Source organism: Perognathus longimembris, chromosome 26 (genome assembly GCF_023159225.1).
Source record: "Perognathus longimembris pacificus isolate PPM17 chromosome 26, ASM2315922v1, whole genome shotgun sequence".
NCBI classification, from domain to species: Eukaryota; Metazoa; Chordata; class Mammalia; order Rodentia; family Heteromyidae; genus Perognathus; species Perognathus longimembris.
In genome coordinates this window covers 3,391,213-3,532,008 of record NC_063186.1, presented here as the reverse complement: position 1 = coordinate 3,532,008, position 140,796 = coordinate 3,391,213, and the positions used below count along the sequence as shown (strand labels likewise).

Sequence of the window (140,796 nt, the reverse complement as noted above, 5' to 3'; positions counted from 1 at the left end):
CCCCTCTGACCCGGCCCGGCTCCCGCGTCCCCTCCTCCTGGGAGAAAATCACGCGCATGTGCGGTTCGTGTCCCCACCCCACGCTGTCCTCCAACCCTGGGACCCGTCTAGGGGACCGTCTCTCGGTGTCACCCCCCAAACACACGCCACACACGTGCACACCACACCACACATGCCACACACACACGCACAGCACACACAGACACATGCCGTACGCGGCGCACCACACACGACATATAAACACATGACACAGTAGCAACACGCGCGTGCGCACGCGCACACGCTCAGCTCTCTCCGTGGCGTCTCTGGCCCTCGTTCGTTTCACAGGATCGGGGCGCCCGCTACCTACGGCCAGCCGCCCCCACCGCGTGCCCAGGTTCCGTGCACATTCTCATCCGAGACTCCCAGCTCACACACGGGGGCCCCCCCGGGCTGCCCGACCGGAACGCGGGGCTCGCGGTTCTCTTCTGCCCCCGCGGGCCGCACGCCTGGGTCAGCCTCTCCTCCTCCCGCCTCGACAGCCCGGCCCCGGGCCTGGCCCATCCACCCCCGGGCACCATGGACAGTGATTTTCCTTCCACCTGCGCGCGCATGGTCCAGGAAGCCTTTCTCGTGCACCCCAGCCACGTGGATCCCCCCCTGGGAGCAGAGCTGCGTGTAGGGAGGGGTGCGGCCCGTGCCGCACCTGGCTTGTGGGCTTGTGGAAGACCCAGGCAGAAAAAACCCCCATGAGGCTGAGCGGCCGGGGCGGGAGGAGGGACGGGGTCATCTGCTGACCGCCCAGCAGGCGGCGCTGTCCGCCGCCGCCCATCAGCGCGAGAGCTGGAAGCCTTGTCTCTAAGGAAGCCAGGAGTGGGGCTCTGGGAACCCGCAGGCTCTGTGGACAGCCGCTGAGCCGGGTGTAGCTCACCAGAATGCTGGGGTTTTGTTTTGTTTGGTTTGGGGTTTTTTTTGGTCAGTAGTGGGGCTTGAACGGCAGGGCCCGGGCTCCGTCGCTGAGTCCTTTTGCTCAAGGCTAGCGCGCTACCACTTGAGCCACAGCGCTGCTTCTGATTTTGGTGGTCCATGGGAGATAAGAGTCTGACGGCCTTCCTGCCTGGGCTGGCTTCGAACCGTGATTGTCACACCTGAGCCTCCTGAGCAGCTAGGATTATAGACGAGAGCCACCAGCGCCGGGCTTAAGGATGCTTTTCTTCGTTGTTTGCTTGTTTGTTTTGATACAGGGGATCGACTCAGGGCCTCCGGCATGCCGGGCAAGGGTTGTACCACCTGCACCAAGCCCTTTGGTTCCCATTACTGCTTTTCTTGGGGATGGGTTTGGGCTTTGATCTTCCAATCGCCTCCTCTCAAGCGGCTGGGACTCTAGGGCCTGCCTCCCCACGCCCAGCTTGGGAATGCTCGGTTGTCCCTTTTATCTTCCCTTGGTTTGTGGTGGTCCTGGGGTTTGAACTCGAGGCTTCGTCCTTGCCTAGGCGAGGCTCTACCGCTTGAGCCGTAACCCCAGCCCGTTTCCTAAATTTCATCCCCTGCCCGGTGATGTCCAGGGGTCCCCCAAGCAAGGCTTCCGATCCCCCCGGTCCCCTGCGTGAGTGTGAATCGGCCCTGGGCCTCACTAGAGGGGTGCTGTCAGTTGGGGGGGGGGTGCGGGGGGATGAGTGTCCAGCAAGGTCATCCCTCCATCCAGACCTGATAGGTAGCAGACAGGCACGCTAGGGGTGGGCGGGCCAGCCGCCGCCCCTCTGCCCGCACCCCGCCCGCCAGCCAGGGGCTCCCCACCCCCACAGGTGCCCCGCACAACTCCGATACATGAAACATGAGGCCGTCCCGGTAATCAGAGCTGACTGGTGGGAAAATTAAACACAGAAGGGCGCGCCGCCCCCCCCCGCCCCCCGGCCTCCCTCTCCGCCTCCTCCCAGGCCCCGGCTCGCGCCGAGCACCTTTGGGGGGGGGGGGGAGGCTGACCCTCCTGTCCCCCGGGGCGGAGGCCCCCCTCCACGGGACGGTCTGCATCAACCAGCGCGGGGCACCCGATCCTAAGAAGAAACACCCCCTCTGTTCTCCCCAGGCCTCGTGGCTGGGTGTCGTTCCCCCCCACCCCCCCACCCCGTCGATGCCCGTGGAAATCTCATCGTGTGTCCAGGTGAGTCCGTTGTACGCGGCCTGGCTCCGTGAGGAGGGACGCGGGGTCACTTGCCACGGACAGCGAGGGGACGCGGTGGAGGTTGACCCCGCCCCGCCCTCCCCCCCGGCCGGGAGGCCCCCGTCTTGCAGGTGGCGTTTGAACCTGCCCCCGGGGGGAGGGCGTGGCGGGGTGCCACCGGCCCGGGGTCTTCTCCGTGTACCCCTGTCGGTCCAGGGAAAGCCCTTTGAAGGCGCCGTGGGCCCTTTCTCGTCAGGATTTAAAGCATATGCTCGGTGAAGGCTGTCAGAATGTATCACAGAGATGGTCCCAAAAAACCGCTGAGCACCCCCCCCCCCGTCCTGATCAAAGCCGGGGAAGCCGGCATCCCACTGCCCACAGAGGCCGGGGGGGGCCTCTCAGCAGGCAGTCCTCCCAGCTACAGGCCAGTGCTCCTGTCCAAGGGCTCCGCACCCATGGGGCACCTGGGTGGGCCCAGGGAGGAAGGCATCCCATAGACTCCCCTTCCCCAGAGCACCCCCAAGCTAGACTGGAGAGTCGGGGGGACCGCCGTGGCGACTGCCGAACTGACATGCGGCCCCCGATGAGGACCGTGGGGTGTCAGTGCCCCCCCCGACTGTCCACCTGGCCCGGGCATCTGGGTCACACCTGTCTGCAGTCCCTGGTGTGTCACTCAGTGGTCACTGGGACAAAGCCCGAGAAGATCAACCCAGTGAGGTCAAATGGGTGTGTGTGCGCGGGGCGCGTGTGCGCGTGTGCACGCTGGGTCAGCCGTCCAGTGTGGCACGCCGGCTGGGCTAGCCCCGCCCCAGACGGAAGGGTGAGCCGGCCAGATCCTGAAGCCCATCTCAGGACTCAAAGTCATGACCAGGACCAACGCGAAACCAGTGCCATAGCTCAGGTCTGTAATCCCAGCTACTTGGGGGGCAGAGGTCTAGAGGATCAAGGTTCTGGGCCCGCCCTGGGCTGAAAGCCCACCAGGACTCCTCATCTCAGCAGAACAGGCAGGCCTTGTTTCTGAGGTGCGCAGGGCGGGGGTGGCCCAGCAGGGCCGCCCGGCTCCGTTCAGGACGGGGCCCTGGGTCCCCACCGCGGTGCCACAGCGCCATCTAGTGCCAACCTAGCAGAGCGCGCCCGGCTGAGGGAGCGTGCAACCCTAGAGCCCACGGGCGGAGACAGGCCCCCCCTCCCCCCTCCCTACCTCCTCCCCTCCCCCCTCCCCCCCCCCCCCCCCCCCCCCGTCCATCACCATCGCCACTCCTGCCCTTCCTCTCCCCACCAGTCATCTTGGAAGGCGATCCTCAGCCCCCCAGCCCCCCTGAGCGGCTGGGATTGCAGGCCTGGGCCCCCCAGCACCCGGCTTCACATTCTGTTTCTTATTCTCATTTCCCACAAGAAGCCGCCAAGGTCCTCCCCCCACCCCGGCCTCCCCCGTCCCCGGCCCCGGCAATCTTTAAGGTGGAATGAAGCTCAGGCCCGTGACCCGAGGCTGCTCAGCGCCGTCAGATACGTCGCGTTTTCCCAGGAGAGAGATTTCCAGCGGGCTCCTTAACCTTTGCGAACAGCAGCTCCCAGGCGGATGGGGCTTCCGGGTCCCGAACGAGCTGCAAAACAGCCTCGCGGACGGACCACCCGGGCTGCGAGGACGGCAATGACTTTTAACCCCGGCCAACATCCCTCAGACAGAATGTTCCACATACCAACCCTGACAGCGGCCAGCTCTCGGAGAGGGAAGCCAAGGGCCGTCGGTTACAGATCGCATCCGCTAGAGCCGCGACACGGGGTGCACACGGTGCGGGGGGGGGGGGGTGGCGGGGGTGGCAGGACCAGGCCAGCCCCGGTGCCTTCTGACTGTCACGACCCTGGGCTGCAGGCGGGGCAGGCGGGACAGACGGAGCCTCGGCCTCCGGCGATGCCTCTCTGTTTCCCTGAGCACGTCAGGAAGAACTGTAGTTGGGTGGGGTGCGCTCGGGAGAGGGGTGGGGTGTCGTGTGGAGACTGGGGATCAACATGGTAAGTCCGGGGTTGGAGGAACTGAGTCACCCACCTCCTCTCCCTCCTTCACTACCCACCCAAAGGACAGCTATAGAACTCGGGGATTGTCCCGGTGGGGTTCCACTCCCCCGAGACACATGTGGAACAGATTTTCGCACCACAAAATACCCAAAGATCCTAGAGTTTAGCCTTGTCTTTGTTTTAAGTTATTGAGCAGACTCGGGCAAACCCCTTCACCTAAGAGCCTCAGCTCCTACCTATAGACGGCAGCGCCTTCATGCCCCGTCTCCAGGGTTGTCAGAAACTGTCTAGCCAGTCCTGACTGTGCTTCAGCACTGCCACTCACGATCCCCCCACTTGGCCAATTGCATCCCAGCCACAATCAAGTAGATACTCCATGCTTCTCACTCTGACGCCGCTGAAACAAGGTTAACCATCATACACTCCCTCTACGAAACACTTGGCATCAAATGCTTACAGTAATTTTCTCACACCTGTAATCCTTGGGCAGTAGAGATCAGCCCCAGGTGACAACAATCAAGGCCCCATCTCAACTGATAAAACTGGATGTGGTGGTCTTCCCCGTAGCCCTCGTAAAGATTTGTGAGAGGAAAGTGAGAGGCTTTCTGAGCAAGACAGCCTCTTACTCCATCTCTATTTGTATACTCTCTGCTTCTGAGACAGGCACCATTGTTTCTGTCTTTCTCTACAGACTGGCTTCCTCTGCTCATTGGTCAGGGAGCTCATTGCTGAAAAAGGCCGCTCCAGCCGTTTGCTTCAGATTTCCACCATCAACTTTAGTTTCTGCGGCTCTTAGTTTGGATTAAGAGAACTCTGCTTGGTGCATGCCAGCTGGGCAGGCTGAGAAATGTCTCTCTTCCTTCTTTTATCCTCAAAGATAATTACTTGCTAGCCCCTGGAACATGGGAATGTTACCTTATATGGAAATGGGATCTTTGCAGATGTGACTAAGTTAAAGACCTTAAAACGAGGAGACTATAATGATCAGGGTGGGCTTGATACATGCAATCTGAAGAGAACTGTGCAAGAAGGGAGGGGCTCTGTGACAGGGATGGGGAGGACTTGGTGGTCATGAGGGAAGTTCCACTGGAGACCCCCATCTGGGGATGGGTGAAGGGGTTCGGGCAGGAGCCATGGGAAGAAGGAATAAGCTCCTCAGGGAGGAGAGAACACGTGTCCAGCTCCGGTCCCGCGTGTACGGGGAGGGGGAGACACGCACACCTTCCATGCAAGCTAGGAGCTGCGACGGAGCCTCCATCCAAGGCCCGCCAAGCTCCTGGGCGGACGCAGCCCGCGAGAGGACTACATTTCCCAGAATGCCTCGCGAAGCGCGCGCGGACCGGAAGCCCGGCCAGCCGCTTCCGGTTCCCAGCGGCCTCCGACCGGCATGGCGGCCTTCAGGATGCCCGCGTCCCTCTGGCGGCTCCTGAGAGGGTCTCGCGGCTCGCAGCGGCCCTGGACTCGGGCCCGGGCCCTGCCCCCGAGCCGGGCGCCGCTCCCGCCGCCGCCGCGCCGCCAGCTCAGCGCGGGGGCCGGTGAGTCGCCCGCCGGGGGGGGGCGGCGGGGGCGGCTGGAGCGGGTGCCGTCGCCGCCCGCGCTTAGTGACGGCCCGCGGGGCCCGAGCCCTGCTTCTCGCGAGGCTTCTGGCCTCGTTCCCGAGGCCCCGTGTACACCAGGGCCACTCGGGGCTCCCGGCCGGGAATGAAGTCCCGGACGGAATTGGGGGGAACGGGCTAGGAGGGGGGACCCGGCTGGGGGGGGCGGGCTAGGAGGGAGGACACGACTGGGGGGGTGGGGGGAACCCGGCTGGGGCGGGCGGGCTGGGAGGGGGGAACCCGACTGCGGAGGGTGGGGGGACCCGGCTGGGGGCGGGCGGGCTGGGAGGGGGGACCCGACTGCGGGGGGGTGGGGGGACCCGGCTGGGGGCGGGCGGGCTGGGAAGGGGGACCCGACTGCGGGGGGTGGGGGGACCCGGCTGGGGGCGGGCGGGCTGGGAGGGGGGACCCGGCAGGGGCGGGCGGGCTGGGAGGGGGGACCCGACTGCGGGGGGTGGGGGGACCCGGCAGGGGCGGGCGGGCTGGGAGGGGGGACCCGACTGCGGGGGGTGGGGGGACCCGGCAGGGGCGGGCGGGCTGGGAGGGGGGACCCGACTGCGGGGGGTGGGGGGGACACGGCAGGGGCGGGCGGGCTGGGAGGGAGGACACGGCTGGGGGGGGAACCCGGCTGGGGCGGGCGGGCTGGGGGGGGGACCCGACTGCGGGGGCGGCAGTGGGACCCAGCTGGGGGCGGGCGGCTGTGAGGGGGCACCGGGCTGTGAGAGGGGAGAGGGAGGGAGGCCTGAACCACAGGTCTTTTGGAGACAGGGTCGGTTACCGCTTTGGGTCCGGGTCGTAGGTTTAAAGGTAAAAGCCAAGGTGGTTTCTCACGTTGCTAGCGTCGAGCCGCATGTTCTGTTCAGGTGGAGACGGTTGTAGGAACAGGGGCTTTTAGTTGTCACTGTGGGTTTTTAAAGGTCGGGGGCAGTGCAGCAGATCGGGAGAGGAGATGGGAATGAAGCTTAGTGACACTTGTTTCAGATGCATTACGTTTGAGACGCCTTCAGAGCATGCTTAGTGGATGGAGCAGACCACCTTAGCTTGTTTCTGAGTGATAGTGGAAGCCATTGGTACATTTCAGACAGGGGACAGGGCTTGGTTCCCTTTTTAGGAAATTACTAATAACTCATTACTAATAACCTGTGCTTTGTAGTGATGTCAGAAAGGGGTAAGGGAGACTAAGGCAAAAGCGGAGAATGGTCTAGACTAGAAGAATGGCAGTGGTAATGAGGGCTAAAGAGGTTAATGGGGATACAACAGGCCGTATATTCTGTCAGTGGGAGGTCTTAGATTGCCATTGTTGCCAGCTTCTTATTTGCTAAAATCTCTCCTGGCAGAGTCAGGTAGCGCGGAGATGAAGAAACCAACGTTTATGGATGAGGAAGTCCAAAGTATCCTCATCAAGATGACAGGCTTGGACTTGGAGAAGACCTTTAAGCCAGCAATACAAGAGCTGAAGCCACCAACCTATAAGCTGATGACCCAGGCACAGCTGGAAGAGGTATGTGAACACAGACGTTAGTAGAATACCTTTCTTTAAGGAGTTAAGATTTCCAGAGGATTCCACAGTTGCACTTCCCCAGGCATTGGTGGGTCAGGCACAGGATGAGCAAGGTGAGTGTAAGGCAGGTAGGTAGAGTCCAGGAGCACGACTAGAATTGTGCAGATCGGAGGACACAGTCCTTTCTCCTGCCTGCTCCAGCTTCCTTCGGGAAGAGCACCTGTGAGCCGCCCAGGGGCTGGGGCTTGGGTGATGCTGAGACGGCACTGAGCAGCATCTGGGCGCGCACATGTCCTCCTGAGGACCCTCCCAGAGCTGCGGCGACGGAGTCCTTTGGGGACCACACTTTGACGTGTGAATACGTGAGGCAATCTGTAATCACAGCAGAAAGTTAAGAGATCCAGTAGCTTTGCCATGTGAAGAGCAAGAGTCCCCTTTCCTCCTCTCAGACGGGACAGCTCCTAGTACTGTGATGCAGAGCCCAGGGCTGCAGCCTCCTCCGGGCTCCCTAACGTGTCTCCTCTCCCCGCACATGGAGGGGGGTGAGCGCAGTCCACGCGCCCTCTCCTGTTGCGGCCGCTCTCCCAGCCTGGCGCGGTCGCGCTGCGTTGCTCTGCCGTTCGCATGGTCCCGCCTGTAGCCAGCACTCAGGGCCAGTGCCCACCAGCTCAGGATTAGCTCTTCATGCACTGATTCCCGGCAACAACTTCCTCTACTGCGTGTAGCGGTGTCGATGAGTCTGTCTGCAACCCTGTGACATTCCTTAAACATTCCATTTCTGTAGGCCACCAGGAAGGCGGCCGAGGAAGCCAGAGGACGGTTAAAAATGCCACCGGTTCTGGAGGAACGAACACCAATACAGGACGTGCTGGCAGAGGACAAGATTTTGGAAGGAACAGAAACAAACAGATACGTGTTTACTGATATATCCTACAGCATACCACACCGGGTATGTGCCTAGCTGCATGGGGATATTTGTCTGAAATGCCCTTGGCGAGGGGGCTGAGGGATGGCATGACCTGAAGTTTCCAGAGTTCCTGAGACTGAATGAGAATCTACTGGAAGAGAAAATATAAGGACCAGATGTGCATACCAGTGCACATCATTATGTTACTGTTCCCCTTCAAGTTCTAGTGTGATGTATCAAGATAGAACAAAGCATGTACAGCCAGAACCCACCCACAAGCCTCAAAACAGACAAAGGGGACCAGGCACTGTTGGAAGAATGTTTTTGCCTAAGTAATACTGCCCACCTTCCGTGTGTGTGTGTGTGTGTGTGTGTGTGTGTGTGTGTGTGTGTTTTACTGGAGCTTGAACCCAGGGCCTGGGCACTATCCACTGGCTCTTCCACTCAAGACTGACACTCTACCACTTGAGCCACAGCTCCACTTCTGGCTTTTTGGTGGTGAAGTGGAGATAGGAGTTTCACAGATGATTTCCTGCCTAGGCTGGCTTTGAACCTTGATCCTCAGATCTCAGCTTCCTGCGTAGCTAGGATGACAGGCTGAGTCATTGGCGCCCGGCTTTGCTGCCACGATCGCAGACTTCCAGTGTCCAGGGTCTGATTGCGTCATTGCATTCCTCTTCCAGTTGCATTTTATATTTGTGACTGCAAACCAGTCTTCGTGACTTGGTGCGACACAGGAACTAATAAACAAGTGCTCACACTCATCACCAATCACTTTCCACTTCAGGAGCGCTTCATTGTTGTCAGAGAACCAAGCGGCACTCTGCGCAAAGCCTCTTGGGAAGAACGGGACCGGATGATACAAATTTATTTCCCAAAACAAGGCCGTAGAGTTCTGCCACCGGTAATTTTCAAGAAAGAGAACCTTCAGGTATGTGAGCGATTTTCTGGGCTCAGTGGGGGGAGATTTGGGGACGCTGGCACTTGGCGGTTTGCCTTGATCAATGTGAATAACAATGGTAGCATGAACAGCTGTCTCACAACTGGCTTATGTGTGATTTGAATCCAGATGTGACAGCTGCAGAGCCCGTGTTGCTTATGCCTCGGTGGGCACAGGGCTGGCCCATGTGAGGGCAGGACGGGTGTAGGCTGAGTGAATTCCTTCTGACTCCAGTCTGTGTGGTTTCAGACCATGTACAGCCAGGACCGGCACGCCGATGTTCTCAACCTCTGTGTCGCCCAGTTTGAGCCAGACTCCAAAGAGTATATCCAAGTGAGTGTGTTTGACACTTTCTAGAACACGGCTCCAAATACCATGGGAGCAAGACTGTTGGTCTGGAGCTCCTGAGCTGGGGAAGTGTCTGAGGACTTAGTGAGTACAGATGTGTGCCAGGCGTGTATTGGAGCCTCAGCCCAGCCCTTAAGGATGAGCTGTGCGCTGACGGCTGCACTGCGCGGGCAGGGGGCAGGTGGGGGATGGGGACGGTGCACCACATAGGAGCAAGGCTGTTTACACCGTCCAAGTGCATGTGTGTCCTACACCGGGGCTCGTGTTGGCGTTGCCTCGTATGTGTTAGGTGTCAGCACAGGTAGCATGGGTGACACTGTGTGCCAGACACCTGTCACCACGTGATTGTGGGGGGAGGTGCTGGGGAGGAATGCAAGGAATTGTCACCTCAGGCCTGAAGTGCTAGGTGCTAAGTTAGCATATGCTCTTGTGGTGTTGAATACCATTCAGGGAGGCCAGGAGCACCGGCAGGGGGTGTGGCTGTAGTTCAGGTAGAAGTGGGTGAACAGCAGGCAGAAAACGGGGTTCTCCTGTGTCAGTGTGTCAGGGAGTGGAAAGGGGATGGGCTGCGTCACAGACTCGAGTGCCAAGGGGACTTGAGTCAGCAGGCGTCTCAGTCTTCTGACTGTGAGGCCGATGGGCCGTGCCTCCTGCCCTGGTTTTGGTTGTGTTTGAGGTAGAGCTAGGCAGGTGATCCGCCTCGGTGAGGCGTCCCATTGTAGCCAGGACCAAAGGTGCCACCACATCCAGCTTTCTGGTAGAGAAGGGTCTTGTAAACTTGCCTGACCAAGCTGGTCCTAAACTGCAGTCCCCTGGATCTAGCCTCCCAGGTAGCTAGGACTACCAGACTCACGCCTGGCCTTTCTAGTCCTTTTCCACGGGGCATTCCCGCACCAGGGCCTGGAGGGAGACCTAGAGGGCCAACACTTAGTAAGATAAAATGGGATAAGGATAAACAGATTCTTTTTCTTTTAGCCTATACTGGGGTTTGAACTCAGGACTTGGTGCTTGCTTTGCTGGTACTCTACCACTTGAGTCATCTCTCCAGTCCAGCTTTTTGCCAGTTATTTTGAAGATAAGTCTTGGACTTTTCTGCCCAAGATGGCTTTGAACTGTGATCCTTCAGATCTCAGTCTCCTGAGTAACTAGAATTACAGGCGTGAGCCACTGGTACCCAGCTGAAACAGGATTCTGTTTCTTTTTTCCCATTGGCCAAGCGATGGTGGTGTGTTTTCAGTGGTCTGTCTGTAGGGACTGGGGTGTGGCTGACAAGGCCCTGAACCCGCCACCCCACGCAGCATCAGGGAAGGCACAGTCCAAGGTCCTCCAGCTAAGCGCTTCTTTCTTAAGGACCCCCTGCTAAGCTAAGCTCAGGCTCATCCGTTGGGCTGGAGGCAGCTGGGGTATATATACCCGGCCTTCCTCACTTTCCTTTTGTTTACCGTCTCTGCATTCTACCTGGGTAGATTCATCACCAGACCTATGAAGATATAGACAGACATGGCAAGTATGACCTGTTTCGCTCAACCAGACACTTTGGTGGCATGGCTTGGTATTTTGTCAATAAGAAGACGATTGACGGTTTGCTGATTGACCAGATCCAGAGAGATTTGTAAGTATGACCTGAGTAAGTAAAACCATCAGCAAGCACATCTGTAATTCAGCCATGGTCCATTTCCCACAGATGGAAGTTTCCGTGTGCCTGTTTGCATCTGGTAGAATCTGCAGCCTGCCTTGCTTTTTGTTTCTCCACACAGGGCTAAGTTGTTTGAGAGAACAGTGGCTTTGTTCAGGACAGTGGACTCTGTGTTGACTTTCCCTGGGTTTACCACTGTTCCTGGGTCACAACGAACTTTCCAGATTCTTGAAAGAGGAAGTGTAGACGTGAGCTCTAGCAGGTGCTTTCTAGTAGTAGAAATAGTCCTAAGGCTTTCCAGTAAAAACTTACAAAACTTATTTTTGCTTTGGGTAGCTCTGGCTTTTGCAAGATTCCTAAGTCAACCAGCAGTTGAGTTATCGTGAAGGTAGTGTGGGAAAGGATGCGCGGTAGCGGTGAAGCCGGCGCGCCCGGGCTGCTGGCGGGGAGGACTGAGGACGGCCTGGCTGCCGGGGGGCAGGCCGCTCACGCTGCACAAGGGCTGCCGACCACCAGGTAGCGCCTCCAGGAGAAAAACTAACAGACGGTGGGTGTCCACCTGCCTGGGAAATCGAGGTGATGCCTGTAGCATACAACTGTGACAAAAAGAAGGAAACAGGGCTTGCACATTGCTTCTCTGTTGCTTCAGGAAATAAAGCTACAGCATGGTCGTGAGAAAGGCAACTTTCCACAAAAAGCCCTTGCTGTGCTCTAAAGAAAGAGGACTTAGTAACTGTTGCCGTCTTCAGGCTGTTAGGACTCCTGGCCCTGGAGTGTGTCTGTTAACCTCACACACACACACACACACACACACACAAAGGCAAGGCATTAGGGACTAGAAGGTGCATTGGGTGGTCTGGGGTGGAGTCCATGTTTGCCACTGTCCACGGCTCCTAGAAGAGCGTTTGTTTGTGGTGCCTGTGTGTAGTGACTTCGGAAAGGGGGTCAGGGGGTGGCATCTAGTCCTTGATGCCCTCAGAGGGTGACGGGAGGCTGTTCAGGTGCTATGCCCTTATGAATTAACCACTGATGAAGCTTACTGTTAAAACACTTCCGTGGGCTGGGAATGTGGCCTAGTGGTAGAATGCCTGCCTTGTATACATGAAGCCCTGGGTTCGATTCCCCAGCATCACATATATAGAAAAAACCGGAAGTGGCGCTGTGGCTCAAGTGGCAGAGTGCTAGCTTTGAGCAAAAAGAAGTCAGGGACAGTGCTCAGGCCCTGAGTCCAAGGCCCAGGGCAGGCAAAAAAAATAAAATACTTGTGTAAAGATTAGAACAACCCAGAATTGCTTCAGTTTGGAAAATGAAGCCCTGTGCTGCAAGGTAGGGGCCTCTGTGGGCTCTAGTCTGCCCTGGCTCTTGCTGGGAGGGAGGTTTGAGTGCGGAACCCCACAGGGGCGTTTTTTCAACAGTAAGCGGAGTGCAGACCCCAGGCTGGACAGCAGAGGCCAGGGCGGCGGCTTTCCACACAAACCACTTCAGACTCCTCAGTCAGGCTGCTGACCTGTCTGATGTGCTTCCCTTCCAGTTTGCCTCACTAGGACTGCACTAGAACGTCCTGCAGGTGTTCCACTGGCCTGTGGTCTTTTCCTGGGATTCTAGGGTCCTCTACAGAGGCACGTCACTAACTCAGTCTCAGGGAAAACTGGCAAGCAGCGTCATGAAAGGCAGGCAACTCTGAGAACCTCCCATCGCTTCCCTCTGATGGTGTCATACTCTTTGGTGGTGAGGCGAGCTGGCCTGGACATCAAGTGACCTTGTAGAATGTTGCTTCTTTGGGAAAGAACAGAGCCAGCTTTGGTTGGAATAGGCTCCCTTCCTCCATTGGCACCCCGCCCACCTCATGGCAAAGGTGATTAGTCGTCGTTCCTGCACGAGCTGCTCCTGCCACGGGGGAAGTCTTGAAATTGTGCACACTTCCAAGCGACTGAGCAGATGAAGGCCCCCACCCCCATAACATTAACCCGTTCACTTTCAGACTTGACGACGCCACCAGCCTGGTCCAGCTCTATCACATGCTCCACCCCGATGGCCAGTCAGCTCGGGAGGCCAAAGAGCAGGCTGCTGAGGGAATCCACTTAATTAAGGTAACGCGTCTTTGCTTTTCATACTGCCCTGACTTGTGATCATTGAGTTGGGAAAAATTCAGAAGTAGGCCGTATTTCATAGTAACTAAGCACATTTGTGAACGTGGGACATCTGTGATCTCGGAAATACCCGTGTGGTCACAGCCCCTATTGACTGGGCAAGCAGAAGAAACAGGCAGGTGCATCTGAGGCAGCTGTCACCAGCAGGGTCATGGAGGGTTAGAACACGGCCAGGAACAGCTTCCCGCCCTTGAGCCTGGGCACGGCCGGGCAGGGGAGGGTTGGCAGGAGGCACGGGCACCTGTCTACCAGCAGTGTTGGGTAACTGAGGAATCTTCTAGGGCCCATGTAGACATGGTTATGTGGGACGGGCTTCCATCCCAAGTGTTTTGCATCTGCAGTGCAGCTCTGCTTACTAAGGAGAAAAGTAACAAGTACCAACAAGAAGTAACAAGGCAGACGCTGGTGACAGTCACCTGGCTGTGGAGGAGACTCGCTACTTCTCATGCTAGTTCTCATCCTCTAGACCGCTCCCCACCTAAGGGTTTCATTTTGATCCAGGAGGTGTAATGTCAAGGTCTTGCCATTTCTGAAATCAGCCAAGGGGACCACAGCCATGCCGAGGCTTCTAATTAGCATTTTGTGACTCTGCTGGATTGTTTCTCTCTGTTGCTCTATTTTCAGAGTGACAATTATTGTGAAACATGGAAGAACTTAACTGGGTTCTTTCCTATTAGAGAAATGCCAATCCTACTCTTTTAACACTTGCTGTTCCAAACAGGTATTTGCAAAAACAGAAGCTCAGAAGGGAGCCTACCTAGAGCTAACACTGCAAATGTACCAAGAAGCCTCCCGGAGTCACTCTGCAGCTTCCTGAGGATATGTAAAAAAATACACTTCATTAGTTCCTTTCTCTTTGTTACTATTGAGGTGTTTTTTAAAAATGTTGTTTTGTAGTTTTCTATTTCTCTTTAATTCTAGTTGCTCATACAAAAATAGAAAATATAAATGCTCTACTTAAGGTGGGGGGGTAACTGAAAAATGATAACTTATAATTTGAGCTTCTGATTATGAGCTTCTCTATCTGTAGCACACAAAGTAGCCAGGAGCGAAGCCAGCTTGCAGAGGTGGGAGCCCTGGGCCCGAGTCGGGAAGAGTCCGGCCGCCTGGCCGTCAAGCTGCGCACACCAGAGCCAGTGATGGGAGGAGACAGAGGTAGACAACGTGCAGGTGTTTTTTCTAAAACAGTGGAAATATAATTTCCACTATTCAGAGAGCAGGAAACACGTTTTCCATTAATTCAAAAGATTTTTATGGGACATGGTCTAACAAACATAATTGTTTAAATGCTGCACATAAATTCCTCTTAGGATGAGGAGACGGACTTGAGCCCTTCAGGCTCACAGCATTTAAGATACAAAAATCAAAGTTTCTCAGGGTTCCCAACACTGAGGTGAGGATCAATGCCTTCATATTAATGACTAAAGGGGGATTTGAGATTACTTCAGTCATCCAGGATGTCCTCATCCAAATTGATGTCTGTGGTGTCAATATCTTCTAATTCCAAGTTATCCAGATCCACTTCTAGTTCAAGTAAGCTCTGGAAATGAACAAGAAGTTGCACAGTGCTGAGTTATCAGAACTAAATTTCCTTCACAGTGGGAAAAGCTTCACCCCTCCCCAAAGTCCTGCTCAGAACAGATCGTGGGGCTGGGACTATGGCCTAGTGGTAGAGTGCTTGCCTCGTGTACATGAAGCCCTAGGTTCGATTCCTCAGCACCACATATGTAGAAAAGGCCAGAGGTGGCGCTGTGGCTCAAGTGGTAGAGTGCTAGCCTTGAGCAAAGAGAAGCCAGGGACAGCGCTCAGGCCCTGGGGCACCATGGGGGAGGGGAGAGCAGGGAGAGGGGATGTCTGACCCACCTTCTCATCCTTGGTGGTCTGGGAGGTGCAGATGACTGGAGATGGGGAAGGCTTCCCTTCTGGTTCCTGGAAGCCCAAGCAAAGGTACTTAAGACAAGGGAGGCTGGAGAAATGGAAGCTTGTGGTGGGGGAGGGAGGTGTGTTCCACTGACCTGCTGTGCTGGGGGCCTGGAGGGCTGGAAGCCTTTTGCCTCTTCCATCACATTTCTCTCTTCATTCGGCTGTCAGAAAGCAAAGCAGTGAGACAGCGCCGGCCGCGTCTGAGCAGCGTGGCCCGACCCTTTGGGCGGCTACTCACCGTGACGAGCGGGTACTGCTTGGCAGGCAGCAAATCGGCATGCATTTCCTTCACCCATTCTTCAACCACAAAGGCTTCTTTCAATCCAGGGAAGAGGTTTTCATACTCGGTCGGGTCAGCGAGGGATTCTGCTGCTTTCTGATTGATTTTGGAAAGATTCTCCCTCCAGAGCTTCACTACCCTGTGAACCAAGGAGGCGCTAAATAAGTAAGCGTGGGCTACTTCTACCGGAAGCATTGCTTCCTGATGTTACAGTCTCACCTTGAAACCTGACTGGGTAAGTAGGTCCGGGCCAGGAAGGCGGCTTCTGGCAGTCTGCCGGTTCGAATCAGGAGCTCCAGGCATGCATCAAGCCTGAGGGTGAAAGCGAAAGGCGGTGCTACAGTGGCATCCAGCACCAGCTGTGACTCAACAGCTGAGACTCAAGTGTGGTCACTGGCCTTTGAGGCTGGGAGGCACAGGGAGACTTTGCAGCCATTTCACAGCCCTTGAGAATGTTGGGGGGCTTGGCTTTCTAAGAGGAGGTAGGCAGGCAGCCAGTGCAGCTCGCTGCCAGAGGGTATTGAGATGTGCGCATCTGCACATCAAGGCCGGGCTCCTCATCCTCCCTGACCCTTGTCACACACACGTCAAGGCCGTCGGTCTGGTAAAGTCACCTGCTGAGAAATGGGCTCAACCATTCCCACCCTCACAGTTGTCCCAGCTAGACCTGCTGCCAGTACACAGCTTTGTCCTGAGCCCACCACCGGCCTGCTGCCACCCATCCTCCGTCCCCTCACAGGGGGACTGGGGCCCACACTTACTTGCCCTGTAAGAAGTAGCTCATGAACGCCACGTTGTTCTTGCCGTCCCTCTCGGCGCCCTCTGCGAGCTTGTTTACCATGCCTGCATTTCCGGAGGCCGTGGCCAGGAGCAGCAGCCCCCCGTAGTCCTGGGCGTGGTGCAGGCACTCCTGGGCCAGGCCGAACTGGCACTTACTGATGGCGAGCTCGGCCAGTTGCTTCCACTTCTGCTCTGACTGCAAGAAAGAGCCGCACATTAAACTGTCGCAAGTCCCCACGTTGGTCAGTTAGCGTGAACATGCTGGCAATGGCGAGGCTACAGATGAGGAAACAGCTATTATTAGCTGTCTAATAGAGAGGGATGTCGCTGTAGCTAGACAGAATCGACAGGAAAGCTATGCTTGTTAGCTCTATCCAAACAAGGCATAAAATGTCAAGTGAGGGAATGCAAATTATCCATTAATGACAACTGTCAGCATACTTAAAAACCATCTGATAGCTTGCAATCACCTGCATGAACAAATTTAATACCACGTTTTTGAAAACAGAAAAACTGTCCTCAAATATTTATGCCATGTGTAGCTTCTCAGAAATAACGTGTTCCACATCTGGTTGATTTTAACATAGCTAGGATTTATGTTGCACAGACTGAACGGACTCACCAGTAATTGCGAGACTGCAATATGCAAAGTTGTACAAAAATGTTGCTCAACTCCCTTGTCAAAGGTCAGAGCCCCGGAGCTGCGGGTTCAGGAGGCTGCCACGCGGCTGCTGCTCCTGCAGACTGCCTGCCGTAAACCTCCTTTTCTCTAAGACCAAACCAGCTCACTGTGGAAAACACTTCCCATTACAGTGCTAAGGGTGTCCTGAACATATCCCGACTCATTTGTGGAAAGGATAATGCATCTTGGGGCTGGGAATATGGCCTAGTGGCAAGAGCGCTTGCCTCGTATACTTGAAGCCCTGGGTTCGATTCCCCAGCACCACATATATAGAAAATGGCCAGAAGTGGCGCTGTGGCTCAAGTGGCAGAGTGCTAGCCTTGAGCAAGAAGAAGCCAGGGACAGTGCTCAGGCCCTGAGTCCAGGCCCAGGACTGGCAAAAAAAAAAAAAAAGGATAATCCATCTTTAAGAACCTCACCAAGGCTGGGGATATAGCCTAGTGGCAAGAGTGCCTGCCTCGGATACACGAGGCCCTAGGTTCGATTCCCCAGCACCACATATACAGAAAACGGCCAGAAGCGGCGCTGTGGCTCAAGTGGCAGAGTGCTAGCCTTGAGCGGGAAGAAGCCAGGGACAGTGCTCAGGCCTGAGTCCAAGGCCCAGGACTGGCCAAAAAAAAAAGAACCTCACCAAAATGAGTCAGCAATCTCTTTTTCACCCAAACATGTACTTATTTCCCATCACATAGGAAAAATAAAGCAGCGGTACATACCTCTGCCTCCACAGCTAACTGGTAGGCAATTTTTAGCTCTCCAAGTTGTAGAGCAAGCTCAAAACGGTGCTCGGGATCTGTGGATACCGTCAGAGCCTGCTGCTTGAAGCCCTGGACAGACGGACAAAATACTGTAATCTAGCAACTTACAAGAAGCAGATCATAAAATACTGGTTACGTAGACAAATTAAGGAGTCACTGGCTGATAGACCTGGCAGATCACACATTCAATCACACGATGCCTGGTTTTTTGTTTTGGCCAAGGCACCGTCTGTGGTTGTGTCTCCCCGCCACCGCCTCCTTGAGCTAGACGATGGGGGCACTCCGTCCCAGAGCTCTAGGTGCGATGGAGTGTCTCACACACGGATGCCCGTGCAAGACCATGATCCACCCCAGCTCCCGCCTGCCTCGTAGCCACAGTGGGACGCTTGCGCTTTCTCAGCAACTAGACTAGGGCAACTGTTTCTTTTTTTAAAGACGATTCAAGCTGGCCGGTGCTAGATTAAGGAGTAACATTTTTCAAATCCACACCAGACAATTTTTTCAAAACAAAAAGGAAAACCATGTCACCTGCTTTTCCAGGAAGTGTGCGACTCTGGTCCTCTGCTCTTTCGGGATGGTGGGAAGGACCTTATCGGCCATGCCGAAGTCTCTGCGCATGACGGCTGTCTGGTATTCCAGGACAGACACCAGCAGGGAGTAGCTAACGATGTTCAGTTCCTTATCCCCCAGGTAAAGCCTGTTGTCTTTGGGAATGTAGCCCAGGAGGTACATCGTCCTGTGGCACAGAGAGAGTGTTGAGAGGGGCCCCCATCTGCAGTTACACACAAAAATGCCTTGCTCAAAACCAACGTGATTTTGGTTAACAGGCGACTCCCTAAAAATGCAGTACAGAAAAATCAGCTTATCAGTGCTGCAAGTCAGCACCAGGTTTTGTTTTATGAATACTTTTTTTTTTTTTTTTTTTTGGTACTGGGGATTGAACCCAGGACGTTGCACTTGCTAGGCAAGTGCTTTGCCATTAAGCTACATCCCAGCTCCCCCCCACCCATTTTAAATTAGGAAAGCAAAATGGTAGCTACCTGTCCAAGTGGGCAATGGTGACTATTTCTCCTCCGACATAATAGTTTAATCTGTTCACAGAACTTGTGTAAATGAAGCAGTCCCCTACCCACAGCCCTGTTTTCACAATTTCCTGAATCTCACCAAGAACCTGGAAGAAAGAAAACAAGATACCATCTTACCCAGCGTTAGTGAAGCTGTCATAGAATTAGGGGTGCCGAGGTAACAACACTATTCCAAGGAGGACAATCAATCTTAAAAGCATGCTAGTGGAGGTGGAAGGGCTAGAGCGCCAGCCTTGAGTACTGGCATAAGATTTCCTAAAATTACAGCATACGTTTCTTTTAAACCTATTTGCCTTTACAGTCCGATGTTTAAGCCAAGATTTTTAATTTTCGCCTTTCACCCAAACTCCTGTAATGAACCTCCACAACCCCACTGAGAATGAGACGTCTGCTGGGAGGACGTGAGGCGTTGTGGGGACGGCGAGCGGGTGTGGGGCGTCACCTCGAAGGCGTCCTCTATGCCGTCCTCCGTCACGCCCTCGTGCGTCTCCTGGGCGGCCAGGACTTTCTCCGACAGGTACTTGAGGATGAAGAAGGATTCCTCGGTGGCAATGCAGACAAGCTCTCCGGAGTCAGACCAGAAGATCTGTCACGTCGCAAACAAAAACAGCAGTGCTTTGGCTTTCTGAGAGGGTGTGCCAAACTGCCGAATCTTCCATCGACAGTGCTATGGAGGGCATTTGTACACATATTTGGGGGGGGGGGGGCAGTGGGAAGACCGAGAGCAGGACAGCTGTCAGCCCCCACCAGAGGTGCGGGAAGTGCCGTGCTCTGGAGTGGCTCGTTCCCTCCTCTCGCTCTAGCCAGTGCTTCCTACCCTTCATTTCCATTGCCTCCAACCCTTAGGAGCCTCTCGACATTGCTTTCCTAGCCTCGGCCTCTACTGAGATGGGAATGCTGCAGGTGAACTGGGTGCCCATCGCTTAGACTTAGGCAGCCATCATGGGTAAAATGAAAGGGCTCTCCGCGCTGCAGGGGTGCTCCTCGGCCCTTTCAAGGCTTCCTTGGCTTGGTCTGGGAAGCACACTTTTTACTCCACCGAGAGCCATTTAAAATAGGAAGAGCACTTGGAATTTGTGTGACTTTTCACACTTTTCAGAGTGTGCAGTGTTCACTATCGCATTCAGATACCACCATCCGGAGGTGCATGGCTTTGTGTTGAACGCCACGGGTTAGGAGCGCGCGTGCTCAGGTGAAGGGGCTACGAGCAGCAACGGAAGGAAACTCACGTGTTTAGGCTGAATTTCAATCCTGCGGATGAGCTCTGTGTTGTCCCAGTCGTAGAAGGCCAGGCCGTTCACAGACCTCACGCCCAGCAGGAAGCCTCCATAGATACCTTAGCAAGCAGAAGACTGGCTTTAGGTGCTCTGGGGAGCATCAAGCTTCTACAAACGTGCCACAAACCCCACTACTCACTTTCAGCTCCAAAATCTGGTTTAAATGATTTTTTTTCCTTAAAGTTCTTAAATATCTTCACCACACTGTTGCTCTCTCTTATTGCATATCTGAAGGGGGGAAAGGCAAACGCAGCACGTTACACATGCTGGCTCAGTGCTAAGTCCAGAAAGGACACGGGCTCCGAGGACACCACGATGCCCGAGGAGCCTCCGCCCGGGCAGCTCAGCTGCAGCACCATCCGCGCCCTCGCCCGGCAGCCTCCCGCCCCGGGAAGCTGCACTCAAGCAGACCAGACTTACTCTGAAGAGTCGTGGGCCCAGGCAAACTCCTGGGCAGAGCCGAAGCTCTTGTTTCTCAGGGCCATTGCTGTGTAGATGATGTATTCCCCATCACCGCACACCACGACAAACCTACAGGGACACGCAGGAGCGAGGAGCCCGTCACTCACACTCAAGGTCAACAACTCAGACGAAGGCTACTCTGCTCAATTATTAACCCTTTACCATCTTCTGAAGGTCTCTGTTGTTAGAAATCACAGATTTAGACAAAAAAAATCCAAAAGCAAATTATGAATATGGAGTTGGTATGGACAGTGTCACCACTGGGGCCTTGTCTGAGGAGCATGGGGCCTGGGGGGCAGGAGGAGGGAGAGCTCGGCGGGGACGGGTCCAGGGCTCTCTGCTCGGGAGACGCCACAAGAGGGCGCCAGCGACCTGATTAAAAACTACCTTCAGGGGAAAAGCCAGACAATGGCGAACGTGGACCAGGAAGCACCGCTCTCACAACCTGGAATGGTGACCACTCCGTACAGTTACTTAGTACAAACATCTGCACCATGAGGTCAGTCATTCCAATTAGTGAAAAGAATCTCAGTTCATTTCCGGGACTTGAATTTATCACTATCCGCAGGATAGTTTAACAACTACTGGGAAAAGTAGAATGCAGTGTGGTCACCAGAACTTCCCAGTAGACATAAAACAACACTCCTCATACCTATCAAATAGAAGGCTGTCATGGCTGTCACCAAATGGTGGATGGCCAATAGTTTAAGACATAGGAAGGAAAACATAGTTCTAATTGTAAGAAATGAAATTATTACCGTTCCAAAACCTATTCAAAAGACCCCCAGTAGTCAGTCTATCTTCCTAAGAGCAATAGGTCAGCAAGTACTTAGTGAGCATCTACCAAGTCCCTGAAGCCATGAAGTACAAGGTGGACAAGCACAGCCTCCTGAACCCCGCATGTCATCTGTGTCAGCGGGCCCTGCCGTGTCCATCTGTGGGGATGGAGCAAAAGCGGGGAGACTAGCGGAAGACCCTGCTCTAACTTCCGCAGGCACCCCCAGAGCTGCTGACGGCTTACCGCCCGTTGGGGTTGTGCTGGATGGTCTGAGGGTATATTTCACAACTGCCCATGTCCTTCACTGCCAGCGGCAGCCTTTCTCCATCTTTAATCTCAGCATCACCCATGGCTTTGAGGTTGGCCTGCTGGACTTCTGAATGCTTGGCCCAGATGATCTTCCCGTTGGCGTCCATGGACATGGCGGGCTCCTCCCGACCAAGCTGCGGGAAGGACAGGGGGCTCTTAGGCACCGAGAGGGAAGCAAACGACACGCACTTCCAGAGGGGTCTGCGCGCTTCCTGCCTGGCAGATGTCTAGAGCTCCGAGAGAGGAACCAGGTTCACAGACCCTGCCCCTCGGAAGACGCCAGCACGGCACGGGTACCTTCACGATGATGCTCCCTTCGTCGTAGCCCAGAGCAACGTTGTTGGAGCCTCGCAGGCTGGCCACGCACCACACCCTCTCCATTCCGTAGTTCAGCGTGCTCTCCAGCCGGTAGGTGCTCGAGTGCCAAATGCGCACCGTGCCTACAAAGAACCATGGGAATATTCTCTCTCGATGGGCATCCATCCATCAGGTGTCAGGTGAACTGTCAGGTCGCATGGAAGCGTCTCCATTCCAGGAGAAAGCGCTTCCTTACCACTGTCTATTTGTAGGACTTAGGAAGCAACAGAGACGTGAAAGCAGAAAACCTGCAAGGAGCTAAAGCCACACGAGTGATTTCTGATGTCAAGTAGTGACAGGACTCTCTGAGTGGCATGGTGTGTGTCTGCTGCTTTCTCTGGGGGCCTAGAAAGCTGGGGAGCGGCCCATGGCACCCTAGCCCACAAGGAGCCAAACCACACATTCACAAAGGGCAGAGCCGGGATGTGAACCCAGGCTTGTCGCTCTCCCGAGCACGTGCTTTCTCAGTTTTGCTCTAGAACGCCTGGGTGTCCTCATCTGAGTGACAGAGACAAAGCACACTAGCAGGACGACGAAGCCCCTCCATGCTCGGACTGGCCAGGCCCACCTCTTGCTTGGACACACAGAGTAAATAGGGAAGGCCACGGTCGCGCTTACCATCCTCGGAGCCCGTGATGATGATGGGCAGCTCAGGGTGGAAGCTGGCGCAGGACACGTTCTGGGCGTGCCCCTCCAGGGTCTGCACGCATGTCTTGTTCTGTAACATGACACGGAAGACGTGCTTACTAGTGGAACAAGTCGTACAACTTCAGTTTTCCCAACCCAGAGACACACTATGTAAGTAATCATGAGTACGGTGACCTAAATGGCTCCAATACCAAAAAACGGAGTGATCTTCTGTGTTCATATTTAATTTACAGATTTACTGTAACCGTAACCACCGTATTTAGAGAAGGATCAAGAGATCGAGAGTTTCACCTACACATAGTTTATCCAAGTCCTAAGGCTTTCCCTTTCCTCAACCCTTCCATCTCTGGGCTAATAAGGTAGAGCTGCTGTAGCCAATATTTTCATTCGAAATTTAACAACATGAAAAAGTTTCAAAGTATACCAGTTTTTCAGGCCCAAGTTTATTAACTGTTCATAGATACTTTCAGTGTGGGATACAAAAAAAAAAAGTGCAGGGAAAGGCTAGAGACAGAAGACATGGTAGAGATAGTTCCTAACTGCATTTGTAAGAGTTTATGTGGAAAAAAAATGTCATGCCATTACTCACTAAATATAAATGCAAGTCAATGAGAAACTCAAGCATGTATAATTTACATTACAATGTAAATTTTTCTAAATTATTGAATAAAAATGTTTTATCTTTTTGGTCAGTTATGGGCCTTTTTCTCAGGGCTAGCACTCTACTGCTTGAGTCACAGCGCCATTTCAAGTTTTTGAGTGATTGATTGGAGATAAGAGTCTCACAGAGACTTTTCTGCCTGGGTTGGCTTTGAACCACAATCCTCAGATCTCGGCCTCCTGAGGAGCTAGGATGACAGGCGGGGGCCACGAGTGCTGGGCTTTGTATTCATTTTTATGAGATTTCTGGGACCACAGTTTTGGTCTAAATGACGAGATTTAAGTTACTCCACTAGAGTTTTAGGATTTAAGCCTTAATAGGAACAGCAAGCACATCACACAGCAAGAGATGTTATGAAGAAACTGTACCTGATAATCCCATATTTTAACCAGACGGTCATCGGCACCTGAAATGAGGTATGGCTTGTCACCGCCGCTGTAGTAATCGATGCAGTTCACGCCTTTCTCGTGTCCCTCCAGAGTGAAGTTTGGCGAGGAGGAGCCTAGCTGCCACACCTGCGGAGGGCAGGAGCCCGGGTCAGCCCTGGGCGGGGCTCTGGAATGGCAGGCCCCTCCCCCCGCTTCCCACAGACCACATGACACGCCAAGGCCCAGCAGAGAGAAGCGGAGGAATGCTCTTGGGCTCAGCCCTTAGTGACGTTCTTTCCCCATTCACTTGGACTTTCAGCAGGAAGAATCACTAATGTCTCCTGCAAGTGCTGACGTCCAGGCTTTATTCCCAACTATGAATTTAGTCGATCTATGGTGATGCTTGGGAACATTGAGAAACCTCTAAGCTATATAATGGTTTTATGGAAGATTTAATGTAACCTAATGAAACTGGGTTTAGTTAGATGTACTTAAATGAAAAAAGAAATACGGCTCAATTGGAAAAGTTTCAAATATGACTAGGAAACTAAAGACTGAGTTTCACCTTTACAACTGTGTTCCTAGTACCTACCACACAGAAAGCCCAATGGGGAGCTTAGCGGTAGGGAACGAAATGTTCACCGGTTATCATACATGCAAACTTTACTCGAGCCAAAGGTAATTCTTGTTCTCACAATAAACCTAATTTAGTGACGTTTACAGCTAATTTCAAAGATTCCAATGTGTATTAAAAGCAAGGACAATTCAACAAGTGGGGAGGAGAAAAAAGGAAGGTCAAACCCTTACAATATTTAGATATGTAACCGTTGATGCCTGCTAAAGAGAAACTAATGAAAATACTATACCTACGTAGCAAATGTAGTAGCAAAAGTTAATGCAGTTGTAAGTGTTCGCATGTGGCCTTGTTTTAAATCTTATCATGGGAAGTGGAGTCGACTGTTGTCACCACACTGAGCACCTGCTAGGGGCGAGACAGCAGTCTGCTGCTGATCGTCTGTTGGGGGCGAGAGGAGGCACCCAGGATTTCAGGGATTCAGACTTCCCCAAACACGACGATTGTGGCGCAATGTAAGAAAGGGCATCGCAGAAACAATGGGCTGAATGAGACGAGCAAAACTGAGAGGAGAGCCACTGGGGTCTGACCACAGCGTCTCAGAATAAATTTGTACGCTAAGTCCTCAACGCTGGGCAGCTCTCTAGAGAAAACAAATCAAGCAGGCAGAAGAAGACTTGCAGGCAGAGAGGCAAGAGCTGGTGAAATGGTGAGAGCATTGGAGAGACATCTCATAATGTCATCCCAGACTAACAACAGGGCCTTGTTCCACACAGCAGCTTCTGGTCTGTGGCATCTAGGCAGACAGACGGCTGGTGGAGGAAGGACGGCGAGGCCAACAGGACTTTAATACAAGAGAGATTAATAATGACAGAGGTCAACAATCTATAACCAGCAGAAGAGGAAAAGATTAACCGAGAGAGGACATGAGAATTTCTCTGATTTCATGTTCCTAGAGGCTAAAAATACCTTGCGGTGTATTGTTCCATAGAGAAAAATGCTCCTTCCGTAAAAGCAGAGCTGCCACAAAATCGTCTTCTCAATAGAAGACGCCTTCCTGCTCATGATGAGAAGCCCCATCTTCAGAATGAGATTCTGAAGCACACCTGAGGACGGGCAGGTTGACTTCAGGAGCACCCACCTTGATGGTCCTGTCCAGAGAGGCGCTGGCAAACTGGTTGTTGTCTTTGGGGTTAATCACGATCTGCATAACGTAGTGCGTGTGGCCCTCAAACACTTGTGAGCAGGACCATTTCTTATCCCAGTCCCAGAGCTTAATGAGCATGTCATCTAGGTACAAAGAGAGGCTCCAGTTAGCGGCAATTTCTTCATTTCAGAACTACAACACAGAGACTTTGTGCTAACCTGACTCAAGTCACACCCTTCGTGATTTATAGAATAACATCAAAACTGAACAACTTCTCTAAGTCCTTATCCTAGGAACAAACTTAACTCTGTAGGAAAATGGAGATAAAGTACTGGCACAAAAGAAACTTTGTAAAAATAATTTAAAAGAACTAAGTGGGTTTCAAAGAATTATACAAACAATAATACAAGTTTTACTAGAATCCAAGTATAACTGAATGATGGTAACTGAGAAAGTAAGTATGTGCTCTTATAAGATTGATAATAAGCATCTCAATTTTCTGTGTGTGCGTGTGTACACATGCTGGTATTGGGCCTTGAACCCAGGGCCTGGGTGTTGTCGCCGAGCCTTTCCATTCAAGGCTGGTGCTCTACCACTTGAGCCGTAATTCCACTTCCAGCTTTTTGGTGGTTAACTGGAGGTAAGAGTCTCTCAGATTTGTCTGCTCAGGCTGGCTTCAAATCATTTCAGCCTCCTGAGCAGTTATGATTACAGGCATGAGCCACTGGTGCCAGATTGTTGACGGCCACAGATGCTGGCCGTCGGCCAACTCACTCCTGAGCTGTTAACGAGCTCCGTGCTCAGCAGAGGCTTCAACATCCTGACCTGCAGATCTTTTCTGACAGGGCTCAGGCCACTGCTATACAATCCTAAATGTAGTTGCTATTTCATTACAATACAAAAGCGAGCTCAATCAATAGCACAGTAATGGAGGAGCTGGGCTGAAAGGCTCGGCCTGGAATTAGAAGTCTACTTACAACAGCAGTTAAAGAACAGCAGGTATCACTGAAGGAAAATGAATTCCCCCCAAAGGACGCACGTGACCGAAAGAGGTCACCTCTTACCACTGCTGGTCAGAATGAACGGCTGGGTGGGATGAACGGCAATACAGCGGATGTAGTCCGAGTGTGCTTCAAACATATGAACTCTCTCCAGAGTGTTGTAGTTGAACACTCTGATCTGCATGTCATCCTGGCGATGGGAATGGAAAGGCCATCACCACGGCTGTAGTGAACTGCATGAACGATTGGTTGTACTACAGGCTTAAGAAATGATGCCCAGGCTTCAAAACATTCACTAAAATGAACACATCAGGAAACCGCCACTAGCTCACACGATCCCAACCAACTCAGACTCAAGACTTCTGACGACGTACCGCTCCGGTGACAACCCAGTTCTTCCTTGCAACAAACTTGGCGGCTCGAACGGGAAGATCGCACACTTCAAACGTCTTCACCAGGGTCTGCAACGTTGAACGAGAACCTGTACTGAGTTATCAGGAGACCCCCGGAAAGCCTGGAACACCCGACTATCGGATCACCTCTGATTCTCAAATGTCCTCAGAGCAGATGATGAAAACCCAACGTGACAGTCAAAGACCAATCCACTGGTTCTTTAACAGATTCGAAAACAAGACCTTTTAAAAAGAGCAGGTGGTGTCAGGAGAGGGCACCCCGTGTCTTGGTGCTCTGCAGGCTCGGCCCGTCCCCCCCTCCACCTCAGCCCCCTGCCTTTGGCCACCCCCAACCTCACCGTTACTCCTCTCCCCTCTCCCTGGAAAACCTACCCATGGAAACTTGCTCCCTTCCTAACTGGGCCCCGTGCTTACGCAATTAACTCCACTCTGCTCAACAAAGGTATAGACCGTCTCCACCACTGCACCCCCAGAACTGGTGCATGGTATTAGTTGAATGAATTAACTTAGTTTCTTCTGTCCAGAACTGACCCCACAGAAGTGACTCAGAACCAAGACATGGTCTGCAGCCATAGAGAGCGGTAAACAAGGCTGCCACAGAACAGCCATGATCCAGCACTGAACTGTGTTGTGTCCTCGCTGGTACAAATGACTAACGTGGTCTCCACAGCCTAGGAGCTCAGCTTCTAGAGCTACATGTTCACAACAACAGACACCCAATGTCAGTTAGAAAATAAGGACTTCTGCTGGGCGCCCGTGGCTCGCGCCTGTCATCCCAGCTACTCAGGAGGCCGAGATCTGAGGATCGTGGTTTGAATCCGGCCCGGATGTGAGACTCTCATCTCTAATAAACTACTCGAAAACGACAGAAGTGGAGCTGTAGCTCAAGTGATAGAGCACTAGCCTTGAGCACAAAAAGGCGCAGGGACAGCACCCAGGTCTTGAGTTCAGGCCCCAGGACCAAAAAAAAAAGGATTTGACAGGTAAAAGAAATTCTGAATTAGCGATGGCCTTATTCTATCAATTCAACAAATACCGGGCACTTCCCGTGTGCCAGGCAATGTCATCTGCCCCGAGACATGGCCCAGGACAGCACGCTGCAGAGCGGGGCGGTGGCAGTCACCGTGGCGCCATCGCAGTGCGTGTAAGAACGTTAAGGTTGACTCCTGACCGTGGATCTCTGACCCTGCTTCTGCCATCTGCAATTCCTCAAGTGTGAATTTTGTCTGGATTTCAAGAATTTCACTCTACGTGCTGGGAAAAAAGACTCCCTAAGTAGATACCTAACCGTATATAGGTCAGTGCTACCAATATGCTATCTGATTTGAAGCAATATATATATATATTAATAAACAGTGGCAAATGCAGCACAGGCTGCCTTGAGGCTCGTCTGCCTCTTGGTGTGGTTGGGGCGTACCCGCCACCTTTCCCCGCGGGTCCCCCACCACCAGCTGGCCCCTCCGAAGGGTGCTCCGCCCTGGGAGAAGCGGTGAGCCCCTGGCTCCGAGGTCCCTGCCAACAGTGTGCTCCCGATCAAGGCCGAGCCAAGCCCACCTGGGTCTCGTGGTTCCAGACGCACACGCTGCCGTTGTAGAGGCTCGCCAACATCCATGGCTCCGTGGGATGCAGGTCCACGCTCTTCACGCGGTCGGACCTGGCCGTCAGCTTCCTCTTGATGTCGAGTCGCAGAGGCTACGGCGGCGTGGAGGACAGTGAGCTGCTGGGTCACGGGGCACGCACGCCCGAGACCACGCAGAGCTCCCGGGGCCGGGCTCGGTCCTGTGCGTGTCGACTCCCTGGCCACGCGGGCACCGAAGCTTGAGCTCGGGCGGCCTGGGTGCCGTCCCGGAGTCCCAGGGGGCAGCGGGCCCGTCCACACCGCCGTGTCACAGGTGGGGCCCCAGGGACAGCGGGCCGTCCACACCGCCGTGTCACGGGTGGGGCCCCGGGGGCAGCGGGCCCGTCCACACCGCCGTGTCACAGGTGGGGCCCCAGGGACAGCGGGCCGTCCACACCGCCGTGTCACGGGTGGGGCCCCGGGGGCAGCGGGCCCGTCCACACCGCCGTGTCACGGGTGGGGCCCCGGGGGCAGCGGGCCCGTCCACACCGCCGTGTCACGGGTGGGGTCCCCGAGGGCAGCGGGCCCGTCCACACCGCCGTGTCACGGGTGGGGCCCCGGGGGCAGCGGGCCCGTCCACACCGCCGTGTCACGGGTGGGGTCCCGGAGCCCCCGGGGGCAGCGGGCCCGTCCACACCGCCGTGTCACGGGTGGGGCCCCTGGGGCAGCGGGCCCGTCCACACCGCCGTGTCACGGGTGGGGTTCGGGTTGGGTTTTTTTTAGTTGCCCCCCCCCCCGGCCCCGCTGCCCCAGCGCTGGGTTCTCGGCGTCTCGCCCACCCCGCACACCGCCGGCGGCCAGGGCCCCCACCCCCTCGCTCCCACCGCCGCGGCCTCCAGGCCGGTGCGGGCCCCGGCGCCCCCGCCCCGCCCCGCGGCCCCGGAGCCGGCCGGCCAGAGCCGCGCGGGGCCCCGCCTACCATGGCGGCGCGGGGCTTCGAGCGCCGGCGCCCTCGCTGGCCTCCGGGCTAGGCAGCCGCTCCGAGAGCCCACCGGCGGCGCCGACCAGTCGCCCACACTGACGTGGAACTTCCGGGAGTCCGCTCTCGCGATGGTCCTGCGGGGTGAGAACGGGGGCGCTCCCGCGAGACTTGGGACGGAGAGGCGCCTGCGCACACCGCGGGCTCCCAGCCCCGCCCCCCCGTCGCCTAGGCAACGCGGCCTGGGAGGACGCCGGACGCGCGAGCGCGCTGGGGCTAGGGCTCCCGCGGTAGAGAGCTCCCCTGGGCGCGCGCACGCACGCACGCACGCGCACGCACGCACGCACGGAGCCGTCCGGTCGTCCTCCCCGCGGTTCCACGGCCCCCCGGTACTTAGGTAGGTGCTTCCTTGCGACGCCCCGGCCTCGGTGCCGTCGGGGCTGGCGTGAGGCGGAGCGTTTCCTGAGCAGCCCCCCGGGGATGAGCGTCTCGGGGACTCGCGGGCCCGGGTTGGCTCGTGGAGATCCGTCCCTCCCTGGTGGGCTCCGCTGCCTCCCCGGCCCGCCCCTTCCTGGCCCGAGGAGGAAAGGCTTCCCGACGTGTCCCCAGAACCACGTGCGTGAGGTTAGGGCAGTCGTGTTTCCTGAAGGATCCCGCCCCGGGGGCTGGGGACGTGGCCTGGTGGGAGAGCGCTCGCCTCGTGTACGTGAGGCCCTGGGTTCGATTCCCCAGCCCCACATATACAGAAAACGGCCAGAAGCGGCGCTGTGGCTCAAGTGGCAGAGTGCTAGCCTTGAGCAAAAAGAAGCCAGGGACAGCGCTCAGGCCCTGAGTTCAAGCCCCAGGACTGGAAAGAAAAAGACGCCCCTGCAAGTGACCATGCTGCATACAAATAAATGCACTTGCTTCTGGAGAATGTGTCCGCACTAGGTTTGCAATCAAATGCAGTTCCAACCGCCAAGGTCTAGAAACGGAAACTCCACGGGCTCGGAGCGCATGACCTGCTTTCATCCAGCCCACGCCTGTCTGAGCTTTAGGACCGTGGGTCCTTGCGTTCGATGTCGTGGCACTTGATACAGGCACTGCCATCCAGCTAAAGCTGGGAAGGAGCGGTGGCTTCTCTGGCCATGTTTTTGGTGTACTCTTCCAAGAGAAATAGAATGTAGCCAGCCTTGACCGGGTTCATATAGGAAGTGAGCATTCAGTGTGTGTGTGTGTGTGTGTGTGTGTGTGTGTGTGTGTGAACTCAGGGCCTTGCCTTCCCACTTGACTCTTCCACTCGAAGCTGGCTCTCTACCACTGGAGCCACAGTTGCACTTTGGACACCGGTGGCGTCAATAGTGTTTGCCACAGGAAATATTAAGAACTGTTTTCCCCCTTGTCGGTTGTGAGGGTTGAACTCGGCTGTCCCTGAGCTCTTTTGCTCAAGGCTAGCAGCGCTCCACCCGTCCGAGACATAGCCCCACTTCTGGTTTTTGAGTTGTTCATTAGACATAAGCGTTTCGCGGGGACTTTTCTGCCCCAGCTTGCTTGGCACCCCAGCTTTTCAGATCTCAGCCACCTGAGTAGCTAGGATTACAGGCTTGAGTCACCGGCGCCCCACTTTGTGTTGGACTTTTCAAAAGATCGTCAGGTGTCTGTCAAACATGGCTCCTCCTTGAGGACATTTTAAAGGTTGCTTGGCGTCATTTCTACTGAACACGCTCAACGTGAAACCCAAACCTGGGGTGCAGGACTCTGCTAGAGAGGCACCGTGTATCTTTTTCTTGGTTGAGCCAAGCTATCTAGACAGCTGAGTAACAGTAAAGGTAGGGACATTTTTGGCTATTTCTCTTTAGTGATTTGGGGCTGTTTCTACTCAATTTGGACTCCGCTTTTTTGTTTTCGTTTTTGGAAGATCTGTTCTGCGCAAGGCACAGTGAGGTGCTTTCTAGGTGAAGATTTTTGCCACCCAGCAGCCTTCCCGGCTCACGCCAAGGAGCCGCCCAGGCAGGCCACCTGTCTTAGAAGAACCAGGAAGGCTCACGCGCATCAGGGAGATGCGTTAGCAATGACCCAGATTTCAGAAGAAGGAGGCAACCGCAGCGGGGCCTGCTCCGGCGGCCAACCCGCTCTGGTAGACACTTGTGGGCGTCAGTACCCCAGAGGTGTCTTCCGCCCAGAGCTGCTCTTCACTGTCCTGTAGCCCGCTTCCGGCTCACGGGCGGTTCCCCCGGCTTCTCTCAGCTTTGGACCCTAAAGGAAAGCCCTGCAGGCCCCATGTACTGGAATACATGATCTTAACGTTCCTTTAGGAGAGGTTAAATACAACACTTGGAGCTCCGTGTCGCCCGCCGTTTCCCCAGTGCCCCGGGCCTTGGGCAACCCGCCATGTCGTGGGGCAGGAAGGGTTTTCTGAAGGAAGGCGACGAGAAGCACGTAGCTCGGCTGTGCCTAGTAGCGTGTGCTTTCCCATCCCTCCACCTACCCTGGTGCTTCTCCTTGGTATTTTTGGAATAGATTAAAAAAACAAAACAACAACTGCCCCCTCTGTGCATCACCTTTGTAATAACAATTAAACATATAAAACAAATTATAAATAAAAAGAATAAAATCAGGGCGGTGCTCTTCTTCATCACGGGAATGTGTGTTGGCTGCACAAAACTCGTGTGTGTGTGTGCACATGCCTACGCACACGTGCATGTGTGCATACATTTGCGGGTTCGCCCTCACAAAAACAAAACGCCCTCCCTCCTCAGAACCCCAGAGTCATCTTACCTACATCTTCACCTACAGTTCCCAGCCGTTTCCCCACGCACAGACACCTTCCCCCCACTAGGGGGTGCGTGAGTTCAGCCGCTTTTCCTTTCCTCCTCCTTTCTGTTCGGCTAGTGAACCCCGGGGAGTGAGCGCCACGAGTCTTTAAGTGAATCCTTCTCAACCCACCGCAGAGTGTGCAAATCACTTTCTCAGCTGATTCCGACATGTTAGGGTGATCTGGGAAATGGGAGTGGGCTCGCACCCTGAAATAGTCATTGCATTAAATGTGTTTACACACGCGCTGTTTCAAGCTCCGTGCAGCAAAACGCCATCCATCCTCGATATATATATATATATGTGTATATATATATGGCATTAAATAATTAGCTTTTGCCCGTAAAATGGGGATGCCAGGGCCTGAAGCCCGCGGACCTGGAGCGAGCAGAAGGAAGAAGCCCCCAGTGCGCACCCAGCGTGACGCGGCTGCTGTAACCCGCACGACAGACCCGCCCCGCACCAGCCCACCCGGCTTCGGCCGACTGCTTCCGCATTTGCGGCTCGGGCTGTTCTAGAAGAGCAGGTCTCTGGCTCTCAGCCTCCCGAGTAGCTAGGATTATAGGCCACCGTGCCCGGCTTTGTGCACGTTTCTTAAAACTCTCAGTGCCACAAAATGGGGTCACCTAAGTACCTCACCATGTAGAGTTGCGGTGAGGGCCTAATGAGAGCCACACCTGACACACGCGTGTGCCCTCCACACAGTGTGGCCTGTTGAGGTTTCACGTGGCTGTGCTGTTAGCTGGACCACTGCCCCCCCTTACCACTCTTATATTAGGCCGAGAGCTTAGTTCTCCACGCGAGCCAGCCTTCTCCAAAAGGCAAGTGCTCCATCTCTAAGCTTAGTCTCCTGTCTGTCTGTCTGTCTGTCTCTCTCTTTGTGGCTGGACTTGGGGCTTGAACTCAGGGCCCTGGTGCTGTCTCTTTGGATTTGTGGGTTTTCTTTTTTCCCCCTCAAGGTTTGTGATCTGCCACTTGAACCACAGCGCCACTCCCAGCCTTTTGCTGGAGGTTAGAGTCCCGAGGACTCTTCTACCTGGGCTGATTTCAAACTATGATCCTCAGGTCCCAGGCTTCTAGTCCTCCTGAGTATTACGGGTGTGGACCACTAGCACCCGATACGTGCTGGTCATCTTCTAAGCCAATTGTTTCTTTCTAGAACTTGGACTTTTTCCTCACTGTATTATTTGATATTTGGAAGGGAGGGGGAAACCAAGAAAATTTCTACTGTAATTTCTATGAACAGAACCTGATTAAGTAGTTGTCAGGAAATCAGAACAAAGGGAGTATTTTGCACTCCAAAGGCTTGCAATCAGCCATGAAAGGTCGGAATGGCACCTGTCATTTGAGGTGGAAATATGGTTTTCCCATCGCTCTGCAGGTGGCACATTATCTGCTCTAGTTTTTCTTCTCTGGGTTTCAGCTCAATTAAGTAGCAGAGTCAGCCCTGTTGCCTGCCCCGGGTTGAAACATCGGTGTAACACACTTAGTCATTCCCAGTGCATTCAGAGCAGCAGTTTGGGTTTAAAACATAATTAAGACAAGTTAGCCAGTCCCCTCCATCCCTTTGGGAGGGACAATTTGTCCTGGAGTTTGGTGAAAACATTCTCTGAAGTCAAGACAGAAACACAGGGATTGTTGACCGGATTAGGGTACGGGAGGAAACAACATTCAGAACAAAAACTATTTTGTGTCAACTACTAGAGCAAAGCAGGGAGCCCAGAGAGCTGGATTCAAATCCAGCTATCATTCCTGGTCAAGGGATCCTGGATCTGTTTGAAGCAAATAGATGTATGCACACAGGCCCAGTCATTCTCCCTCAGTGGCGTGTGGGCTTCCTCGGTGAGGTAATGGGGGGGGGGGAGGGGGGTGGTAGAGACATGTTAGAGATTTAAAATCGTAGGAAGAGCAGGACAGTGGTTACTCGTGAGGCTGGAATCAGCATCACACTTCGAAGCCTGGTTGGGCAAGAAAGTCTGTAAGACTCTTACCTTCAATTAATGAGCAAAAAAAAAAAAGCCAGAAGTGAAGGTGTGGCTCAAGTGGTAGAGCGCCAGCCGTGAGTGAAAAAAAGATAAGGGATGATGGCTAGGCCCTGAGTTCAAGCTCCAGTAACACAGACACACAGACACACACACCCCATGTGGAGAGTCAGATCGAGCTCTCCCAAGTCAGAGTCCTGTGATCTGGCAGATCGTCTCTGTCAGTGCGGGCTCAGGCCACCAGCATCGTGGCACTCCCAGAGACGATCTGTGTGGGCAGAGGGTACGAGGAGGCGCATCGGGGCCACGGCATGGGGTGAACGCCACTTGGAGATGACGTACTTCAGTCAATCAACAGCCACCAAACAAATGGCCCAGCGCCATGGCCAAGCTCTTCATAATGCAGGTCTCTGATGATCGTGGAACGAGGAACTTGGCCCGTCCTGTGAATGACTCTGTGTGTGTGTGTGTGTCGCACACACATCCACATTCAATAGAAGCAGAACCAAAAGAATGCTGAACAATTGCCCAATTAGCTGTCCTGGCAATTACGGCAATGTGACATTCGGTAATGATCGTTTAAAACTAAATTGCCCGTTTTGAAAGTGTCCTGGTAGCTCAGTCGTCATGCCAACTGGCTCTTAGAGTGGCGACTGCCCGTCGCTTGTGAGAGTCTGGGCACAATGGCCGCCTTCACACAGGGCCCACGCCGGCCGGCTTGATTAACAAAGTTGGAACTAGGGAGGGAAGGAAGGGTTGGGAGAGAGCTTGGGCGGGGCTCCCGGTTCCCAGGTGAGTCAGCCCCCCCTCAGCCTGCCACACCTGAGGACAGAGGTAGGGCCGGGCCGGGCCAAGGACTGCGCGTGGACACGGTCCTGTATCAGCTGATGTGGGATTCTCGAATCGATGACTCAGGACAGAAATCAGACAAGAGAATGGGCGGGGGGGGGGGCAGAAATGACAGGTTCTAGAAACTGAACGCCAGCATCAACTGAGAGCCCACCTGACTCTTTCCACCACTTGTCCTGAAAATGAAGAGGGCTGAGGTCAAGACTTACATCCTCTTCCCCTTAGTGTTAGGGGCCTGGTCTCGTGGACGGGTCTGCTTACTCTCCCAGGACGCACTGGAACGTTTGTTCTCACTGGCGTTGTTCCCTCGGCATCCTGAGTGCCACAAAGCAGACACCAGCCTGGATTCTACGGGGGGGGGGGGGACATTCCCACACGCGTGTCCGTGCAGCCCAGGCTGAGCCTCGGGGTCAGCAAACACTTCTGGGATCTGCCCTTAAAAACCGGAGCTTGGATCGCAGGGAGCCCTGGGAATGCTTCACCGCCACACCCGAAGATGACCCCACGACGCTCCCGGAATCTCCCATCAGCCCCCGCTTCCGCCCTGGTGCCCTGTGAGATGCGTTTATGGTGGCCAGGGAGTCCCCGGAGGTCACCTGGGACGTGGAGGGTGCTGCCCCCTACGGGAAGACCTGAGTACTGCACGGGTGAGGATTTATCTACTGGGCAGAGAAGGGCTGGGAGCAATTCTGGGGGGGGGGGGGGGAGGAGACGGTCGCTATGCCCCTCGACATGCCTGGCGTTCACCCACTAGGTGCCAGTAGCACTCCTCTCCCGGCGATGCCCTCCGACTTCCCTGAAAGGCTCCCGAGGGCAAAACGCTTCCCTGGAATAACACCGGTTCCCCCTCCCACCTTTTTTGAAAGTATAAATAGCCCATTGTTGCTTCAGCCACTAATAATTATATGCTGGTTAGCCGCTAGGCATTGTGCGGAGAGAACATTGTGTGGAGAGAACAGGACAGGCCTGATCCCATTTATCTGGGGCTAGAGCATTACCAGGGCCTTGGCTTTTCTTTTGTTCCAAGACTGCAGTTATTATTAACCAGGTGTCTGAGTTTCCCTGGTCCATGGGCGACCTGCCCTACCTCCTGCCGTCCGGTAACAGGAGAGGAGGTGAATCTGCTCCGGTTGCATTTGGATAATGAAGGGGAAGGGGACTGGAAATCCAGGGAGCACGGCACGAGGGGTAGGGAGGACTCCTCGCCCCGTGTCACCGGAAGCACTGCGAGGGGAAGAGACCTCCCAGCCAACCTGGAAGCCAGAGAGACTGGGGTTCCCCCCCCCCCCCCCGCCCCGTCCATTCTAAGGACAAGGCCTGAATCGGTCTAGACAGCCAAGTCAAGGCCCCAGGTCCCAACGCCACGCCCCAAGGACCAAGCTTAAATCTGGAGGCCCCTCCGCCTGGTGCAGCCGTCACCCCCAATGTGACGGGACCAGCAGCCAACCAACGAGTCACAAGCACAGTGAACCGGGCGCTGAGCCTCCTGCCCAGCCACCGCTCCGCTGCGGCTTGAGATGAGGCCCAAGATCTGGGCTCCAGAGAAAAGGATGTTTGGTTGTTTGTTGTTGTTTTCAATTGTTTTGTTTTTGACGGTACTGGGGCTTGAACTCAGGTCCTGCGTGCTCTCTCTTGTTAGGTTTTTAAAGTAGGTAGCCGGTAAAGGAGAACACCACGCGGTATTCAGGCAGGAGAGAACGTTTATTACCGAACTGCTGGCCTGTGGCCAAGGTGATCCATGGCCGGAGAGAAGGGAGAGAGAGAGAGAGAGACCCCCACTCAGCCCTGCTTTATTTAGGGCAGGGGCAAGGGGTGTGGCCAGGTGGATTAGGATGTGACCTCAGGGAAAGGGGAGGTAACTGCCTCCAGGTCTGCAGGTTACCCAGGTAAATGGGTGGAGACTTAATGAGGTGGGGGCATCTACATGGAGCCCTCAGGGAGAGGACCTAACATTCCAGCCTTTTAATAGTAATGAAAAAGGACGAAGACTCTCTCTGGCTGCTTCCTGCTGGCAAGGGGCGTCGGCATTAGGGGTAAAAGGCAGAAATGTGGCCTCTCCTGGAGAAGACGAGCAGCAGGGTCCCTTGGTGGTAGATGCCAGTCCTTGAATGAAGCCTGGAAGAAGTCTCATGAGGCAGGGGCTGGACAAAAAAAATATTAAGGCAAAAGGAAGGGTCTAGGGCACAAAATTAAAAATTGGGTGACTTGGACAGTTCTTATACTCAGGCATGGACATTAGATGGACAAGCTACTATCTCTTGATCCCCCGGCTCTGATTAATTTTGAAAGGGCGAGACAAAGTGACTCCATTTAGGATGTGACATAATTCTCCTCTTACTCCTCTCCCTGATCCTTGTTCCCGGAACTGGCTGAGTCCCAGTGGTCTAGTTGCTTGTTGCTGGGATGGCTTGTCCCCGATGGCATTCACAGGATTTGAACCCAGGGCCTGGGCACTGTCCCTGAGCACTTCTGCTCCAGGCTAGTACTCTACCACTTGAGCTCCACTTCTGGCATTTGGCTGGTAAGAGATAAGTCTCTTCAGCCATGCTTCCAGCCTGGCTCTTCGCTGATTAATTGGGAGATGGAGTTTGAGAGAGATTTTTAGCCCTGGCTGGCTTCGAATTGCAATCCAAGGAGTCTTTGCAACAAAAGCCCTTTTGATTTCCAATTAAAACAAGGAGACCAAGGGTACTAGAGCTTACCTGTACCTTGTCAAGAACTGACCAAATACTTGCCAGAATTCTGCAATGACAAAACTCAGTAGATGTGATGAGTTTTAGCACAGATATATAGCTAGATGGACATACTAACTAATGACATTTACACAGACATACACACTGTGCACATAGGTTTTACAGCATGCAAAAATGAATTTCAGCAGTAGACTCTTGGAATTCCAATAGTAAATGACTTCTTTTTTTTTTCCCAATATTTTAGAACCACGTGGTCAGTTAGAAAAACAATTTTGCTAGCAAACAACAATTTTCAGATTATCAAATGAAGAAACCATATTTTGATAAACGCCAGTGGGATGCCATGTTGAGGGGGGTGGCAGGACACAAACACACTAATAGAGAACACGTGGCATGGCATAATGGCGCCTGAGCTGATGCCTGTTAAACCCAATATCCACCACGTGGTCAATGCTGGAGAAAAGAACTTTTAGATATCTTTGCTGACAAAGCACATTGCTGGTCAAGCCTCAGTTTCGAAGCTCTGTGAAAAGAGGCAGCTTTGTGAGCAAGGCACACAACAATGGTACGACTTGGGAATTTTATAAAGTAAGCAAGTAAGCAGGAAGATGAGAGAGAGAGAGAGGAAAAGGAAGAGAAAGAGAGGAAAAGAGAAAGAGAGAGGGAGAGAGCCTGAATATAAGTGACTTCTAACCATTTACCATTGCAGTGGCAAAAACTATCTGAGCGAGTATTTCGAGCAGGCCTCATTGCACTGTCAAGAGGCGTGCTAGCAGTTTCCCGGCTCGGGTGTGACTGTGATGCAAAACCCGAAAAGCACGGGAGGGAGGCGCCTGGTGAGTGAATGAGCTTACCGGGCAGAAGCGGCAGGCAGAAGCGGCAGAAGCGGCGGATGGAGCGGCAGAGAACCGGAGCAGCAGCAGTTTCACTCACCAGGGTAGACAAGTGGTGTGGAGGTGGAGGTGGATGTGGAGGCCAGCAATGGTATTAGTGAAAAGTGCCGCGTGGCTACTCGCAGCAGTTCGGTTCGCGGAAAAAGGGCCGTCAGGACTGGGGATACTCCCAGAAAAAGGAGAAAAATAGATGGGAATTCCGCTTGTCCTGACTCTTAAGCCCTTCCCGAGTCACGGCACCATATATGTTAGGTTTTTAAAGTAGGTAACCGGTAAAGGAGAACGCCATGCGGTATTCAGGCAGGAGAGAACGTTTATTACCGAACTGCTGGCCTGTGGCCAAGGTGATCCATGGCCGGAGAGAAGGGAGAGAGAGAGAGAGCGACCCCCACTCAGCCCTGCTTTATTTAGGGCAGGGGCAAGGGGTGTGGCCAGGTGGATTAGGATGTGACCTCAGGGAAAGGGGAGGTAACTGCCTCCAGGTCTGCAGGTTACCCAGGTAACTGGGTGGAGACTTAATGAGGTGGGGGCATCTGCATGTAGCCCTCAGGGAGAGGACCTAACATCTCTGAGCTTTCTCGTTCGAGGCCTGCGCCTTGGGCCGCAGCTCCGCATCGCGTGGTTCACTGGAGATCAGAGCCTCAGACTTTCCTGCCTGGCCTGGCTTCGAACTGTGATCCTCAGACCTGAGCCTTCTGAGCCCCAGAGGCTCTCGACTCGCTGAGGGGAGGTTGTGAGCTTGACAACAGCGCCTTCGGAGATGAAAACCATGGACTTTGATAAAGGAAAACATTTCCACGGAGCTCTTAAACACGTCACAGGAGTTTAAAAGCAATTAGGCTAATAAAAAGAGTCTATCGGTTCCGATTCAGTAACGGTTCCCTTTCGCTGGCTCCGCCATCCTTTAAGGGTTAGATTACGATTTGGATGTATTTGGAAAAGGTTATGTTCGCCATTTGCCTGAAGACGGATGGGCGACGAACAGGACGGAGACTCAGCTGGGTGGCCATCAGGAGGCTGGGCTTTGTGAGGCTCTAGTGCAACTCCGGCACCACTACATCCGGGCATTCACCCTGGGCACCGTTCCTGCCTCCCCGGGGTGACGCAGGGCTCGCCCCGGTGCGCGGGTTTGTTAAGGATCCAGAGAGCTAAGGCACAGATGCGAAGGACGTGAGGTTTCAGCTGCTTCCCGCGCCACGGTCCCTCCGTCCCCCCTTCCCAATCGCTCTCTCTCCTTCCCCTCGCCCTTACTGAGGGTGAAACTCAGGGCCCCACAGATGGTTTTGGGTTGTTTGTTTGCTTTAGCACTACTGGAAATTGAATCCCGGATTTCAGACTTGCTAGGCAGGGGTTCTACATCCGGAGACACGCCTCCCACCCCACCCGTGTGTGTGCTGGTCCTGGGGCTTGAACTCAGGGCCTGAGTGTTGTCCCTGAGCTTCTCCTGCTTCAAGCTCTACCACTTGAGCCACAGCGCCACTTCCTGCTTCTTTTTTGGTAGTTTAGTGGAGATAAGACTCTCGGACTTTCCTGCCTAGACTGGCTTCGAACTGTGATCCTCAGATCTCAGCCTCCCCGAGTCGCTAGGATGGCAGGCGTAAGTCCCGGGCACCTGGCTAGGTTGGTTGTGATTGAGGTAGGGTCTCCCTTTGTACCCAGGCTGGCCGGGGCTGTGATCCTTCTACTTGACCTTCCCTTGAAGCTGGGATGCTAGGTGTTTGCCACCGTGCCTTAGCCATTGGTTGAGATGGAGTCTCTTGAACGTTTGTGTTGGAGCCGGCCTCCACCCTGCTCAGCCCTGCTCTCGAGTCGCTGGGGTTTCAGGACTGAGGCCAGGGTAGTTTCAACGAAGAGGATCACGTCTTCATTGCCCGTTTCCAATGCAAACAGGAGATGGGGGAGGAGAGCCCCGTGTGTGTGTGTGTGTGTGTGTGTGTGTGTGTGTGTGTGTGATACACTTCCGCTCGGGTCTCCGTCAGTCCTTACAATTCTCCCTGAGGTAGGTTCACTGGACAGATGGGAACACGGAGGCTGAGAGGGGAATTAGCCACACAGCTGCTTGCGAGGCGAGGCCCAGTCCGAACGCCACGTCCCAACCACCTGTTTTGTGAACTGGAATTTGCACGGATCTGTCTTCCTTTAGCTTTCAAGAGTTCCCTCCCCCCCCGCCCCCCTCGCCCCGTCCTCAGTTTATAACCAACCCAACCCCTCTCTTCACACGTGGAGGCCGGCAGATCCGAGAGCCTCTGAGTCCCTTCGTACCACCCCGATCACACGCACCAGCGGGGACCAGGGGGGTGGCCTCTGCCGCCCCCTCCCAGCGAGCCCCGCGGAGGCTGGGGTGGCGGTCACGGACATCGAAGGCTGTCATCCTAGCTACTCGGGGGGCTGAGATTTGGGGACTGTCGCTCAAAACCCAAGATTGCAGACAAATCTCAGGGACTCTTTTTTTTTTTTCTTTTTCAATTAAGTACCGGAAGCCAGCAGTGCGGAATGGACGGAGGCTGCTCAGTACCTGTCGCTTCCCCAGTGGATGGTGGCGAGAAAGGAGACCAGAGCTGGAGAGAGGCAGCTGCTCCGACCACGGTGCAGGGCTGAAGGTTCAAGACCAGGGATGGCCGGCGCCGTGGTCGGGAGCTGAGGGCAGCTCTGTGCGGCCTGCTCAGATCTAGAGATCTAGAGGATCACGGTTCAAAACCAGCCTGGGCAGAGAAGCATGTGAGACGCCTCTAAAATAACCAGCCAAAAGCAGGGCTGGAAGGGTGGCTCCGATGGTATGATGCCGGCCTACCGAGCGAGCCGGAGGAGGGCCAGGCCCTGAGTTTGAACCCCTAGGACAAGCAACCAACCAACCAAAGCCAGGAAACACATAGAATGTCAGAGAACTAACGCGCTACACCCGTTCAAAGGCACGTCTCTCAAATGGGTGTGTGTGTGTGTGTGTGTGTGTGTGTGTGTGTGTGTTCAGGATTCCATGGGGAATGTTGTGTGTCTGAGAACACTGTCGGGGACAACAGCCCCCCCTCCCCCCGCAAACTAATCATAACAAATGAAGAAAGGAATAAAACAAAACAGAAGCAATGAGCAAACAACAAAGCATACATACAGCCTTCTGCCCGTGCAGAACACCCAAGGGCTCTGGAAATAAAGGAAAATAGATAGGAAGCTTCGAATGCGTGCCGGTGAGGTTTGTTGTTGCTTTTCATTTAATGCCAGGTTTCCACGGGGGGGGGGGGGAGGAGAGTGCCCCCGTGTGACACACGCGGTCCCTGGAAGCCCATCCGGGTCCTTCGCTTCCCAGAGCCCCGCGGGCCCCTCCCCAGGCCTTCACTTCTTCTTGAACACTTGCCGGCACACCTGGTCGCCGCAGGTCAGTTCCTGCAACGGGAGAAAGTCGGTGAAGAGCTGCGGGGCCCAGCCTTCCTCCCGCCCGTTCCCCCCTCCGGAGGCATGGGTAGGGGCGGGGGGGGGGCTGCAATAAAGAGGGTGCTTCGTCATCCCGGGCTAAGTTCATCGCACAGACCCTGCAGGGATTCTGATACTCGACTGGAGCCTGAACCACTATAAAAATTACACTCTTGGGCAGGAGTTCTCCTACTTCTGTGATTAAAGCCCCATCACCTCGCTCGTAAAAACGCGGCAGAGTCACCAGGCAAGGAAGGATCGGGCGTGGGGAAGAGCTGATGCTAGCTGCTGAGCCCCAGAACGGCCCGGCCAGCTCTGTCTGTGCAACCCCTCGAAGGAGGAGAGGAACCCCGAGTGAGGAAGACCGCCATGCTCTTGGCGGTAGTGACAGATCTGTTGTCTCAGTCGCAGGTTCCACTGGGAATGGTTCCATAATTAGAAAACAACAACAACAACAAAACATCCATCACCTAGCCAGATACCGGTGGCTCCCGCCTGTCATCCTAGCTACTCAGGGGACTGAGATCTGAGGATCACAGTTCAAAGCCAGCCCCGGGCAGGAAACTCTGCGAGACTCTTCTCGCCACAAGTGGAGGCGTGACACAAGTGCTAGAGCTTCAGCCTTGAGTGAAAAAGCTAAAAGAACAGGGCCCTAGGCCTTGAGGTCAAGCCTTAGCACTGGCACGTGGGGACAGACAGACAGACAGACACACACACACACACACACACACACACACACACACTTTTCATCCAAACTAGAGCAGCGAGGGAATAATTGTCAGTGGAAAACACGCAGAAGGCCTCCCATATATCACGAGCTTAGGTAACGAGCGCGGGCGAAGCAAGGCTGACTCTGAAGGGCACCTTGACAATCTGACCGTGGACGCTGGGGCCGGGCACTTACTCGCCCGACACCATAGGGGAGTGGGCGAATGAATGAATGAATGAATGAAGACCCAAGTGAGTCATTCATTCTACAAATGAGTGTCTGGATGCATGAAGGACGGAGAAAATTTCCACTATTTGGATGCTGGGGGCTATAAGTTGCCTTGAATTCAGAAGGAAGAATGAAAAAAAAACAAAAGCTGTCTGGGTCGATGCAGTTTATTTTAAAGATACCCGCCATGGCTTTGTCCATTCCGTCCTGGTATGAAATGGATCTGAAGTATTTGGGGGTCTGGGAAGATCACGTCTCAGGAGAAACCACAGCCTGAGACAATCCCCCCCCCCCCCCCGCCCAGCTGCCTCTCCCCTGTGAAGTCCACCACGCCGCCTCTCCCCCGTTGGGGGCTCCCATAATTGAGAGACGGCCTGGTCTTCCCCTTCTCTAGGGCACCTCAATACCGGGGTGCACATTTCTCCCCAGCTGATCTTTAACAGGTTCCCAGCCTTTCGTCTTGGATCCCAGCTTCCTAACTCAGCATTCTTAAAGTCGCTTTTTAATTGCAGCCGTTCATAGAAACAGCCATATAGATTTCTTGCCGGAGTCCCCTGGGCCAGACGGAAATGGCTTTCTCACCCGAAGACCAGCCCCGCTTTGGCTGGTGCCCAGGGAAGGGCTGCAGGGCCATTAGTCTTGTCAGAGCCTCCAGCCAGGGGAAGGGGCCGCTGTGCAGACCCCCGGGACTCACCAGGTGCAGTTTGTCTCCTTCAACCCACTGCTTCCAGCCTCGGTTCGCCTTCTCTCCCTTCTGCACACACACCAGGGCCTCTCCTTCCCAGGTGACCAGCGACTGCCGGACAGATCCCCAGACAGGTCAGACAGACGGTGTCCCAACCCCGATCCTCAGATCTCAGCCTCCTGAGTAGCTAGGATGCCAGGCGCGAGCCACCGGCGCCCGGCTGACTCTGTGTGTGTGTGTGTGTGTGTGTGTGTGTGTGTGTGTGTGTGTGTGTGTGTGCTTCCCTGGTGAAGACACACAACCCACTCCGGTACTGCGCGCTACACCAGTGTAACCCTCCCGGCCCATGGTGGCACCTTGACATTCCGGTTGTCCAGGCCCTTTGTGTGCTCCTCAAACTCCACCCCCACGGTGAAATCCAAGTCGTAGTTCCGGAACGTGCTGTTGGTTTTTGTCTTGAAGCTGTCTCCGTCTTGAACGATAATCTTGGTCTGACTCAGACGAACTGCGATCTTGCGGGTGGCGAAATCGATATCTGTTGGGCAGAGGAGTCCGGGGAGGGGAGGGGTGACTTGCTCAGGTAGATTCACTCAGTCCTTTAACAGGGCCGAGCGCTCAGGCCCGAGCCACCCACCGGAAAGGTCACAGAGCAGCTCTCGCTCCTTCCAGCACACTGGGGTTCCTCTTGAGTTTATTGTAAAGGTTTCATGGTTTAAAACTTAAAAAAAAAAAATTCTTACCAGGCACCGGTGGCTCCTATTTATAATCCTAGCTACTCAGGAGGCTGAGATCTGAGGCTCGTGGTTCAAAGCCAGCCCGGGCAAGAAGAAAGTCCACGAGATTCTTATTCCCATTTAACTACCAGAAAACAGGAACTGTGGCTCAAAGTGGTAGAGCACTAGCCTTGAGAAAAATTGCTCGGGGACTGTGTCTAGGCGCCGAGTTCAAGCCCCATGCATGACAGACACACACAAAGAAATTCTTGGAAGGCCACCGGTGTTTAGCATGGACAAAGCTGGAACTTCTGTAACTCTCCCCTCCTCTCCCCTCCCCTTCTCCCCTCCCTTCCCTATTTCCTTTTTCTCCCTCCCTCCTTTTCTCCTGTTCATTTCTTTCTCTCTCTCTGTCTCTCACCCTCCCTCCCTCCTTTCTGTTTGTCCTGGTAGGACTAGGGTTTGCACTCAGAGCCAAGGTTTTCTCATGATAAAAATGAGGGAAAGGATGCTCACCTCACCAGATTAGGAGGAGGAACAGTCAGTGTAAAAAAAAAAAATCTCCTGAGGGGCTGGGACCATGGCCTAGTGGTAGAGCGCTTGCCTCGTATACACGAAGCCCTGGGTTCGATTCCCCAGCACCACATATGTAGAAAATGGCCAGAAGGGGCGCTGTGGCTCAAGTGGCAGAGTGCTAGCCTTGAGCAAAAAGAAGCCAGGGACAGTGCTCAGGCCCTGAGTCCAAGGCCCAGGACTGGCAAATAAAGAAGAGAAAAAGAAATTCCCCTGAAATGCTGTTCTTGTGGGTACTCACTGAACCTTGGCCTTATCTAAATTTGACCTTGTCTGTGAAGGTCAAATAGGGATCTGATCATCACTCTCTCTCCAGAGTGAAAACTGCGGGTCACCATGAGGTCTCCCCCACCTTCCCGCGTGGTCCCCACGGTGGCTGGCTTATGGGCTCTTTATCGGCCCCGATGGGGCGTTCCCCTGGTGGGGGACAGCTTCCTCTCTCTGGAGCTGGGTTGAGAAGTAAGTAGCTTGTGTTCAAGCCTCCTTGTGGCGTGTTAGGAGGTGGAGAAAGAAAACCAGAGGTCATCTGTTGATCAGACCAAGTACAGAGGAACCTCCAGGCAAACCGTTCAACTGGAAATTAGAGAAATGTCGACCCTGAGAGTTCCTCCGCAAGGAAATGTAATTCCACGCTGTAGACGGGCCAGTGCGGCCCAGCAAGTGTCAGCAGCGGGTCCAGAGTCGCCCGGCTGCCCAACCGCGTCTTACAGATCAAGCTCCCTTGCCATTTATAATGTAGGCTCAAACAAACAAAAAAAACCCCGCTGGCTTGTCCCCAGTTGCCGAGAAAAGTAGATTATAGCTACAAATGCCCATTGCTGAGAGAACCGGATTGTCCGGGAACGCCACCCCCGGTCAATCTTTCTAACCAATGCCTTGGGAAATCTTATTAGGAGCTCTATGCAAATGGTTGAATCAAGCCTTGCGGCGGCTCCTCAGATTAAACAGGGGCTCGGTCTCCCAGCTACGGGTTACTCAAATCACCTCTGCTCCACCCCACGGAGGGGAGCCAAGTGTTCTGCTAGATTCCCGGCCGGATATTTCTAATCTAAAGGGTCTGCTGCAGTGGTAGCACGTGTACACGCACATATACGCGCGTGCACACGTGAACAAATTACAAAACCACTTCCCCCTGAACTTTGCCGAGCAAATTATTTTCCTGGTACGGTATTTTTAACACCAGGGTTATCAAATATGTTTTATCTGCTTTTCTGGATTAAAGGCACCTCTGAGCCTGATTTATAGCCAGGTGAAATGAATTTCTGTCTCAAAAGGAAAGGTCCAAAGGCAAGCTATTGCTGAATAATATATATGGCTTATAGCTGCTGCAGGAGAGACCAAAAAAAAACCCTACAAGAGCAGCAAAGTGACTTTATTAAAGCATACTTTTCATAACTGCATTTTGAACAATGCAAGCCATAAAGGTGAAATACGAGTGTGCTACCCCACGTTAAAATGCTTTGTAATGTACGCGCGAGAAACGCTGGAGTCGCAGGCTAACAGGGCAGGCGCTCTTTGTAAATTAAAGAGCAGAGCTGCACGTACATTCATCACCAGAAGCCCGAGAGCGTAGCTTCGATGGGCTTCAAACCCGGACCCCTAATTCTCCACTCCTGGGCACTTTCCAGGCAATTGTGGGAAGTGGAATGGAGAGCCATCTTCTCTCTCTCTCTTTTTTTTTTCCTCTATATCATTTCCTCTTCCAGAGATCATGGTTATGGAAGTAGACTGTCCCCCTCCCCATCTGCCTCCTCCTCCTCTCCTTCCTCCCCTCCTGGACATCCAAGGCTGCCTGCAAGCCGCTAGGGCACCTCCCTGCTTCCTCTCTCCACCCTTAGCCTAGAACTCACTGTTGGGCCGGGCTGGAGGGTCCCAGTGGGGTGTTGTTAATATGCGCGAGGACTTCTCCAGGGTGTGTGATATCATTGTTTACCTTGGGTCATCAGACATTCATCCATCCATCCATCCATCCATCCATTCATTCATTCATTCATAGCATCTCAATCCCCAATGGCCAGTGACCTGTCGGTCTACACTGCAGAGAGCCGGGTGCAAAGAGGTCACGTAATTCCTCCACGGCAAGTTTGGATCTGATGCTTGGAGGAAAGGAAGGCCCAATCCAAACCCTGTGGGGGGAGGGAACCCTTGAGAACCCCTTGCCCACGCGCATGGTGTAAACCGGGGCGGAAGAGCCCAGAAAGAGGCTGTTTACCGAGAGACGATCTCTGGGAGACAGCTGAAGGCGCGTCTCACTGAAGGAGCACCCCCCATCGCCGGGGGAAAGCGGGGGGGCGGGGGGCAGGGGTGTCAGCAGGGATGCCTTCTTCCCCTACCTTCTTCCAGAAAAGATGGGATGCTAAGGTCCCATGGTGCAGAGCCCTGGGTTAAACAGAAACGGAATGTGATGCCTAAAGTCACCACAGGGCGTTTTATTATTGAAACAAAGGATGCAAAAACCCCATAAAGCCCCTTTCTGATGACATTATACACGTCCCAGGCGGCTAGCCTGCCTCTCATACCTTGAGGCTCGCAAACAACTCCTGCCACCAGGATAGGAAAGCGCAACTCCACCCGGCCCCTCTCCCTCCCCAGGGCCCTCGCTCCTACCCAAGGCCTTCATGTAGCCTTCGAAGTTGTCATTGCTCTCCATCTCCCAGGTTCCATTCTGGTCCCTCGTCATGCCGGTGGCCTCTGGTTCGGTGCTGGGTCTACGGCCGATGGGTCACACAGCAGGCTGCGGGGAGAGCGTGATAAGACGAGTTGCTTTTATAGCTCAGCGGACCCGGTTTATGGACCTAAAGATATCAGCGTCAAAGGTCGCAGGCACAACTCAAAGGACCTTTCCTTCCTCTCGCAAAGGTCAGTGGGTCTGTGGACGAGGCTAAGAAGCACAAAGTTCTGCTGCGGCCTCCGCCACGCTCGGGGAGAGGGCCACCTGCTCAGCTCCTAGCTCCTTCTAGAACAATCCATCCGTCCCTGAGGAAAACAAGTCATCCCCCCCAGTTCCCACCAATATAAACCACAGGATACCAACACACCGGCCTCGAACCGGGGGCCCCCAGGCTGGTGAAGCTGAGCTCCAAGTCGGACCTCACCGGGCTCTGCTCTCCCAGGCAATGGCTGAGAAAGCCCTGTGCCTTGTGTTTACACGTTCTTGCTTTACAGAGAAGCAAATGACTTGCAAGTGACTCAGCCAGGATGTAAACCCGGGTCTGTGTGGCTCCAAAGTCCCGTCCTCACAGTCTGCTGGTCAGCTTGCAAAGGTGACCAGAGCCTGACCGACCCGAGAGCCCGACCTGGCAAACCACACCTCTCCTCCCAACACGCACAGGAAAGGAGAACTCAAGACCCTGTTCTCAGCGATCAAACCCAGCCCCGGGGAGCAAATCACTCAAGGCCTAGAGAGGGGTCCTGTGCTATCCCTTCCCTTCCAGACCTGTCCTGCAGGGGAGCTGGCAGGCGACTCTCAGCCGTGTTTCTCAGAGGCTTTGCCCCGTGTTTTCCCTGCCTCCCACGCCAGGCAAAAACCGATCGATTAGCCGGGGGCTGGTGGCTCCCGCCTGTCATCCTAGCTGCTCAGGAGGCTGAGATCTCTCCCTCTCTCGCTCCCTCTCTCCTTGGTATTAACCCGATATAGGTGCCATCTTAGCAGCAGTGTGGAGCTCCTGGAATGAAGACTACTTGTGCGAGGAAGCAAGGGGCCCTGTGCAGCAGAGAATCCTGATTTTCAACATTCTCTAGCGGCGGCAGGGCAGAAGGATTTTGATTACCGGTGGTTCTACGGGAAAAAAAACAACAGCAAACTCTTCTCTCCAGGACTTCAAATGAAATGAAAGCATCGCCGAGCCGATCGATCAGGTATTGGTCCCCCACCATTTATCAAACGCCATTTGATGTGCTAAGATCAATGAAGATGTACCTACCCCCCAATTTTTTTCTTTTTCTTTTTTATTACATAGTTGTTTTGTTTCCAATAAGTGGCGGTCCCATGATCAGAATGACAATTGTGGTCTTTTGTGGAGCGTGCTGAAAACTCGCTCTGGCTTGTTACACGGAACTCTCAGTAAGCCTTCGAGAGAGTGGGCATCATTATAATTTCACTTTAAAAGAGATGGAGATCGGGGGACCCATCACCCCACGATTCCTGGGGTGGATTTGGCTGATCTGGCTGTAGTCGGGTACCCTCTTCCCACCCCCTTGAGTTCAACCCTCCCGAGGCTCTGAAGTTGAAGAGAACAGGAGAGGAAGGTGAATTTATGACTAGCTGTGTTCCCTCACTAGAACCTCCGTGCAGTCGATCAAGGAGGATGAAGATGAGGTTCAGAGAGGTTAAGAGCTTTGCCAAAGGGCAGACAGGGGATTTGAACCCAGAAACTCTTCCATCTGTCTAAAGCACACTGTCCGTTTATGTTTACCATACTGGATGTCAAAAGGGAGAACTATTTAAGACACTTAACCGTCGAATTCAGATTTCTCCGACTCCTAATGAGTCTGCACACCACCTCCTGTCATTGAAATTCTGCGTTTTCTCCTCTACTTGATTGCTAGTGCTGTGTGGTTTCCCTCAGCGATTTTTTGAAAAAAAAAAAAAAAAAATCAGGATTCCTAGGCTTCTGTCTCATAGTCTTGCAGGAATTCCTGAATAGCATTCTGAATATTCTGAAAAATCGTTCACTTCCTGGTATGATATATTGCGATAGTCTTTTCTCCATTCCATTTAAGTTAATCGGTATTATATTACACCTTCTGTTGAACAGAAGTTCTTGATTTCGATATAATAAAGGCTTTTTAAAAAAATTGGCCTTATTGTTTGTACTTTAAAATCCTTCCTTCTTAAGTCCTAAAACAGTCTACAGTTTCTTCTGAAAACCTTTGGTAGCCGATACAGAGAAGAAGCCTTTTTTTTTTTTGGTCTGGATAATGAACTGGATTCTCTCCGTCTCTTTGGTGATGATGTCTGCTGCTGTTGCTGCTGTCCCTTAGCAACCCCAGAACCACAAGGGTCTGTCCTCAGACTCTCTGTCCTGCCACACTGGTTTCTTTGCCGGAACAGGTGTCAAAACCAGTGTGGCTTTGTGGTGTATCTTACTATCCCGGAAGGAGGAGTCACTAGTCGGTCACTCTTCTTTTAAGGACCTGGATATTCTTGGGCACAGATTCCTTCAAGTGAACCTCAGAGAATTTTACCATATTCCAAGAAAACGTCGGCCAGGGCCTTCATTTCATAGTACATGAAGCTTCTAGAGGAACTGGTGAGGGATACAAACCTTTACGCTGTCACACGATCCAATCCAAGAAGGTAGGTTTAGTCATCTTCTGTTCGCCCGCCTCCTGTGTCCTTTACTAGAAGTGCCAGCCCCATCCACACCTTGTGTGGTTTTGCTTCCGTTGGTGCTAATACCTTAGTAGATTTCTCGCTCTTGGGAGCAATCTCATCTTTTCCAAATCATTATTTTCTAGTAAGTGATAACGGGTGTAGGGAAACGTTTCGCTGGTTGTTTTCCTAGGTTGTTCATATAGCTAGAAGATTTCGTGAATTCTTTTATCCATTCTCTTTGTAAAAAAATATTTACAGTCGTGTGTGTGTGTGTGTGTGTGTGTGTGTGTGTGTGTGTGTGTGTGTGCCAGCCAGTACTGGGGCTTGAACTCAGGACACTAAGCTCAGTGTTGGTGGTCTACCACTCAAGCCGCACCTCCACTTTCCTCTTATCAATTCTAATAGGTTAGGAGTTTGTTCTGATTTTTCCTGGGTAAATATATAACTTCAAATAATGACCAATGTAAGTTTTCACTTTTAGTCCTTAGACCTATCATGAAAAGGAAAAAAAAAAACCCTCAAAATTCATTTTGTGGGAGGAGAAAGATGGCGCCGAGACAATAGGGAGGCACCCCGACTCGCACCAACTGAATAGCGAGCTGGGAACTCCAACACCCAACACTCCACCAAGAACCCAGCAAAACCAGCATCCAGAAGCAGTGGAGAAACGCAGGAAAACAAAAAGGAGCAAAAAAGAAGAACCGAAAACCTACACGGAGCCGGAGATTAATCGGGGCACCCTCCCCCCACCAGCCGGCCCTGGCCCAAACAGGGTCAGGCTGGGAAAGGGAAACCCGGCGATCGGCAGACAGGTTGCCAGGAGCGCAGAATCCATATAGCGGGAGACCCCACGGACACAAAGCAGGGTGCGGACCAAGACACACCCAGCAGCGACGAGAAGTTCGGGTCCACACCGGATTCGGACAAGGGAACCCAGCGCGGCAGAAAGAGGGAACGGGGGAGCCACCACGACACTTCGCCAACCCCTGAAGGGCCAACGGCGGTGCGGGACACGCACACAAAGCAGCAAAAGTGAGTCCCCCATAATCCCTTCCCCCAACGGGAGACCCAAGCCCGACAAAGACGATATATCTCCCTCCCTCCCCCTCCCCACTCCCGTGGGAACAAAGATTCCCCAAATCAGGCGGGAAGCTCCCAGCAGGCACTGGGAAGCCAGTCTAGCAGGGGAAGGGCGGAACAGCCCCAAGCCCCCAAAGGTTCCTGAACTGGCAGAACCGGCCCCGTCCCCTTCCCAACAGGGGCCAGGGACGGCCGGCAGGGCAAGCCCCACCCGAGGCGCCTAGACCTTGCGGACTCTTACAACTAAAATCACAGGCGCTGGTGGGCAATACCAGCCCAGCAGGGTCACCTGAGCCTGATCTCGTTCCCCCTCCTCGAAGCGGAGGCGAGGTCTGAGGGTGCCAAGCCACACCCGGACAGTCGATCCCACTGGGCCCCACACATACTGCTTCCCCCCCCCAACGGACTCGCGGGAGGGCGCAAGCACAACCCAACAACCCAGGGCTCGCTCTGGGAGGCAGACCCCACTTAAGTGCCTGTTGTAGGGGACTCACAGTGCACAGGAGGGCGGGGCCCCGGCGAAAGCGCCCGCTCTGATAGGCGTGCCCTGCACTGGTGGGCGGGGCCACAGCGACAGCACCTGCTGACGCAGACACGCCTACACAGAAGGGAGGGAAGAACTACACAGACTTCCAGATGCGCAAATCACAAAGAAACATAACTCAGTTCATCAAAGGACAAGCCAACTCGCCAGCTCCAAAAAGCAGCACGACTGGAGAGGAGATGGAGAATAAAAAAGCAAATGAGGACATGTTAACAGGAATGATCGAAACCGTCAGAAATGAAATCAGAAAACAATTCCAGGAGTTTAGAGCGGAAATCTGGAAGGACACCCAGGAAGCCAAGAAAGAAATGGAAGCAAAACTGGATACAATGCAAGCCTCGTTTAAAGAAATGGAAGCAAAAATGGATACAATGCAAGCCGCCTTTAAAGAAAATCTCCACACCCTGAGAATTGAAATGCATGAAAAAATAGATTTAAAATACAACTCTTTAAAGGAAGAAATTTCCACGATCAGAGCTGATATGACAACCATGAATAGCTCTCTGACATCCATAAACTCCGCAATTGAAACCATAACACAAAGAGTGGACCATATGGAATCCAGAATCTCTCGCCTGGACGATGAAGCAGCTGACAACAACCAGAAAATGACCACACTCCAAGAAAAGGTGAAGCTTCAGGGAAGATTACTCCAGGAACTAATGGACAAAGACAAGAGATATAATCTGCGTATAATTGGAATAGAAGAAGGAGCCGAATATCAGAGCAGAGGGCTTAATCATGTTCTCAATAAAGTTATTGCAGAAAACTTCCCCAATCTCACAGGGGACCCCATCCAGGTAACCGAAGCCTATAGGACACCTGGCAGGCCAGACCCCAGGAAAACCACCCCAAGGCACATAATATTCAAGACTACAGACCTCAAGATTAAAGAGCAAATTCTGAATTCAGCCAAAGCGAAGAAGGAAACTTTTTTCAATGGGAAGAGGATTCGAATAACATCCGACTTATCCACACAAACTTACCAAGCTCGAAGTGAGTGGAAGAACACCATCCAAGTACTTCAGAATAACAATTTACAACCTCGGATCAAATATCCAGCGAAACTGGAGTTCACATTCGAAGGGAGAACCAGATCTTTCCACACCAAAGAGGAGCTAAAGGAGTATGTGAATAAAAAACCAGCCCTACAGCGAATATTAAGAGGGGAAGCCCACCCAACAGAGATCGTAAAAGACACACAGACAGATTCAGAAAGAAACTTCAATAGCCAAAGTCCAGCAGAAACACAAGCTCACTAAAGACAAGAAGAAAAAAAAAAAACAACAGGAAAAAACAGCCCAACAAGAAAATGGAAGGAGAAAAAACACCCTTATCCTTGATCTCTTTAAATATAAATGGCTTAAACTCCCCGATCAAGAGGAGCAGACTGGCAGAATGGATCCGCAAGCAAAAAGTTGACATCTGTTGTCTACAAGAGACCCACCTTACAGCAAGGGACAAAAACAGGCTTCGAATGAAAGGATGGAGCAAGATCTACCAAGCAAATGCACCCACCAAAACGGCAGGTGTAGCCATCCTGATCTCAGACAAGCTGGATTTCTCTTTAAAGTCCACTCAAAAAGACAAAGAAGGACACTACATATTGATACAAGGAAAAATCCAGAATCAAGACATCACGGTGATAAATGTATACTCACCGAACAAAAGAGGCCCGACATATGTCAAGCAAATTCTCACAGAATTACAGAGCAAGATAGATGCAAACACAATCATAGTGGGTGACTTTAATACTCCTCTCTCTCCAAGAGACAGATCCAACACCCAGAGGATTAGTAAGGGAGCTGAGGACCTAAATAACACCATTGCCCAAATGGATCTAACAGACCTATATAGAACCTTCCACCCTACAGAGACCCAATACACCTTCTTTTCAGCAGCCCATGGATCATATTCCAAAATAGACCACGTCATAGCCCACACAAAGAACCTCAGCAAATACAAAAGAATTGACATCATCCCATGTATTATATCTGATCACAGTGGATTAAAGGTAACCCTCAACAACAAAGGATACCACAGAGCCTATACACACTCTTGGAGGCTAAACCCCACGCTGCTATCCAACACTTGGGCCACAGATCAAATTAAAGATGAAATCAACGAATTCATAAGCCACAATGACAAAGAAAACACATCACAAAGAAACCTATGGGACACAGCTAAGGCAGTACTGAGGGGCAAGATCATTGCACTCAGTACCCACATTAAAAGAATGGAAGCAGAGCAGGTGAATACCCTCACGATGAAACTAAAACAACTGGAGAAACAAGAAATGACAGAATCTAAAACGACTAGGAGGGGAGAGATTACAAAGATTAAAGAAGAGATAAATCTGATTGAAAATAGAAAGACCATTCAACAAATAAATAAGACTAAAAGCTGGTTCTTTGAGAAAATAAACAAAATTGACAGACCCCTTGCAAGACTCACAAAAAAAAGAAGAGAAGAGACTCATATACGTAAAATCAGGGACTCCACAGGAAAAATTACAACAAATACACACGATATTCAAACAATCATAAGGAGCTATTTCCAAAACCTCTACTCAGCAAAAAACAATAATTTTACAGAAATGGATCAATTCTTAGAGAAGTACAAACTACCCAAACTGAACCAAGAAGAAATAAATCAACTAAATAAACCAATAACTTACGGTGAGATACAGGAGGTAATCAAGAACCTCCCTACTAAGAAAAGCCCAGGCCCAGATGGATTCACCAATGAATTCTACAAAACCTTTAGTGAGGAGCTAATTCCAATACTACTCAAACTCTTCCGCGAAATAGAAACGGAGGGAAAAATCCCGAACTCATTCTACGAAGCTAATATCATACTCATCCCCAAACCAGGCAAAGATCCAACAAAAAAAGAGAACTACAGACCAATATCACTAATGAACACAGATGCAAAGCTCCTCAATAAAATATTAGCTAACAGGATCCAGAAAGTGATCAAGAATATCATACATCATGACCAAGTAGGCTTCATCCCTCAGTCACAAGGATGGTTCAACATCCGTAAATCAATCAATGTAATTCACCACATAAACAGAACTAAAATCAAGAATCACATTGTTATCTCAGTCGATGCCCAAAAAGCCTTTGACAAAATACAACATCCATACCTATTAAAAGCTTTGGAGAGAACAGGAATAGATGGAACATTCCTCAAAACAATAAAAGCCATATACAACAGACCAACTGCTAATATCATATTAAATGGAGAGAAACTTAAATCATTCCCCCTAAACACAGGAACAAGACAAGGATGCCCACTCTCCCCACTTCTGTTCAACATAGTACTGGAATCCCTAGCCATAGCAATAAGGCAAGAGGAGGACATCAAAGGGATCCACATCGGCAAGGAAGAAATCAAGTTATCCCTATTCGCAGACGACATGATCTTATATCTCAAGGACCCAAAAAACTCAGTACCCAAACTCCTACATCTAATAAACCAATTTGGCAAAGTAGCAGGATACAAAATCAATCCACAAAAGTCAGCAGCTTTTCTGTACACCAGCAATAGACAAACAGAAAAGGAAATTATGGAAACGATTCCATTTACAGTAGCCAAAAAAAGAATAAAGTACCTAGGGATCAACTTAACCAAGGACGTGACGGACCTATTCAATGAAAACTACAAAAATCTAATAAGGGAAATCAAAGAAGACACAAGGAGATGGAAAGACCTCCCATGCTCATGGGTAGGCAGAATCAATATAGTGAAAATGGCCATACTGCCCAAATTGTTATACAAATTCAATGCAATACCTATCAAAATCCCAGCCACATTCTTCACTGAAATAGAGAAACCAATCCATAAGTTCATATGGAACAGCAAAAAACCTAGAATAGCCAAAGCAATTCTAGGCAAAAAACATAGTGCAGGAGGTATCACCATACCAGACTTCAAGCTCTACTACAAGGCCATCATAACAAAAACAGCATGGTATTGGTATAAAAACAGATCGGAAGACCAGTGGATTAGAATTGAAGACCCAGAAATAAAACCGCACTCTTACAGCCAACTGATATTCGACAAAGGAGCTAAAGACATACAATGGAATAAACATAGCCTCTTCAACTACTGGTGCTGGGAGAACTGGGCAGCCATATGCAGAAAACTCAAAGTAGACCCAAGCCTATCACCATGCACCAAGATCAACTCAAAATGGATCAAGGACCTCAACATCAGACCTGAATCCTTGAAACTACTGAAGGACAGAGTAGGAAAGACACTAGAACTTATAGGCACAGGAAGGAACTTCCTGAATAGAGTCCCAGGCGCACAACAAATAGGGGAAAGACTCAACAAATGGGACTACTACAAATTAAAAAGTTTCTGCACAGCTAAGGTCATAGCCACCAAAATAGAAAGACAGCCAACGATATGGGAAAGGATATTTACCAGCACAGCAACAGACAAAGGCCTGATATCTGTCATCTACAGAGAACTCAAAAAACTAAGCCCCTCCAAGCCCAATAAACCTATTAGGAAATGGGCAAAAGAGCTAAAGAGAGACTTCACAAGAGAAGATATAAAAATGGCAAAGAAACACATGAGGAAATGCTCAACATCCCTGCTAGTAAAGGAAATGCAAATAAAAACAACCCTGAGATACCACCTCACCCCAGTTAGAATGGCCTATACTCTGAACTCAGGAAACAACAAATGCTGGAGGGGCTGTGGGGAAAGAGGAACCCTTCTCCATTGTTGGTGGGAGTGCAAATTAGTACAGCCACTTTGGAGAACAGTATGGAGGTTTCTCAAAAAGCTCAATATAGACCTACCCTATGACCCAGCCATACCACTCCTAGGCATCTATCCTAAACAGCAAAACCCAAGATATCAAAAGGACATTTGTACTTCCATGTTTATCGCAGCACAATTCACAATAGCCAAAATTTGGAAACAACCCAGATGCCCCTCCACAGATGAATGGATCCAAAAAATATGGTACTTATACACAATGGAATACTACATAGCGATTAGGAATGGTGAAATATTGTTATTTGCAGGGAAATGGTCAGAACTCGAACAAATAATGTTGAGTGAGACAAGCCTAGAACACAGAAAACAAAGGGGCATGATCTCCCTGATATATGACTGTTAACAAAGGGAGATGGAGAGACAGTAGAGACCAAGTCTGTGAACACTGTATATGTGCTTGATACATTGTATACTGCATATGGGTCTACCTGACCTAGACAAGGGATGGGAAAACAGGTTGTAAGATATCACAAGAAATGTACACAATGCCCTACTATGTAACTGCACCCTCTTTGCACAGCACCTTGTAAAAAAAAAAAAAAAATTTATGTTCAATTGATAATAAAAAAAAAAAAAAAAAAATTCATTTTGTGAACCAGAACATTATGTAAAAAAAAATTAAGCTGATTCACAAATGTAAATGTAAATATATTAAATGAACATAGTCAGGATATGTATTTAAAATCACACCATGAACAATGAATCCATATATCCATGATTATAAGGAAATTTGAATGTGTTTTTCCATTATTAGTATTTCAGAGGAGGAAAAATACAATACTGAATATCCATTCCTGATTCTAGGTTAAAATGAAACTTAGTAAAACAGATATTATGGCAAAGCATTAAAATAAAATACCTATTATCACTGTTATTATTGAATACTTTCTGAAAAGATGGGCCATTGCAGTCATACAAAAAGAAATTGGGACTAAGTGGGCAAAGCCATCTTTATTGGAAGATGGTAGAGAGGAGTTCCATGAAGCCTACTGCTTCTCCACAGAAAAGGAGTTCTGGAAATCGGGGTGCAGCCCAATGATCAGATCCCAGCTCCCTCAACTCTAGCCCAGAGTCAATTCCTGGGAAGACCCATCTGTAAGAGGCTCTGAGTCTGTCCTCCTTTGTTCAAGACCCAAGCCCTCGCTTGTAACCTAAGAGGGAGATTTCAGCAAGCTCTAGAGCGAAACCAAAACTATTTACAAACCACCAGAGAAATGGGTTATTTTATTTCTGGAACACTTCGAGTATAAAAGAAAGGCTGAGGATTCTCAAGACAAACGATGAAAGTGACAAGATGCTGGATGGTGGTCTACAAAGGCAAAAGCATACGACCATGCTGCAGAAAATCTGCACAAATGTTTCTTGGTGTGATCATTTAGTCTGCTTTCCGTAGTCGTCAGTGAGTATCTTTGTCCAGGTTATGAAATTACATGACTACATTTTACAGAGAAAACTCTTCAAGTTATATAACAATCCTCAGATCTAGTATGTATACAATAACATGGAGGAAATGAAACAAACTTCAGGGAGCCTGCAGTAAGGCTTATTAAACATCTCTATTTTTTTAAAAAATAAAACTTCAGTATGTCTGTTATACACTGGGAACCACAGGCCTAAACATTATTGATTGAAGTTTTCAATAAAAAAAAGAAAAAGGTAAGAGCCTATGGTCAATCAACATTCTTAACAATAATTGAAATGTATATTTTTTGTTCAGTATCATCAGGCAAATAATACTAAGGCTCAGATAAATACAGGAAAATGCAGCAGGAATATTTTGTAAGAGCTTTATTTTTTTATTTTATTTTATTTTTTGCTGGTCATGAGGCTTGAACTTTGGGCCTAGGCTCTGTCCCTGAGCTTATTTTGCTCAAGGCTAGCGCTCTACCACTTGAGCCACAGTGCTACTTCGGCTTTTTCTGAATAATTTATTGGAGATAAAGAGTCTCACAGACTTTCCTACCTGGGCTGGCTTCCAACCGTGATTCTCAGATCTCAGCCTCCTGAATAGCTAGGATTATAGGCGTGAGCCGCCAATACCCAGCTCATTTTTTTCTTAAAATTAAAACATGCATAAAGCAAAGCACTGGCAGTTCTTCATGAATTTCCTGTAAGCTATAAAGTTTCTGAAATATTTACATTAACAATGGCTTACTTGTACATATTTAACCTTTTTATTTATCTTTCTGATATGACAATGCTTCCCATTCAGCTCTCAAACCTATTTATTTTCAGTGTCTCTACAAAATAAAAGAACAAATCTTTCTGAGATTTCCAGGAACCCTCAGGGAAATCTCAAAGATGATTTTAGATGTAAAATAAAAAAAAATGTCCTGCAAGCTTGATTTTATTTTCTTCTGTATTTTAGCCCTGATTTTTTTGGAAGACAAAAATCCAGAAAGTTGTCAGAGGAAATTTAGACACTTGCCTGAGATAGGTAATGGGGACCTGAGACACAGTATTCAGTTGTCTGTTGAAGCAAAGCAACCACAAACCATTTAAAAAGTAAATCCAGGCTGGGAATATGGCCTAGTGGTAGAGCGCTTGCCTAGTGTACATGAGGCCCTGGGTTCGATTCCCCAGCACCACGTATATAGAAAAGGCCAGAAGTGGCGCTGTGGCTCAAGTGGCAGAGTGCTAGCCTTGAGCAAAAAGAAGCCAGGGACAGCGCTCAGGCCCTGAGTCCAAGGCCCAGGAGTGACCAAAAAAAAATTTAAAAAAATTAATAAATCCAGAGAGCAACATGGCTGAAAGGAACCTAAGTTCTTTCGTACCTGAGGAATTTCCCCCCCCCCTTTCTTTTTTCCTTCTCTTGCTTATTTTCCTCTTCACCTTCTCCGCTTCCATCTTCCTCATCCGTCCGTCAGCTTTTACCTAGCAGAGGCATTGGGTACAGAATGCAAAATTACCCAGATGGGTTTACCGAGTTGTTTTCCAGGAAGATTACAAAGAGAACAAGTCTGTGTCCCACTACCTTGGTTTCCTCAGAAACGCTTCCTACTTTTTAATACTGAAAGTTCCAAATCCAAGAAGTCCTTCAGGCACAGGCGGGTCAGGCAGGCTGGTCTCCCCCTAGAAAGGGTAGCCATTCACCTTGCAGGTGAAGGTATTCATAAAGCAAGGAAGCAAGCCCATCAAAACTGAGCAGACCGGGCAAAACCATTAGCACCTTTGGGGGATGGAGGTGGACACAGGTGGTGGTAAGACTCTAATCTAGGCCCCTCGGCTTGCCAGGCGATTATCTACCAGCACGTTATTTAAGATAGCATTCTAGGCATTCATCGTTGCCATCTTCCAAGAAAGAGTTATTGTAATATTTCTCCCCTTAGGTTTTTAAGGGAGTTACCAACACCAGCAACAGAATAGACCTCCCTGCCAACACAATGTCTGGCGGTGATGGAATACTCATCTTGCTTAGGTAGGATTTTTCAGCTGAGTCTTGAAAGCCTAGGGAGGGCTAGTTGGGGGCATGTATGTGGGTGTCAGATCGATAGTTGATTACAGGAGCCCTTGAGGGTTACCAATTAGGGGCTATAAAATGGGGAGAGTCCCAAAGTGCAGAACCGCAGGGACTTTCTTACGACATCTGCAGGCATTATCTTAATGCCCACATCGGATGATGCAAGGCCCACCTGACCCAGAGACCAGCACCCTCTTGGAGGCAGCCTCCTCTCTGGACCAAAGGTCCTCACCGTCTGCTACGTGGCAGGGCGGTTTCCTAGCGGGATCTGCGTTTTCTTGGAAGGACCATAAACGATGACGCGGCCAAGGCGGGGCTGATAACCCCACCGTCCGGAGTTCGGCCTGCTAATGAACTTACTCGCGCAGTCCAGTACTCGGGATTCAGAGCATACAGGGTGAACGGGGGAAGGAGGGGTGAAGAGAGAGGAGGAGAAGAGCACAGGAGAAGGTTTGGCAGACGCTGTACGGTGATCAGATGGGTAAGGGGGGGGGGTCCCAGGGGTACGGTCCGCCCTTGGCTCTATCCTTCCACGCCGGTCCACACTGAGTGGAATCACTTAGGAAAGAGCCAGGTGACAAAGGCTTCTTGGAGGAGACCTTTTTAAAATATATATATATATTTCCTGAGCATGTTTATAGAAAAGAAAGGCTTTCCCTCCTCCCCCCACCGCCCCCCGAAAGAAACGGGAAGGGGATTAGAGCACCTCCTTTGTGGGGGATGTGTCCAGGGAAGCCATGTTTTTGATTGGACCCCCCCCCCCGAGAACAGATGTGCACAGAAGGCTGAGAAACGTCCCCCAAACAGGTGCCTGGGACAGAGACCACTTTTATTGGGATGGCTGTACTTTTTATTTTTTTTTAAGGAAACAGGAAGAGGCAAAGCAGAGAGACGGGGGCTCCGCTAACGGTGGCCTGTGTGTGTGTGGGGGGGGTGGCTGGGTATTTCTGCCTTTGCCGTGTGTGCAGAGGAGGATGGGGTCCGCCGTCCCACGCCCCCCCTTTCCTTGAGGCCAGGGCGGTCCGCAGGGGGGCTCAGTGCACCTTCTTGAACACTTGCTTGCAGACCACTCCCTGCGCCCTCATCTCCTGAAACGAGAGCAGACGTGGGGCAGACACGGGGATTCGTGTGAACCACGAGTAGCCTCCCCGGCAGTGTGGGCGTGAACTCCCCCGGCCGCGGGCACGCGCGTACCCCGAGCCCGAGGGAGAACCGAGGCTCCGCCGCCACGGCGCCTCTGGCGTTTTCCGTTTGGACCTCCGCAGCGAGTGCTCGGACCCTCGGGGGCCCCATCTGGAACCTACCAGGTGCAGCTCATCCCCCTCGATCCACTGGGTCCAGCCGCGCCCCTCCTTCTCGCCCTTCTGCACACACTGGAGCTTGTCACCGTCCCAGCTCACCGTGGTCTGCCAAACGAGAAGCACGGTGGTCACTTCCGAGCAGGCAGCTCCTGGGGGCGGGGTGGGGGGGAGGGAAAAGGAGAATCCCTCCCCCCCCACCCTGCCTGGATTCTCATGCCTGCAATTACCAGCCGGGCACCGGTGGCTCACGCCGGCCATCCTAGCCACTCAGGAAGCTGAGATCTGAGGATCGCAGTTCAAAGTCAGCCCGGGTGAGGAATGAGACTCTCATCTCCAATTAACTACCGGGAAACCAGAAGTGGCGCTGTGGCTCAACGTGGTAGAGCGCTAGCCTTGAGTGAAAGAACTCAGGGACAGTGCCCAGGCCCTGAGTTCAAGCCCCACGACCATCATCACCACCACCAACAAAAAAGAAGCTAAGACCTGAGAACCATGGTCCAGAGCCAGCCAGCCCAGGCAAGAAAGTCCCTAAGATTCTTATCTCCAAGTAACCACCAAAAAAGATGGGAGGGGAGCGTGGTTCAAGTGGAAGAGCACCACCCCTCCCTGGAGAATGTCTCCCCCTCTTTCCCCTTCCTGCCACTCAGGGAGCTTGCTGACCACTACTGCCCTCTGCTGCCGGTATTCTTTCTGGAAGCAGACTTCCAGAAAGAGGCAGGTGGCGCCGGGGTGTCTCTTGCCCAGCTTCGCGGAGGAGTAAATCTGACCTCCGCTCTCCAGGTCCTGTTTGTAAAGAAGGATTAGGAAGAGGGCTTCTTCTCCGGGGCCCAGAGGACCGGCAGTGAGAGATCATGCCTGCAAGTCAGGACACAACATGGCCAATGTCTCGTGAGGACTCCTCGGTAAAGATCTACCAGTAAGATCCTCAGTGAGATCTACCACAGATCTTACGCCACAAATAGGGCAATATGCCTTCTCAGCGGGCAGCACTGTGGTAGAAGGGGGACCAGGCAATCAGCCCCCCACTTCTAGGAGTTCTCCCTCTTTCCCACAAAGTCCCCGGTGCCTGTGGGAATCTATTCTGCACGGTCCGGACTCCCGTCAGAGGCACAAGAGACGATCACTTGTCCTCAGGCAGGAGGCAGCCATTTCCGTCTCTCCTGGGAATGTCTACACCCTACTGGAAAATAGGAAGGAAGAAAGGAAGGAGAGAAACAAACCTCAAGGAAGAAAATCACAAAATGAGTTCATACGATCCTGCCTCCTCAGAGATAACCACGCTCACATTTTGGTGCAATTCTGCCCAGTCTTTTATTATTATTTTCTCTCTTTAGTATCAACACATAGTTCAGCCCTTACGCAATTAGGATGGTTTTGTACGGTCGTTTCTTCATTGGTTAGAAGCCATTTCCCACATCCACAAAGATTCTCCATAAACATTATTTTAATTGCTATCTGACACTTAGGGAATGGCTACATCATTTCAGGGCCCAGTGTAAAATGATGGGAACAAAGGGCTCTTGCGCAAAAATAATTAAGATTTTAAAGACAGCAGCAGCAGGGCATTAAGCCAAGTGACAAGCCTTCCTGAGCACTGGGCCCTGAAGGACCATGTGCCCACAGGCCCATGAAGCTGTCCCTGGAACTATATTATGCATGCACATACACACCATTATTTAGCTGATTATCTATTCTCAGACATTTAGGTAATTTACAGTTCTGTGCTGCTGCTACGAATAAAACTTCCTTGGGTGTGCACAGTTTTGGGCAAATTACTTCCTTAGAAGACACGCTCACCGAAGGATTTGTTGGATCAGAAAGAGTGTGCATATTTTTAGTTTGTGTTCTGGTACCAAAGCTTGAACTCAGGGCCTTGGGCTCTCCTCTAGTTTTTATTTTTCTCTCTACCACTTGAGCCGCAGCTCCACATCCGGCTTTTTGCTGGTAAATTGGTGATAAGGGTTTGATAAACTTTCCCACCTGGCCTGGCTTTGAACCTCAGATCTCACCTTCCTGAGTGGCTAGCATTACTGGCAGGAGCCGCGGATGCCTGGCTCAAGTGCGCCTATTTTTAAAGCTTTAGATAAGAATTGCTCCTAAGATGTCCCGCAGATTCACATCCGCTTACTCTGCAACTCTGCGGGCAGAGAACCGTCACGAAATGGTGTTCATTAATGGGAAAACAAACTTTTGCTCATGTCACCCCTTCTAGATCGTTTGTCACCTTTTCTTCTTGGCAGTAGTTGGGGTTTTTTTTTTTAAGTTTGTTTTATTTTATTGTTAAGGTGACGTACAGAGCGATTATAGTTAAGTTCTTGAGTCTGAACTCAGGGAAAGCTCTCTTCCACTTAAGCCACACCTCTGGGCCTTTCTTTGCTTTATTTATTTATTTTTTAAGATATTGACTCTTTTTGTGTCAGGCCAGGCTGGACGGTCATCCTCCTGTTTATCCTTCCACAGTAGCGTGAATGACAGGCATGTGACACTGCTGAGATTGCGGGGGGGGGGGGGGTTGTCTCAGAACTTTTTGCCTAGGCTGACCTTGAACCTCAGTCCTCTCAATCTCTACCTCCCTTATAGCTTGGAGGATAGATGTGGGCTCCTGACACCCAGCTAACTAGTCTGTGTTTGAGCAGACTACTTAACGCTTCCTCATGAGTAGCTGTGGTTCCTGAGCTAGTGGCTCAGTTCTTCTACTTTATGTCCATGTTTAGCTGGACTAGATTTTTCCTTCCTTCCTTCCTTCCTTCCTTCCTTCCTTCCTTCCTTCCTTCCTTCCTTCCTTCCTTCCTCCCTCCCTCCCTCCCTCCCTTCCTTCTTTCCTCCCTCCCTCCCTTCTTTCCTCTCTCCCTCTCTCCCTCCCTCCCTCTATTTTTGGTGCCAGTCCTGGGGCTCAAACTCAGGGCCTGAGCTTTCTGTGTTCAAAGCTAAAGCTCTACTACTTGAGACACAGCTCCACTTCTGATTTTTCAGTCATTAATTGGAGATAAGAGTCTCACAGACTTTCCTACCTGGGCTGGCTTCAAACCATGATCTTCAGATCTCAGTCTCTTGAGTAACTGGGATTACAGGTGTGGGCCACAGGTACTTGGCTAGGTTTTTCTTTTTAAGTTTCACATCCTTTGGGAATAAACCAGCCATTTCCTAGAGGGTTGAACTGAGCCTAAATGGGTTCAGTATATATGCACAGCTCTGGTTCAATGGCCAGCATTAAACAAACAAACACAACAGAAAAACAAAAATGATTTACCTTAAGGAAAGGAAACAAGAAAGAAGGTAGAAGCCAGGCGCTGGTGGCTCACGCCTGTAACCCTAGCTATTCAGGAGGTTGAGATCTGAGGCACATGGTTCAAAGACAGCCCAGTCAGGAAAGTCTCTGAAACTCTTATCTCCAGAAAACCAGAAGTGGCGCTGTGGCTCCAAGTGGTAGAGGGCTAGTCTTGAGCAAAAGAGTTTCGAGACAGTGCCCAGGCCCTGGGTTCAAGCCCCATGAACCAGAAAAGAAAGAAGGAAAGAAAGAGAAAGAGAAAGGAAGGAAGAAAGAGAAAGCAAGCAAGAAAGATGGTAGGGAGGGAGAAGAAAGAGAAAAGAGAGGAAAAATGTTGGAAGGGGGATGAGGAGCAAAAGCAATTCCCTTCCTTGGAGCTCAAGATGTAAGTTATTATGACAACAACCTTCCGAGGACCCATGGACTTATTCCGTGACCTTCTAGAGAAAAGGGTCTTTAAGAGGCCATTCCATTTCCTACGGTGACCCAAAGCATCCTGTGCGACGGGGACCAGTGGCGTGGAATAGACAAGCACTGCCACGCCACCTGCCTCCCTTGTCCTGGGCCCTGAGCCCTCCCACCTTGGAAACGAAGCCCTGACAAATGCAAACAGTGGGGGTGGGTACCTTCCACCCAGTGCCCCAGAAGAGGCCTTGGGAAGCTGCTTGTAAGCAGAGCTGGTGTAACTTAAAAAAAAAAAAAAGAAGAACAAAACAAACCTGTGTCCCAGTAGCTGTGTCAGCAGCAGAGACAGACCCGCTCACTGATAGGGAAGACAGGTTCACACCACCGTGACAAGGGACTGTCACGACAAAAGCCATTCTTTACCTCCCCTGGCAATGTAGAAACCCCAGCTGACCCTGCCACGGCACCGGCGACACAGAAAGCCTGGCTTCCGCAGCGGCCTGCCTGAGAGACCGCTGGACCACACGTCTGGGAGTTGAGTACTCAGTTCAGGTGACTCTGCCGGCAGTGACAGGTCATCCCCTGGCGTCACTGGCAAATAGTGGGATTCAACCTGGCCGTCAGGAATCTCGTGACATTTATTAAAACTGCTATATGCTCCTAAACATCAACTTCAAGGAAGAGGGGATGACCGAGCTGGGCCCCCTAGTCCTTCTGTCCCCCCCCCCGTATGGTTATCCAGCCGTGCCAGGCCCTCTGTGGACCTACATCGCCCTCTTGGTTATGGTTCGGGCACCAGGTTATGGAAGGGGAGGCCCTGCCGGCTCATGGTGACTCTACTTGCCAAGGCCCGAGTCAGGATTGAGCGAGCGCTCCGTCTGGAGTCCCCGCTCTTTTAGATTTGGGGACAGGATTTCAAAACCAGACAGTGAGCAGGGACTTTGCACACATCCCCGCCGACTGCTACAAGCAACGTAGTTCTTCCTCTGGAGTCTGATTTGACCGCATGCTCCCCCACCATCCCCCCACCGCCCCGGGAAGGTCCCTACGTTCCTGGGAGAGTTCATGAATGTGGCCTTTGGGGGGGTTGTGTTAAATAAGCCATTTTGTAGGAAAAGGGCAGGGGAGGCAGCAGAAAACACACGAGGGTAGACATTATGCTAAGAGCTCTTCACCATGGTTCACTGAATCTCTAGGCTTTGGGGCTGATACAAATGAGGCTTTTCTAAGTGTCCAGCCCATGGCCCAGGGCCAGGAGCTGAGCTGAACCCCTTACCCCGTTATGCTGGGAGATGGATGGTGTCTCCCCTCCTTCTGGCCCATCCCTGTGGGGCTGGCAACTGCTTAAAATCAGCACATTCAAGGTGGGGGGGGGGTGGGGAAGCCAACGCCAGGTAAAAGCAAGTTGAAACTAAAATAATAAGGCCTCAGAGTATGGAGGAGTTGAGCTGTTAAAAGCAACAGACAGAATCACAATCGGGCCTTTGTGTGCAGGAAAGGATGGATATAACTCCACACCGGGCACCACATCGGGCACAGGTGGCTCCCGCCTGTCATCCCAGCTACTCAGGAGGTTGAGATCTGAGGATCACGGTTCAAAGCCAGCCTAGGCAATAAATGTCTATGAGACTCTTACGTCCAGCTAACCACCAAAAAGCTGGAAGTGGAGCTGTGGCTCCCATGATAGAGCATCCTCAGCCTTGAGCCTTGAACAGCAACAGCAAAAAACAACGCTAAGGGACAGCCCTCAGGTCATGGGTTCAGGCCCCAGTTGCAAGCACAAAAAACAAAAAGAAAAGAACAGCAATGCATAAGTCCACCATGAAGTTAAAATGATAACATAATTCTTAGGACAAGCAAAATGGGGGGGGGGAATGATGCGAGTCTCTAGAGACTCCTTGGGGTCTGTGGTCCTTTTATTCTTGACACAATTCGAGTTGCTACCTCAGAAAGCACAGCACGTAGTTCCTGACAAACTCCCAAACCTAACAAGCCAGTATGCCTTCATTATTTTTTTCTTAAAGCTACTTTGTGTGAATTTTATTTGGTTGCTTTAATTCTTCTTTTTGTAATCCTCAAAAGCATGCTGCCAACACCAATTCCAGAGGTCGGAGAACTTTAGCTGCTACATAAAAGAGATCCTGTGTTGCGTGCTTGGAAAGCCCCCAGCGGAATGCCGGAACGTGGCCGGGGTAAAGGCGGCTCTCAGAAGAATCCCAAATCCAACGGCATTCTAGTTCTGCAGGTCCTGGGGCTCATTTCACCACTGGCATTGCATTTGTTAATAAAAAAAGAACCCAAGGATTTCTTTAATGGGTCAAGATAGGATCAGAGAGCTGGCAAGAGTTTAAGACCAAGTGTTAACAGGAGCTTGGCAGATTGCATGCATCGCCATATACAATTAAACGGCTCTCTCGCTGTCTGGGTGGATAGAGGGATGTCTGTTAAGGAAGTCAGGGAAGGCAAGAAGAGGAGCCATGGATCGTTTTAAGTAGGATTCTGGAGATTGGTTAAGTGCTGCTATGAAAAGACGCCTAGGAAATGTCACTGAGTAAAAAATACGTGCAGAAAAAGTGGTCCCTTTCTCTTTCCTTCCTCCCTCCACCCCCCCTTTTTTTTCTTCCAATTTCGATAGAGATACCGAGCAGGTGACCGGTCAACAGACAGCTCATGCACTAACAGACAGACAGACAGGCCGCCCCACGGCAGGGCAGCCCGGGTGGGTGATGCCCAGAGCCCGGGGAGGGGCTGGCTAGGGGAAGGGATCCTTCCCCCTCTCAGTCTGCACTCTGGTGCTCTTCGAAATGTTTTCCTTTTATAATAAAAAACAAAGAAAGCCGCAGCAGGGCCCGGGAGCTGGGAGTGGAAGGCGGGCGGAGGGGTCATCCTGAGTTCAGAGCTGGATAGGAAGGCCGGGCCGCGGCCTTGAGAGGAGCTGCCAAGCCTGGGCGAACAAAGCGGCCTCCTCGGGGATGACCCTGGCCCGGGCGTCCACCCTGGGATGACAAATGGCCCTTCCGCCCCCCCCCACCACCACCACGCAGAGCCGGGCTCACGGCTGGAGCTCAATTTCCTTCCACAAAGAGCATTCACTCTTCAGGGAATTAGGGACCAAAAAAAAAAAAAAATACCCTTCCACCCCCATCCCCCAAATCTGAATAACTCGTAGGGAACTAACGACTGCTGGGGGTTGAAGAGCCTTTCCCGGTCCCAGCCCCACCCGACGAAGCTCGACGTTTCCCTGGGCCTGAGGCCACACCGCCGTGGATGAGAGAGAAGCACGCAGGGCCCACGTGTCCACCGAAACCACGGGCTCTCACGGGCTCCGTCCAGAGACAGCCCGGGCAGGACAGTCTGTGGGATTCGATTCCAATGAACCGCAAAGGAAAAACAGACAAACAGGAGGGCGTGGAGGCGTGGCTCTGGGGCAGAGCACCAGCCCGGCGTGGAGAAGGTGGCAGTGGGCAGAGACCCACGGAGCGGGATGGAGGGGCGCCCGCTGCGCACAGCTCCCTGCCCTTACTTTCCTAAGATTATGTTGTTGTTGTTTTCTTCAAACATGGTGCGGGCCAAATGCAACGCATCTGTAGGCTGGATTCTACCCGCCGGCTCCTGCTGTCAGACGCAGGTAAAGTTCTCAGGGAACAGAGGCAGGGTGAGCGATCTCGGGGGTCGGCCACCTCTGGGCCCTTTGTGGAGGATGCCGGCCTGAACGCCCCTCCCTCAGGAAGGCACCCCTCAAATCCCTGGGCAGGGAGTCATCCAGACCCCCGTGAATCTCTCCTCTGCTTCAGCCATGTCTGAGATTCCAGCCACTCATATTCTTCGCCCATTGACCCTCCCTCACCTCTGAACTCCGCCTTCCGCCCGGCCTCTCCTGACCTCCGGGCCCCAGAGTGCCTGCTTGGGCCAGACGGTGCTATCCCTCTCTCTCGATCTGTCCTCATCCTCACTTGCCCTTCAAGACTCTTAATTGGCTGTCGTCTCTTTTGGAACTACCACTGCTCACTCCCTCTGGCTCTCTGGCCCTCCCATCATGCACTCTGCTACCAGGACCCACGGATGGAACTGTCTCCTCCTCTCTCCTGCGTCCTCGTCGCCCTCGGGGTTGAGCCCAGGGCCCTGGTGCTGGCGGCAGCGTTTGAGATAACACTGACCAGACACGGTTTTCCTGGCTTTGGCCTCCTCCTCTGCTTCCAGTGTGCTCGGCTATTTCCTGTCTCTGTTCTAAGCCTCGGCCGGCCCCTTGTTGCTTTGAACACCACCCCTGATCTCCCAGATCCGGAAAGAGAGGGGGGCTTCTAGGTTCCCTTGGTTTTCTCAGCCTGCACTAAACTCTCATTGACTTGGGGACTGCAAAGACAGGGCAAGCACCAGGAACGGGAATCACCAAAACGCGAGACGGGGACTCGCGGCACTGAGATGCAGACACGCTCCTCCTGGCTGTCCTCCGAGGATGTGGGCCAGAAGGCGAGGTAGTGAAGTCACCTGCCCAGCCCCCCCCCCCCGCCCCCCGGGAGACTGAGCCTCACCCCTTGCCTCTCTCCGGGTCTCATGACAGTTGTGTGTATCTCCGCCCCCATCCCTGTGCATTCTGGACTTTGGGGATTGTAACATGCTCTGTCTGCCCCTCCTGTGCCCGGGGAGGTGGCGGGCATGTGACCCTGCCCCCCCCAGGGACCTGCCCCAAGGCCCCCCAGCCAGGAATGCTGTCTGTACGGAGGGTTGAGGAGGGCACGGAGCAGAGTTAAGGCACAATAGGACACAACATTCCCCCTGCCGCGTCTTCTCACGCCCGAGGCCCCTCAGAGGCTGACTACTGTCTCCCCTTCATCCCACGTGGGGGACTCACAGGCCAGGGGTTCTGCAAAGGTTATCAGCGGGGGTGCAGGTGGGCCTGGGGGTTGTGGGGGGGGGCGGGTGGGGGTGGGAATGGCGGAGGAGGGTTCAGATTCTTGTGAGTCTCGTGGTCTCTCTGCGCCTCCGCTGCTGTTTAATACGGTGGTAGTGGTCCCTCCCTCCATGGTGGTGGTAGAAGGGACAGTCCCCCTGCAAGGCACCCCCTGACACACCGCAAGCACCCATGGCTAATGTTGGGAGGGGTGAGCCAGGCCACCCCCGGGGATAAATATAAGTCAGCTCTGGGCCTGACATGAAGGGAGAGAGACTGGGGCATCCTGACCTCCTAGAAACCCCAGGACATTGATGGAGACCTGGGGCTGGCCTTCCGGAGTCTGCTGGGGCACCGCTAATTGGGGTCTCGGGGTCACCAGCTTCCCACCCTTGGAAAAGGAAGAGCGAGCTCGGGCGGGCTTTTGCCCTGCCCTGCTGCTCCTTTCTTCTGGCCTGGTTGCAAGAGTGGAGGGGGCGGAAGGGGGACACCGACCCACTGAGTAATCAAAGAACAAGTCGGGCAGGGGGAGGGGAGGGGGGTGGACAGGCAGGTCAGAGGGCTCGCAGATAAGATCCAGGTGACCCCTGCCCCCTAGAGCGGCTTTGCAGAGTCAGACTGGAGTTTGACACTCAAGGGTGTCCCCTGAGTCCCCGCTTTCTTCCTGCACCCACTTGAGGAGCACAGAGCTGGCCGTCTGGTTTGGAACTGCAGCCCATTGGGCCCTCCCTTTATGTCTCTGAGTATCCGCTCATCTGTAAAATGGGCGAACTCTCGCCTCCTCCAAAGGCTGTGCGGAGTTTTGCCCAAGTCCTAGCTACGGCACTTGGCAGGACGCCCGGACCGGGGAGGGAAACCTTCGCCGCCTCCCCAACCGTACCATCCGGTTTGGATGCGCCGGCGGGGGCTGGGTGAGTGGGCGCAGCCTCCCCCGGGGCCTGGGAGGGGACAGACGGGCAGGGCAGTCCCTCTGCACACAAGGGCCCTTGTCCTCCTCTGGGGTGAAGGGGCCCGGCCCCCTTGGGCAGGAGACAAACCAGGAATCCTCCGGGGCTCTCACCATGCACTTGCGGTCGTCGATGCCGGTCAGGTCCTCCTCGAACTCCTTGCCCACCTCGAAGTCCATGATGTAGTTGCGGAAGGTGCTCAGCGTGCGGATGATCATGTGGTCACCTTCCTGCACGATCTCTTTGTCCGGCTTCAGCAAGTTGGCGATTTTGCGCAAGGCCACGTTGACATCTGCGAGGGGTCGTGAGGGTGGTTGGTGGTGGTGGTGGGGGAAACACGAGGGGCAGAGCTGGCAGGAAACTCAGACACCCCCCCCCGCCGACACAAGGCTGGGGAACCCCCACTTGCTGTGGACTGTTGGCACTGTCGCCTGTTTTGGGCCAGGCTCTCCCTTTCCCCAACCAAGTCTTTGGCCCTTATGCTAACCCTTGAGAAACAAAAAAACTTAGCAATCCAAGTCCCAGCGTTGCTAATTAAAACGACTCCTCAGCCCTGACCATCCCGGGTCCTCCAAGCTGCAGCCGGGCGGCGGTGCTCGGAGCCCCGCCTTCTAGAAGGGGGCGCACGGGTCGGTGGCTGGGTGGTGGGGGCGAGGGCCCGGCGATGGGGTCCGGGGGGCGGGCCAGCCTTACCGAGGGCGCGCAGGTACTCCTCGAAGTTCTCGTTGCTGAGCATCTTCCAGTACCCAGTGAAGTCCACGGGCATTTCGGGGAGTGACCGGGGGGGACGCCGATCGGGGAGGAGGAGCCGCAGGGGCAGCAGCTGCCGCTGGGATCCCGGCGGTGGTCGCCCCGGAAATGAGCGTCCTGGAGGGGGGGGAACGGCGGGGGGGGGGGACTCGGTGAGGGCGGGGACGGCTGGATTCCCGAGCTCACACAAAGCGAGGCAGGAGGAACCATTGTAGCCCTGGCCCCTCCCTCCCGGGGGAGGGCGGGGCGCCTGGGAGTTGGAGGGCCAGGTCGGCCCCTCAGCCGGAGGACACCTTGGGTCACGTCTCCTCCCCGGCAAAGGGAGAAGAGGTGGTAGGAGGGGGGTCCCAACTTTTCAGTTGTGTGTGTGTGTGTGTGTGTGTGTGTGTGTGTGTGTGTGTGAGTGTGTATTCCTTCCAGTGCTCACAGTGAACTTTCAACCCCAGGCAGCTACCGGGGAGGGCTTTTGTGGGTGTGTGATCAGGAAAAGAAGCCATTTATAGGTCTTTGTCTAGGGCTGTGCAGACTAGGGAGAGATGGGGGGGGCGCTGGGGAGAAATAGAAGGGAGGGAGGCCCTTACCACTGTCCCCCCCTCCCCCCGAAAAAGGAAAGCAAAAGTTGATGTTATTTGAAGCACATTTGGCCGGAAAAAGCTCTGGCAGGGGGTGGGGTGGGGGCAGGTTAGAGACCCCAGCTTTATGCAAATAGAAGCTCTCGTCTCCGCAGGGTTCTGCGCTCAGCGTTCTCTGGATGTATTCCCAGCCACCTCCAGGGCTGCCGGGCAGGGCCCCCCCCCCCCCCCGCTGTGTATCCCGTGGGGTTCCCGCTGACCCCCGTTGAGGTGGTTTCTGGTTCTTCTGTACCACCTGCCACCCGGGGTGAGCGTGTCGCGGCGTGGCGAAAGGCTGTCTTTGCCTCCCAGGAGATGACATAATCGCAGCAGTTGACTTTTTGACCCTCTATTAAGGACTGGAAGATCTCTTAAATGGCTTGACGCACTTATCACACTGCCTAGGTGACTGGCAGTAGTGACATTTTCTTCTCCCCTGTGAGCTGCACGCCCCTGCCCGGGCTGGTGTTTGTTCTCAGGGTGCCTTGGCTAAGTTAGGAAAAGATGGCCCTTCCCCCCCCACCCCCCCCCCCCCCCCCCCCCCCCGCCCCAAGGAGGAAGCTTCCTTCCTGGGAGTGGTTTAGCCTCTCCTTTTCCTCACTCTACACCGGGGTGTCTCAACTTCACACTATGGAGGCTTTGGGCCAGGTAACGCCTCCGGTGCCGTCTTATCTCTTTAGATCCCAGAGCACCCCACAAAGATGCCTTCGAGGCAAGACCACCCTGTCCGAGTGTCGTGACTGTACCCCCACTGGGACCCTGTTTTCTACCTCCTGTCCTTTCTCCAGGTCTGGGCTGCTCGTCTGTGGGAACCGGCTCCCATCATCACATGGCTGCCTGTCTTCTCAGTCGCTTAGACTGACTGGAGACGTGCAGTTTCGTTCCCGGTGTTCACATCCATCTCCGGAGCTGCACGGGAGAACGGTCTGAACCGGTCTTCCCACCGGCCATCACTCCCAATCTGTGTGCGGTTCATGTCTGAGAGGATGGGCCTAGAGGTTTTTCCTGTATTCACAGTGGTGGGGAAAGAGAGGGGGCTCAGTGAGTATGGAGGACCCACTTCTTTGGTTGACAGGCTCATGAATATTCAAAAATGTAAATGAGGCACCGCCCTGGCAGGTCCCATAGTCTTAAACCCCTCTGGGGAGGGTGAGGGTGGGCAGGTGGCTAGAGGGTTTATTATTTATTTCCTGCAGAGGAAACGGTGGTGAAGAATGGACCAGCGACCTTCCATCTCGCCTCTCATACAATGACGCGGCAACCGTTTCTATGGATTATGACACACCTATGACAAAATCCCCCTCCCTCCTGTCCCTCCCCCTTCCTGCCTCCTGCATTCACTGGGTATGGCCACATCATTCTGATGTCATGGCTTCCTCCCTGTCAGCTCCTTCTCTGACTCTGGCGGGTTTTACAGTCACCTTGTGTGATTACATGGTGACCCCTCGGGATAATCCCTCCCATCGACCGATCTTTAATTTTATCACACTGGCAAAGCTCCTTTGCTTTCTATGTGTTAGCTGGCGTTCCATCAGTATAGCAAAATACCTGGCTGGCTATTACACTTCACCCTTGTAATCCCAGCTCAAGGTCAGAGGCTGATTCAGGCCAAAAAGCACTAGATCCTGCCTGACACCTAAAGGATTGAGTACGTGTAGCTCAGGTGGGGAAATGCTTGTCCTAATGAACCAGAATGATTGACTAGTCAGATGAATGACTCTGAATGGAGAAGAACCGAGTGAAGACCTCCTGTCCTTTAGAAGACCACGATTCAACCACAGCAAGAACACACTTGCAGGTCTTGCACACGGACACCTCTGGAAGGGTTTGTTATTCTGTCTAGCCCATCAAGGACCAAGAAAAGTATCATTCAGATAAATGAGAAAGAATCTGGGGGTTACCGTCACGAGCCATCATATCTTGGCAACATGGGTCTTTTAGGATTTATCGTTCTATTATGCAATATAAATGTTAACTATATCATCTACCTATCCCTCTAAATGTCTTAGCTAAATGATATATCATATACACATACAATTTCCCGCAGACAGGCTTTTGTATTTTAAGGAAGATCACAGCTTTATTTATTTTACCCTGCTCTTTATTAAGTTAACTGAGGTAGAGGCTAGCTGAGGTGACCGGAAAGGCAAGCAGCCTCTCTTGGAGAAGAGAGGCACTGGGGAAAGCAGGAGAGATGGGATGGAAGGAGTCTGCAATCTTCGCTCCTAGTTCAGGGTTTTGCAAAAGGAATCCTTACCACTAAATCCTAGGTAAGCAAAGACTGTCTTCTCTGCTCTCAAAAGAGAATAAAGTCTGGAGAGATCTTGTGATTTGTTCTAGGTCACGTGGGTAGAAGTCAGGGCTGGGGCCTGAATCTGTGTTGGGCCACAATCTGGTTTCAAAGCTCAAGATCTTAACCACATGTTAGGTAGGGTCTTCCAAGTGAAAGAAAAGCTCCCTGGAGATCCCGGCCTTCTGGCTGTGATAAACAAACCTATAGCCAGGAATCCCAGAGAGAAAATAAGTCTCCCAAGTCATCATTAATATGGAAGGAGAAATTGAATCCCATGTGAAATAAAAACATAGGGTATATAATCGAAGCAGAAAAATCTATAAACGGTTAAAGATTAATGTACCTTAGTGAGGCTTGGGCCAGATTTAAAAAGAACAAATCTCACCAGAGCAATGTTTTTTGTGATCTGGGGGCAGACTCAGACAATGAAGAGATGAAAGGGAAGCCACTAGTCAAACACACATTGATTTTTAAGGAAGCACATGACCCAATCCTCTAAGGTCTTCCTGTACATGAATACAGATCAAGGCTCACGCTGACCTCTGACTCCAAGAGATCACCAGGGCTAGCTCCTAGCTCCCAGCCGAGGTCCTGTCTTCTGAAAAAGCAGTAGAGTGCAAATAGTTCTTTTTTTTTAAGGTATTGAGATTCTCAAAAAGAGAACACAAAGACCAGGAGCTCATTGACTTAGGAGCAAGACCCTTTCTCCTCTGTGTGGGCGCAATCTGGTTTGGTAAGGGGAAAAGGAGAGGACAGGGAAGAGAACTTTCCAGTTTCTCCTGAAGTCTGTATGGGTCCTATCTTTGGGACCCTGCCACTACTTACCTTCTTGTTAAACTCGACGCTTCACTCCCCCTTATTGAGGCTTTTAAAGAGTTCCTCCTTGTCTAAGAGGAAAGTCTCCCTTGCCTAAGGTTCTCAGCAAACACCAGGAAGGTTGGCTTAGGAACCGCTCCAATTGCGTGCCACTTCTCCGAGTGGCAAATCAGGTTCCTGGAACTCTTTATCATACGTTACCAACTGAAAGAAAGACATGGGCTTTGCTTTGACTTGTGTCAAAGATAAATGCAGGTGATTCATCACCAAAGAACCAGGCATTTGAGCAGTCCGGACAGTTTGCTTTTTAAAAGGAATTCAACTTACAAAAACAAACCCCACCACATTTAGTGCCCACAATCTGGAAATACATCTATTAGAATAAAAGATGAGCATAATATTTGACCCAGCAAAACAACTCTTGGGGATCTGTCCCACAAAAGCACTGGCTTGGAACAGTTTATGCAAAAGGGTATTTGGTGCAGCATTATTTGTAGCAATAAATAAACTGGTGGAGGAAAAAAAAAAAAACCCTGCAGATAGGAGTTGTCTATACTAGTCCTCTGAATATACACGTATATAATATATAAGCATAAAATAGGGATTCTGTATGTAAGCATGGTTCCAAACAGTGTTTTAGTCAAAGTTAAACTGGTTTGTTTATCACAGGCATCCAAGTGCTATTCAGATTTTATTTTATGAAACATTTACTGGGGCCTGAAGGAGCCCAGTGGTGGGTTGGGGGACGAGGCAGTGGCTTCATTGGTAACAAGTAACAATGATCAGGAAGGAGAAGGAGAAGGTGGGTGGGTACAGGGGAAGAGATACTGGGAAAAAAAAAATCAAGTGTGGATTGAGCAGACAGACAGACAGAGAGAGAGAGAGAGAGAGAGAGAGAGAGAGAGAGAGAGAGAGAGAGAGAGAGAGAGAGCGCACGCACTCCAAGGACAAGTTAGAGGAAGCTCAGAAGGGATTTTACAAAACACTTTGGTCAAAGTATAATTTAAATTCTACAGACTTTATCCATCTGATGTCTTGTCTTTGATAAGCTTCCGCCCCCCCTCCCCAATACAAAGGCTTGAATTCAAGGACTCAAACTCTCTCTCGATCAGCTTTTTCACTCAAGGCTGGCGCTCTACCTCTTGAGCCATTTCTCCACTTTTTGCCCGTTAACTGGAGATCAAAGTCCCATGGGCTTTTCTGCCTGGGCTGATTTCGAACCTCGATCCTCAGATCTCAGCCTCTTGAAGAGCTAGAATTATCCAGGTGTGAGCCACCAACTTGGTAACCAAGTTTACTTTATACTGATGTCTAACCATCTCTCTGATGTAGCTTCGAAGATTTCTACCACTGACCGTCAGCCTCTTGCAAATTCTCCCAAGCCCACTTGCAGTCAGACACCTTTCTGCCTTCAGAAAGCCCTCATCTGCTTCCCACCTGTTTTTTTTTTATTTTTCTAGAAATTTTGTGTAAATAGGATCTTAGCTTATGTCATCGTCTGTGTTCGTGTCTTCTACCTTAAAGCATGTTTTTGAGCTGTTACTACGGCAACCCTGAGTCTGAAGTTACTGTGCTGAGGGTGGTCCCCAGCATGGGGTACTCTCAGGAAGTGGTGGAATCCTTAAGAGGGTGGGTGGGGCTAAGCGGGAGGAAGTTAGGTCATTGGAAACATGCCCCAGATGCACCGGGCTACTGAGCCCACCCCTCTGCCACAGGTTTCCCTCCGTGTGTGCATAAAGCAACAGAGTCCAGTGACCGTGAAACGAAATTCCCGACACAATAACCCAACAAGGACCCTTTCTCTCTGTAAGATGATGATGTTCTCAGGCATTCTAACATCCTTTTAAATTTATTTACGGTTGTGAGGCTTGAACTCAGGGCCTGGGCTGTGTCCCTGAGCCCCTCTGTGCTCAAAGCCTAGCGCTCTACCACTTGAGCTACGGCGTCACTTCTGTGTTTTTTGAGTGGTTCATTGCCTTCGAACTGTGATCCTCAGATCTCAGCCTCCTGAGTAGCTAGGATGACAGGTGTGAGCCACTGGTGCCCGGCTCTAGCATTCATTCATTTATTTATTTTTGCCAGTCCTGGGCCTTGGACTCGGGGCCTGAGCACTGTCCCTGGCTTCTCTTTGCTCAAGGCTAGCACTCTGCCACTTGAGCCACAGCGCCGCTTCTGGCCGTTTTCTGTATATGTGGTGCTGGGGAATCGAACCCAGGGCCTCATGTATACGAGGCAAGCACTCTTGCCACTAGGCCATATTCCCAGCCCCTAGCATTCATTTTTTTTAAAGTGCACACTAACTGTGCAAAGGGGCTTCACTGTGGCATTCCACACAGACAGCTGACACACTTTACTCAGATGGGACCCCTCCCCGCCCCTCCTCGTGCATTCTGCAGACCTCTAACCCCCGTCACTCAACAGCTTCCAGGGGATTTTGTTTTGCTCTCTACATTCACATATGCAAAGTATTTTGGTATTGAGGAGCAATCCCTTTTGAAGTTATTTTCTTTAACAAAACTAAAATATTCAGAGATATGCACCTGAGTTTATCATTACAGATCGCTTATTAGTTGAGTCCGTGTGTGTGTGTGTGTGTGTGTGTGTGTGTGTTTCCACAATACTGATGGTTGAGCTAAGAAAATAATTTTACGACTAAAATTGAGTATAGTCTGTGTCGAGCCCTCAGGAGAGAAAAGAAAGGGCAGAGCATTGTCAGTACAGGCAGTGTGAGAGCAAGGATAAGGGAATTTATATTCACGTATTAACCCAATTACCAAATGCACCTTGCCAATCCAGAACACTATGGGTTTAAAATGGGATTTCACATCATTTCGGTCCCGAGGTGCACAGACAGTATTCTAAGCGAAACCTTCTTTCCCCAGGCAAGGATCTGGTGGTGCTCCTCTCAAATGCAATCACAAGAGAACTTTTATTTAAGGTTGGAAATTCTATTTATGCAGGAGCCCAAATGACTCCTGTTCTGTTCTTGCAAAACAAACAAAGTCACCCAGCAGAGTAGATGCAAAAACTAACTGAAGGGAATGGAAATTGGGAATACAGGTCCAGGTGGACCTACCTGCATTAGGAACGCAGCTGTAACACATTTTTCTATGCTGCTAAAACACACACACACACACACACACACACACACACACACACACACACACACACACAAAGGGAGACTACATGGATCAATGAGACAAATGAAACAGAAATTATGTGTGTGTGTGTGTGTGTGTGCACGTGCATACATATATACTGGAGTTTGAACTCAGCGCCCTTCTTTTGCTAGGCTGGTGCTCTACCACTAGAGCCATGCCTCTATCCCTGCTTTCTGCTGGTTATTTAGAAGATATGCCCTTGTAAACTCTACAGGCTGGCCTCCAAGTACAATCCTCCAGATCCCAGCCTTCTGAGTAGCTATGATCATGGGCATGAGCTGCTAGCATCCAACTTGCATATATCCATTTTTAAGGGAGTAGGCTTTGTTGTGTGGCCTTCTTGCCTCGGGCACAAGGGAATTCCTCAATGAATGTGATTTAAGTAAACAAACCCTGAGGTTCAACAACAGCAAAACTCTGGGTATCAGCACTGAGGACGCAGGGAACGCTGGAGGATTCCCTTGTGAAAACACGGGAGAGCTACGCATGGGTAGCTCGTGCCTATCATCTTAGGTACTCAGGAGGCCGAGACTGGGAGGATCAAGGTTTGAGGCCAGTGCAAAGAAAAGTTCAGTAGAAAAAGCTGGTGTGGGGGCTAGGGATATGGCCTAGTGGCAAGAGTGCTTGCCTCGTAACATGAGGCCCTGGGTTCGATTCCCCAGCACCACATATACAGAAAACGGCCAGAAGTGGCGCTGTGGCTCAAGTGGCAGAGTGCTAGCCTTGAGCAAAAAGAAGCCAGGGACAGTGCTCAGGCCCTGAGTCCAAAGCCTAGGACTGGCAAAACAAAAAACAAACAAACAAAAACAGAGGCGGTCCTTGATGTAGATGTAGGCCGCCCCTTAGGGAGGTCCCTCGGAGCTCCACCCTGATGGACAGCTCAGGCATCCAATCCCAGCCCCTACGTAGGTGCACATATCCCTCCCCTTCTGCCGCCCTCCATCCCCTTTAAAAGAACAGCTCATTGCCGCCAGTAAACGAGTCTTAGCGCTGACTGGCTCCCGGGCTGTCTGTGTGTCCTCCAACAAAAGGGGGGCTGGGTGGCAGTCTGTCAGCCCTCTTTTCCTCTTCTTGGCCCATCCGGGTGGGGCGTGTTTTCCCGTCTCTCCTGCAGAACAGGAGAGCACAGGAGGCTAAAAACCCCCAACACCTGAGGGTGTCCTGTAATTTCTGTTACATTTGGTTTATTGGAAAATAAACAGAACAGCTGAATGCTGGCGGCGCATGCCTGTAATCCTAACTACCCAGATAGCTAAAGTCTGAGGATTATAGTTCGAAGCCAGCCTGCATAGAAAAGTCCATGAGACCCTTATCCCCAATCAACTAGCAAAAAGCTGGAAGTAGAACTGTGGCTCAGGTGGTGGAGCACCGGCTTGAGCAAAAAAGGTAAGGAGGCAGAATCTTTGTTGGAAGGGGCACTGTTCTGGGCCAATGAATCTTACGAGAAAGCGGATTCTGAGTCAGAAATTTTCAGTGGGGCCTGAGTTTGTTTTCACCAGCCCCTAGAGGGCACAACCCCTGCTGGCCTGGGACTGCCTTGAGTACTAAATTTCTAGGCATTTGGTTTTGTTTATTGCCAGTCCTGGGCTTGAACTCAGCCGAGCACTGTCCCTGGCTTCTTTTTGCTCAAGGCTAGCACTCTGCCACTTGAGCCACAGTGCCACTTCTGGCCGTTTTCTGTATACGTGGTGCTGGGGAATCGAACCCAGGGCCTCATGTATACGAGGCGAGCACTCTTGCCACTAGGCCATATCCCCAGCCCTAAATTTCTAGGCACTTGGGATGTGTAACAGGCAGGCAAAATAAAGATCCGTTCACCTTGGGGAGCGCATCTCACCCAGCTGGAAGCAAACAGAATTTAAAGAAGGCTGACGTCGGAGCCCTCAGAGTCTTAGAAAAACCACGGCTGCAAGCAAGCGTAGGGGGTGTCTAATCAAACCCCAGTTCAGGGTGTGGAGACACGGTGGGCTGTGGTGGGGAGGGCACTTAGTCCAAGTCCCTCTATGTGCTGTGACAGGCTGTGTGGCCCCCCCCCCCACCACCCGGAGTTTCCAGTGTCCTCAGCCACCCCGAGAAGAGCAGAGCCCCACTCAGGGCAGGACGTCTGTCACGGGAGGGTCCCACGGTCTGGATTTCCTCTTTGTCTGTTTGGTGACTTGCCTGTCCATGTGGAATTAGATCCTCCCCACCTGCCTCTGTTTGTCTGCGCTATTCAAAGCACCGCAAGGATGAGCTAGAGTAGAACGGCACACAGGCGCATTCAGAGGGCTGGCATTCCACGGCGGCCCTGGGTGGGGGGTCTCCTCCCTCCCGTGCAGTGAGAGCAACCCCAGCCTGTTCCTAAGTCGGGAGTGGAGTGGCAGGACAACCCCTGACAGCATCTGGGCGGGGCTCCCGGCCCTTGGCTTAGAACACTGTTATGCATGGCGCGCCGAAAAACAATCAATCCCCCCCCCCCCCTACTCAGTTCCAAGATCCGGGACACACGCTTTTCAGTTCACGTCAGCTGGATTAGAGCAGGAGCAAATGCCGATGAGGAGCTAGAAATACAAACAGCAGCGGGTGTACCAGACATTAAAATGAAACAAAGGCAGGGCACGGAAGAACTTTTTTTTTGCCAGTCCTGGGCCTTGAACTCAGGGCCTGAGCACTGTCCCTGGCTTCTTTTTGCTCAAGGCTAGCACTCTACCACTTGAGCCACAGCGCCACCTCTGGCTATTTTCTATATATGTGGTGCTGGGGAATCAAACCCAGGGCTTCAAATATACGAGTCAAGCACTCTACCACTACTAGGCCATATTCCCAGCCCGGAAGAACTTTTCATTAGTACTTTTTGATGTCAATTTATTATGTATCCAATAGTCAAAAGGGCAGGCAAGAAGGCATAAACCAGAGAGAGAGAGAGAGAGAGAGAGAGAGAGAGAGAGAGAGAGAGAGAGAGAGAGAGAGAGAGAGATCTCCTCTACAACAGACATCTGGTTTGCCTCAGATCCTCCTGAGAAATCAGGAGGTCAGGCGCCCTGATGTCTATAGAGTATAACAATGTTAAAAAATGCTTGTATCCAAAGTATTGCTTGAGGTCTGACTTAGAAAGAGGTTTGTTCAAGTTTTATGGAAGACTAGTTTACAGGCAGAGAATGCTCTGAGAAGCCAGGGTGCGATGAAAGTCAAAAAAGGGCTGTCTCCAATTTCTTTTTCTTTCTTTTCTTTTTTTTGTAGGCTGGTAGTGGAGCTTGAACTTGGGGCCTTACATGTACTTGTTTATTAGCCTTTTCTGCCCAAGGCTGGTGCTCTGCCACGCAAGCCACATCTCCACTTCTGGTTTGTTTTGCTTTGTTTCTTTGCCGGTTAATTAGAGATCAGTGTCTCTTGGATTTATCTGCCCAGGCTAGCTCCAAACTGAGATCCTCAGGTTTCAGCCTCTGGAGTAGCTGTGATTACAGGTACGAGCCACCAGTGCTTGTTTCTACATTTTTGACCTCTTACTCAGTATGGTTTCCTTTGAAACAAGATCATTGGCGAGGCCACTGGGCAGGAGTTAGCATCCTGTCAAGTTCTGCCAATCAAGACCAGCAGGCTGGACTTGGTCTTTCCAAAAATGCACTCGGGCAATTCTGACCTGTTCCTCAGGGGTCCACCATTAGAACGATATTCGGCATGTACCCCATAATTTCCATTTACACAAGATAAGGGGGGGGGTCTCCTCCAGTGAGTGGCCTAATCCTAGAGACCTGCTAGCTACCTGGAGACAGAATGTGCGATGGCAGAAATGCAAACGCCAAACATCAAAGCAAAACCAAGCCCTGAGTGGCAGGAGGAGGGGGGTGGTGGTGGTGGTGGTGGTGGAGGCATGGCTGGGCGTGAGTTCCTCCTAGCTCGCGTTTCCTTTGCTCCGCGGGCTGCTTCTGCCTTTCCAGGAACTGTCCGTGGTGTACAGGCCGTGGCGCTTGATGTAGGCAAGGACGGCGTCAGGGAGCAGGTACTTCACGCTCTGCCCTTGGCTCAACGCTCGCCGGATGTACGTGGCACTGATCTCGTTCTGCACGGGCTCCCGGGCCAGGTAAATATTGTGCTGGTGCCGTCGGAGGATGGGCGAGTCTAAGATGTACCCTTTGGGGTCATGACCTGCCCGGCTCACGCATACCAGGCCAAACCTCTCCACGATTTCCTGGATGTGTGCATCCTTCCAGAGATTGGGGGTCTGGAAGGTCCTCAAGACGTCGGCCCCACAGAGGAGTTTCAGTTCAGGCACAGCTGCAAAAACAAGGATAGATCCTAGGGGAGTTACACGATGGGAAGTGGTGGGGGGGGGAGGAGGGGGGCGAGGGAGAGGGCAAATATATCACTTCCGGGAAAGATCATGTGACACCCTGTTGGGAAATCTCACCGAACGATTTTCTTGGAATGGGTGTTTGTGACTTCAAGTGGGTGTACAGGAATCTGAAGATTTCAGGGTGTAACTAGTTGTAACTAATGAATGAACCAACACATCTTTTGTTTAATACTGGTCAAGTGCCAAGTAATACAAAAGAAAAATTTCCCCCCAGTGAAACAGCAGGCATTTGTTTCTGTGGTGTGTGTGTGTGTGTGTGTGTGTGTGTGTGTGTGTGTGTGAACTAAGGAAGAGAACTCCAGAGGTGGCCACGGCTCCCCCTTCCCTAAAGTCCACTTCCTGATGGGAGGAAAGGTCTTTAAAGCCCTACGACTGAAAGTTGTGAGCCCTCAACAGTTCACTATCCCCTGTCATCCATTTCAGCTCAAGCAGCAACACCTGGCACTTTTATATAAAATCTCATCCTAAGGATTAATTATAAAGGCTCTGTACAGAAACAAGATTTCTAAGACCCCCCCCATCTAATGCATTTGTTTTCAATACCATAAAGCTACACAATAACTTATCAATGTGGATAATGCTTGGTTACTTATCCCAACACAATGCTGATTGCGGATGATAAAAACAATCCCTTGCGTTTACGAGTTGCTCAGTGCGGCACTAAGTGCTTTATGTGTAGAATGTGCGAGGTAGGAAGGCACAGTTGTGGCCACTCTGCCCAGAAGGAAACCAAGGCACAGAGAGGGAAGAGGGAACTGAGGTCCTTAGCTCCTCAGAGAAGCCTCGGTGGGGGTGCCAGCAACTGCTGGGGGCTGCTGCCGCCTGCTGGTGGAAATCTGTACATGCACCGTAAGTGGAAGGCCTGAACACAAGGTGCCCCATGGAATGAATGTCCTGCCCTTCTTGGGTGGACTCCCCCCCCCCCCAAAGGCTCACACTGGAAGCATGATCTTCGACTTCCGCTCTTTCTGGAAGCCGAGCACAGCTTCAGTAGAAGAAGGCTGGGGCTCCTGGAAGGCTGGTTTCTTTGTTACCACCAAGCCTAGGTGAAGAGAGGGATTCGGGGCCACCGTACTTTGGGGAACAGCTTGGTGTGGACATGCGGGTTGGGATCCCCTGTGGTGAACCAGAGGATTATCCCAGAGGTGGGAGGAGGCGGGTTTGGAGAGAAACGCTGGCTGCGAAATGGAAAGTGAGAGGCTGGCAAAGTCATGGGTGGTAAGTAGGTCTGAGGTCGGCCTCAGTTGGGTACCTATTGTGCTGGAGCCATGACTTCCTCTTTCTCTGGGCCTCAGTTTCCCCCATTCAAAATACGAGGGGAACTAGACTTGTTCATATCAACAGATGTGATGACACACCTTCCAAACACTCTGGCAGCACAAGATGGGTCAAATAAACGATATTAGAACATTGCTCCCTTCCTGCATGCCTGGATTCTTGGGGGGTACAAACGAAGACTCCAGAGCCAGATTCCTTAGGTTCAGATTCTGCTTCTACTATGTAGTTAACTCGCATGACCTCAGCCTTAAAACGAGGAGGCCAATGGTACTGACCTCGTAAGGTTATTACAGACTCATATTAGAACAGTGTTTGGCACACAGAAAGGGCTATATAATTCAACTGCTTTTGATTCACCCATTTATTTAGCTGCTTATCAAGCAACCAACCATCCTCCAACATTTATGAATTATCTCTTAAGCATAGGGCCTTTAAAAAAATCAACAGAATTGTATGTACAAAATATGTGGTCACTCACACTTTTTACTAACTTGGGCTGGTCTCCGTATGCAGCATGTATATGTGGATGAGCACTGGACTACAGACAGCTCTGAGGTTTAGCTCTAATTTCTTCTTCTTTTCTTAATTTTTATTGTTACTAGACAGGTGGTGTACAGAGGGGTTACAATGACCGAAGTCAGATAACCAGTGCATTTCTTTCTGAGCAACGTTACCCCTTCCCTCTCTGTCTCCCAGTTTTCCTCTCCTGTCACCACTCACAAGTTACGTAGTTCATTTTCAACATTGTGTCTAGTGAGTACCACTGCCGCATTTGCCCGTGCTTGGTCCCTACATTTCTGTGTCCCCCCCTTTACCCTCCCAAAGACAGATAAATGAACAAACAAAACAAGAAGAAAACAGCAAAAAAAACAACAACAACAACCAAAAACTAGAGTTCACTCCAATAAGCATTATTCGATTGATCAGATACATATAGGCACTGCACCTTTGTGTTCCTCTCCTAAGAGTATCCGCTTTGGGTCTCACTGTGTGTGAATGCCTGGGGTCCTGTATAATTTATCATGTCCCAATGTATTTTAGATCTAGCTTCCACATATGCGATAAAACATGCATCGTTTGTCTCTCTGAGCTTGGCTTACCTCACTTAACATGCTTTCTTCTAGGTCCATTCATTTCCCTGCAAATGACATAATACTATTCTTTCTAATGGTAGTGTATTTTTTTTTGTTTTGATCCACTCATCTATTGTAGGGCATCTGGGCTGTTTCCACAACTTGGCTATTGTGAATAGTGCGGCAATGAACATGGGTGTGCAAATGTCTTTATGGTATCCTGGCTGCTGGTGTTCTGGGTGAATGCCCAGGAGTGGTATGGCTGGGTAATAGGGGAGATCTATGTTTAGGTTTTTAAGGAACCTCCAGACTGCTGTCCAGAGTGATTATACTAGCTTACATTCCTACCAGCAGTGCAACAGGGTTCCTTTCTCCCCACATATCCACCAACATTTGTTGTTCAAATTCACGATATTGGCCAATTTAACTGGGATGAGATGGAATTTCAGAGCCATCTTAATCTTCATTTCCTTTATGGCCAGGCATGTTACTCTAATTTCTTATTTACCCAGCCTCTGTAGTATAGCAGGAAACCAGTGTGTGGTCTTTCAATTAAGTTTATCCCTCGGGAGGGATAGTTAGGTGATGGACATTTAATTCCAGGTCTCCTGGGGCACAGAGCACACCCCTGCTGTTCCCATAGGTCAGAGAACAGAGAAGACACCCCTGTTCTCCCAGGAGGTTTTGTGGGGACAGTTTCCAAGTATCAGCTTCAATGTTAGGTGTTATTTGATTCACTAACAATGGCACAAAGGAATACTATTCCCTCGGGGCTTCTCCTTGAGGGGATGAGAGCCTGTACGTCCTCTGTTCCTCAAATCTAAGGTACGTCTGCCAGGCAGGTGGTGCCTGCTACTCCACAGGACAATTCTATGTAGGTCTCACGGTCACCTTGTCTGAGACGGTCAGCTCTGGACCATCCCCATCTTCAGGCCTCACAAAGGCATTCACACGGTCACTGTCAAACTTTGAGACGGGGTCACTCTGTTCAAGTCTAGAGCATGTAACTCCAAACAGGGAGGCAACATGACAGGTGCTAACAGTGACACACTGACAGAAACAGGACGCTTGTGGCATCAGGGTCCGTGTGCTCTGCCTTTAATCTGGCTTTGGAGAAGCAGATAGAACCGGAATTTATACAGAGTATGAGGAAAATACCACAAGGCACCATCAACTCTGTTTGTTTGTTTGTTTGTTTAGGCCAGTCCTGGGGCTTGGACTCAGGGCCTGAGCACTGTCCCTGGCTTCTTTTTGCTCAAGGCTAGCACTCTGCCACTTGAGCCACAGCGCCACTTCTGGCCGTTTTCTGTATATGTGGTGCTGGGGAATTGAACCCAGGGCCTCATGTGTACGGGGCAAGCACTCTTGCCACTAGGCCATATCCCCAGCCCGCACCATCAACTCTGGATGTTTGGCTGTCCTCAGTTAATGATGCTGAGGAGCTCTGGGTATGGATGTTTTAGATCTGCAGCTACCCTGACCGTCACCTAGCCCAGGGGCCTGTGTCTTCCAACCATAAGTGGAGACAATAAAGTCTATGGCACTGTGGGGATTGCAGTCTGTACTGTCTGCAGTGTGTACTGGAACTGCATTTGAACATAGCTACAAATGGGGGTGTCAACCACGGCCCACACACTCAGAAGCAGGAGACGGATATCTGGGTCTACGCAGGACACCAGAAAGGAGGGCAGGAATAGGCATCAGACGGGCAGCACCTAAAACTAACCACTCAGAGTTAAAGCATCTGCTTCTCTGAGTCTGGTGGAGTTGTGCTCGGCCCTGAAGGTCAAGGGCAGGGAAGGCCCTCAGAGGGCTGACCACCTTACACTGTCACACCCAAGCAGCCTCAGAATACAGCAAGCTCCGTGGCTCTGGCTTAGACCCTGCAAGGCTGTGTGGGTCACAGAAGCCCCAGGTAAAGGCCAAGCCCCGGTGGCCAGAAGTGTTGAGACCGGTGTGGTAATTTGCAACAACACACAGTACCAGACAGTGCAGCAAGACTAAGGCTTCAACAACAACAACACCTCAACACCACTTACCAGTTTATCCTTGAATGGCCCTGCTGATAATCTGTGGTAATCCCTATCACAAGCATAAATCATGGGGTAGGCAAACTCCTCTGGGCAGCAAATCCCGCAGGGCACAGCGGTGGTGTGGCAGGTGGTCTAATCTGAACCGTGGACCTTGGGAGGGTCGCCTCAACCAGATTCTTTGTGCGTCCTGAGGCTGGGCCCCAGCCTTCCACAGCCGTGACCATGTCAGTTCTCATAGGATCCAACACCATTCCTCCGAAGACAAGGGGTCAGCACCTACCTGCAGGGGCTGTTGGTGCCTTGCCCTCGTCCTCGGATTCCATTGGGGGTGGGGATCTGAGCAGCTCCTGGTGATGATGTCTGTAGTGTAAAGCCATGGGCTCAGGTGGGCCGTGCTCCAGCTCCCAAAGCCACCCCCCGACCCCGGCTCTCAGAGCTTCAGCTCTGACCTACTTCTTCACTCATTCTGCAGATATTCAAGAGCCTCCCGCATGCCAGGCCTTGTGCCCCGGTGCTGGGACAGACAGTAGATGCCACCTGGGTCCTTACAGAGACCTGGTGAACACAGTTTGATGGTTCTGTATGGCTGGTGAAAGCTGCCAAGTTAAGCTTTATTCTATTCTTTCTACACTTCTCTCAGTGACATGCTGGTGTGCTTGTGCCCGTAACCCTAACAACTCAGGAGGCTAAGGATCATAGTTTGAAGCCAGCCTGGGCAGGAAAGGCCATGAGACCCTTATCTCCAATTAACCACCTAATAAACCAGACGTGGAGCTGCGGCTCAAGGTGGTGGAAGGTTAGCTGTGAGCATAAAGGCTCTGAGTTCAAGCCCCATAACAACAACAACAACAAATCAGTAAGGTGGCCAGGGACAGGTAGGTCACTCCTGTAATACTGGGGATATACTAACCACAGAAAGGATTGTGGTTCAAGGCCAGCTCAAACAGTCCCCCCATCTCGACCAATAGCTGGGTACAGTGACAGATACCTGTCATCCCAGATACAGGAGGGTGCCTAAGGAGAGGATTTTAGACCAAACTGGCCAAGGCAAAAAACATCAAGACCAGAGCAGAAAGGGTTTATGTAGTAGAGGGGCCTACGTCACAAGTGTGAGGCCTTGACTTCAAACCCCGCTATTGCTGGAAAAGCAAAATGCAAGAGGACGATGGAAAAGAGCCAGGGCCTGGGTCCCCCTGGTGGTTGGCCGTGGACCTTGGGCAGCGAATGAGTTCAGGTGAGTGTGGATGGTTCTGGGACCCCTCCCCCCGCCCCCGCCCCCAGCCTCTGGTGGGAGATGGAAGGAGTTCATTCCCGGCAAGCGCTCTGAGCATTTCCGATACGACGGACTGTCTAATCCTATCACCTGTTTGGCCTTGGGTAGCCTTTTAAGCAATTTATCTTTCTTGAATCGTGAGATGCCTGCAGCTCCTTTCCCTTATCACACGAGGGTGTGTGTGTGTGTGTGTGTGTGTGTGTGCACAGCCTTTCCCGCTCACCTCAGCACCTTCACCGTCTCCATCCACTGCGCCTGCTCACTCTCCCAGGGGTCCACGCGGATCCAGTTGGACGTCTGCAGGGCCAGCCGGGCCATGGCCACCCGGTGGTGGGAAGCCACCAGGTCTTTCTTGCCATAGTGATCACTGACAGGGGAGATAATGCCCTGGATCACTCGGTACATTCCTAGGCAGAGGAGAGCAGGGATGCTGTTGGTTCAGACAGACAGATACATGGCACTAATAATCTCTGCCTCGTCTAGGGTGGGAATGGACCATGTCACTGTCTCCCAGGCGGAGCCGAAGGCCAGGGAGAAGTCTCAACCTCAGTGACTTCGTGCCTTTCTACAGTCTTCTCTAATGCACAGCAGCCCTTCTACAGGAAGGAAGGATGTGGAGGGGCAGCCTGGTCCGTGGGCTGCCGAGCCAGGCAGGCTGACTATTTTGGAGGTATATCACAACGTGTCCTGTGTGGGATAAGTCATCTTATTAAGAGCCTTAGCTTGGTGCTGGTGGCTCACACCTGTAATTCTAGCTACTCAAAAGGCTGAGATCTGAGGACTGAGCCCTGAGTCCAACATGACCACCACCACCACCACCACCACCACCACCACCACCAAAGTCTTAGCTCCAATGGATTTTTTTTTAAACCGAAGCCTTGTACATACAATGTAAGTGCCCTACCACTTGAACCGCTCCCACCTCCCAGCCCTTCTGCCTGCTTAGTTTGCTTTTGAGACAATATCTTATGAGGTTTGCCAGGGCTAGTCTTTAACTTGTGCTTTTCCTGCCTCCATCTCCCAAACAGCTGGGATGACAGGTATGCACCCCCACGCCCAGCTCCAAAGAGGATCTGAGGTCTGTGAAAGACGAGGGGATGGGAATTAGGAAGAGCCGGGCTTGATGGGTGATGAGAGACGCGTCCTGACGCGCAGGGATGAGCTGTCAATGGGGAACAGACCCGGGCTGAGCTGGTTAGCAATGGAAACTTCCCTGCGGACACTGTGAACTTTGCAGGGTGGGGGGTGGATTTATCTGATGAGAGATACAGTGGTGAGTGCAGCCTCTGAAAATCAGGACACCTGTGTGGAGGGAGCCCAGATGGTGTTCAGCATGCTATTGGAAGAGACGCTTCCTGCTACCTCTATTTTATTTTACTTTTTGGCCAGTCCTGGGCCTTGGACTCAGGGCCTGATCACCGTCCCTGGCTTCTTCCCGCTCAAGGCTAGCACTCTGCCACCTGAGCCACAGCGCCACTTCTGGCCGTTTTCCATGTATGTGGTGCTGGGGAATTGAACCAAGAGCATCATGTGTAGGAGGCAAGCACTCTTGCCACTAGGCCATATTCCCAGCCCCACCTGCTACCTCTAGTGTCAGGGCTTCCTTCAACCGTGAATACTGCATTTTATCAAATGATTTTTTTGGGGGGGTCTATACCTCTTGAAATAATTGTGATTTTTTTCTCTTTTGGTCGGTTAATATAGTGGATTGCGTTGATTAATTTTCTAATCTTCAACCAACATTGTATTCCTGAGATAAATCCAACTAGGAAGAGATACCTTATCTTTTTTATGTATGGATGGGTCCACTCTGCTAGTTCTTTATAGGGAGGGAGACAGGTCTATAACTCTCCTTCCACTTCTGATCCTAATCAGGTCTTGGTATCAAGGTTGTACTGGCCTTATGGAATGTACCAGCCCGGGGAACTTTCTAAATTCCGAGAAGACACAACTAAATTTTTCTTCTTATGTTTAGTAAAACTCATCAGTGCGATCTTCGGGTTCTAAAGCATCATTTGTAAGGGGAAAAAGTTTATAGACTGCTGCTATAAGATGATAGGGATATTTAAATTTCTTCAGTATAATTTGTGGCAACCTACTCTTCTCTAAGATTTTGTCCATTACCCAAAAGGTTTGAGATGGCAGAAAGGCATCTGGTTCAGAAAAATGACACTAGGCAAGGCCCGCTGCTACTACCCCTGCATTTCGGTTACCCTTTAGAAATAAGCCTCGGTGGTGCTGACGTCAGAAGGCCATAGTGAAGGAGCCCACTCAAGTTTGGAGCTCCCCGCTCCTGGTTTGCCTCCCTCTTGGAATTCTGGGAGGAGAGCACCTCGCGTTGCTGTGTGACAACCCAGCACGGCACTAACAGGGGTAGCTATGTCAGAGGAGCCCGTGTGGGCAGAGAGTGCTCCAGAAAACACTCCCTCAGAGAGATGAACGAAGAGAGGAAGTGGGGAGGGAGAGTTCGGTCATAACGTTCAAACTGTAGGCCGCGAAACTAGGAAACCGGAGCAGAGGTGTGGGCTGGAAGGGATGGGGGAAGAAGACGGGTGAAAGGGGCGATACTGATCAAGACGCATTGTACTCGTAAGCTGGCGGTAAACCCATAAAGTCTAATCCCTTTGTACACGTACTTAAAGATAATAAATTATAATTAAAAAAAAAAACAGCCTCTGGTGGAGCTTCTGTAAAGCCTGGGAGAGATCTGTGGGAGCCCCCAGGGCCCCACGGATGGAGTTTTACAGACAAGGACCCAGCCGGGTTGCTCTGCTCAACATCTCTGGTCCCCAGGTGTCACCTGCGAGGGCTTAGCTCGTCCTGACAGCACAGTTTTTGCACATTGAGAAATCAATGTTCTCGGGGTTGTTTTTTTTTTTTTTTTTTAATAGCATCCAGGAGAGAAGAGTCAATAAAAATAACAATTTGAACTAAAACCTCTACTTGCCCTCTAAATGTTCCTGAGCCTGAGCCCTTTCTCTTCTTTTCTGCTCTTGGTCACAATCCTAGTGGTGCCTTTTAGGTGAGCCATATCTCAACCCCTCCCCGCCCCCCCGACGCCCCCTGCCATTACATGGGGACAGTTCTCCCCTAACCCTCGGCCACCAGGCTCACCTTGGTTACAGCACTTATACGGTAAAGATCTGCCTGCCCTTGTCGTTCCCAAGAGACTGAGAGTTCCTGAAGGGCATGAGCTTGAACTTGCCTTTTCTTTCTAGGAAGCACATATACCAGTTAATATGAAGCGATACCATCTGTACCCTGAGGTTATCAAAACAACACCTGCCTGTGATTTTAAAGTGACAGCTAGCATTCCCTGTTTATTTCTTCTTCCCCTCTGGAAACTAGCAAGATAGCATTAAAAAAATAAAAAAAAATACTAAAGATGGAATCACAGGAACAATAGGGTGGTTTAGCTCTGGGGACATGCATCTCTTGCCGTTTACTTTTGCATATAGTATCTTGTCTTACTGTAATTTATTACATATATTCCTTATAGTGTATTGTGACTGTTACATAGGAAGCCTCATGCTTGGGCTGGTTTATTTTGAAGCTAGGTTACCTCACTGAACTTGATAGTTCCATATAGTCTTTCAAAGGCTTCTGGATTTTCTAGGGATACAGTAACATCACCTGAGAATAATGAAAACTCGGCTCTAACCCTTTGCTCGTGCAGGAATGTTTCTGAAGTGTGAAGCCACTACCCACCACGCTGGGGAGGGGTCCTTACAGTTCCAATTTAGGAAGAGGGTTAGAAAAATCCCTGGGTAGGTACTGGGTTTTATTGGATGACTTAAGTATGTATTGAGATGATGATTTAGGTTTCATAAAAAATATATCATCTTAGTAATATCAGATATTAATAGGTATCTTTATGGTATATTGTCCTTGAATACCTGGGATAAATGCTACTTGGTATCGCTGAATTATTCTTTTATTAGCAATTTTATAACCAAAGACTTTATATGGGTATTTTGCATCCACAATTATACAGTTAAACACTAGCTGTCATACCACAAAATCCTATCCAATTTTCTTTGTGCTGGAAATGGCCGTGGTAGATTGAATTATTGGTCCCAATTCCTCACTCTGCAATTACAGCATAACACAGAGGTGGATGTATTTCCCCACCCCTTGACTTTGGGCTCGGCCATGAGACTTGCTCTGACCAATAGGCTGTTAGCAGATGGGATGTAAACGGAGGCATAGAACTTGCTTGCTTCGTGGCGCTTGCAATCCTGCACCTGTGCCACGTCCCCTGAGAAGAATATTTGAGGTGGTTGCCACACCCTCTCATTTCCTATTTTTTCCTAGATCCTGGAACAGGTGGGGAGGAATGTGTTTGTCCCAGCTAACCCATGGATCTGTGACCAGCTGCTTATTCTAGCATGCCTCCTCCATATTTTATGTTTCAGGCGCAGCTGATTTCTTATATGGAAATAACGGGGGAAAAAAGTATGTGGAGACATCTACATCTTCAACATCTACCTAGTTACAATGAGCTCATGAAGAGTTCAAGGCGTGTCTGAGGGGCTGACACTGGACGCTGCCTCTACTTCTGGGCTCGGTGGGCTCAGCAGGGGGGGAGTTGGGGCAGGATGTCTTTTCCAAACATGGCCACAACAACCATGTCCCAGCCCCAGGCTCCTAGATAAACAGGAACACAGTTTGCCATATGTCACCCAAAACGCAGGGTTGGGATTTGAATCGGGGTCTGTTCTACGCATTTCCTGCTCTGAGGTTTGGGGAGGTGGTGGTTAAGCCAGCCAGGAGTAAAGAGAACATAAGGCAACCCTACCTTTCTGTGAGTGACCTGGCTTTAAAACAGATCACTTCAGGGAAGGACAGAGAAACAAACTCCTTGTGGACTGACCTGAAAAATATAACCATCTCCCTCTACAAGACTGGACTTCAATCAAATGTTACTGCTGCTTAAAATTCCAGCCGCCTTACAAACCACAAAGCCACAAAGACATTAACGGCAATTCCAAATGGTAAAAACTTCATTATTTTCTCAGAGAACGCCTTGGCACATTCATCAGCATTTTATTAAGAATCGCTATACATATTTAAAGCAAAACCTCACGTATCAGAATGGCTGGGCAAAGCAAAGGGAATTCTCTGCTATGACTGCCCAGGAGAGCACAGACAGATTCCAGATTTTTCCCTTCTCCTTGGGAAGACTTAGTTCCATGACTTCTACTGGGAGAAACTCAGGGCCATGTAGGCACAGCCCAGAGCCCCTGTCCATTTCTGCAATGCTTTGTTCATTTGCTTTTTTCCTTTGACTGTGCTAGCGGCTGAAAAGCACCCTGGAAACAAGGCCTTGAAAGGTAGAAATCTATGAGAGAACAGGAGCAATTGTTGTAAGTGTTGTCGGGAATGGAATAAACAGGAAAGGAAGCTGACGGATAGGAGAGAGAGAGAGAGAGAGAGAGAGAGAGAGAGAGAGAGAGAGAGAGAGAGAGAGAGAGTGAGAGGAGAGAGAGAGAGAGAGAGAGAGAGAGAGAGACAGAGACACAGACAGAGAGAAAAGAAAAGGGGCCAGTATCTCAATTGAATGGGTACGTATGCTTTCAAAACGATGCTATTGTGATTAAACTTGGCTTGCAAGGTTAAGCCTGGAAAGCATGAGGGTATGCAGGCTTCAGAGCCATCTGGGCACTCTTTGCTATAATTTTCTCATCCGATTCCAAGCATATTTAACACATTTTTTTGTTTGTTTGTTCGTTTCTTCAGCCAGAGAGCTCTTAGCCTGTGCAGTCTGAATAGCTGTGAGACCTCCTATTTACTGTTCCATTCTGCACTCTGCAGCAAACGCCCATCACGTTTGAAGGCCACCGCACGCCCAGATTGCAGAAATCTGGGCTAGACAGAAAAGCAGATTTAGGAATCCCGCTGTCCCAAAGTAGAGTTTTGGCCTCTGGAGCCGCAGTGAGCCACTGGACGCGTGATTACCCAGCCTCCCTCTTTGGCCCTCGGTCCTTGCTGTTCTTCTGTCTGCCCTCAGTCTCCTTTGCTTCTGTCTGTGAAGTGTCTTTCTTTCAATCAACATACTCTTCCTGCACGTTACACAGCACCCTCTGCTCTCCAGGATGTTTTAAAGCCGGGGTTTGTCAGTGTGATGTTTCTCTTCTTTTCCAAACGTCTTGCTTGCTTTGTGTAGAACTTTGTAAAGACTTGGCAAAGTAAACAACAGAGCAGCAGTATTTCATGGCATCTAAACTTCCCTTCTGGGTCTGGAAAGACTTTCTGGTTCCCTCCCTTTAATTGTATTGAAAGGACAATTTTTTTTTTTAAATCTTCAGAACAACTGAAGCTCGATGACTTCCTGATTCTGCACTAATATCTTTGCCCATTTCTTGATACATTTTCAATTTACCTTCATGGTAATTTACACTCAAGGAAACTGTCCAAGATCTGCCAAGGGATTCAATAAAAAAAGGTCATGGAGTTAAATGCTGTGGTGAAACACTTGGGCTTCATTTTATGGATGAAATTTAAACTGCTTAGCTACCTTCTTTTGTATTATTCGTGTTAAGACTAATGATTATTCAGAGATGGGAAGGGGATGGCTGCAGGAACCAGGAAGCCATTTTCCTAATTCTTTAAGCACATCTGGTGGAGTAATGGATGCTACCCTCAAGGTTAAAGACATCAAGTTAGAGAAGAGACCCGAATGACCCGCTAGTCAACCTCCTCTACTCAGGTCGAGCCCCAAATTGGCAAGAACAAAAGCCTGAAACAGGAATTTGCTCCAAGGCCAACAATAGGTAGAATGACCCGAAGAGAACAATGTAGGGTTTTTTTGTTTGTTTGCTTTTGTTTCTGCCAGTTCTAGAGTTTGCACTCAGGGCTTAGGCATTGTCCCTGGGCTGCTGCTTCTCCCTTTTTTTTGTGGCTGTTGTTGTTGGTTGTGTGGCTTGAACTCAAGGCCTCTTTGTGCTGAAGGCTGGCACTCTACCACTTAAGCCACAGTGCCACTTCTGGCTTTTGAGTGGTTAGCCGGAGATAAGAGTCTCACAGGGACTTTTCTGCTTGGGTTGGCTTTGAACTGCGATCTTCAGATCTCAGCCTCCTGAGTAGCTAGGATTGCAGGTATGAGCCATGGGTGCCCGGCTTGAAGATCACAATATTTTAACATCGGTTCTTCTGCAGTTTTTCAAAGAGAAGTCTAAGTCTGCACTATTCTTACTGATAAAAGAAAAAAAAAAGTGCATCCTAAAAGAAAAAATGCATCCTTCTGGGTGTGGTGGCTCACATCTGTAATCCTAGCTAATCAGGAGGCTGAGATCTGAGGATCTAGGTTCAAAGTCAGCCCTGGCAGGAAAATCCGTGAGACTCTTACCTCCAATTAGGTACCAAAAAGACAGAAGTGGAGTTGTGGTTCAAATGGTAGAGTGCTAGCCTTGAGCAAAAGAGCTCAGAGAGAGCACCCAGGCCCTGAGTTTAAGCCACAGGACCAGCACACACACACACAAAAGTGTATCTTCCAAGCTGCACCTAAGTCTGCTCCCTGGCAATAAGACTGAGTAAGTTTTTCCAAGGCGATTCTTAAATGCCAGTAGAGAACCACAGATTGGCATGAACTATGGAGAGGTTATTCTGTTCAGTCATCCAAGGTTATTTTGTTAACCCAGCCCCAGGTGCCAAAGTAAACAAGGGCCACTTGCCTACAATGGCCAAATTTCCAATTTTATAAGTATGAAGTAAAAGAATACAAGTTTCTTAGGCTGTAAATACTGTACAGCTAGTTCAATTTCATTTTTGAGGTTTGCTTCTTCTAGTAATGCCTCTAAATTACATGTCTAAAATATTCCTTGGTCAACTCTGCTTATGCAAATTTAGGATGATCTTTTGCACTTGCAATATAAGACAATCTAAACTAACCTAAAGCCAACCATTCTTATTAAACACTTATAAATTAGTCCCTGCAGGGAAATGCTTTTTTTTTTTTCCTTCTTCTTCTTCTAGGTTTTATTTACCAGTTCACTTCAAGTATTAGTGAGTGTTTCTCTAATTGATCCGTGTAATGGTAAATAGGGACCTACTATTTTCTTTAAAGAAAAAGGACCTAATGACCCAATATGCTTGAGGAATACTGGAGTAGATAAACAAGGCAGAATTTTACTGCCATGGTGGGTCCTTGGAGAGCTCTTGACCCATGGGTAAACATAGTGACTCTCCGAGAATGTGGCAAATGTGCCAGGATTATCTAGCTTGAGTTTAGCTTTTGTGGAGCCTTACCGTTGGATGAGCATTCAGAGGTCTGCGCGTTGTGAAATACTAGGCTCCAGGGGAAGATTACATCTGGGGATCATGAGATCTTAGGAAAAGTATTTCACAACTTAAATACAAACTTCCTACCCCGCTCATCCAGGTTGAAGCTACCTGATCACCAATATTGCAACCGTCAACTGTCCATCAGTGTCATCAGCCAACAAGATCTGCCACTTTCATGATAATAGGAGCACTTCGGTTGTACTATGACCTACGAGACCATTAGCACCACTACCACCAGCTCTACCATCACTGCTGTTAGCATCGCCTCTATGACTAGTCAAGAGTCACCATCGTCACCATCACCTACCTCTCCGTATTGATTTCTGTTCCCTTCTTTTTTTTTTTTTGCCAGTCCTAGGGCTTGGACTCAGGGCCTGAACACTGTCCCTGGCTTCTTTTTGCTCAAGGCTAGCACTCTGCCACTTGAGCCACAGCGCCACTTCTGGCCGTTTTCTGTATAGGTGGTGCTGGGGAATTGAACCCAGGGCCTCATGTATACGAGGCAAGCACTCTTGCCACTAGGCCATATCCCCAGCCCCCGTATTTATTTCTGTAATTATACACCCACATGTGCACATATAAAATTGTGTTCATACTTAAACCTGTCAATCCAAGTCCAAAGTCACAGAGTTCACTCTGGCCTCTCTTCCCTTTTTCACTAGTTAAAAAAAAAAAAATCAAACCAGGGTCTGTCACCCATAATTATTATTTATATAAGGTAGTTTTTTTTTAACCAGGCTTTGCTCACCCAGGACAATGCTAGTGTCCAGAGGCTTTTGCAGGACGCATTGCTGCTTTTGAGGTCCTGGGGGTGGGGGTGGTTCTTTCTCTTCCTCCTGCCTCTGCGTGGCTATGTGAGCCTCATTTGTTATGCTTGGTATTTCTTCTTGAGTTTCCCCGGTGTCCTGGTAAGCTTTAATCATATATTTAGTTTTTCCGGTATGTTTCTACATTGTGAGAGTAAGAGCTATAAAAAGAGGCACATGCTCAAGACGGGGGCTTACTGCTGATCCTTGCTTCTAATTCCTCCCCTACCCCCCAATCCTCTTCAGTCCTCACCCATCCCTGCAAGTTACCAATCTCATTAGTTTATAAAATTTATTCTTAAATGATTTTGTCCTTTCAAATTTATTTTCCCTATAATTATCAGTAACTCATAAATTTCCCCAAGGTCTAACTGTGTCTCGACAACCTCATCTTTAGGAATATTTATACAGCCACATCTATGCAATTCGTTTTAATTAATGCCCTTTGTGCTGCTGGGAATTCTACTTCATCGACTGTCTTCCCTGACGCTGGCCTGGCTTTTCTAAATGCTCTTTGCATGGGTTCTCTTAATGGTCTGCTTGGCAGAGGAGCCAAATGCTAGTCCCTGACTCTGACTGACTGACCATCACTTCCCATTTGGAAGAGAGAGATGGTTAGCAGGCCTGGCATATCAGCCCTGGAGCTGTCTCCACAGGGAACTAAGCGTTTGGGGTGACTGGTTGGTCTAACAGTAATAGCTAAAGCCCAGGGTGACAAACAGTACCGGATGCTCAGGAGAAGAGGTATCCCTTGGCGTGGCAGGGGGACATGCCTGAGACAGGGTTGGCCAAACCCTTGCAGGGCACGCTTCCTGTCCAGATTTCAACGTCCCCATTCCTTTGACGTGGGACTGCTGCCACTCAACCCCACTCCAGAACTGTGTGCAGGACATGAAGTAGCTGTGTGGAAAATCCCTGGAAGAGGTTCAGTGAAGAACTCACTCTTGCATTAATGAAGTACGTTGTTTCAGTTCTTTGTGTTTTTTTTTTTGTTCATTGGAGTTTTAATTTGGGGGGTAACTATGGGCTTATATAGTTGTACAGAAAAAAATATATCAAGTGATCTCACATATCCTTTACGGAGCTATCCCCACTGGTAACATCTTGCAATGATCTCGGTATCCCAGATATGGATAATTATGAGATAATTGTTAAAATCTTATAAGATCAGCAGATTTTTTTCAATATCCTAGTGGATTTGATTTTCTAGACACTGAGAGAATCCATTGATCTTGCTTAAATTTCAGCAGCTTTATCTGCACTTATTTAATAAGCGCATGTGCGTGTGTGTATGGGTATACAGAAAGTGTGATTGTATCTCAGTTGTATAGAGCTTCATCACATCTAGAGTTTTCACGTCACCAGCGTTGTCAAGATATGCAAGCTTCCAGCCTATCATTTGTGCTACTCCTCAGTGCCGACACCACTTTCTGTCTTCTCTCTATACTCCCATCCCAAACCTGTCATGACTAGCAATTTCCTTACATCATTTAGTCATTTCAAGAATATTATCAACGTGGGATCATCTGCCCTGTGACCATTTAGGCTTGGCTTTTTTGTTGTTGTTGTTTGTTTTTAAATGCCTTGGTGCTGTCTCTCAACTTTTTTTTGCTCAAGGCTAGCACTCTACCACTTTGACCCACAGCTCCACTTGCAGTTTTCTGGTGGTTCATTGGAGATAGAGTCTGAGTCTCACAGACTTCCCTGCCGGGGGCTGGTTTTGAACTCAGATCTCAGCCTTTTGAGTATCTCTAGGATTATAGGCATGAGTCACCAGCACCCATCTTTGAATGTGTTTTTATGGTTGGGTTTGAGGGTTCTTTTCAGATTCCAGATACTCTTTTTACTGGATATGTAGTTTACAACAACTTTTTTTTTTTTGAGGCTTGAGAGTGAAACTAAACAAAGTATAAAAACAGGACCCTAGAAATGTTTCAGCTGTATTTGGTTGGGGGGAAGAGGAGAGGATTCTAGGGAAAGAGAACGGGGTGGGGGGACATCTCAAGTTCATATAGGCAATCGTCCCTCTTTGGCATTGCTTGGGGGGCAGTGAAACCCAGATGCAGGGCTGTGTGAAGGGTCTGGGGCCTTGGTGTGCAGGATAAAACAATTACCAAGGAAATGGGTACTTCCCAGACCCTCCCCAGATCTGACTCATTCAAGTCACATCTCCAGACAGAAAGAGAAGGACAAGAAACACACACACACACACACACACACACACACACACACACACACACACACTTTTTTTTAGTAAAGGAAAAAACCCTTTTTTCCATTTCCTGGGGTTCATTTACGCCAAATATTATTTTATATGATCAGATGCACATATGTATTACTGTGCCTTTGTGTTGCTCTCCTAAGAATGATTTGTTTTTTGTTAAGTCAGAGAAGCACTTCTTTTTGAAACAATGCAACACATGTAACCTCTGAACTTAGAGGCCTCACAGGCTAGGGGAAAACTTATCTTGGTTTGAAACAATTGCTGGAATAATCCAATATTCTTAAACCTATCTTCTTCAGGAAAAATATTTTAAATTAGAAACGTAAAATTGACCACTGTTATCCCTCAAACTATGCTATAACACTGCCAATGAATATATATTAAAATCACTCTATTTGACAAATAAACGTCTGTGTGAGCTCAAAAACCTACGCGATATTTACTTGTGCTATCTTGGTTCCTCTGAAAGCCCAGAAGGAACAGAACTGGGGCTCTCTCTGCCTTAAGTGGAATTATTACAGCTTCATTTCACCCCTGATCTCAGATCGTACAACACCACTCTATCAGGGTGCATTTACTTCTGCCCATATGCACTGTGTGAGGGAGAATTAAAACGAAAATCACAGGGGTAGTGCCAAAGTGCCACACTTCACCCCGGACACCCATCAGACAGTCTTACCGAACGTAGAAAATTGCTGGTGTAAATGGTATCACAATAAATACGCTTCTGGTTAACATGCAGGTCACCCAGAGGAAAAACCAGCAGCCATAAAATACCTTTCCCCTTCTCAAGGTTGTCCAAAGTGGGTGGGGGTGGGGGGGAAAGGCAGGGCTTTTAGATTGGGCTGTTTATCTTTACGATGCAATTTAATCTGGGATGCCACAAGCATGTGGAGGGTAGGGAAGATCGTTAGGAAGTAACATCATAAAGTAGCAAGAAAGAGGTAAAGGAAAAACAGGCGACACTGTTCTGTGGGTTTCTTAATTCTATGCATAGATATGAGAATATTATGGTAACCTAATTTTGGCCAGCACTGACTTGGGGCCTACTCAAAATATAAGAGAAGAGACCTGGTATCTCTTGCAGGGGCTAGACACTCCGTATATCATCTTATTTAAGTCTTAAAGAAAATAACCTTGCCAACTTAGGAGGTAGCCTTGTGCAACAACTGAGGAGATACAAGCCGGAGGGGTAGAGTGAACTGCTCAAGGTCATGTACCTGTCAAGGGTACTTGACACCAAGGGTGACTGCTAAGCCAATGACCTCCTTCTGTGACCCAAAGGTCACAGACAGGAGTGACCCCTCTGAAGTCCACTGTTCATTCTTTTCTTTAGTAGGTTTTGCATATTTAAGGGGAAGAAGACAGGGGAGAAATCCCAGGACCCAGGAACAACCAGGGCCGAGTTTGGCTATGCAGCAAGCCAAAGCTAGATGGGGGTGTGCCAGGCAGAAGCTTCCTGCATGCAGCCTGTCCCTAGGTCACAAGAGAGGCAGATGACTTCCATGTCTGTTCCAAGAGACCAGAAAACTTAACATTCTTTCTGTAGGCATCTGTTGAGTCACCATAATAAAAGCATAAAGAACGGAGTCTGGAATCCACCGTTTGGAATTCTGAATTTGAACCAGAGCAAAATTAAGGATGCATCTAAAACTGAGCCCTAGGAAAAAGTGACGGTGGCTCAGAGGCAGCTGGAGTTCTCAAGGGATAAATCACGTCCCTACGTGTGAGTTTCCAGATGTGCAGGAAAAGAACAGCTATGACTGCAAAAGTTTATCCAGGCAGTTGACAGGGTCTTCCCTTGGACTCTTTGTCTAAGTCAAACCACTCCATTCTTCTTCACACTGGTTGCATTGGGAATGTTCTCTTGTCACTTAATTTCGGTGGGATCTGATTAGTGTCTGCCCTATTGGGAACACGGGGGGGGGGGGGATGTGCACCTGTTCCCATGTGCCCTTCTACTTAGCACAGCACTCAACATAGACAGAAGTTTTTTATTTTTATTTATTTTTATTTTTTGGCCAGTCCTGGGTCTTGAACTCAGGGCCTGAGCACTGTCCCTGGCTTCTTCCCGCTCAAGGCTAGCACTCTGCCACCTGAGCCACAGCGCCCCTTCTGGCCGTTTTCCATATATGTGGTGCTGGGGAATCGAACCCAGAGCTTCATGTGTAGGAGGCAAGCACTCTTGCCACTAGGCCATGTTCCCAGCCCCACATGGACAGAAGTTTAACAAAAGATCTGTTGGATGAATGGAGGCAGTATGGCTTGGTTGGTTATAAGAAAGCAGGCTCTACCACCTTCTAGGTGTGACCTCACTGAGTTTTCACCTCCTTTATAAAACAGGCACTGGTGGCTCATGCCTGTAATCCTAGCTACTCAGAAGGCTGAGATCTGAGGAATGAGGTTCAAAGCCAGCCCAGGCAGAACAGTCCGTGAGACTCTTATCTCCAATTAACCACCAGAAAACCACAAGTGGAGCTGCGGCTCAAAGTGGTAAGAGCGCTAGCCTTGAGCAAACAGAACTCAAGAACAGTGCCAAGGCCCTTAGTTCAAGCCCCACAACTGACTAAAAGAAAAACAGGAGCCCCCTCATAGGGCTGTGAGAAGAGTAACCAAGTTCACATAAGGCACTTCCTATACTCATTGGTGAATAGTTAGAAGAATATGCCTTATGTTAAGTATATAAAACAAACAGGTGCTAACTCGTTGTTAAAGGATAAGTATTAATTAAGCTGACAAAATTTGATTTAGGAAAAAATACAAGTGGATTGTTGCTGAAATATGGGCCAATTATATTGATCCAAAACCATCCACAAAACAGAAAACAGGATCTAAATTTAATTCAGCCTCCATCCCGTAAGTCTGTGCCTACGTGTTGGGAAAACAACCATTTACAACTGGGACTACATCCAATATCTTAAGAGAAATGAAGCTTGAATTCTTAATAAAGTCAATAGACGCTTTAGGTTTGTCTGAAGCTATTGACTAGTCATATGTTAGGCTGAATAATTTCCATCAAAAATCAGTAAACAAGAACAACAGCAAAAAAAAAAATCCCAAATCAAGTTTTAAAAGCCACAAGATGTTCACCATACAAATTCACCCAGCTCAGGGAATTCCACTTAGAGAAGCTACAGGATGCGCGATGTAATGCAAGGATAGACTTATGGGCAAAAGGGACACTGCTCATTTGGCCAGCCTTCTCTTAATTAATATATATCAATTGTCTTTTAAAATTGTCTTTGAGTAGTTATACAAAGGGGTTTCAATTCAACATGGCAGTTTGTGTGTACAATGCATCTTGATCAATGTCATTCGTCAATATCACTTCCATCATTTCCCACCACCTCTCCCAACCCCACTCATGGCCTCGTTTTTTTCCTAGATTCATTTTCATGCATATACGTGTTTGGATTTTTAAAAACTCCTTGGCGAGAGCTCATTCTTTGCTAATCAGAGACATTCATTTCCATTCTTTTCAGTAATGATATGTTTCATAAGCAAACATTTTCTTTAAAATAAGCAAATGTCTGTAGAGGATTTCTGTATATAAACTAAGGGACAGTGCCCAGGCCCTGATTTCAAGCCCCATTACTGCCCTACACACAAAAAAAAAAGTAAATAGGACTTATGTAACTTGTGGGTAGGCACAGGAGGGAGATAACGGAAGGAATAAAGGAAGGGGTGACAATGACCAAGAAGCATTGTACTTAGAACTTATGGAATTGTAATCTCTTTGTACAATTACTTAATAGTAACAAGTTAAAAAGTAAATAGGAATTAATTTGGTACAAAAATGCCCTGAGAGACAAAATTTTTTAAAAAGTAATAAAAAAATACACTAATGGCTAGGTGCTGGTGGTTCAGACCTGTCATCCTAGCTACTCAGAAGACTGAGATCTGAGGATCATGGTTCAAAGCCAGCTAGGGAGGAAAGTCCACGAGACTCTTATATCCACTAAACTACTCAGAAAAATCTGGAAGTGGTGTTGTGACTCAAGTGGTAGAGCTAGCCTTGAACAAAAGAGCTCAAGGGTAGTGCCAAGGCCCAGTTACTGGCATCAAAAATAAAAAAAAGCATACATACATGAACCCATAATAAATAAGTCTTCTCATCTGTCTGACATAGGCATATAAATGACTTACAATTTCTGGAAACAAGTGTGCAGATTCTGAATGCTATCTCGCCCCTTTAGTATGGACACAGAAAGCCAAAGAGATAGAACACTCCTCAGATATTCATTTCTGATCACGTATTTTAGGCTAAGTCATGCCATCTGTACCGGATATGCTAAGGAGGTTCATTAGTAACGGTCTAGGATCTACTCTTCAAAAGGAGCACATGTTAAAACAACCCTCTGAAGAATAGCCGGCAGCTCAAAGGCACTTGGTTCACTAAGCTGCAGAGGTCCATGGAGAGAACACCTCCACTGAGGCCCAGGTGTCTTTCCAGCATTTGCTTAAGGTGAGTCGAGAGGAGGGACGTGGAGACATGTTCAATGTGATGGCCAAACATGAACTAAACATACCCCGTTGTATATACGTATGCCCCAAGTGCTGTGGTGGATGAATCTGATGAGCAGTTTTACTAATGGTGACAGGGACAGCGGCCAGCACAGCCCCACACAGCCCACCCCGCCGGCTCCACCGAGCTGGGGCCCCTGCCCGACCGACCTGTTTGGTGCAGGTGGTCTCTGGCCACTTCAAACAAGCGCAGGTGCATGTTGGTGATGGGGTTGAAGGAGCCACAGGCCAGAAGCACCACAGGGATCTGGCTCTTCATCTTCTCAGGGACATCCACACCCGCGGCAGTGGCCACCCTGCCCTATGGGAACAAACATGCAGGTCAGCAAGGGTGTGTGTGTGTGTGTGTGTGTGTGTGTGTGTGTGTGTGTGTGTGTGTGCACAAGCATGTATTTGCCTTCACAGACTCTCCAGTGGGAAGCAGAAAGGATGTCACAGAGCTGGGTGACAACTGTCCGGCTGCTGATACTGTGCAGAAGCTGGCTTTTCTGACCTCTGGCGTGGGTCAGGTGACATTTACCATTAGTAAATCACGGGCGACAGCCATGACAGAACTTGCTCACATGTGCTTCCTGTGCATTGGGGTCAGCTGGATTTCAGACCCAAGCACATAGGCTGGTCCAAGGTGGACTACACTCTATTCAGGCTAGCACAGAGCACTGACCAGCTGGACGGGAGACCCGGCCCCTAGTGGTGGGAAGGCCAACTGCCCTTCCCAAGCACCTAAGAATGGCTCAGTTCTGGCTGTAGGTGGAGCTGCACCAGGGGGAAGAAAGCTAGTAGGCATAGTGCAGGTTCTCCAGGCCTTCCTTGGCTGCAGGCACACCCCCTGCAGTGTGCAAAGAAAGCAGCCTTCCAGCTGCTGCCATCCGTGGCAGTGGCTTTGCCGGTGGGGGGGGGGGAGTAGTTTAATGAGATGTTATTCACAAAGTGTGCTGAGCTTTTCAGGAGAGCAGCCTCCTGATGAGATACTTGAAGAAGATGGCTTGCCCCCCCCACACCTATTCCAAAGCCTGTCAATATTTCATTTCATTTTTTACAAAATATACATTTTGAGAGCCATTAAAACACTCAACTACAGTATTCTGAGACACCTGGGGCTTTGATTCATTTCCCCTCGAATTTCCAGAAACTGTAAACTTCATTTGTTTGAGAGGCAGCATCAACGGTGATGAGGTCCGATGCTGAGGAGAGCCAGGAACCTTTGTTATGTGCCTCTCTGCCTTTTCCTCCCATGCCTGTGACAGCCTGAGCCATGCTGCTCTGTGTCCTTGCACTGTCCTGGACATGTCCCAGCTGGACATCCCAGCCACTGCACAGTCCCAGGCTCAGTTACGGGGTCAGAACACCCACTAAGGAACCATCCAAGCCAGCCCAGAGAAACACAATGCTACGGTGGAAACAGACAGGTTCCAGGGGCTGACCAGGGGAACAAACCGGGCTCTGGCTTGAGCGAAGTAAATGCAGGTGATAGGAGGCCCACCTGCCTTGTCATCCAGCGATGTCTAGTGGGACCAGTAAGCAAGGGAGAGGCACTCCCACCCAAGGCTGGTTTGTCAATAAGCAGTTAATGGAGGCCTGCCGAGTGAACAATAATCACTGCTGAGGATTTAACACACTGAGAATCCCATCTCAGAGTCTACCATTAAGCTAGAGACAGGTAAGATTCTACCTCTGGCCTCAGCTCGCTCTCCAGTTCACGGACTCACACCTTACCTGTTGGGTCGGCCAAACACCATTTCATCCTGCTAGTCAAGGGCACCACTCTGTTTCTGCCAGTGTCAGCAGGGCCTGCAGGAAAGCCCTGCATCCCTGGTGAACACCTGCAAGGTGGAAGAGTCACACCGTGTCCCCTCCCTGACATGTGACTCCCGTGACATGTCATCCCTGCCTTCAGACTTAACCATGGAACTATCACTGCCTTTTCCTCCTGTGGCTCTTCCCCAGAGACTGTCACAGAGACCCAGAAGGGAAGATGAGCCACTGCGGTTGTCTGGTACTGATATCACTTGGGATACCGTCAACTTACCTGTCCCTGCAGTGAGCCCAACCCAGGAATGTGGCCATAAACATCCCTGTTTGTTATAGACATAAAGCAGATGGCTTTGGGCAGAATGGAAATGGATTCTACAAGCATCTTTCATTACACAGACCTCTTGACCAGACTTCTCCTCTTAAAGGAAACAAGAGATGTGGTTTGCATTCATGGATTGCAGACCACATTTTTTCAGGACCCAGGGCGATCATTTCTATGCATGAGAATGTGTCACCTTCTCCTGGGCAATCAGTCCCTGTGTGAACTTGAAGTCTGGTACTTTTTGTTTTTCAACTTTGTTAGATTTGCCCGCTGTTACTATGGGCTCACAATGCTACTAAGAACAAAAGCAAAAAGGGCCTTCAAGATGTCGGAGTGAAGATCCTCCGTCAGCCTCCCCTTGGAGGAAGCAAAATGCTAATTAAGCCCTCGTCCTAATTATGAGACTCCCAGGCAAGCAGGCAACCCAGCTCTTCAGCCTGAAGAACTTTCAGAAGATCTGAAGAGAGCACAGGATTGGAAGGAGGTCCCTGGCCATGCCACACTGGCGTCTTTGGGACTCATTTCAGAGGCTGTAACCGGTGAAGCTGAAGTACATACAGTTACTGTGGCTATTGGTGAGGGCTGCACTGTGCTAGAGACGTGTTACAGATTGGAGCTAAAGCTCCGCTATGTCACATGCCTGGAAGGGAAGGCTTTGTGCCTGTACTCTGTCAAGTCGCCTAATCTACTTCTCCGAGGCTTGGGGAGCCCCATAGAAAACAGAGATAATTACACATCCCTCTCGTGAGAGTCTCTGGGGCTGAACCTCTTTACACAGTATCTGGGTCTGTGTGGGGTTCTCCAAAGACTTTGGCTCCTTTCTTTCATTAGGCTCAAAACAGAATCCATAGTTCTCTCTCCCTGCCACCAGATGCTTGTTTACACTGTTTGTGTTTCTAGTCCCCCATGATCATAACCTGGCAGCCTTTGGGCAAACGCTCAGCATCCTCCAGCTTAGGCAGGCGGCTCAGCCCAACTTGCCCCGGGAGATGGCGCCACATCCCTCCCGCCCCCCAAGGAAGGCCAACTAAACACAACCACCGCGGTGGTCCTCCGCCAGCGCCAAACGACACAGCCCAGCTCCAAGCCTCTCTAGTCCCTGGACGGGTCACCGGGGCAGACTTGCCAACTTGGAACTAAAAGCAGATGAGGGAAAAGGAGGTGAGAAGTACCTGAAGTCCACTGGGAGGAAGGCAGAGTAGCGGATAATAAAAAAAAAAACCACCCGCCAGCCACTGTGCTGGAGAAAGAGGAACAATCTTGCTCCTGCTTCAGAGAAGGCTCCAGGCCAGCAAACAAAACATACACCAGGGGGCCTCAGGTAGGGTTAGATTCTGCTGGCGAAGTCTCTTGAGATCCATTCTACTATCTTTTTCAAACCCGGGAGCCCCGTCTTTTGCTGGCCATGTTGCTACATTTCCAAGACTCCTTGGCATCAGGAAGAGTGAGCGCGCATGGTCAACGTCTAAACAACACACTTTCCTCCTGTTTCTACACGGGCCTGGGCAGTGAGCGTGGATTCTGGGTAGAGGTCCAACTAGTTTGACAGGGAAGACAAAATTGGGACTCTAATAACCTTGATGCTGCTATACCAGCCCAGGACTAATTAACCTCTATGAATCTTTTACCAGGGGGGGAAAAATCACCTTCTAAACCACCCCTGTTTTGCTTTTTTTTTTTTTTAAGTTTCGCTTCTATATGTTGCTGGACCTAATTCTAACTGATAGCTAATGCATGTTTACTGAAGTAGTACATAAAGAAATGAAAAAGTATGTAAACTTTCAGAAGTTCCTATCACCCCAGTTAAATCTATTTTATATGCAGTAACTCAAGTGCATATTGTTTGAAAGGGAAAATACACTTAGGAGAAAAAAAATCTACTATAACTTAATTTTTTGTATGAATTTTTCATAGGAGCGGGAAAAAAATCCTTGCTCAGGAATCTAGAAGGCTGAACCGTACAACAGTGAATCTGCTTTTGTGTACATCAATGAAAACCCAGACGCCTGTCCTAGCTACCTCTCCCCCCACCCACCCCTCACCCCTCAAAAAAGATTCATGATGGTGTGTTCTCGCAACTCTGCTCTGTGTGGGCATTTGCCATATGGCTTGGTAGCTTAATGGTTTTCTGGTACTTGACGAAAACAAAGCACAATCATTTTTTGCAAAGAGTCTGCATTCCTAGATGGGTCTTTTCCAAATAACAGCTGGGCCTCAAAATTGAGTTCCTCGATTTGCAATTTGTGGACACAATACTCAAAACGTTTACAAGTGAGAAAAACCTCAAGTCACTTGGGCTATTTCCAGGCTTCAGTTTATGAAGTTTTTGTTTGTTTGTTTTTTTAGCTGTTTTAGGAGTGAATGGCTGTCAATAAAGCTGAAGCCAATCGCCAGAACTCATGAGAAATAGTCTTCCCTATGTACCAGCTGGCCATGACCACGAATGAAAGGGGAGAAAAAAGAGTGAAAAAGCAAAAAGCTCCACCCCAAGTCCACAGAAGAAATCCTTATGCCTTTCTCCTCACTCTCTCCCACAGTTCCACCAATGTTGCCCAGACCTACAGCTCTGGTCTTGACCTTGTTTATGCATGTCTCTAAGTCTATGGAGATTCACAGACACCAGTTTCCTAACAAGCAGGCCAGATGTGGAATCAAAGCCAAGAACTTTCTAGTGGAGTGACCTTGATAGATTGTGTTAGTCAGGAGAGGCCAGGTAAGCTGCATTAACAAACAGACCTCAAATCTTAGCGGCATAAGGCAATCAAAGTTTATTGTACGTTTTATCGAGTCACTCCGTGCTGGTTGGGAACACTGCTCTGTCATCTTGTTTTCTCAGTCAAGGACTCAAGACAAGAGGTCAGACACTATCTGGGATACTCCTATATGCCCGAGAATTCATTTGCACAGAAATGTGTTCTCTACCTGCCTGGTCCACACTCTTGTCCTAAAGCCTCTGTAATAGATGAATAGGCAGTGACCAGAGGGAGTCCTGCCAAAATTGGCAGTAGTTTGGGCCATTCTGGACCAAATCCTGGAATGCATAAGATATGCTGAGCCATGCAGTTTAATTTATGAGCATGTAAATCTGCAATGAAATTGGAAAATGAAGTATAAGATATTAGCATTTAAGTGGTTTGGGCAAGGCCAAGTCCAAAACCATGTCAACCTTTCTTGGGTGGACAGTGTGTGAAGGAGCAGACCCTGAACTCTGTCAGTCCAAGGCATGCTCACAAACCTCATCATTGTGTTTGAATGTTGCTAACTACCTGCAAGATGTGCTTTTGTCCTGGCCCTGCGTACTTCCGGTTACCCAACACACAATGTTGTTTGCAGTAACAGTGGAATACTCATGCTCTCATACCGCACACTTGAAACACACTTTCCAAGGTTTGGAGTTTTAGCTACAAGAAGGAAGGTGAAGCTAATCAACATGCCTGTAATCCTAGCAACTCATGAAGCTATAGAGCTGAGGAACACAGTTCCAAGCCAGACAAGACAGGAAAATCTGTGAGATTCTTATCTCCAATTAACCACCAAAAAGCCAGAAGTGGAACAGTGGCTCAAGTGGCAGAGCACCAGCCTTAAGTGAAATGCTAAGGGACAGAACCTAGTTCCTAAATTCAAGCCCCAGTACCAGCGTGTGCACGCGCACACACATACACAAAGAAGAAGGTGGAAAAACCTGCTAGGGCAGGCAAGCCATCGCTCACCTAAACATTTCCAAATCAAAAAGAGAAGATAAGCACATTGGTACCTCAAGTGCTGTATTGTGCATGCAGTCTCTGTTTCCAGTCTTCTGTCAAAAGAGCTTGTCGGCCAGAGATTTTCTGTGTGACCTTGATTCTGCCAATGTCACCTTTGAAGCCGATATTTCAGTGCACAAAGGAAAAGAATTCCCTTCTTTGTGAATGAAAACAAGGTCTGCCACTGAGTTCAAAGGAAATACAGAGCATGTTCCAGCAGTAGGTTAAAGTTTATTGGAAAAGGGGTAAACACACACATTCACACTCTCACACACACACACATGCACACAGAGTAGGTTGGATAATAATCCCCACAAGTATTAGGAGAAAAGGTCTCTGCAGATGTGATTAAGTTAAGGATCTTCAGGCAGAGGTGCTAGAGGCAAGCATGGGTATCTTTGTAAGGGGGAAGGTAAGGACATCTGACACACAGAGAAATAAGAAAGCATAGTGAAAATGAAACAGGGACGACTTGGAGAGGCTGCTCTGGAGACTGCAATGACGTGGCTCTGAGCCAAGGACTGTTGGCAGCCACTAGAAAGCTGGAGTAGATGATGAACACATTCTCTCTGGTGTTTCGGAAGGGAAAGCAGCTCTGTGGATGCCTTGCCTTTGACCTATGGGTACTGATTTCAGACCTTTGATTTGCAGAAGTGAGAAAATTAACTTCTGTTGTTTAGGCTACCAAGTTTGTGGGAATGAATTTGTTACAGCAGCCAAAGGAGACCCAGAGCTGTTGGAGGGAAGCTTCAGTGTTTCTAACAGCTATCCCTAAGTACTCTATATATTCTTTGGTGGCATTTGATGAAATTCAAGTTCTGGTCTCTAACAAGTAGGATATATGAGAGAGGAGAGCTAGCACAAACAGGTTAAAATAAATCAACATCGGAGACTGCACTTGGGGCAATGTCCCCTCTCGAAGCAGGGCAAGAAGAAAAAGATAGGGTTTTTGTTTTGTTTTCATTTTGTACCAGAACTGGGGCTTAAACTCAGAGCTCGGGCACTGTCCCTTATCTTTTTTCATTAAAGGCTGTTACTCTACAGCTTAAGCCAGCTTTTCAGTATGTAACTGAAGATAAGAATCTCACAGACTTTTCTTGCCCCTTTTAGCTCTGAACTTTGATCTCCAGATATCACCTAGGATTACAGGTGTGAGCCACGAGCACTTGGCCTACTTCTATTTATACAAGTTTCTACTTACAGAATGCTAACATGTGGTCATACTTACCTATCGTACAGTAGAGGAAACGGAGGCAAAGCTGCTCAGCCGAGATTACTGGTAAATTAATAGCAGAACTAGATTTGGAGCTCTGGGCTCCAATCCCACCTCAGGGATGGAATTTCTTTTGACCACACAGAGACAATGGCTTATAAACAGCAAGATCTTCCGTTCTGCAGAGGTCGAGGGCCGGAGGAATGAATGCATCCTTACATGTAGCCTCGTCCCAGCTCACGTGACATCCACTTTAAGTTCCGTAACATGTTCCTTCCCCTCATTTTTTTTTTTCCACAGAACAGTCCCTGTATGAGACCTCAGCTCAAGCAAAGTACATTTCCAAGTGATTTGTAGGGGGAAATACACACAAAATGGACTAAAAATCTCTACCCATGGTTTCACATACATTCATAACAAATCATTCCAAGGCATTTTATCTACAGACCATGCTGCCATTGTGGTCAGTGACTTTGAACTACCTTCCCATCTTTATGGCCAGTTCTGGGGCGTGGACTCAGGGCCGAGCACTGTCCCTGGCTTTTTTTTTTTTTTTTTTTTGCTCAAGGCTAGCACTCTGCCACTTGAGCCACAGCGCCACTTCTGGCTGTTTTCCATATATGTGGTGCTGGGGAATCGAACCCAGGGCTTCATGTATACGAGTCAAGCACTCTTGCCACTAGGCCATATTCCCAGCCTACCTTCCCATCTTTAAACAACGGGGTTCCAAGCCCTGAAAACTATGGGTGCCCTCTGCCAGGAATCAGGGGGGGCCTGTGTAGGTGCAGCTTAGGTAGGCTCAGCTGGGTCTCAGGGCAGAGACTCGGCACGTGGCTTCGTGAGGCACCTGAACCAGGTGCCTATCCCTATCAATTGCCACAACCCAGGGAGGCATGGGCAGAGGGTGTCCACAAAGGGACCCACAAGTGAGGCTCCATAGGGCTGGGTGGAGAAGCTGAGCAAAGCTGGCATCACCTGGACCATTTCAACAGGATGTTACGCCTTTATCTCTGTGGGCTGGCAAGGTCCCACCTGCCAGGAAGTGAGCAAGGCACACCGGTGAAGAGGGGAAGAAGGGGTTGGCAACAGCATTTCATACTTGTCCCTGGGCCCTAGAGGAGCTCGTGGGGGATTCTATTCCCAGGCTGCACTAGGTTCAAGTGAGATTGTAAACCTCTACAAATTAAATCCACTTTTAATTTTGAAAGCAAAAGTGAACAGATGCCCTGCGGCTTCTCTCCCTTGGAGAGAGGAATCAAGATTCAATAAACCACCATCCCTTTTCCCCTCTCTCTAGAGACACTGGGCGTCACCACAGAACTCAACGCAGCCCCTGCGTGTCAGACAGCAGACAGCCTCCAGGGTAACTCTACCAGTCCGAAGGCGAGACACAACCAGAAAGGCACACTGGCTTAGGAGAAGACTTACAAAGATTCCTGACACACCACCAGTGCCTCACTCCCATAGTATTTCAGTGCTGATAAATGCTAAGGGGAACGACAGATACAGGGAGGAGAGCCAGAAATTCACGGAATTATTGTTTTATAAATGTCATCTTACGGGTGTTATTCTGTCATTTTCTGTTCTTACTCCATTCTATAAAAATTACTTGCTTGGATCAAATGGCGCCTGGGAGATCATCCTGTAAACAAAATAGGAGTCAAGGGTGCTTTCTATTTTTAAAATTCAAGTGGAAAAAAAAATCCTGACATCTCTTAGTATATCATGTAGTAACACAATGCTAATTATTTTTTTAAAAAAAACATGATTTTTAAAAACCACTCAATTAAAGAGAAAAGAAACTACAAGTTATAAGATGCATATGGAGCCAGGCATTGGTGGTAATCCTAGCTACACAGGAGGCTGAGATCTGAGGATCAAGGTGTTAGAAGTGAGCCGGGGCAGAAAAGTCTGTGAGACTCATATCAACCACCAAAACATCAGAAGCAGGAGTGTGGTTCAAGTGGCAGAGTGCTAGCCTTGAGCAAAAATGCTCACGTGGGGCTGGGGATATAGCCTAGTGGCAAGAGTGCCTGCCTCGGATACACGAGGCCCTAGGTTCGATTCCCCAGCACCACATATACAGAAAACGGCCAGAAGCGGCGCTGTGGCTCAAGTGGCAGAGTGCTAGCCTTGAGCGGGAAGAAGCCAGGGACAGTGCTCAGGCCCTGAGTCCAAGGCCCACAACTGGCCAAAAAAAATGCTCATGTGCGCACACACACACACACACACACACACACAGCTTATGGCAGCTGAGCCCATTTATAAGCAGGTCAGCTTTTCTCAATCAGTCCTGTGAGCAATAAGACGGAACTACACATTAGATACCAAGTCTCTCTACCTGCACTTCCTGTCCCCCTGCGAATCCTGCCTGTGCCTCCCTTCCCTGGCTCCACTTCCCAAGGCAACTTTCTGGCCTCTCCATCCTGGCCCCACAGGGTGGCCACCCCTTATTTGAAATCCAACCCACCGGGGGAAAGGATGCTGGGTTGCCCAGCAAGGAGGGCATGAATGGGAGAAACTTGCTTCCTGAGCTCACAGCTGACTCATTAATAAGACTGACCTCCTTCGCATACTGCAAGTGATTGTGTGGCCTCCAGTGGGTCTAATAATATCACAAAAAGAAGACACAGAGCAGCACATTGCTGTCCTGATTATAGTACAGAGGCACGTGGAATCTGAAGCCAGAAAGACTTTATTAAGTCTTTCCTCCAAATTCTGCCTTTGACTCGAAGGCTGGGCTAGCCTACCTTGTGGGCCACACAAATTGCAGCACAAAGACGAACATGGGCACTGAAAGCCTAACTACCTCAGCCGGCTGTGGAATGTGTGAGATTTATCTTTACTGATGGCTCCCTGTCATAACTGTGCTTTTCAAAGACAGATTCGAAAATCGTTTCAAAGTCCTTGGCTGCCGTGAATAAAACCTTCGTGCCACCAGCGCTATCACAGGGTATCTGTCGGCTGGCGGGCAGTGTGCCGGGAGCCAGGGAGGCAGGAAGAGAAAGCACATTCCTGCGTGGATGTTTACCTGTTTGTGCCTATACAGGGCAGAAAGACCAACCGAGCGTCACCACCCAGGGTATGAAGAGCCGGCACACACGGAAACGGAGCCTGGGTGTGTGGAAGAGCGGCCTCGGCCCCGCCAGGGTGAAGGAGGGGATGGGGAGGAGGTCAGAGGCGTTTCTCAACTTTGGGCGGGTGGGTAGGAGGCAGGCAGGAATGAGCTGGAGAGGGGAAACAGTATTTGCTGGTCCCAGGACACGCGCGAGGCCATCAAGCGTGCTCGGACAGTAAGAGGTCCACAGGGTGGAACGGGAGGCCGTGGGCCAGGTTGGCAAGGACCCTGGGCTCTATGCTGACGTGATCGTGAGGAGGCTGGAAAGCCCCTGGCCCGGGGGGAGTGGTCCACCGTGAGTGACCGCGTGAGGGCCCCCCCCCCCAGTCGTCTAGCCCACTGGGAAAGCCTTCCTCCACTCACTCCTCTGGAGGCGTCGCCAGCGCCGCGGCCTCCTTAGCAGGCAGGTCTCCCTCGCGCAGTGAAGTCTGTCTTCCCGTCCACAGTGCCTGCTCTTTGAGGCCCACAGCCATTCTAATTTCCAGAAGTGATAAACATATGCTCACGTTTCCACTTGCAACTTTCTGATTAGCAGCCTGGCATGGCAGCCGCGAATCACCCATTTTCTATGATAATTATTTTTACTTCTCCAAACCAAGAAGGAGAAGTAGCACTTTTAAATGACTAAAGCGTCAAACCACAGAGGGAGGGAAGAGGTAAGTACCACGGCAGTAAAATACCAAGAGTTTGGAGAATTAAAGGCAAGTTGTGGGGCTTTGTCAGAAGGGGCCTTCTAGGAGTGTGTGGGTGTACACTGGGATCTGCTTACCTAAAACCTGGCCCAGACTTCTGAGAGCCCAGGAATAGCTCAGCCAGTCGCGCGCGACTCTTAAGAGCAGCGACTTGCAAAAAGTAGGTTGCTGTGGGGGACCAAGATTCTGGCACTCGTGGGTACTGGTTTTTGTTTTTCCTGCCTCTAGGAAGATGTGAAAAGACGGAGACGTCACTAGCTCAGATGCATGCAAGCAACAACAGCAATGCTTTGGGCACATTATAATTGGAATCCGGCCTCGGTAACTGGCAGCTGTATGGCTCCTAAACAAGACCAGGGCTGTGGCTGGTGGGACTGTCTGGTACAGGACAAGATGAACGTGGGTCACTGACAGAAGGGAAAAGTGTTCCCGCTCCCGTGCAGGGCTGCAGATTTACTGGAAACTTCCTGTCCTTTTGGATAGGCATGCGACATGAATGGACAGTATGCTCAAGGCTTTGTGTGTGCAGTCCTGGGGCTTGAACTCAGGGCCTGGGCACTGTCCTTGGGCTTCTTTTGCTCAAGGCTAGTGCTCTACCACTTGAGGCACAGAGCCACTTTCTTGTTTTTTGTGTTGTCGTGTTTTCTTTTGTTCGGTAGTGTAGTGGAGATAAGAGCCTCATAGACTTTCCTGCCCCGGGGTAGCTTCACACCACAATCCTCAGATCTCAGCCTCCTGAGTAGCTATGATTACAGGCATGCGTCCCTGGTGCCCGGCTGTGGTCGTGGCTTTGAAGGTGCTGTCAGTGGCTGTTGTTTCCATACTGCAGGTCACAGCCCTGTCCTGTGTACTAAGAAACACACACCAACTGCAAGCTTCTGAGGACCAAGTGGGGTAGGCCATTCTCTCCTCACTGCCTCACAGGAGCCTGGAGGAACTCGGTGGAGCCCACCCCAGCCCACCTGAGTCCCAAGGTCTCTGTGTATTCACCAGAGCTCATTTCATTTATTTATTTATTTATTGCCAGTCCTGGGCCTTGGACTCAGGGCCTGAGCGCTGTCCCTGGCTTCTTTTTGCTCAAGGCTAGCACTCTGCCACTTGAGCCACAGCGCCACTTCTGGCCATTTTCTGTATATGTGGTGCTGGGGAATCGAACCCAGGGCCTCATGAATACAAGGCAAGCGCTCTTGCCACTAGGCCATACTCCCAGCCCCACCACAGCTCATTTCTACAAGATGCAATTAGCATGCTGTCCAGCCTCTAGACATGGATCATAACCTCTTCCCCCAAGAGTAGATGGCTCTTATTCCCACGCCACCTCACACGGTTCAGTGGGGTGGAGGGAAAAGCAAGCCGGCCTGGGGCCAGGTTGGCCCCAGCAAAGTGCAGGGTACCTCTTCCTGCACAGGCAGGGGGACTCATCAGGAATCTTCTGTGGCTGGGTTTAACTGGGTCCTGGGAGGGAGGGGTGCTGTGAATTGAGTGTGGGGTGGAGTGAGGAGGTGGGGGGGGGCTACACTGTATTCTGTATCTATACTATATATATGGCCGTGTCATGAGAATGTGCTCTGAGGGGATTTGCCGGGGAGGTAGAGGGGTTGTGAGTCTGACAGGGGAGAATTTCACAAGTGTCGTGTGTGTGTGTGTGTGAGCAGGTGTGTGCAGGTGTGCTGCGGTGTACAGGATGGGTGCAGGAAAGGACTAAAAATGGTAACAGATAATTTACATTATGTTTACAGATATGTCCCCTTTATTGTCTGTGAAATGTTTCCCTCAGGAAGGAGATACATAGTTTACTTTATAATACACCTGTTTACAGGAATAAACTCCTTGATACAAAGAAAAAAATATTCTTATGAAACAAATACACAGTGCAGTAAAAATAAGGGCAAATCAGGAGAGGAGAGGAGAGGAGAGGCGAGGCGAGGCGAGGCAGAAGTCCCAGTGTGGGGCGCATTCTTGGCTGTCAATTGCAGGCCCACATTAGAGCCGCCTGGGGAGTCTTAAGATGGCCCCTGCCTAGATCCCACATCCGGAGCCTTCCATGCCATCAGAGTGATGTCAAGGTGCATCAAGACATCAATAGTTTTTAAAAGCTCCTCAGGGAGCCCTAATGTGCAACCTCGGATGAAAAACACGTTTTAGAAAGGAGCAGCTTTCAAAGACCAGCAGAATCGGCTTTACCCAGGAACTTATAAGAAATACAGATTCTTAGGTCCCACACCACACCTATGCAGTTAGAAATCAGGATTGCAGGCCAGCCATCTGGGGCTTAGCAAGCCTTCCAGGTGGTTCTGGCTGCTTGGTGTTCGGAGCCAATGCTCTGGGGATTTGGTGGGACGGGGTCCTCGGCAGCACCTCCCGCTCCTAGTTCCCAGGACTAACATCTCCACCACCATGTCACGGTCAAGTCAGTCGACGTCAACTAGCGCTTCCTGACCCAGCCCCAGGAAGCCCCTCTTCTTTCCTAGGATGGAGACAGAGGCTGAGAGTCGGGGGATAAGCGGCTGCTGGCCAATTCCAAAGTGGATGACATCCTAGGGCCCACTGTGTCTGAACCCCAATCAATTCACAGACCAGTGACTCGGACTCCAGAAAATCAAGAATTGACTTTAATGTGATATTCACCATAATTTTGATCATCAGTGACTTATTTCCACTTCACTGGCCTTGTTAATTAGGAACCGACTACACTTTAGGAAAAACAAGTATTTCCTCTGCAGAGATGTACCCAGATTCATCTTAAAGTCCTTCACAGGCTCCAAACCTTGACGCCTCTATGCATCAGATACAATTCATTCTGCCCAGAATTCATGAAATTTCCATTGTGAAGTCACTGGGTATGTGTTAATATGGAAAAGGCTAAAGGGAAAGGATAGCGTCCTATGTGAAGATAAGATTGTATTCTGAACTGTATTCTGGGAGCTGAATCAGGACTTGCAAAGCATGGCCTCTTGGTTAGCAATGATGTCTCTACTAAAAAATTATCCATACAGGCCTTCAGATTTAGTAATTCCATGACAGTATTATTGGAGAAGATAAGGAAAGAATAACACTTAGAGGGCTGCTCCAGCTGGCGATGTTGATAAGGAAAAATACAAAGTAAAAGGAATCTGATTATTTGTTACATGGGTAGAGTAGGACTAAAAAATGAACTTTCATGTAAAACCAGAGAGATCACAGGGCTTTCCAGAAAAAAAAAGTTTTTTTTTTTAAAAAAATAACAAAACTGTACCGAGGGGAGTAGGGAATCTGAAATAACAAACGTAATGCCTATGAAGTAGCAGGTGACTGTGCAAAGATGTTTAACAAGATACAATGGCTCTCTCTTTGTACCGCTGTGGAGGAAAAGCCAGCCCCCCTGTCTATGGAAGGGAGTGGGTGATCAGACACAGAAGAAGGTTCATCAAACTGTTTCTTGTTTCCGTGAGTCAGGATGGATGGACCATGAACAGCTCAAGGAAAGCACCTGTTTACCTGGGAGACACACAATCAACGCTTGGCATGTGGCTTCCTCCCAGGAAGGCATTCGTCCTAGGGACCACAGGGTCACAACTTATAGACCCTTTACTGCCTTTCCCTGTCTTCTGCCAGCCACAGCCTACAAATCTAGTCAAGTGCTGCGGGCTTTCCTCCCAATCTTCAGCTTAGAGGGAAGTAAGATTAAGCTTTCTCTGCACAATAAACCAAAAAACAGAGCCAGAAAATCAGACAGTAAATACTCAGGGATGTGAAGGTTTGTTTACTGAGAATTCTCATGTCAGGGCAGGAGAAAAAAAAAAGGTCCTCTTTTCTAAAGCACATTTAATTTTTTTTTAAAAAAAGCACTTTTTATTACATAAAATTCAAACACAAGCAAACACTGAGAGATTAGCATAATGAGCCTTTTCTGAATTCCCTCTCTCCCCTCAGTCTCCAGTTCAAGGCTTTCCACAGGTTGGGAATCAGGTTGTTTGTTCAGCTCTATCTACCATAGACTGTTCTATTCTGAGTCCTGTATCCGTTTATTCTGAAAACTGCTGGGATGAAAACCTATGCCTAATGGTGGCCAGAAAACTGTAACTTCCTGGGAAGACTGAAATCTATTTTAAGATTTTAGAAAATGTTAGAATAGTAAGAGCAGTATAAAAAAGCTGGGTGCTGGTGGCTCACGCCTGTAATCGTAACTACTCAAGAGACTGAGATCTGAGGGTCATGGTTCAAAGCCAGCCCAGACAGGAAACGTCGTGAGACCCTAATCGCCAATTAATCACAGAAAAAGCTGGAAAGGGTGCCATAGCTCAACTGGTAGAGTGCTAGCCTTGAGCAAAAGTTGCTTAGGGACAGCACCCAAGCCCATAGTTCAAGGCCCAGGCCCCGTAAAAGTGAATGAATGAACGAGTAAATAAAATAATAGAAAGCTTGAGGAAGCAAATAGTTCCAATGTTCATAGACGACCCTTGCTTTAGATGGCCCCTTACAGACCATCTCCCCGAATGCAATTGAGAATAACAGCATGCTGCTCACTAGGCCACTCATCTTTACGTTTACAGTACTGCATGTTATTCCATCAATCCTGTGTCCTGTAATTTCACCATCCATACCATGTGTTCTAGTCACGGCTACATTTCTATCATTATAAATAATGAAGGAGCAAATAGCCTCCTACAGTGTCTCTTTGTACTCTTCACATTATTTTCTTAAAGCAGAATCCCAGATGCTCAGAGGAAGTAGCTTCGCAATTACACCTGAGGCAGGCAGTCTCTCTACTTTTTACCATCTCTGGTTCCTTTAGTTACTTACAAAATACAAAGTGGGTAATAGACACTGACATCCTTTTTCACACACACACACACACACACACACACACACACACACGGAGGAGTAAGGCAAGAATAGCCTAGAGCATCACAATACTTTCGTGGAAAGTGACCAGATGAGGAATGAAAAGCAAAGTCAGCTTGGATCCTAGGGACAGGGTTTGAGCGGTAAGCATCTACTTCTGATCTTTAAAACGAACATTCAGAATTACTAGTCGGAGGTGGTGGCTCAGAGCTCTCTCATCCTAGGGGATTCCATTTCCAAGGAGAGAAGCTGGGTGTGGTGGTGTATGCCAGACTACAGGTCAGATTCTCACACAGGAGGAGGTGAAAGCATATCCTAAAACCAGTGAAACACAGGGCTGGAAGCATGGCTCAAGTGGTAGAGTGCCAGTCAAACTCAGTGCAAGGTCCTGGGTTCAAATCCCAGTACCATAAAAGAGGAAAAAGGAAACAGAAGTCAATAATCATATCAAGTTAGACTCCTACACAATAACTCACGTAACAGGCATGCTGTCTTCATGATCAGTGGCTCACAGAGAAACATCAAGCTTCCTGATACCTTCTCGTTCCCTGGCCTGGTGGGATTCCCTTGCAACAGTGCGCCTTGCTCTCTCCCTTCTGCCTGCCATTCACTGAGCCAAAATCCAGCTCAATCCTGCATCCTTTGTTTTCACCAGTGCCGAGGGCTATGGTTGGGGTTCAGTGAGGATGAATCCTATTCGTCAGGCTGGTCACAGAACCAAGGTACGAAGCCCCACAGACCTGAGTGTGACATAAGCTAATTCTCTTCTGTGTGGCTGTTCCAACCTCTGGCCTGGGTTCTATCCTGCCTTGACACTTCATTTTTCTAAGAGGAAGGGAGGGAGGAGGCTGATGGAGGTGAAAGTCAGGAAGAAGATTGGCTCTAATTTAAAACCATCTTAGGAGCTCTAAAAAAGTTCCAGGTTGACTGATGGACACATTTACACCCTCTTTCATGAATACCCACCATTTAACATGTACTTTCACGAGGTATAAATCCCGTCTCTGTGTGCCAGCCTTCAGGGAAGGCAAATTTCTAGAGCCCTTCAATGGCCACAAGCCACATGATTACAATCCTATTAAAGCTGCCCTGGGAATACAGCCCTTCTGCACCTGCTTTGTGGCAGACAAACCCACCTCAGGAGGAAGAGCTGGGGGCAGGGGACTTGTACATCCCTGACCTCCTTTCTTTGATCTGGGGAAGAAGGCAGCTTATCTCTTGTAGTGAGGTCTACATGGAAGATGAACAGGGGTGCATTTTGTCCATAGCCTTGGCCAAATAAAATAAACCTAGTACTGTTCTGCATAGGGAGAGACATTGCCAGCAGAGGGAGCACTTGGGGGGTGGGGGCTGGAGAGGGACCTAGCTAGGCAGGTGCTCCTAGTAGCAGGGGAAGTTGGAGGAAGGCTTCTGTTCAACATCTGTGTTGGGGATTGCAGCTGAGGGGCAGCTCAAGCCAGAAAAAGGACTATGGATATATAGATCAGACACAGATTGCTCCGATGTCATCCCCATACAGGCCTTTCCCTCCCACCCACCACCTCAGGGAACTTCAGATCTCCTCCAAGCCAACCTCCCAGGTTCACTCTACAAACAGGCCGCTTTGCTATTGCCGTTCCTACTTCCCAAGCATGGCGCACGGGTTACAGAGACAATGATGAGAGAACATTGACTCCACAGCGGTTTGTTAAACACCATGATACACAGCTGCTTTGCTAAAACCACAGGACAAGGTCCTGCCGTTCCCAGCCTGCCATGGGAAATAGGATCTGTCCATCTTTCCTAGGGAACTATGATAAACGAGCATAGACACTGGTCAAGACAAGCCACTTTATTTAAGAGCTTCAGTAGTGCAAAGTGGCTTAACAGAGATGCATGGAAGATTTATCTAGATGATAAAACATCAGAACTTGGAAGGCATATAAATTATCATTTTGCAGAGGGTTTTTTTGCCTTTTAAGATTTCACATAGTCAAGTGCTTTCGGTAATGAATGAAATGCATATGAACTTGACTGCACTGTAAGCTAGCTATCTGGTGAGTGTGTCAAGAGTGTCTTTGCTACTAGATAAGCCCAAGAATCCATGCCACACACAACCATGCCAGAGGCCTTAAATTTCTCTGTCATAAAATCAATATAATAAAAAGAACACCAGCTATTCTAGCATTTATTCATTTTTTTGTGGTACTAGAGCTTGAAATCAAAGCCTTGCCTTGCACTTGTTAGGCAAGTACTCTGCCACTGGAGCCACGTCCCTAGGTCAAGCAGCTAGGTTGGACTAGGAACGGCATTGAATCTAGCACTTCCTGAATGCTCCTAACAGCCCTTCCGATTAGGCACAATGATTCCTACTTTGCAGATGCAAAGACTCTGCTTCAAGGACCTCTGTGTGACACTGAGCTCAGCCAGGTAGTATATCTGCTACAGACCTGTGGGGTTCACCACTCAACTGCAGAATACTTGAAAATGCATGGCCCAAAGAAAGTGCTTACAAATGGTAGTTATCTTTCTCGGTCTTCAGGTACCTTAACATTTTTTTTTATATTGTTATTGATGAAGCCTCAAGCTCCCTAGGCAAGTGCTCTGTCACTTGAGTCATACCCTTACCCCCCATACTTCTTTTAAAAAATACATATTCAACACATACAACACCTAGTTTCTTTCACTCATGCATGCATAAATTTTTACTCTATCACATGCAGGAGTTATAAAATGGGACTCTACAGCACCCAGGCCATGGAAAGAACCAAACCAGTATCAGACAATTACCATATACATATAAATAACAGCCAGCCCGCCAAAAAGGACAATTCTCCTCTCGATGTTTGCTGGGTTTTCACAAACATTCTGAATACCTGGGCCATACAGTATGGCTGTGCAGGCCTTTTTATCTCCCACAGCCCTTTCATCTGGAAGCTGGTACTTTCTGGCAAAACGAGTGCCAGAGATAACCCAACTCCTCCACTAATCACCCAGTACAGTCCTTCATATCTCTCTTCCCCCCTCTGTCCCATATCCTGTCCTTCTACTGCCTCCCTTTACCAGCCCTTGCCCAGAATAAGGAGTACAAATTGAAAATTGGAACAGCACTCTCAATAACTTCCTGCATGTCAGGCACGGCCCCGATGCATTTCAGGAGCTCATAAAATATCCTTAATAACCCTCCCTGGGAGGGAGGCACTATTATCGCTCCTAGTTTAGTTCCTTGGGGGAGAGGGAAGGAGGGAGGGAGGGTGACTATTGCTCCAGGGTCAACTATATATAGCAAGCACATGTCAGATTTGGGAGGTGACTGAATTACCCAGGATAGGTGCAGAGGTAGGAAGTGCCAGGCCTGTGACCACCAGGCCCAGAGCCTCCCTCCTTGCTTCGGCTGGTATACTGCTGTGGTCTGAGGGAAGACTGTGCAGCAGCACCCTTAGTTTTCCCTGTTCTGTTTTTCCCTACAAATGGTGCCAGGCTCCTCCTCTGTCAACTCTGCCCTTACCACCACTGTCCGCCTGGGCCAACTTTCCTGGAGCAAATCCTGCGCCTATACCAACAGAGCCACAGAAGACATTGAAATCATTCAAGCCATAAAATACACCAAGCAGATGACAGGGGCTTACTGAAACCCCAAACCTTCTTTGAAGTTCACAGAGGCTCCAGGCAGGAGGGGTGCTCTCCAAGACATCAGCAGAGGGGCTACCATCTGAGGAGTCTTCTGGCTAGTATTTTAGGGTGACACTATCAAGAACTGAGTGCCACCCAGGAAGCAACTGCTGCCCCACGAAGGAATGTGAAACAGATGCTTTGAGAACTGGAAGTGCCAGGTGGAGCTTTCTGGAAAAATGTATACTTAGATGGAGCAGAGAGGCCTTTCCTGAAAGGGAAGGGTAGGGCAAAGAATTGGGAAATTTCCCTTTACTCCACAGAACCAGCTCAATAGGGGAGGGCCAGACCCGTGTCTGCTTTCTTTCTGAATCCTCACAGCAAGGGAAAGTGAACTCCAGTTAAAGGCCTGGAGAAAGGCCCTGTAGCTAGGTGCCTATGGCTAATGCCTGTAATCCTAGCCTGTAATCCTGTAGTCCTAGGGGACTGAGATATGGACCTTGCAGTTTGAAGCCACCCTAGGCAGGAAAGTCTATGAGACTCTAATTTCCAGTTGACCAGTTTGGGGGGGGGAAGCAAAAAGTGGAGCCGAGACTCAAGTGGTAGACAACCAACTTTGAGCAAAAAAAAATCTAAGGACAATACCCAGGCCCTGAGTTCAAGCCCCCTTACCAACACACACACACACAGAATGTATATAATATATATACTACATACGGTACATATACTATATATGCCACATATATACTATGTATTGTCTACAGACATTTACCGTATATACGCCCTATATGTATACGTACATACCATATGTACAGATAGTGTATATGCAGGTATACCATATGTAGTATACTATATCGATCCCATATGCCTCTCTATATATCATAGGTGTGTTTATTCCTATCAGCTGCATAAACCAGCCCCTGCCCCTGAGAACAAACTATTTTCCCATACTCTCACCTCCCTGTGCGGCGGGGGTGTGGGGGTGTGTGGGGTGGGGTGTGTGTGTGTGTCTCCAGGACTCAGTTTACAGAGAAGGAAAGTCCAAGGCCCCTCGGGGTGGGGGGGCACCCCCTTCTTGGGATTTTCGGGTCCGCACGTGCAGCCCCTGCGGTTTGGGTGGAGACCTCCCCCCCCCTCCGCCAAGCCCCACACTCTCCTGCCTCTGCGCCTCTCACCCCGTGTCCCTGGGCTTGGGTACTGGTGTTAGGTACTCCCCACCGGACGGACCCGCAGAGGGGAGGACACCACGCTGGTCGCCTGGACCTCCCCCATCCCCCCACCCCCGGGGCGGGCGGGCGCGCGGTGAGGTACCCACTGGGTGCCGGGAACCCCGCGGCGCGCCACGCCGCCGCCACCTGTCGCTCCGGTGCGCGCGCCCAGGGCGGCGGGGGCGGCGGGGGCGGCGGGGGTCACGTGGGCCCGCGGCCCGGGGTCACGTGCGCTCACCTGCGGCGCTGTGGCCCTGGGCGGTGACGCTTCACGGAGGCTGTCCGGACGACGGGGCCTGCGGTGGGGTGGGGAGGCGGGGCGGGGACTCTTCCGTCAGGAAGCGGGGCTGTCGGCCAGGGCGCGAGGACCCGGCCCGGCGCGCTCCGTCCCGGGACAGCCACGGGGACGGCCCCGCTCCACACCGCTCGTGGGGGGGGGGGGCGGGATCTAGGGCGGACTTGACCTTGCGCTCCCGGGTCGGGGGGCGGAGTCACAGGGAAGCACTTCTCTCCCACTCGCCCCACCCCTCGCGGGGGGCGGGCCCTAACGAGGCAAGCCCCGCCCCGACGCAAGCCCCGCCCCGGAACAAGCCCCGCCCCGGCGGGAAGCCCCGCCCACCCCGCCTCAGCTACTCAGCTGAATCCTCACCATCCAGGCCTTCTTTGGATTGTGCTCCGTCCTGTTCGCTTTTTACTTTCCTATGTTTTAGGTTGCGTTCGTTTCTTATCTTTACTCTTCATGTTATTTTTTTGAGAGACTGAATTCACATATCAAACTAATGCTTAGGCGGGGTTTCTTCCTCTTTTCTTTCTTGTTGTGGTTCCTATCCTAGGACTTGAACCCAGGGCCTGGGCACCGCCCCTGAGCTATTGGTGCTCAAGGCTGGTGCTCTACCCCTTGAGCCACAGCTCCACTGCTGGCTGTTGTTGTGGTTCTTTGGGAATCAGAGCCTCACGGGCTTACCTGCCTAGACTGTCCTTGAACCTCACTTATGGCGTCTCTGCCTCTTGTATGTAGCTTGGGTTACAGATGTGAGCCACCAAGTGCCTGGCTGCACGAGCAGGTTTTAGGAAAATAAAATTACTGCTGTCAGTAAAACAGAACCATCTCTCTCTTGCCCCTACCTACCAATAGCCTATTTTCTTTTTGTGCTTTTTTTTTTTTTTAAAGTTCCTCTGCTCAGTTCTTCTGGTGGTCACCTCTTATTTGTTAGAATAAAATCAGCTTGCGTAGCAACTTCCTGGTTTATCTATTGACTTTCTGTCATGTTAGAGGAGGATTTACTCTCTTTCTATGTCCTTTCTCCAGACAAATTTACACCTCTGTCCTCCAGCCCTGCCCTGCCCTGCTGACAGGGCTGAGACCTCACATTGAAGTGGATGAAGGTTTTCTGGAGCCCCAAGCTTTACACCATGGGGGACAAGGAGAATGAGCACTGATGTTCAGAAAGAGGAAACAGAGTGGGAACTGGAAAGTGAACAGGTCTTTTGAATGAGGAAAGACATCACAACTCAATCCTGGGACCTTGGAGATCCTGGGCCTTACCTCCTGAGTAGCTTAGCTAATCTGAGCCTCTAATTTGCTTCCCCAAAGCAGTCTGGCTTCTCTGCCTCTGGAGAACCCTCCATAAACTCCTGGCACTCACAAGAGCCTTTCAGGGAGAGTTCCTGAAGGTCAAGATCCACCAGCTCTGCTAAGATGATTTCCTAATGGAGTGAACTAGAGTGTGCACACAAGAGAGCCATCCAAGAGGATAGATATCCAAACTTGAGATTGTCCTGCGTTTCATTGGCAGCTATTCCTGACCAGAGACACAAGCCGGCACCTGTTCTTCAGTCCTTTCTATCACCTCACGTGCTTGGGGGCATCTTGGTGGGGAGACAATCTGGGCAGGGCTCAATGCAGCTAGGGGAGAGTGACAGTCATTGGCTGGGTTCTGAGGGCATGATGAGGAACTGGCTGTTGGATGGACTCTGATGGGCCTACAAGCTGGGCCAACCTCTGCATTTCAGAGAAGCCATTCTGCCAGGCCTTGGTGGCTCATGCCTGTAGTCCTAGTTACTCAGGAGGCTGAGATTGGAGGCCTGTGGTTTGAAGCCAGCCCAAGCAGGAAGGTTCATGAGACTCTTACCATCAAGGAAGTGGATCTGTGGCTCATGAGGTAGAATGCCTTTGAGGGAAAGGAGCTAAGTGCTAGAGCCTAGGCCCTGAGTTCAAGTTCCAGGACTGCCAGGCACACACACACACACACATTGACTTTCCCAACAACTAAGGAAAAGAAATAGGATAAACATGTGAATTGTAAATGAAAAATTTTGTACCTATTTCTAAGGAAAGATGCTTCCAAATTTACCTTAAATGCCATTGAATTGTTTCTTTCTTTTCTTTTTTTATGTTTTAAAAGCATTCTAAGGCCACCTTCCCTTCCTGTTAGAGATTATGCAAACAGGGCACATCTGTATCATGCCTTGCTAACCATGGATTCCATTATGTGTTTAATAATTGACTATTCAATAGAGCATTGATGCTTTTTTTTTTTTTTTTTGATCTGGAACTAATTCACCTTTGTCTGAGCCTCCGCACTGACGTTCACAGAATCACAGATAGGATCACAGAAGTGTTTGACGCATTGTCTCCGACACAGAACCACATTGTTGGGATTATTCACATCAGGCCTGGTGCTCAGAAACGTTCAAGCATGCTAAAAGCACCTGGAAATGTGATTTATGAAAGCTACGGAGTACCAGGCTACACCTTTTCCCTTCTAATGAGCGCTAACAAATCACAGTCTTTTGCAAGGCAGCTTAAGCCAGCGAAGAAATTGTCAGTTACAAAATTAACCAAGAAATGAACGCCCCTGCAGCCCATTAAGGCCGCGGAGTTACCCAGTTGGAAACTGGACTGTGATGTGTTGACTAGAAACGTAATCTTTAGCAAGTGCATATGTCTGGACTTCACTGTAGTGAAAGGAAAATCCCTACGCCCTCCTGAAGTGTTTCCGCCTTGCCTTTCTTAGTTTGGATTTATGGATTTGAGCAGCACTTCTAACGGCTCAAATGGTGCATAATGTTGAGGTGGTCAGTGCACACCATCTTGCATTGTACTCTGCTGAGATGGACCAGCTCTCTGTGCCTGGACTCGAAAACTGAGCAACACCTGCCTGGCCGGCATGAAGTAGCGCAGATTTTTTTTTTTTTTAAATCAGAGAGAAAGAACTGAACTCTAAAACAGTTCTTACTATTGCAAATATCGTGGTTGTTTCTGTTTTATACACAAAGGACTTGGTATTGTCTGAGGGGAAAACCAGCTACTGGTGGAGAGGAAAATTCTCCAGAAGAAATGGACTAGCTTTGTGGGCCAATGGCTAGCTATGAAACAACCTTCAAATACGGGGTAATGGGGAAATGGGATTACAGGAGAGGCTCCAATTCTAGTCATTTGTAGAAGCTGGGCAGATAATTCGACAGCTGGTTTATCCTTGCATCAAATTATCCAGTCACTTCAAAATTCCGACACAGAGTTAGACCTGGGATCTTCATGTTGACTTTGCCATTGCGATTTCCACCTGTTGAGAATGTGGGATCTGAAGTAATGAGTGGCTAACATCATTTATTCCTAGGAGAGTCTAGTACTGTGCTAAGTGTAGGAGACAAGGAGGGGAGACTTTCTCTAGCACCATCATTGCTTTGACTAGTTCCATGTGGTTGATTTAAATGCAGGCATGCAAATGATCATACACTGGGGGTAGGGGCTAAGAGTGGTTACGTTTCCTGAGCAGTTAGACATTGTGACTCAAGCTACAATGAAAATCAAAGCTTTATCTGGGTCAAGATTGGAAAGACTTTGGCCTAGTAATCAATTCTCTTTCCTCCCACCCCCACCCCCGCACTGATCAGAAAAATCATTTAAAAAAAAAAAAAAAAAACCCTCAAAACCATTGCCCAGATCTTAAGGTTGCTGTGTGCCTGTGTCTGGGTCTGGGTCTGGGTCTGTATCTGTGTGTCTGTATCTGTGTGCGCCATTGGTAGAGTTTGAATTCAAGGCCTAAGTGCTGTCCCTTAGTTGTTTTTGCCCAAGGCTAGCATTCTGTCACTTGAGTTATGATTTATAAAAAGCAAAACAAATATTCAACGGATGTCAATCTCAGATATGTTAAGTTCCTTGTCTGAAGACACACAGCTAGGAAAAGAGTTCTGAAGTTTAAATTCAGGTCATGCATTTCACCCCTGTGACAAACCACATGTCCATTCACAGATGAAAAGTTGGAATACAGTAGTGATGAACAGGATCAGAGCAAAGGTGTAGGGAACTTGACCACAGGTGCCTTAGATCAGATAGAATGGAAGTCAAATCTTGTTTGGGAAAAAAAAAGTAGCCTTGGGCAAATTGAAGTCTGTTTCCCCAAGTGTAAATCAATTGCACCTGTCTTGCAAGATCATTTGCTGCAAAATGCCTCAAAGTGTTGCCCAGGCTTTGAGTTCAAGTCCCAGGACCAGCACACAAAAAGAGATCAGAGGCACAAAGAGCGTCCCACCTGAGGGTCTTAGGTTTGGAAGTGTAGCAGAGCTGGTCTGGCCCTCCCTCCTGCTTGCCCATCTTGCCTGGGATTTGCCATCCCATGTGCCAATCATCTCCTTAAAAAAACTACCCTTTTCTTTATTGGGGCACCTGTCCATTCACCAAGGAAAAGGCCATGTCTCCCTTGTCCTTGTTTGGCTTAATTTCAAACAGCACAGTTCTACTAAGAATGTAATGACTGGACCTTTAAAAATAATAAAATGCATTTACCAGGTGAATAAGTTTTGTGCTTCTGTTTGCAAATAATATTATTATTTAGCTTTCCTTTGTGGAAGGGGATTTGCTCAGGGATAGAAAGCAAAAGAAAGAGATGAGAGAGAGAGAGAGAGAGAAAGAGAGAGAGAGAGACAGAAATTACAGTGAATAAAAGACCAAGGGGACATAATTACAGAAATACTGCAGGTTCTGCATTAGCTAGAAATTGCAGCCATTTCATTGTGGGAGTAAAGCTATTTTCTTTTATTTTAAAGTGGATCCTTCACCTTCCAAAGGGCTAATTATGGTTCTGCCTACATGTTGTGTTCATAGGCTCCAATTTCATCTTTTCATTAACCACGCTGGCAAATAACAAAATTGGGCTGTTCTTTAGAAGCATCTCCGAGCCAGCACCAAACAGGTGGGGAGGGAGAGGACAATCAGCCCGTGGTTTTTTGTAATTGAGCCCTACCCCAGACCTTGTTGGAGACCCCCTCCTCCAGCTCTACCCAGAGAAACTCATAAAACAAAACAGGTAGGCGGCCAGAATCAGAGAAGATCCAGGAAGAGCAATATAAGGTCTGTAAAGAAGGGGGAAAAAATTGAAAACAACTTAATGGAGAATTTTTTTTTTAATGGTGTAGGGGAACATTTGAAATACAACACGTAGGAGAACAAGCAGGATAGACAATATACGGAGACAGGAGTTCAACTGTGCTAACTATATGCCCACACAGATATGAATAATACCTTTATTTCTCATATTTTATACATATATGTATATCCTTTTATGGATTTTTTTTGTTTGAACCCACACTTACTAAGCAGGTGCTCTACCACTTGGGCCATGTTCACAACCCCCCCCCTTTTTTCCCCTTTAGTTTGGTTTTCCAATTGTGTCTCTTCTTTTTACCTGAGGCAAGCCTCAGACCCGTGTTCCTCCTACCTATCGATGCCTCCAAGAGAGTTGGGATTACAGATTAAACCCAGTACACCTGGCTTGTTGATTGAGCTAAGGTCTTGTTTATGATGTTGCTGAGGCTGTCCTAAAACTTGGTTCCTTCAATCTCCACCTCTTAAGTATCTGGGATGACAGGGCTGAGCCATTATGCTCAACCAACTGAAATCTCCCCTATGTAAATCAAAGAACGGAAGCCCCCCGTGATATGGAAAGGAAGGAACCCAAAGAATTCTTGAGAGTGTGAGAAAAAGATGGATTCCGTTTTGCTAGGAGTTGCCGCTGACCCCCTCTTCTAACCTCCTTGTGGTACTTCTGTACTGCTCCACCATGCCCTGCACCTCGCTCTAAGCCACACAATTCCCCTCGTGACAAGCACTCTTGTGCAATGGCCTTTCCCAGGACACCCAGGGAAGGCACCGTCTCTCCCCATAGGTTCCATCGTGTGTGTGTGTGTGTGTGTGTGTGTGTGTGTGTTTGTCTCGGCCTGATCCTGTGTGCTAGAGGGTCTGATCTCTTAGGCTAATCACTAAGTTTAAGACCTGGCTGGGGATATGGCCTAGTGGCAAGAGCTTGCCTCGTATACATGAGGCCCTGGGTTCAATTCCCCAGCACCACATATACAGAAAATGGCCAGAAGTGGCGTTGTGGCTCAAGTGGCAGAGTGCTAGCCTTGAGCAAAAAAGAAGCCAGGGACAGTGCTCAGGCCCTGAGTTCAAGGCCCAGGACTGGCCGAAAAAAAAAAAAAAGACCTATCTTTGCTCATTTCCAGAGCCCCAACAATGGAACTTGGTCTCCTTTCAACCGAGGACTAAAAACTGGTTTCAATAATAGGCAGGCAGTTAGGATACGATTGGTTCACATCTGTAATCCTAATTACTCAAGAGGCTGAGATCTGAGGATCTTGGGTCAACAAAACCAGTCTGGGCAGGAAAGAAAATTTTTTTCTAAATCTGCAAGATTTAAGCTCCAATTAACCAGCAAAAATAAGCAAGTGAATAAATAAATAAAAAGCACATATTTAAAAAGCCAGAAGTAGAGCTGTATGTAGCTCACATGATAGAATGCCAGCCTTGAGTGGTAAAGGGAAGTGACAGTGCGTAGACACTGAGTTTGAGGCCCAGTACTGGAACAACAACAACAACAACAACAAAAAACCAGCCCCCCCAAAGAATAAAAGAATTTTGCGGTGGTGAAGTCTTCAGCTCTAGTTATTATTTTAGGATCTGAAATGTGAATTAAAAAAAAAAAAGAAACAGCTTGTCTTTAACTCCAGATTGAACCCCAAATTGCCTTATTTTGACGGAAGCTTTGAAAAAAGCCATAATCCCTACGCTGGGACCTAGACTCTGCCAGGAGTTCTCAACACCAAGGGGAAGCTGGTAGAAGGTGCCGGTGTTCCGGAGATTCGCTGCTCAGATAGCCTTCAGGAAGGACTGGCTTGAAGGTAGGAGGAGCCTAAGCATGGTTTCCCATCAGTCTCCAGCTGTGAACTTGCTGCTGTCCGCCTCTGTTTTAAACCCAAGGCCATACTATTCTTGGGCAGCCGATGACTAAGCAAAGGATGACAAAATAGGCAGAAAATGAGAATAAGTGAGATCTTAAATATTTGACTAAGGGCTCTATTTTCAGGTAACCAGTTACCATCTTGGGCGCTTTACACAGCAGGCAGAAGCTGCAGAACAGCCTTCTGAATCATTAAAATGACTAGGAGAACCTTTTATCTTTTTACTACTTTTCAATGAGTATGTAGGCCTTTCAAGCTAACCCTTATTTAAATATTTAGCAGACATGAGGTCAAATGTAAAATTCTCAAATGCTAAGCCTGTAATTATGAATCAGATGATACAGTCGGATCACTTATCTATGTTCCAACAGTTCTTTTTCAGTGTGAGAGCAATCTGAGCTAGGTGAGTCACAAGCCTGCATTGTAGAATGCTTTTTATCTTCGTGCTTCCTGATCCTATTTTTCACTCACTCCATTCAACTTCTTCACTCACTTTTTCATTCAACAAATACTGTTTCAATACAAAACTGGACACCAGGCATGTTCTAGGTATACGGATATATACCAAGAAGTAAATATATAGGAACTCAATCCATTTGGACCTCACATTCAAGAAAACAAATAAAAATAGACTCTAGCAGGGTGCCACAGCTCATACCTTATAATCCTATCTACTCAGGAGCCTGAAATCTGAGGTCTCTCTCTCTCTCTCTCTCTCTCTCTCTCTCTCTCTCTCTCTCTCTCTCTTTCTCTGTGGGGTGCCAGTACTAGAGCTTGAACTCAGGGCCTAGGCTCTAGCACTTAGCTCCTTTCCCTCAAAGGCATTCTACCTCATGAGCCACAGATCCACTTCCTTGATGGTAAGAGTTTCATGAACCTTCCTGCTTGGGCTGGCTTCAAACCACAGGCCTCCAATCTCAGCCTCCTGAGTAGCTAGGACTACAGGCATGAGCCACCAAGGCCTGGCAGAATGGCTTCTCTGAAATGCAGAGGTTGGCCCAGCTTGTAGGCCCATCAGAGTCCATCCAACAGCCAGTTCCTCATCATGCCCTCAGAACCCAGCCAGTGACTGTCACTCTCCCCTAGCTGCATTGAGCCCTGCCCAGATTGTCTCCCCACCAAGATGCCCCCAAGCACGTGAGGTGATAGAAAGGACTGAAGAACAGCAGGACAATCTCGAGCTTGGATATCTATCCTCTTGGATGGCTCTCTTGTGTGCACACTCTAGTTCACTCCATTAGGAAATCATCTTAGCAGAGCTGGTGGATCTTGACCTTCAGGAACTCTCCCTGAAAGGCCCTTGTGAGTGCCAGGAGTTTATGGAGGGTTCTCCAGAGGCAGAGAAGCCAGACTGCTTTGGGGAAGCAAATTAGAGGCTCAGATTAGCTAAACTACTCAGGAAGTAAGGCCCAGGATCTCCAAGGTCCCAGGATTGAGTTGTGATGTCTTTCCTCATTCAAAAGACCTGTTCACTTTCCAGTTCCCACTCTGTTTCCTCTTTCTGAACATCAGTGCTCATTCTCCTTGTCCCCCATGGTGTAAAGCGTGGGGCTCCAGAAAACCTTCATCCACTTCAATGTGAGGTCTCAGCCCTCTCAGCAGGGCAGGAGGACAGAGGTGCAAATTTGTCTGGAGAAAGGGGGCCTAGTAAGAGAGTAAATCCTCCTCCAAACATAGCAGGAAGCCAATAGATAAATCAAGAAATTGCTATGTAAGCTGATTTTGTTTCTAAGAGACAAGAGGTGACCACCAGAAAAGCTAAACGGAGGAACTGATGAATACACACACACACACACACACACACACACACACACAGGAAAAGGGCTGTCGGTGGGAGAAAGGGAGAGGGCCACCCAGGCACATTTTAATCAATCATTTTATTTTCAAAAGAACTCCTCGTGCCTTCCTTCCACACGGTGTGAATTCAGCCTTTTCAAGAGGAAGGTGAAAATCAAGCTACCAAATACAGGGAAATTAAAAAGAAAAACCCAAACCTGAACCTCCAAGGGTGTGTGTGTGTGTGTGTGTGTGTGTGTGTGTGTGTGTGTGTGTGTGTGTGTGTGTGTGTGTGTGTGTGTGTGTGTGTGTGTGTGTGTGTGTGTGTGTGTGTGTGTGTGTGTGTGTGTGTGTGTGTGTGTGTGTGTGTGTGTGTGTGTGTGTGTGTGTACGCAAATGGGCGGGGCCTGGTCCACGGGGGGCGGGGCCTATAACACGGTGGGGGCTCTTTAACAGGGCGTGGCTTTTATGGGGCGTGGCTTGTGCCCCTAGGGCCCGCCCCCAAGGTGGTGGTAGGGGCAGGCGCCGGAAGTGTCTCTCTGGCTCCGCCCACCGACCCGGGACCGCAAGGTTAAATCCGCCCCAGGCCCCGCCCCCGCACGCTCAGAGCGTGTCCCGGCGTCGTCCTGGTCGTCGTCGTGGAGCGCCTCCCCGCCCTCGCGGCCTGCCACGCGGAGGCCGGCCGGCGGGGACCACCGCCGCCACGCCGCCGTTCAGGAGGCCTCCCCGGCCGCCTCGGCCGAGGTCCGTGAGGTGAACGCTGCTCGCTCAGCCCCGCCGCCCCTTGTGGTGCCCTTGCTCTGGAATGTTCCGCGAGGCCTACCCCAGTGGGCTCCCTCCGGGTCTCCCAGGCCCAGAGAGGCCCGGCTGACCCAGGTCACCGCTAGTTGAGGAAGGCCAGAGAGAGAGAGGGAGGGAGGGAGGGGGGAGAGAGGGAGGGAGGGAGGGAGGGAGGGAATCATAGCAAAGCAAATGCTAGGCCAGGTGCTGGTGGTTCACGCCTGTTATCCTGGCTACTCAGCTGGGGGTGAGATCCGAGGATGGTGGAAAGCCCGTGGAACCATTATTTCCAAATTAGCACCAAAATGGTGCAAGTGGAGCAGTGGCTCAGCTAGTAAGAGTGCCAGCCTTGAGCCCCAAGCTAAGAGACAGACCCCAGGACTCGAGTTGTCCCAGTACTGAGTCCCCACCCCCACCCCCACCCCCTCCAAAAAAAGAAAAACCCAAACAAAAATAATTAAAAAAAAACCTAGATGAGAATCCAAATGGCTTCAGAGTTCTTAACAGCAATCTACAATACTGGCAGATAATGGGCGATTCTCCAAAATTCTCAAAGGAAAAAAAAAATTTTTTTTCCAATCTAGAATTCTCTGTTATGGTCACACTGTCAAGAATAAAAGAGTTATTTCTCAGATAGTCTCCTCCTTTGGGGGTGGGGGAATATGTGAAAAATAAGGTAACTAAATAATCCAGAAGCTAGAGAGAGGGGAAAGGGGTTGGCGGGCGGGTGATGGGAGCTGCCCTTGGTTGACAGCCGTGTACAGTCCTAGAAAACAACTGCATAGACTGGAAGTGTGGGTGGAGGGATCCAGGAGAGATGTCAGAAAAACAAGCAAAACCTAAGTTTTTCCTCATCTATTTGACTCTAATGAGAATTGTTTTACAGCTGGGCTCATGTTTAGCCTGAACCAGCGATTGATATCCAGAAGAAGAAGAAGAAGAAAAACAAGCAAACGAAAAGGTAAGGCAGTTTCAACTTCAGGAAGGGAAAAAAAATGTGTACAAGTAAATGTAATTAGAACTTTTTCTTTGTCACAGTTGTGTATGATAGTTACATGGTCTTAGAAATGTAAACAGTAGGGCTGGGGATATGGCCTAGTGGCAAGATTACTTGCCCGTATACATGAGGCCCTGGGTTCAATTCCCCAGCACCACATATATAGAAAATGGCCAGAAGTGGCGCTGTGGCTCAAGTGGCAGAGTGCTAGCCTTGAGCAAAAAGAAGCCATGGACAGTGCTCAGGCCCTGAGTCCAAGCCCCAGGACTGGTAAAAAAAAAACAACAAAATAACAAAAAAAAAAGAAATGTAAACAGTAAATGTTATTGTGATTCATACAAATTTTATGGTGCAGTTCTTCAGCTAGGAAGATGTCTCTTTGTGTGTGTGTGCGCCTGTGTGTGTGTCTCTGTCTCTGTCTTTGTCTGTGTTTCTGTCTTAGACCAGGTACTAATCTGCTTGCATAGACATGAGAAAAAATAGCCAGCATGGATCCTTTTCCCATGACCAGCACAAGCCTGTTCTGTCAAGAAACAAGGATTCAGAATCTCTAGATGGAAAGAGGACATGTTTAAGCTTGTCTTCCTAGAAGTTCATGTCCGTCCCTCTGGCTGTTTGACTGTCTTTGCCCCATTTTAACTTTGGAATAATGTGAAAAGTGTGATAGAATTCACAGGGGTGGGGGTGGAGGTGGTGTATTTCAAATGAGTATTTCTAGATTTGACTGGACTGACATATTTACACATGGTAACATAATTAATAGAAAAAGGGTTAAAAAAATCCAAGCAGGCAAATAACACAATTTAAAAATGGGCCAAGAATTGGCTTGGACAGTTTCCCAAAGAAGATATAAAAAGATATATGGAAAGATAATCAACATAGACAGCTCAAAATCACTCCACCCCCATTCTTAGGGCAATAATAATAATAATAAACAGATAATAAATTTTGGCAAGGATTTGGAGAAAATGCAACCTTCATACATGGCTGGTGGGAACGCAGAATGGTACAGCCATTACTTCAGGTGTTCAATACAGAATTCCCTTCCTGTGGCACTCATTCTCCCAGCCCAGCCCACTAATAGGGGAAGGCATTTAACTTGGAGTCAGTGACAATTGAGGTTTGAGCTAGACTTGACCCCGCAAACAGCAGGCTCAGAAGAGAATCAGCCTGGGGTTCATCCCGTTGGTTTCATTTGCTGCCGCTGACAGAGCAGTGGGGGAATGTGGGGTGTACAGCCTCTCATTTGGCTGATCCCATTTCATACTCTTGAAAACGAGACAGTTCGAGCTTTCGTATCCAGCAGATAGAGTATTTCCCAGTAGTCCTCGCAGATAGAGTATTTCCCAGTAGTCCTCTGAGCTGGGTGTCTCTGTCACCCCAAGATGTCTTCCTGGATGATGGCTGTGGCCACTTGGCTGGGGCAGGTCAGATTTCCCACAGACATGCTGACTTACCATGGCTACACATCCCTCTGGTATCCATAATGGAGTCTCTGTCAAAATGCTTGTTAAGTCTATTTTTAAAAAGACTCATTTAGCACCGAAGTGATGCCAGAAATGCAGCCGATAAAGAAAGACGACAAATGATCACTTCCTCTTCCAATTCTGTCCGAGGTCTAAAGCTGAAAGATTTACTGCAGAGTCTATTCTTGGACATTCAAGACAGAAGCTTCCTTTATTATTATTTTTTTATAATGCCAATCAAAATGTAATATTATCAGCATTCTTTGGGAGCGTAGGGATAGTGTATGAGTCAATGGGGTTGCAATGCCAACAGAAGATTGCTATTAGGGATATAAAGGCAGAGTGTCATAGTATAAATGTATAAAAGTGGATGGCACAGAACAATACCTTCCAACAGTGTTGACGGATAGCTGTGGCCTGATAATGCTGTTGATTATTCTGGAGCACTAACACTGTGCAGATACTGTTTTAAGTACTGCACTATGTGTCTGTCTCATTTAATCCTTAACATCACTTCAGTAGGTCAGTACTATTAGTCTCTCCTTTTTTAAAATGAAGACATATGCTCAGAGATGTTAAGTAACTTGCCCAAAGCCATCCAGCCAGTATGTGGTACAACAGGGATTCAAAACCGAGCGTCCTAGACCTCCAGGTGTAGGCTTTTAAGCCCCATACCAACTGTCCCTCCAGTATGAGAGCAAGGAGCATGTGGTCAGAGGTAGCAGAAGCAGCCATGTGTGGCCTGTGGAGGGAGTCACCTGTGTCTGCTCTGGTCATTTCCCCTTGGTGCCCATGATGCTGTGTGCTTTGTGTCACCAGTTGACTGTACCCTGCTCATCACATCAACCTCATACAGTGTTTCTCATTATAGCTCTCCATTCCAGCAGGAGGGCTGAGGCTGTGGGCCTGCACTCTTTCTCTACGGCTTGCGGTTGGAAACACTATTTTGCTCTCATGCAAGGCCAGCCTCTTTCGTCCTACCCCATCCTGCAGGAATTGCTCATGCTCAGCAGAACAGAGGCAAATGCCAACTCTGATTTGAAAACAGTCCTGTCATGGGGAAGCTGAATCTCTCTCTTTATAAACTCTTCATGACTTCCCAAGAGAAGTAGAATAATCATTTATAAGAATAATAAAATCATTTTCCCAGTTTGACGGCATCCGTTTTCTAGCATGGTCGGTTGGGAAGCAGGTGCTGAATCTTGGGGGAATGGAGGAAAGGCTTTGTTGTGTAACATATATCCTGTCTTTCAGCAAGGCAGAACTGCTGGGGTCATCAGTACCAGAAGCCCATACATAGTGTATGCCTAGCTAGTAACTTAGAGGCAGGAGGCTAGAGGGAGGTGAGGGCCCCTTAAATACACTCTCATCTTTTTTCCTTTGCCTTGGGTGTTTTTGCCTGAATGCGTTTTCTCTTAAGTTTCCTTCCATTGTCTAAATTGTGATGATCAATCTTGTATCAACTTGACTGAGCTAAGGGCTGCCCAGGTGGCCAGTGACACTGTGTTTATGAATGTGTCTCTGATTGGCACTTGAATTGATAGGCTGTAGGAAGCCTTTATCAATTGGTGGGCTTGGTATTATCACGGAGGCCTGGAATAGAATACAAGGGCAGGGGCGAGGTAAATTCCTTTTCCATTTTGTTTGGGAAATCTTTCATCCTTGGGCATTAGAACTTTGGGCTCTCAAGGTCTTGAGTTCTAAGACTTACATTAGTGCTCAGTACCTGGTCGCCAGGCCTGTAGACTTGGAATGAATCAGATCAAGGACTTTCCTGATTCCCTAATTTGTAGATGGCAGACTGAGGATTCCTTGGCTTCCATACGATGGGAGCTTATTTCCATAAGAAATCATGTCCCCATTTCCTCCTGCTTCTGTTTCTCTGGAGAATCCATAAGCCAGCTGGGCCTGGCTCTACTACTTACTTCTTTGTGTAAGTTACTTACATTTTCTGGGCCTCACTTTATCTGTAAAATCAGAATGAATCATGACAAACTCATAGGTTGCTCTCTTAATGCTGGGCATGGTGCTATGCACCTGTAATCCTAGCTATGCAGGGAAGAAGATTTGCAATCTGAGGCAGTCCCTGGTCAAAAAGCACAAGTCTATCAGAGAAATAATTAAAGGAAAAGAGGGGTATGATGTGACTCTAATAGTGCAGTGCCTGCTGCCTTACAAGACCCGGAGTTCAAAACCCTGTTAGATAATAAAAAGAAATGCTAAGGAAACAGCTCTTCCTGTTCCTATTCTAGGATAGGAATGTGAGTCCTGTAGTCTGTCCACTTGTGAAAACTGACTAAGATATGTGTATTTCATTCTATGTAAAGTTTATCTTAAATTCATTTAATGATTTATAATTTAGTGTTGAGGACAGGTAGCTGTGTAGATGAAACACGAGTGTGAAAATATTAGTAACATTAAAGTTCACTGACAGTACATGTGAATTCATTAATGTGTTTACTTCTTTAGGTCTTGCCTATTCTTTTTTTTTTTTTTTTGGCCAGTCCTGGGCCTTGGACTCAGGGCCTGAGCACTGTCCCTGGCTTCTTCCCGCTCAAGGCTAGCACTCTGCGACTTGAGCCACAGCGCCGCTTCTGGCCGTTTTCTGTAGATGTGGTGCTGGGGAATCGAACCTAGGGCCTCGTGTATCCGAGGCAGGCACTCTTGCCACTAGGCTATATCCCCAGCCCCAGGTCTTGCCTATTCTTTAACATTAAAAGTTGTTTTTAAAAACCCCAGTAGTAGGGTGATGTCATTTACCACTCCTTAGAGATGCTGGGGCGGGTGTGTGTGGGGCAAAAGATAATCTAAGAAAATAATAGGTGTGTAAGCACACAAAAAAACCCTTGTACTCTTAATTGTTCTTGCTGAAAAGAAGCCCATTTGGTTAAGCATTCCCCAGACTTCTTTGGCCACTCCACCTTTCTCCTGGGTGTAGCAGCATCAATAACCCAAGAACTTTGCAATGGACTTTGGGAATTGCTCTGTGGCTACAGTGCCGCCAAGCAGGGATCTTCCTTCCGGCTCAGTCCTCTGACTCGCCACAGCCCACCTCATAAATAGCAGCAAAATCATGTCTCTTACCCAGAAGTCCTCTTCCATCTTGTGTTGCTCATTCCTGTCTGAGTATCCAGCCCACAGTGATCCTCTACCAGTTGTCCTCCCTTTGCTGGACCGATGAGGAGCCGGAGGAGGGAGAACAGCAGAGTTGCTTGCAGATCAAGTGTGGTAATCTCTTTGGAGGGACGGTGGTGGGCAGGGGACTGGAACAGCAGGTTCTTAAGTGCCTGCTTTTCAACATGGTCTGTACCCCTAAATTGTTATTTGGGTAACAGTCGTGTGTGTGTGTGTGTGTGTGTTTTAACACATTAGTGCAGTTTTCCTGTTATCCTCATCACAGAGTAACACTCCACCCTCCAAACACAGCAAGATGCTTCCTTGAGCCCAAGCAGGGTCCCGGATGGGCCCCAAGGGAAAGGCTTTTCCGAACGTGACGCATCCTACTGGAAGTCCAAGGTGCATGTGAAGTATGAACTTCCAAGTCCTGACGCAAATGCCCAGATTTTAGAGAGAAATGATAGGGATGATTATTTGGATAATACTTTAAACCAGCAGCCAGATGTTTCCACTTCTATTGCCTTAAGAAACAGGCTGTTGTGGGGTTTGCACTTTTGTCCTTCCAGGTCCTGTGGATCTGAACAGATGTAGTCTGGAGATGTATTTGAACAAATACTGAGAATACCACATACCTTGATTATCAGCCCAGACAGAAACCAGAGCTGAGGTGGGCTGGCTTTGTGTATTGATGTTT

At 49.9% G+C, this 140,796-nt stretch overlaps 4 protein-coding genes across 6 annotated transcripts; 1 reads left to right on the top strand and 3 right to left on the bottom strand.

Moving 5' to 3' along the window:
* The first annotated feature begins 5,529 nt into the window (after positions 1–5,529).
* Positions 5,530–14,084, top strand: Mrps22 (mitochondrial ribosomal protein S22). Its single transcript, XM_048334590.1, has 8 exons — positions 5,530–5,691; positions 7,089–7,252; positions 8,037–8,201; positions 8,947–9,090; positions 9,349–9,432; positions 10,914–11,059; positions 13,065–13,173; positions 13,955–14,084. The coding sequence occupies exons 1-8, from the start codon at positions 5,544–5,546 to the stop codon at positions 14,048–14,050; spliced, it is 1,056 nt and encodes a 351-aa protein (XP_048190547.1). The 5' UTR covers positions 5,530–5,543; the 3' UTR covers positions 14,051–14,084.
* Positions 14,085–14,461: 377 nt separating this feature from the next.
* Positions 14,462–29,407, bottom strand: Copb2 (COPI coat complex subunit beta 2). The gene is made up of 22 exons (XM_048334589.1): positions 29,271–29,407; positions 28,288–28,425; positions 26,695–26,781; positions 26,384–26,510; positions 25,314–25,462; positions 23,599–23,745; positions 22,540–22,639; positions 21,862–22,004; positions 21,499–21,698; positions 20,436–20,546; positions 20,155–20,243; positions 19,968–20,074; positions 19,181–19,324; positions 18,694–18,824; positions 18,182–18,389; positions 17,612–17,722; positions 16,198–16,412; positions 15,656–15,748; positions 15,395–15,575; positions 15,249–15,317; positions 15,097–15,162; positions 14,462–14,773 (listed from the first exon to the last, which is right to left on the bottom strand). The coding sequence occupies exons 1-22, from the start codon at positions 29,271–29,273 to the stop codon at positions 14,678–14,680; spliced, it is 2,715 nt and encodes a 904-aa protein (XP_048190546.1). The 5' UTR covers positions 29,274–29,407; the 3' UTR covers positions 14,462–14,677.
* A 12,380-nt stretch (positions 29,408–41,787) lies between these two features.
* On the bottom strand, positions 41,788–47,907 carry Rbp2 (retinol binding protein 2). Its single transcript, XM_048334761.1, has 5 exons — positions 47,884–47,907; positions 47,401–47,527; positions 43,864–44,042; positions 43,517–43,618; positions 41,788–41,858 (listed from the first exon to the last, which is right to left on the bottom strand). The coding sequence occupies exons 2-5, from the start codon at positions 47,471–47,473 to the stop codon at positions 41,808–41,810; spliced, it is 405 nt and encodes a 134-aa protein (XP_048190718.1). The 5' UTR covers positions 47,474–47,527; positions 47,884–47,907; the 3' UTR covers positions 41,788–41,807.
* Positions 47,908–60,824: 12,917 nt separating this feature from the next.
* On the bottom strand, positions 60,825–125,180 carry LOC125342463 (nicotinamide/nicotinic acid mononucleotide adenylyltransferase 3-like). 3 transcript variants are annotated; one of them, XM_048334630.1, is made up of 8 exons: positions 124,966–125,180; positions 104,412–104,562; positions 88,648–88,831; positions 87,432–87,511; positions 71,497–71,670; positions 70,917–71,095; positions 61,296–61,397; positions 60,825–61,079 (listed from the first exon to the last, which is right to left on the bottom strand). In XM_048334630.1, exons 2-8 carry the CDS (start codon positions 104,518–104,520, stop codon positions 61,026–61,028), a joined length of 882 nt encoding a protein of 293 aa, XP_048190587.1. In that variant the 5' UTR covers positions 104,521–104,562; positions 124,966–125,180; the 3' UTR covers positions 60,825–61,025. The 3 variants fall into 3 exon arrangements, with proteins under 3 accessions (XP_048190587.1, XP_048190588.1, XP_048190589.1); XM_048334631.1 differs by lacking the exons at positions 60,825–61,079; positions 61,296–61,397; positions 70,917–71,095; positions 71,497–71,670 and adding an exon at positions 81,811–82,688; XM_048334632.1 differs by lacking the exons at positions 60,825–61,079; positions 61,296–61,397; positions 70,917–71,095; positions 71,497–71,670; positions 87,432–87,511 and adding an exon at positions 82,545–82,688.
* Between the last annotated feature and the right edge of the window lie 15,616 nt (positions 125,181–140,796).

What these genes read in the sequence shown, in the direction of transcription:
- LOC125342463 (XM_048334630.1), bottom strand. Translation starts at nt 104,520, where the DNA reads ATGAAGAGCCAGATCCCTGTGGTGCTTCTGGCCTGTGGCTCCTTCAAC. An exon ending in GAGACGGTGAAGGTGCTGAG is followed by an intron (nt 87,512 to 88,647) that starts GTGAGCGGGAAA and finishes TTTACACTACAG; the next exon opens with ACATCATCACCAGGAGCTGC. An exon ending in GGAGTACCTGCGCGCCCTCG is followed by an intron (nt 71,096 to 71,496) that starts GTAAGGCTGGCC and finishes GACCCCTCGCAG; the next exon opens with ATGTCAACGTGGCCTTGCGC.
- Mrps22 (XM_048334590.1), top strand. Translation starts at nt 5,544, where the DNA reads ATGGCGGCCTTCAGGATGCCCGCGTCCCTCTGGCGGCTCCTGAGAGGG. An exon ending in CCAGCTCAGCGCGGGGGCCG is followed by an intron (nt 5,692 to 7,088) that starts GTGAGTCGCCCG and finishes CTCTCCTGGCAG; the next exon opens with AGTCAGGTAGCGCGGAGATG. An exon ending in GACCAGATCCAGAGAGATTT is followed by an intron (nt 11,060 to 13,064) that starts GTAAGTATGACC and finishes GTTCACTTTCAG; the next exon opens with ACTTGACGACGCCACCAGCC.
- Rbp2 (XM_048334761.1), bottom strand. Translation starts at nt 47,473, where the DNA reads ATGACGAGGGACCAGAATGGAACCTGGGAGATGGAGAGCAATGACAAC. An exon ending in AGGCTACATGAAGGCCTTGG is followed by an intron (nt 44,043 to 47,400) that starts GTAGGAGCGAGG and finishes TCTGCCCAACAG; the next exon opens with ATATCGATTTCGCCACCCGC. An exon ending in TGGACAACCGGAATGTCAAG is followed by an intron (nt 43,619 to 43,863) that starts GTGCCACCATGG and finishes TCTGTCCGGCAG; the next exon opens with TCGCTGGTCACCTGGGAAGG.
- Copb2 (XM_048334589.1), bottom strand. An exon ending in TCTGGAACCACGAGACCCAG is followed by an intron (nt 26,782 to 28,287) that starts GTGGGCTTGGCT and finishes TCAACGTTGCAG; the next exon opens with ACCCTGGTGAAGACGTTTGA. An exon ending in AGTTAGCTGTGGAGGCAGAG is followed by an intron (nt 16,413 to 17,611) that starts GTATGTACCGCT and finishes TCTTTCTTGCAG; the next exon opens with TCAGAGCAGAAGTGGAAGCA.